Source organism: Rhamphochromis longiceps, linkage group LG10 (assembly GCF_057381845.1).
Source record: "Rhamphochromis longiceps isolate RC_006_pf linkage group LG10, R_longiceps_female_GT1.1, whole genome shotgun sequence".
Taxonomy (NCBI): domain Eukaryota; kingdom Metazoa; phylum Chordata; class Actinopteri; order Cichliformes; family Cichlidae; genus Rhamphochromis; species Rhamphochromis longiceps.
In genome coordinates, this window is record NC_140566.1 from 12,361,516 (window position 1) to 12,483,411 (window position 121,896).

The 121,896-nt window shown below is 41.1% G+C and overlaps 7 protein-coding genes across 9 annotated transcripts; all 7 read right to left on the reverse strand.

Annotated features, from left to right (window-relative positions):
- Positions 1 to 1,824: 1,824 nt before the first annotated feature.
- Positions 1,825 to 12,796, reverse strand: tm7sf2 (transmembrane 7 superfamily member 2). 2 transcript variants are annotated; one of them, XM_085420209.1, is made up of 11 exons: positions 12,721 to 12,796; positions 11,739 to 11,821; positions 10,690 to 10,886; positions 10,158 to 10,212; positions 9,576 to 9,770; positions 9,180 to 9,283; positions 6,752 to 6,871; positions 6,502 to 6,670; positions 6,319 to 6,399; positions 6,035 to 6,157; positions 1,825 to 2,306 (listed from the first exon to the last, which is right to left on the reverse strand). In XM_085420209.1, exons 2-11 carry the CDS (start codon positions 11,809 to 11,811, stop codon positions 2,146 to 2,148), a joined length of 1,278 nt encoding a protein of 425 aa, XP_085276335.1. In that variant the 5' UTR covers positions 11,812 to 11,821; positions 12,721 to 12,796; the 3' UTR covers positions 1,825 to 2,145. The 2 variants fall into 2 exon arrangements, with proteins under 2 accessions (XP_085276335.1, XP_085276332.1); XM_085420206.1 differs by having other exon boundaries at positions 12,652 to 12,790.
- A 258-nt stretch (positions 12,797 to 13,054) lies between these two features.
- Positions 13,055 to 19,347, reverse strand: vps51 (VPS51 subunit of GARP complex). The gene is made up of 11 exons (XM_085420210.1): positions 18,923 to 19,347; positions 18,445 to 18,574; positions 18,189 to 18,335; positions 17,870 to 18,089; positions 16,784 to 17,675; positions 16,424 to 16,639; positions 16,230 to 16,313; positions 16,011 to 16,145; positions 15,803 to 15,924; positions 13,993 to 14,080; positions 13,055 to 13,902 (listed from the first exon to the last, which is right to left on the reverse strand). The coding sequence occupies exons 1-11, from the start codon at positions 19,097 to 19,099 to the stop codon at positions 13,642 to 13,644; spliced, it is 2,472 nt and encodes an 823-aa protein (XP_085276336.1). The 5' UTR covers positions 19,100 to 19,347; the 3' UTR covers positions 13,055 to 13,641.
- Positions 19,348 to 19,750: 403 nt separating this feature from the next.
- On the reverse strand, positions 19,751 to 31,547 carry frmd8 (FERM domain containing 8). The gene is made up of 11 exons (XM_085420211.1): positions 31,135 to 31,547; positions 29,807 to 29,904; positions 29,512 to 29,679; positions 29,294 to 29,395; positions 27,977 to 28,035; positions 27,490 to 27,656; positions 25,357 to 25,572; positions 25,153 to 25,276; positions 24,908 to 25,057; positions 22,734 to 22,962; positions 19,751 to 22,604 (listed from the first exon to the last, which is right to left on the reverse strand). The coding sequence occupies exons 2-11, from the start codon at positions 29,895 to 29,897 to the stop codon at positions 22,495 to 22,497; spliced, it is 1,416 nt and encodes a 471-aa protein (XP_085276337.1). The 5' UTR covers positions 29,898 to 29,904; positions 31,135 to 31,547; the 3' UTR covers positions 19,751 to 22,494.
- A 2,110-nt stretch (positions 31,548 to 33,657) lies between these two features.
- rom1a (retinal outer segment membrane protein 1a) lies at positions 33,658 to 37,550 on the reverse strand. The gene is made up of 4 exons (XM_085419559.1): positions 37,401 to 37,550; positions 34,389 to 34,819; positions 34,007 to 34,253; positions 33,658 to 33,867 (listed from the first exon to the last, which is right to left on the reverse strand). Exons 1-4 carry the CDS (start codon positions 37,548 to 37,550, stop codon positions 33,658 to 33,660), a joined length of 1,038 nt encoding a protein of 345 aa, XP_085275685.1.
- A 3,074-nt stretch (positions 37,551 to 40,624) lies between these two features.
- LOC146660378 (uncharacterized) lies at positions 40,625 to 48,751 on the reverse strand. The gene is made up of 8 exons (XM_085421634.1): positions 48,664 to 48,751; positions 46,741 to 46,951; positions 43,863 to 46,416; positions 43,432 to 43,460; positions 43,121 to 43,282; positions 42,966 to 43,032; positions 42,758 to 42,862; positions 40,625 to 41,467 (listed from the first exon to the last, which is right to left on the reverse strand). Exons 1-8 carry the CDS (start codon positions 48,749 to 48,751, stop codon positions 40,625 to 40,627), a joined length of 4,059 nt encoding a protein of 1,352 aa, XP_085277760.1.
- A 2,694-nt stretch (positions 48,752 to 51,445) lies between these two features.
- On the reverse strand, positions 51,446 to 56,279 carry zfpl1 (zinc finger protein-like 1). 2 transcript variants are annotated; one of them, XM_085420212.1, is made up of 8 exons: positions 56,134 to 56,279; positions 54,789 to 54,903; positions 54,586 to 54,697; positions 54,227 to 54,420; positions 53,983 to 54,061; positions 53,681 to 53,866; positions 52,784 to 52,907; positions 51,446 to 52,693 (listed from the first exon to the last, which is right to left on the reverse strand). In XM_085420212.1, the coding sequence occupies exons 2-8, from the start codon at positions 54,888 to 54,890 to the stop codon at positions 52,507 to 52,509; spliced, it is 984 nt and encodes a 327-aa protein (XP_085276338.1). In that variant the 5' UTR covers positions 54,891 to 54,903; positions 56,134 to 56,279; the 3' UTR covers positions 51,446 to 52,506. The 2 variants fall into 2 exon arrangements, with proteins under 2 accessions (XP_085276338.1, XP_085276339.1); XM_085420213.1 differs by having other exon boundaries at positions 54,789 to 54,906.
- Positions 56,280 to 71,707: 15,428 nt separating this feature from the next.
- On the reverse strand, positions 71,708 to 118,344 carry flrt1a (fibronectin leucine rich transmembrane protein 1a). The gene is made up of 3 exons (XM_085420214.1): positions 117,814 to 118,344; positions 87,543 to 87,802; positions 71,708 to 76,180 (listed from the first exon to the last, which is right to left on the reverse strand). Exon 3 carries the CDS (start codon positions 76,101 to 76,103, stop codon positions 74,049 to 74,051), a length of 2,055 nt encoding a protein of 684 aa, XP_085276340.1. The 5' UTR covers positions 76,104 to 76,180; positions 87,543 to 87,802; positions 117,814 to 118,344; the 3' UTR covers positions 71,708 to 74,048.
- Positions 118,345 to 121,896: the final 3,552 nt, after the last annotated feature.

Consider the following 121,896-nt stretch of genomic DNA (forward strand, 5'->3'; position numbering starts at 1 on the left):
GCACATGCACACAAATATTCGCATATCCTATAAAAAGCTAAGAAGCTTATGTAATAATTCAGCATGAGTCTAGCCACCATGTAGACACGCATTCACAGTATAGAAGCCCGTTCCTAATTAGCACTTAGCATTTGAAAAACAACACAAAATAGCTTGTGTAGGCGAGGCCAGAGGCCAACAGTACTGTAAATGGGTTTAAAAGGTGAAAAACGAAGGTGTGCATCAGCAGAGTGCTCTGTCATTTGTACGCACACGCCTCACTGCATGTGAGAAAAACATAATTTGCTAGTGTAAATGCAGGGTGATTTATAATGGAATAGGTCAAATTTTTAGACAAATCTGCATCGTAGCCTAATAGAATAGACGTCTCAATCTGTTTTTAAAAAGGGCAACAAACAAGCTCAAGCATTGAAGCGCCATAAAAACCAAACTGCTGATCATCGCACAGTCATGAAAGATTTTGAGATTGCCTAAACAAAAAAACCTCTTCTCAAAGTGATGCATCAGTTCAGCAATAATGTGGCCACCTGTCACCTCCACAGCAAAAGAAGCTACTCTAATGCAAAACCTCAAGAAGAAGTAATTATTGCTTTAGTGCTGACAGAGGCCATTTCAGCAGCTTCTGATTGCATTTACTGGTACTAATATCTGCCGTGTACTTGTTCCTTTAGAATAATTTGAAACAGAGCGAGCTCAGAGATGAAGCCTAACAAATGTTTAAAAAGCCTAGAGGCTTGGCAAACATCTGCTATTGTAGCTTGGAAGCCTGGAAAGAGAATCCATTTGAACAAGATGATAACAGGTTCTAAAAGGTTAGCTAGCTAAAAACAGACATGTTCATAGCAAGTGGCTCCTAATAGCTGCTGTGGTTTTACTACTAAAAATTACACTCCCTGGCCACTTCATTAGGTACACCTCTACAACTGCGCATCAATACAAATATCTCATCAACCAATCACTTGGCCCCAATTAAGTGCATTTAGACATGATTAAGAAGAGCTAGTGAAATTCAAACTGAGCATCAGAATGGCGAAGAAAGGTTGTTGGTGCCAGATGGGCTGGTCTGAGTATTTTAGAAACCACTGATATGCTTTGATTTCCCCCACACAACCATCTCCGTGGTTTGCAAACAACGGTCAGAAAATCTCCAGCGAGCGGCAGTTCTCTGGAAGAAAATGTGGAGGAAAGTCTGAGAAGAAGGGCCAGATTGATGCAAATGGACTACAGCAGCAGAAGAGCAGACCGAGCACCTCTCCGCTGAGTTGAGAACAGGAAACAGGCTACAGTTTACACAGGCTGAACAAAGGTGAACAGAAGATTGCAAAAACATTGGAGAAATGTTGTCTTGTCTGATGAGTCTGGATTTCTGCTGCTACACTTGGATTGTAGCATCTGAATTTGGTGTGAAACAATGTGGATCCACTCTGGTGGGGGGGTTCATAGCACACAGCCTCCCTGGGTATTGTTGCCGACCATGTCCATCCGTTTATGACCGCAGTGGACCAATCTTCTGAAGGCTACTTCTATGCTGCAACGTCACAGAGCTAAGATCAGGTCATACTGGTTTCTTGAATGTGGCAATGAGTTCACCGTGCTTGAACAGCCTTCACAATTACCAAACTCAGGCCAATACAGAACCTTTGGGATGTGGTGGAAACCCACTAAAGGGATGTGTCCACTGAGTGTATGAGTCACATTTTCACAAAAGAATGGGCTTGACTTCTGCATACATAATGCAACGATGTAAAACATCATCACGTTTTATCTTCATATTATAATATAATTATTTTATTTCAATAACACTTTCGAATACTTGGTGTTTTGTAGTTGTTTATTTCCAATGTAGTTTACTGTGGCACCACATTTTAAAAAACAACAACAACAACAACAACAACAACAAAACAAGACACTGTAAAAAACGCTTTTACGCAGACATTCTTTGAACAAAGGCACTGATATTTATGGATTTGTTTCTGCCGTCCAATCAGTATTTAAGTCATATTTGTTTTTCCAAAGAGATGTGGAGCGCAGACGCTAGTCATCTTTGTTTCACTGAAAATAGATTTACATGAAATTATTGCTAGGTTTGTGTTCAATAAGTTGTACGGCAGTTCAGATCCCTCTCCTCCACATCTTCTTTTCTTCTTAGTATATATAAGGGAAAATCCTGTAAGGCACACGTCGGCAGTATGTGTCCCAAGCCAGCCCGTATTTGGCTCTACACTGTCTTTCATCACGGGCCTCTCGGTGAATCAGTAAAACGGTGAAGTATATGACGTAGAAATAAGGCAGAAGATATGAGAATCCTATAAATAAAGAGGCACATATGACAAAAAACACAAGACAGTATTATATGATTCAGTAATGAATGGTGAAAAAAAACTAGTACCTTCTTTTGCTACTGACATCAGCATTTGTGATTTGTATAAAACAAGCTGCAATCAAGTGTACATCCTCCTCTGCAAATAGCAGTTTACTTTCTATTCAGTCTTTACTGTACAAAAGCCCTGCAGTGAATACCAGTCTAATTAAGCTCTTAATATTCAGTGTTGATTCATCACAGTAATCAGAGCAGTACCCCTTGTCCCTTTAGTCAGCGCTTCCTCAGTCCAGGTTTACAGGGGACCACTGAGCTCGTTTGTTAGGGCAGCTTTCATCTGTCATCACTTTTTTTTTGGAGTGCATATTTTTGCAGTTTGTGCTACAGCGATAAAAAAGGATAAAAAGCAGAAACTAAAGAATGCGTCTCAATTACAAAAGCAGAGAGACAAATGAGTCACATAATGTTGAATACCAATGAGAGTGTCAGCTATACAAAAGTCTGACAGTCACTATTTCAGGAAGTGGGTTTTTGAGAGAACAGGGCAATTTACAGAAGAACAAAGAGAACAGTTTCCTGCTGCCTTTGTTGGAAGCACACCAGTTGCAAATGTAATGCAAATATTTCATAAGGACATGGAGGTAGTCTGAAAAAAAATATCACAGTGCACAAGGCCATTAATTCCTTATATAACCAAAACCACATCAAACTGTACTGAGAGCACACAAAATGTGGCATTAAATGCTTAGTTAGATTGAGGCTGTTTTCCATCCGGTATTTACCACAATGCAAAAAAAAAAGAAAAAAGAAAAACAATAGTGGCTCGGTGAGGAGGGGTAAAACAGGTCTTAACTGCTGTTTGTTCCTTAAGTGCTGAGCAACAGTTCAGGGTACCCCTGCCATTAAGACTCCACCGTGGGCACCGAACATGTCATGGTCCCCGTATCTGCCTGGCTGACTCAGGTTGGCTACATATGTTTCTTGTTTACATCTACCTCTCTCACGCTTGCCGTGTCTCGCCGGGGCAGAGCTTATTGCGGGCTCCCGCCCCTGGCCCTCGCACCTGAGGTTAATCACACACCTGTGGCTCATCGCCTAAACTCATCCACTACTTAAGGCAGTGGCTGGAAGCATCTCGTCGCTGGACTATTGAGTAACCTTGGTAGTAAGCTCCGGAGTACTAGTCTCTTGTTGCCTTTTCGTATCGCTGACCCTTTGGATTAATCACTTGTTGTCTGTAAACAGGAATTCTGTTTCCCTGGAACCCTTGGTGTGCAGGCTTGCTGGTGTGCTGTGTTTTTTGTGAAGTCCCTCGTGTGTGAACAGCTCCTTTCCCGGATTTCCCTGTGCCCTGGATTCCCCCCGCCCTCTCACTTGTATATATTTGCACCTGGTGTTGTATAGTAATAAACGGAACTGTATTCTAGCTGCCTTGTCTGCGCTTGAGTCCATCCCACTTTGTGACAGAACAGGTGAGACCAGGTGGGGATTGATCAGGATGAATGGCCTGCCTGATCTGAACCAGAGTGATGTTTATCTGTTGGACTTCTGTGCTAAGTACAGTTTGTCAAAAACAAACACCATGTTCAAGAAGAAGGGTGTTCGTAAGCAGGGTCCTGGACAGGTGTCGTGTACCCAAATGTACAGTGAGGACCATTTTGCAGAGCCCCCAGTCTGTGAGTGAGATTTTCATCCCAACCTCCAGCACAACTTCTGAAGCACTCAAAGGAAGGTTGGGTTAAAAAGAGGAACATGCTGCACGAATCTGCAGCTGCAAAGTGGCTGGTGTCTGTTCTGCCAGCAAAGAGTTCAGCCCTGTTAGTAGCTGAAGGAAGGTCAGGGAGGACTGGGTGAGAGCAAGAAACAAGACTTTTGGACAGCCTTGAAACGATTCAGGGATACTGTCGTGTGACAGAATGGGAAAGCAGCTGACCTCAACTTAATATAATCAAGCAGTGGACGGAATACTTCCACTGAGGACCCCCTCAATCTTATGATCAAACCCACATCAAGAGAAGAAGTGAGGGGGATGACCAACCCATCACTGGGGGTGAGGTCACTGAGGTAGTTTAACAGCTCCTTGGTCACAGAGCCCCTGGGGTGGATCAGATTCTCTAGAAGCATCTTAAGGCTCTTGATGTCCTCCAGGACCAATTACACAAGGATCACACTTTTAAGCCTCGCTGGAAATATTAAGCTACTAGATGTACTAGAGAAGAAGTTTGTCCACATTGGTCCTCCTGAAGCTCAGTTAAAGAAGTTGTATGTAGTGTATGTAGTAAAATCTAGTTTTCGTCCTGGTTGTGGAATACTGGACTGCTTCTTTATCCTGCTGAGCATGTTTGAGGGTGTATAGGAAGTTCTTTTACTTATGTATTAATCACATTATTTTATTGTAATGCCTTGGTGCCACTGGATTTTAACATGTCTTAAGACAAATGGTAGGGGGTGTAGTAAGGATCTTGGGGGAAACAGGAACTCCACAGGAAGAGTCTTTTGTCTCTTCGAGGACTCTGGGAGGTAGCAAGGGAGTGTGAACCTTAAGGTGTGAAACAGCTGTGTACTGCCTTTTGTTCCTGGAGAAGGTATTTAACTGAGAGCCATGTTAGACTCAGGGAGAACTCTGCTGACCGTCTGTCCCGCGGACATGCAGGGGCTCCATCAAGCTTGGTTGTCTGTTCTTTGTGTGCTTTGATTAAAGAATGTTAGCTACCGCTCGTCTGCAGGCTTTATTTAAATGGAAAACTTCCACAACAAGGGTGTGTGGGAGTTTGCACAACCAGTCATGTTCTTTGTGGACTTGAAGAAGGGGTCTAACTGTAACCCTCATGTGTATGTGCTTCAGGAGTGTGGGGTATCTGACCCATTGCTATGATCCATTTGGCCCTCATTTTGCAGTGAGAGCTTGGACTTACTGGCAATTATTTGCTCCTGGTGTTGGACTTGGCCAGGTTTTCATGGTTAAGTTTAAAATATTTGAAAATCCTTGGATCAGCACCCCATACAAAACGCTATTTAAATACCAAAAACACATCTTTCCAATCATATTATAAAGGTAGATAAACTCAAAGGAGTTGGAGCACGCCGCAAACACTCCCCTACTGGCCATAGATCTGTAAATCTCTACTTGTGCGGCAGCGACACACCCATTCATTCTCCCTCTCCTGTTTCTTCTGTTGGTCAGTCTTTCTCAAAGCGATCAGTTGTATATGCCAGGCTCACGAGTCACCCCTGAACCGATAAAGGCTTCCTCATACCGCAGCTTGCTGCTTCATTATCAATAAATGCATTTGGGGTTGGGGTCCTTGCAGCTAAATACAAACGTAAAGATTTTCTTAAAACGACCAATTTGAGGTATAATGACAATAAAAATGAAAGATTATGACTTTTGCTATGAGTTACTTTGCTATGAATGTCACTAATCCAGGGATTAGTGACATTCATAATGAGGAGGTCAAAACTTTCGTACATGCATACAAGTAAAGTTTCCGAGAAAAAAAAGAACCTGGATTTCACAGTGGATCATTAACACAACCAGCCATCATTATCCATACTAATAATAAACAAGGCTGAAGATGATTATTACTCAGCCTGACATTAATCTCTTATCCATGACTTCACCCACATATGCTAAAAAAAACTGTTATGTCAGCGTGGCCTTCTTTTCTAGCAAAAAAAAAAAAAAAAGGGCAGAGGGCTTTTAAGATGTCTTACCACACGGAAGGGACCAGGCAAGGGCCATGAGGAGGTCCCCAAGGTAATTGGGATGACGAACGAGACCCCACCAGCCGGACACCAGCAGCCGCTTCCCTGTTGCTGTGGCAATGGTCTCCAGTCCTGTAGGGAGTCGTAAAACGCACCGATATTTCTGAATAAGATTTACCAACTCTCTGTCTCCCTCCCCACTTTGATGTGAGGAGGAAATCAATAAAAAAAAAAAAAGACTTTATCTGAATGCATTAAAAGATAAAGATAAAAACGGAGGGAAACAAACTGACTAGTGACACTTGGATGAGTGGGGTCCCGCCTGAACTGATTCTTCTGTGAGTTGGATTGTCTGAAAATGTAATATCCAATACCTGACAGCAAAAAAACCCCAAAAAACAAACAAAAAAAAGGTTCATTATTCATTTTCAGCCACTTTTCAGCAGAACAGCAGAAAAGAGCTGACAAGCGATTACCATTCAGTGCTATTATGGCTGCAGCCTTGAGTGAACTTAGGGTCTGGGGGTGCACAATCAGGAAGGCTGCCTGCAGGCCGTACGTGAATGGAACCCAGGCCAGATCACCAAAGACCAGCATGAAACCAAAACCATCGTGTACAATGTCCATGGTGGTCAGGACAGCCTCCTGTTACAGCAAAATGAAGCAGACATTAAATAAAAGCAGTGATCAAATAAAGTAAAAAAAAAAAAAAAGTGTGACTCTCACCTCATTCCACAGAGCGTCCGCCACGTACAGCAGCTGGAAACTGTTGACCAGAATCATGGCAAGGGAGGGGGATCCTCGGAGCTCCACCTCCTTCATCAGCATGCCGAGGTTAATGACCACCTGAGGGGGTCGTGAATAATGATGAACACAAGTGGGGCTGCGTGTGTTCATTTGCACGGGCAGACAAATTCCTTCTGTGATCATGAGATTGCCAACTAAAATAAATGGATGCTGTCATTATTCTACTATTTATTTTGCAATAAATAAAAAGCTTCTTTTGGCTGGTCACTTATTCTCGTGTGGATGGATCCACATATGCGATTTTTACAGATGATGCCCTACCTGATGCTACCCTCCCAGGGATTTTCATCTCCTCCCAAACTCAAACAGGGGCTCTTTCATGTGTTAGGCAAATTAACCACTACACTACAGAGCCACTGTTTTTAGGATTAATAATCTGCCAAATAATGTCTCACTTAATCGAGTCTTTCGTTTGTGCGTGAAATATAAGACACATGTCCCATTTTCTGTCTTTCTAAATAAGAAAATTCCTCCTGTGATGAATTGATTATAAACATACAGTAAAAACCTACTCTGTATTTAGGTACATTTAATCTAACATAACATGAAACAGTATAGACTTCATTAAAAGTCAAGTCTTAGCCTTATCCATCCATGAGATCATTTGCAGGTCTTGTTCCAGTTTTCTTGAGTGAAAATTAAGAATGAATCTAACTTTTGGCAAACCAGTCATGTCGTCAAACAAGTCCTTGATATCTTCTTCACCTCCTCTGAATCACCTCAATCTGAATGACAGCTTGCAGTCAACTCTGGGTCACATGTGAGGTCTTTTGCGTAAATGTCCAATTTACATTTGAACTATTTGTGATTCAGGGCGACACGTTTAACCGTATCTCGCACAGAGTCTTTCCAGTGCTCGAATGAAAGCCCAGACTAGGCGCTGTGATCCATCATTTTATGTCAAATGGAATGAGCTGGAGTGCAGAGTCTAGAGAACAAAAAAATGTGCAAATAATTACAGCGTGCACGCCAATCAATTGTCTGCCATTTGGACTAATCGAATAAATGATTAACAAATGCATTATCACACTCCAAATGCTTTCTGAGTGAAGGATATTCTGCAGCTGCATTCATTCCCCAGACTGTTGTCATTTATGTTCCTAGTGGGAAAAGAAATCCATACATCGTGTACATTTTTCCGACTTGATGATACACGAGAATGCAGAAACAAAACAAATATTTCACACTCGAGCTATAAACACTTCCATAACTCAAACTGAGTTATTAAATATGAAGCTGATTTAGATCTAAGAAGCAATATTTGGCACCATTATACCAAAGTCCAAGGAATCCATTAAATTATTAAGAAAGCCCATTGTGCTTTAATATTTGAGACTTTATCAACAACTGTGAAATGCTGAACGTTAAAAGAAAGTAGTTTGGACGTTGAACAGGAAATGAAAATATCCCACACAGTGTCTGTAGCCAGTTGGTGGAGGCTTTTTCTGGGCTCTCCCACGCACATGGCTTTAAAACATTCACATGTGCAAAGGTTTTTCCTTTGTACACTGTAAATACCAAAGGAAAACGGCTGCTCGCATCAGTGCTTTACCGAGACGCTTCAACCTTCTGCAGTCTCGGTGCTGTCGTTTTTGTGACCGGCGATGACACTGAGAACCTCGTGGTCATTTTAGGGATCTTGTTTGAGGTTCTACAGCACATTTAGTCTAATTTAGTCTGATGACTCAGACACGGATAGCTGCGCGCACCCCAGTCCTCCAGCAAATGTCTTACTGTGTCAGGTCAGCAGGGAGAAAAGCTTTTGATTGTGACTGTGTCAAACTCACAGACTGCAAATTATTATGGAAGCTCAGAGGAGAGCAATACCGCCACCTGTTGGTTATGTTGGGCTCTTGGACAGAAATGACCATCAATGTTATTTAATGCAACGTGAATCTGAAGGTGTTTTGCACACTTACAAATGCATCCAGGTAAGACTCTATTATCTGGCCGGGTCTTTCTGTGCAGAGTCTGAATGCTCTCTCTGCGGCTGTGTCGATTCTGTCCGAGTACTCTGACTTCCCCCCACAGTCCAAAGACATGCAGTTAATGGGGTTAGCTTAACTGGTGATTCTGGTGTGATGCGAGTGTGAACGGTTGTTTGTCTCTTTGTGTTAACCCTGAGACATAGTGGTGACCTGTCCAGGGTGTACCTTGCCTATAGGGATAGGATAGTGGAGCCACTTGGATAAGTGGAAGAGAATGAATGGATGACGACTAACTTAAAAGGACCTTGTTATCTCATTAGAGACAGTTTTCAAATGTGTCTCTTATAGAGTACTGTATTTATAAATCTTTGAACAGTGTTAAGGTGAGCCAAGTAGTTTGCTACTCTGGGTAAACTCACCCAGCCAATCAGACCCGGTCTGAGCTCGCAGAAATATTTCAGGTCAAAATCTCCAATCCGGGGGTTTAGCTCCCGCCCGATGAAGAAGTCATAGAGCGGGTTTCCTAAATCATATCAAAGAGAAAATCACAAAAATCAAATGCTATAATTACATGCTGACATAAAGGTAGCAGAGTAGCAATTACAGGAGCGCTATCTCACTTAACAGTTTGCCTCATGCATAATGCCTACAAGCTCCTGTTGAGTGTGGCAGTTAGATAATTACCCACAGGAACACCCAAATCCTCCAGCAAACAATACAACAAGCCTGTGGACGCACTGAATGCTGCCAGCTGCCGGGTTCAAACCGTGTTTTAGCATGGATTCAACCTTTATTAATGATCCTCAACATCTCACCTGTGTTTCCCCCCAAAGCAAGCGCATGGGAAGGAGCCCAGAAGGAGCGGATGTAGAGGTAGATGGAGAACAGGAACGACACTGCTATTGCACATACTGCCAAAGGCAACAGCAGCTCAAACAGATACCCCAGAGGAGCCCCGAGCCCCAGTAACAACATCAGGAACACACCGCTGATGCACAGGCCATGAAAACCTGAGGGAGGGAAACAAACAACACAAAATGTTGTCGCCTGGAGGAGCGAGATAAGCAGGCTGACAGAGGCTTGCATGGAGAAAAAGGTAAAAGTTGGAAGAGCTGAGTATTATGTAACTTCAACTTTTAGATCAGACCTGTGGATTTTAGATTTTCTTTTCTTTTTTTTTCAAATATACTACAGTCAGCAACACAACTGTGAACAACACATTTGCAGTCAAAACATGTATAATACTAAAGAATAGCTGTGAAACATTGCAGATAGTGCAGCAGGATTACAAATTATTTCACACTTAGGTTTAATATTTAAATCTGTTTCTTGAAGGCGCACAGATTCTGTCCTAAACAGAAATGCTTGTAGTTATATCGCGCCCTGCTCAACGATACCATTTATGGGATACTTGAGGCGTGTTCCATCTCTGAGCACCAGCCCCTCAGACACCTGCAGGCAATAAGCAGAATACAACACAAATCATATGCTGCATACCTATTACAGTGTCATAAGGTCAATAATTCAACCCATTCTTTCTCATTTCTTCATAATTGTGCAGCTTAGAAAGTTCCTCTGTAAAAATGCTGGACTCTATAGGCAGAGAGCGCCTATAGCCACAGATGAACTGTATTATACAGGTCGCTGTATTTTATAAACTTCTCAGTATGTAGCAAAGGAGAAGTGTTGAGGCGTGTAGCTCTGAAAGAACTCTAATTGCAGAGTACAGTCATTTAACCAAGAGGATGATCACACCGACTGGAACTTAACAGACAATAATTATCTTCTGATTTATTAGTATTAATTATTACACACAGCATGTTATAAAGCTATGTTTACAGCTTCAGTATACACATAAGCTAGATCACAAACCCACAGCAGATTTCACTGTAAGTTTCACATTGAATTGGGCTGATGAACATGCCGTACCTTTCCTAATGGCATCAAATAGATGACTGCATGCAAAGCAAACCACCCAAGAAGAAGCACGGGGGCCAGCGGGTCCCACAGCTGGTCAGCTGAGGGGAGGGGGGGCGGCCATTGGAACAAACTGGCCTCAGGAGATCGGCTCAAACAGATCAGGAACAGCACCGTTAACGGAAGAAAGATGGGAATGCACACGGCACCTGAAAGATGAATACAATTAAAGAATCAGACAAAAGTATGATGACAGGTTAGGTGCGTGTTAAGACAGCATGGCTGAGACAACATGTAGAGAAGTGAAACAGCATCTGTGGAGATTTGGCATTGCAGCACATTAATAATGCATATGCAGGTAAACTGTGGTAACTCTAATAACTGCAGAGTAGCAAAACAATTCAGTCAGCTGACTGTAAACATCAGTAGTGGCGGATGTGAAATCTGTAGTTAGCTTAACTGGAAAAGCACGACATGAAGCATCAAGCACATTTCACTTCAGCAATGATGAATCTGACATAGGAGGCTGCCTTGATTCTTGATTAGAGGTGTAATGACGGAGATGATGCTGTGATGCCAGCGATCATTACTACAGTGCAACATCCTACATCCTATTAGTTTTACTGAGGCATCAATCTTATGGTCCACCAAACAAACTGCTCAATTTAATAAAACAACACATCTCTAGGCAGTGTCAGCATCATAAATAGCGCATTAGTGTAAACGTTCTTTTGTATGTCAGCTAAAATGATCACCACCGCTTATTTCTTCCTTTTATAAAATCAGGATCCTCTTAGCTTCTATCTAATTTGTATATAAAAACAGCATTTAGCTGCAGGGAAATGCAAGTAATGTGATAGCACTGCATTTGCAGACAGCAGCTTGAGCTTCAGAATGCATGAATGAATCAAAGGAAAGAAAAGTTGCTGTTGTTTTTCTAGTTTAGTGCAGCAATGGCACATGCTGCATCAATGCTCAGCACTGTGATCATGGCAACGTGACATCAAACTAAATCAAAGATGTCTACTAGCGCAACATTAAGACACACTGCTGTGACTTACCCAGGGTTCCTCCAAATTCCCTCTCTGAGTCATGTGACAGTTTGTGTTTGAGTGCTTGACTGTTTGGTCTCATTATTGTGCTCCTGTTTAAAAAGAAGACAATAAATACAATAGGTTAAAAGGTTGTAAGAATGACAACACAAACCCCTCAGAGACTGTATTATTATTAAGATCTTGAAGCTTGAACTTTTTCCCTTGAGTATTTCCATTTTATTGGGCACTTTTTACCAATTACCAGCAATCAGTAATGATTATCTAAAACCGGAGATTCAAAGAGCATACACACTGCAATACACTTATAACTGATTTAATAAACCCTGTAAACCCACAGAGGCCCTCCTCAGGTTAGACAAACTGAGATTTCCACCAGACTGTACCAACAAGACTGTCAGCGTTTGAACTCTTTCTGTAACAAAGCTGTCAGGAAAGTGAAGTTGACTTCAAAGGCATCTCTCCTCTTTCAGTAAAATCTAAAGCTGAGGGCTTCCGCTTGCAGTAGAGTAATTTTTAAATGATTCTATTTGTACTTTTACCAGAGTAGATCCAAGTACTTCTTCTACAGGTGCATACTTTTCAGACTATATTTGATGTAAACCCCTCACACTGAATGGCGAGGCCACAATAATGATGCATTCAAATACTCAAAGGGAATTCTAAATGTGGGCTAATAATCAAACTTGACAAAAAGCAAGAGAAATGGTCAACGAGACTATTAAGAGTCATCAAAAAGTCATTATGGTTCGATTTAAAAACCTTTTTCTTATAAAATGTTAAATTGCTGCTTATTTCTGCACACCCGTGCTGGACTGTTGCCATGGGTGCCATAAATAAATAAGGCAAAGTTCAGGTCAAGCTGCTGTCAGTTCCTGAGCAGTTCTGCTGTGGACAGTGAAACACGGGTCGGACCAGTTACCTGTGAACGAACTGAAGGCTTTCCGCAAACACGAAGAGTGCAAATCTGTAGTCCTGTTTAGCTTCTTACCGGTTACTGCAAAATGGGATGTTTGCATCAAGGCAGCTCGTGAGCGTCCATCCAGCAACCTGCACACGGACACGCCCCCACTACGTTACCGCAGCACGAAATCCTCCCCGCGCCAATCAGGAGGCTCCGCGGTCATCAGAAGAGGGTGGGAGAAAAAGGCTTAGCCAATCAAATGCGATCGTCAGGTGGCGACAGTCAGCTGTACCCTCCAGATAGTAGAAAATGTTGTGAAATTCGCCTCAGTCACTCTCATGTTCACAAGTTTAGATCAGTGCAGAGCGCAGTGCTATATCTACAAGCTGATTTCAACAGGGACAGCACAACCTCCGAATCCCACATTCATACACTTTTATTGCAGACAAGCTACATTTAAACATTCCTTTCATGGAAACAAGCCCAGAAAACAGACTCAAACGACCTGAAGGTAGCAGGTAGACACACATGGATTACATAATCAGAAAATTATTATTCAGCAAAGCACTCTTAAAAATTATTTATTAATACATGTGATTTTCACAGGACACAGCTTCTCTCTGTAGTCATTAATATTATGTACTCAAGGTCAATATTTTATCCTTCAAGTGAAACAGGTGCTAAAAGCTTCAGCTTGTACAGTGGATTATTCAACTCTATCTTTGTATAAGGAGGAGATGGAGATGATTTTATTAGTTTGTAACAGTTACGATATCAAACCAAAGTGGTACAGGCTCATTTGGACTTTAATGACAAGCACTTCGATTTAAATCTGCCACAAATTTGCCGTCAGTTAACAGCTACTACTGTTTGATTTAGTGTTGAAAAAGTAATCATTCCTGACTCGTTCGATCTGGATCAACAGACTGAACAGCAAGTGTTGAACAGAACAGAAGTGTTTAAATTTGGATTCATGATTTCGGTGTAAATCTTTCCATCCCTCGAGCCTTAGCCTCTTTCACAGATAACTTCGATAACACTCTGCTCCATTGGTGCAGGATCCAGGCAGCGGTGGGCGGCGCTTCCAACGATCTCATCTAGCAGGAAGTGCACGAGATTCTCGTCGGAAACAAAGCGCCACAAGTACATCTGCAGGTAGTGGCAGTCCACCTGGATCTGCTGCAGCCCGTATCGGCCAAAAGTGCGCAGGCGGACACACTCCAGGAATGTTTTTAAGCTGATTTTGATAATTCCCGTCATCACGGACACCTGAGGAAGCAGAAAGACGTGCAAGTGAAAATCTAAGATTTTTCCTTTTTCATTTTGTTAAATGAGGACCATCTGCAGATCTGCACCCACCTTGTTGAACTCCACTGAGCTAAAGATGTCGATCCTTTCAGAGAACAGCTTGTGTATGTTGCTCAGCAGATTGGTATCCATGGGAGCACTGAAGGTAAACAGAAGACAAGTGTTCAAGTAAATGTGTTTAAAAATAAAATAAAAAAAGTTAAAGTATGATTAAAAATGCCTATGAAACAACTGACATCGTACTTTCAAGGATAATGTAACACTGTATCTGTGCCTTTTATTTATAATATTTTAATAACCACTCAGTGGTTATTAAAATGTCATTACTTTATGCTGACATTTCCAAAATCACTCTCTGTACTCTACCAAAATAAATAAATAAATAAATGAATCAAAATCAAAAACAGGGTTTCAAACATAAGGCCCATGGTCCAAAATCGGCCCAACAAAGGTTCCAATCTGGCCCTCTGACTGGCATAGAAAAATGTGAAGGCAAGCATCCATTTTGGAATTTTTATTGTGTTTTCAGAAGTTTTAAAACTTTTCTTACTTATAAAGAGCTTCCCTGTGGCCATTCACAGCAAAGTAAAATAATTAAGAAAAGTAAAGTGAGATAGGCAAAGAATTACAGAAAGATTCCTGTTTTTTCACTGTATATTGTAATTTTTACTGAGTCAAAAAAGATTTCAGCCTTATAATTATAGGACGGTATGGTAACAAGCTACCAGATCTTTCTCTGTAATTTTACAAATTTATTTCTCACAGTTTAAGCCCAATGAGTCATGCTGACAGTTTTCTTTCATTAACTGCAGCAGCATTTCTTCATCACGTAGAAAAACCGAGATGTAGTGTTGAAATTACACTTCTTTTTCTTATATTGGGATATATTAGGGATTAAATGTTTGGTTAAACTTCCGGGGCTCTTACGGTCAAAATAGGCTGCATGTGGCCCACAATATAAACAAGTTTGACATTCCTGATTTAAAATTTGCTTTCGCCCCATTTATAGGTAGCTCTGCACCACTGCTAGCACTATTATTAACTATTTTAAGGTCAATTGCTGAAAATCCCATTCTGTCCACTTGCACTGGTGTGTTTGCAGTGCACACTGGATCACATGCTCTGTGGTTAAGAGGACAAAGTTACAAGCCAGAGAGCCATAACTTGTAAACAGGTTGAACATGTGCTGCATGCTTACACACCAGTCAGTTAGTTTCTACAGAAATATTTATCTTCAGATACCTCTAGACATAGACCGTTATGACCTTGGAGACAAACTCGCAGCACAAAACTGTGTAAATGTTGCAAGTAAACTACACGAATTATGCATTTTCACCTTTGACCTAATGCACGGCCTCTGAGCTTGAACACTCCAACCTTTTCCACTGAAAACTCCTGTTTGGGAGTTGGTATTTGTTCTCTATGGAAGTTTGAAATCACAGATGTTCAAGAACATCCAAGTGCTGATTGAAAATCTTGACGGGAAACATTGGACAAATTTATAAAGGCCCTTCTATTGTTTCATTTTCTACACATTAGACTCTACTTACTCTACTTTTGCGCAGTGGTGTCCAAACCCAGGCCTCAAGGGCCGGTGTCCTGCAGGTTTTAGATGTGTCCTTGATCCATCACAGCTGATTTAAAAGCTAAATTACCTCCTCAGCATGTCTTGAAGTTCTCCAGAGGCCTGCTAATTAACTAATCATTTGATTCAAGTGTGTTGACCCAGGGTGTTATCTAAAACCTGCAGGACACCGACCTTCGAGGCCTGGAGTTGGCCAAGCCTGGTGTGAACAGAACCAAAAAAAACCCCAAAACCACAACTGCCACCAGCTGAGTAGTGTGTGTAGAGCTATGGTACCTTGGGGTGTAGCTGGCAGCATAGCGGGCTTGCTGCCTGGAGCTGCTGTAGACAGAGAAAGTCCTTTTGCTGGAGTCGCTGCTGTGCGCTTTCCTCACGCCCTCTTCATACAAGAGACCAACCTATCATGCAGAAGGTTAATAAAACACCCCGTTCATGTGGGATCATGGGTGCATGAGGACATTGGGACAGTTGCAAAAACTCTCACCTGCACATCAATGGATGTGGTGTCCTCTACTACTCTCTTCATGACAGCGCGGACATTTCTTGGCTCAATAGTGTTAACCCAGTCTCTGGTTTCAACGCTTTTTCTTAACATTTGGGAAATAATCAGACCCTGAACCTGAAGCAAAACAAAAATAAAGCAACTAAATAAAAAGGTTGTTTCGCTTTTGTGACTTTTAAAGGTTGTTGATAAAAAGCCTACCTTGACATAATGGTTGAGTAGTTTCTGTGCTGCCTCCCTGGCTTCTGCACATAAAGTTGTAACAGGTGTTACGGGACTGTGGTGCTGAGACAGAGAGCAAAAAGCACATTCTTGTCATTACCTTTGGCAGAGTGACTGGCTGATAAAAGAGATCAAAAACATAATGAGAGCTAGTTCTCCTTGTTTTGTGATACCTGTACAAGGAACTGTTCATCTGTGAGAGTAAGTATGTAGGAGATGGTTGAGGTTTCGTAGTCCAAGCAAAGACGAGACAGCAGCAACAGAAGGGCTGGGGGAGTTGAACCTCCTTTGTCTCCGGCGGTCTCACAAAACTGCCGAGAAGACTGGCATACAAACTTGATAAAGCTCACCACCAGGCTCTCACGTACACCCTGGCTGCAGAATTCACCCTAAAAGGGGGGGAGACACACACAAACCGGTATCACTCGCACAATGTAGAGACAACACGCAGGGTTACAGTAACACATGATGTCACACATTAGTTCAAACAAATGAAAATTATAAAAGGTAGTTTGGGAGCAGAAAATGTTCACCTTGAAGTACGGCTTGTTAGAGAATGTGATGTCCTTAGCTGTAAAGAGATGCACTGATGCCAGCACCGACTTAATCTGATTGAGAATTGAGGCTGACAGGGAGGAGAGCAGCTCTGGTAGGCTGGTTGGAGCGTCTCTGCCAGAGGCTGGCCCAGCCACAGAAGTGCCAGCCACAGAGAGACGAGGAGTTGCCAGAGCCTGCCTCACGTCTGTCAAGCTGTCCATGTAGAAGCTCTGCAGAGCGGAAAGGTACTGCTTGACTCGCTCCGTCGCCGCCCGTATCACAATCTCCGTCCCCTTGTTTGGCACAGCTGAGCCAGGCAGAAGTTTGGCCACAGCCTGGAGTCTGCGGTGGAAGCGGTCCAGCGCACGTACAAGTAGGGAGTTATCCCCAACCCCTTTCTCCTCTTGTATTCTCCGCTCGACAAGCATGAAATATCGAGCAGCCAAATCATCCACAAAGGCATGCAGCTTGCCATTTGCCATCTGAGGAATATTTTTGGATGCCAGCTCGCCCTTTTGAGCATGGTTGATAAACAGTTCTTGATAGGAAGTGATTACCAAGCATAAGCTGCTCACAAACTCATTGCAGCCTCTGTCAATGAATTCCAGGATGTCAGTATTTGATGCGGGGGAAGGCAGAGAGCTGTTTTTGGGGGAGCCGTCGGTCGGCGATCCGGGGGCTGTTGCAGACGACAACCCGTGCGCGGAAGCATCTTTTGTGGCTGTGGACGGGTACGGCCTTATCTCTGCTTCCAGGCCCTGAAGATCTGACTCAAGGCGAGACCGCGCGTGGCTCAGGAATTTATCACAGAGCTCTTCTGCAGGCTCATCCAACTGCAACAGAAGCTCCACACACTCTGATAAATCTTTGGCACTTGACCCACCATCCCTATGATCACAAGAAGAAAAGACAGAAGCAGAAATGTAATGAAACGTGTGATTTTTTTCCATGAAGTTTGGTCAGTCAACTCAATTTGTGTTTATTTATTTGTAATTTTAATATCTATGCAGTTGTGTCAAACATGCTGTTTATCCTAATTAAAATTATTTTTCTTATATATTGTAATAACTAGTCATTGTCACCTGAACTTCTGTCGAAGCTCCTGGGCCAGCTTGTCCATGATGGCGTGACAGTCATCCTGAATTCCCTTGAAGGAGGGCAGGTGGCTGTACTGCTGCAGTACGCAGCGGGCACGGCGGTGGGTGTTCACCGCCTGAGCGTAGGCCTGCAGCTCCAAACATTTATTCAATCTTGCGGGGAGTTCAAACAGAAACTGCAGCTTCCTCAACAGAGTGTGAACACCTGGAGTGAAACATGGTAAGACCCCCAAAATAAATAAATAAAATATGAATCAACCTATTAAAAAGTTTAATCCAAACAAACAGTCAGGTTAGGTCTCACCAGAGAGTTTGGTTATCTGCGCGTGCTGGTCTTGAAGAGTGCCGCTGATCCGAGCGCTGAACTCTGTGATCGCAGCCATGTTAGCAGACAGACAATCCATTTCATCTTCCATTTTCTTGAAGTCATTCTTCATCTTTCTTATGGTGTCTGGCAGAAGGAAAGAAAGAAAGAAGGATATTTCAGCTATCCAGGTTTGCACAATTTAATGTCAGCTTACGTTAGGGCAGCAGTGTGTGTGTTTATGATGTTCCTTCACCTGTAGCAGATATAAACTTGTTGTAGTTTTCATACACCAGGGTTTGCATGTCGCTGTCCAAAGAGCGGATCTGCCTGACCATACAGGTCTCCTGGTCCATCAGCTCCGTGAGAGAGCACTCCCTCCTGAGCTGGATTTGGATATTTAAAATAAAAAAGTTACTGTACGTATGCTCAGTGGTCATTTGTGTTTTCTAGATATAGTGTGATATAGCATTAAAACTGATTCATTCCTCACTGTTTGGCAAAGACAGAAGCAGATTTTTAAAAAGTGTTTTAAAATTCACAGCCATCTACATCTTCACCTGTAGTGACATTACAACTGGGACAAATGAAGGAAGTAACATTACTGCAATCTGCACTGTGTATAGTATTGTCGATTTCAGCATTTCATTTTCTATTATCTGGCATCAAGCTTCTGAAGCAGTCCAGCTTTGTGAGCCACTGAGCGGATTACAATGACAGTAGCAGTTTCGCACCTTGTTGAGATAGAGCTCCGGGTCGAAATGAGGCCCATTGATGTCGCAGGGATCCAGGGACTCCGGCTGCTCCGGGGCCTTTCCTTCCTCATTCAGCCCGTAGTAGATCTTCAACATGCCGTGCACCCTCCGCCTCCTTCCCGGGTCTTCAGCCACCGGCACCGAGCCCTCGTCCATAATGAACGGCGGCCAGCTGTGAAACGTTTAAAGTAAAATAACGATAAACAAAGGCGACGACAAACCAGCTGACAGGAGACAAACGACAGCCACTAGCACTAGCGGCACACAGCTCCTGTGTAATCGCTGTGTGTTTAGCCTCGCTGCCAACTGGAAACAACAAACTCATTCAGGATAAATATTCAGAAAATGTCATATTTTCTCTGAGACAGAAGCAGCTAGGTGGAAGCGCTGTTGTTTCCGGGTTTCTAGCCTATCCGGTGTTACGTCGTCCACCAGTGCACGTAATCTAAACAGCCAATTAGAGCAGTTTCTCTTTGTTTAGCTTTTTATTCACTAAAGGCTTCAAAATTTATGTATTTTATGTAAGAATGTATTTTTTGGCAAAGTATAGACAGAGACAAAGCTCATAATTGTTCAGGTAAGTGTTCTAGTTATGCGCACAACTGCGCATGTCCTAATTGGCACGTAACGCCATATAAAAGTGCTTAGATTGGTTGTAGGGAAAATTAATTGATGACACCAAAATGGATTAAATGTGTATGATAAAATTAACATACAGCCCTGATTATACTGCAATCTGTGATCATAGCAAATCCTACAGTGTTGAAATCAAGAAAAACACAAAAATGTTAATCCCTTGAGTGCTCAGAGGAAAAAAACACTTTTATTATAAGATTTAAAATGTGACAAAAGTCTATATTGTATCATGAACATAAAAATCATAGAGGAATAATAATCTGGGATATAGTTCAGGTATTTGAAAATCATTTGTATAAACAGAAAATCAGAGGTTTTAGGTGCATGTTAAATCATTTCCACAGGAGCACTCACCAAGCTTTCTACAGATATATATCAACTCTTATCATACCTGCCATATATTAAAACATAAACATTTAACAATGAACTTATTTCCTCAAACAATTTGAAATGGATCTAGTTAAGATGGCCACTCAACTAAGAAATTTACATTTACCATTTACAACTGCAAGTGTTAAAGTAAAACAAAATGCCACAGAAATACTGATGAGAAGTTTGCATGAAGTTATGTTATTAAATCATATGCAGAATAACATGTTGGTTAAAATATGGCTTTAGTACACTTAAGCAGCAGCACTGAGGAAGGAATATTTGATGACAGGTATGTTCAGAAAAACGGGGCCACTTTGCATCATCCCATAATTTTAATGAAGGCTGAGCTGACAACCGAGAGGAATTACAGTACACCGTTCAACATCCGCCATCCAGTTACTCAAATATACTCACATCAGATAACATAAAGGAAATACATCATTTTAAACCATAGCAATACCACAACTGTCCATTTTCTGGTTTCAATGCACCAAAACAGTAATTTATATGCCAACTTAGTAGAAACAAAAAAGGCACTTTAATCTTCTGTAAAGTGTTTGAGACTTATTTCTTCATTCACATATACAAACACTGGCAAGTACATGAAAACAAACCAAAAGAAAGTAAAAATGTTCTCTCATAAAAGCTAACAAACAATACAAAACAAATCTCCTGCTGTAAAATGTTTAGAAACAGTGTATTAGTATTAACAAGTGCAGCATCACATGATGTGTAGACTGTCGGAATGCCTATCCTACAACGTGACATGCATAGTGTTTGTTCGCAACAACATACTGTGCTGCTGGCGTTAGTATACAGACAGCAGCTGATACACAAGTCGAAGCATAGAAAAGTAAGAACATTCTGCCGTTTGCGTGCTGAGGAGAGTCGGGAAGAATAGACCGCATGTGCCGCCACATCTCCAACGAGGGCACGTGTTCAAGTGGAAGGTGCTATTACAGAGATGTGGAGACAGAAACTGCCTCCGTTAGCATTAGGGTGGGGTTCAGAGTGACACCCGGGGGACTCTGCCAAGTGCTGGAGGCTAAAATCTGACTCTGCAGCGTTAAGGTAGCATACACTTGGTTGCAGCATGTCAGGCAGGCTTGCTTTGGTGGAAAGACTTAAGATTTTCAACAGTGTGGCCACAACTTGGTCCTTGTTTTGTGTTCAGAACACACAGCCGCTCTCTAGTCACAACTGTGTCAACAGACTGGGTAGCTTTTGGAGATAAAGTGAAGCAGAAATTGTTTTAATGCTATATAAATCTAATAATCTAGTAATGAAATTCTTCGCATTGTCGTAAAGCTGAAAATGAGGCCTTTCCCCCCCCCAATGATGTCAACAGTGACCGTGTTTGCAGAAAACAACAGTTAGTTTCTTTAATGTCTACACTTTCAATTTACCTTCTGTCATGTCAGAAGTTGCACAAGAACAGTATTGCATCAGTTTTCTTGCTCATCAGGTCCAACAGTCAGGTTAGACTGTGTGCCGAGAGATCGCTTGTATTAATCGTCCATGCTTTGAAATTTAACATTTGAATACAAGCATGGTGCGGCAGTGCTGGATGATCTTTAGATGAATATATTTTTTCCTACACAGGTTCTACAGTTTTATAGCTTTAATTCGATTCTTTTATTAGTGCAAATCCATTTAAACACTTGATACTGTGACCACAGAGTTGCAGCTTCTTTAACAAGAAGTTTTAAAACTCACATTTTTTAAAGCAGGTCGGTCGTGCCACCTCTTTCAAACTAGCTGCAGATATCGCTTAATATTGACTTTGTCAAAAACTCCTGTACTTACAAAAGTCCTCCACAACACAGCCAATGTGCTCCCATAAGGATTGTTTATGGTCAGGATAGCCGGACGCGAAACGTTTCTACTTTTTCTGAAGTGGCTTCACCCTTTCTAGAGATCAAGGCACTGGCAGTTTGAACAAAGCAGAATAGCGGAAATGCACCCTTAGATAGTCCCCTGAAAAGTGTTTGTCATGCTGACTGTTGCCGTTTGTGGTATCGCTTAAAAGTCTGAAGTGGAGTTACGAAAGCTTTAAATATTCTTAATGCTCAATCCCCGATAAGATGAGTAGAGGTAATGCAGTGGTTATACTCATTTGAGGTGCAACATGTTTGAATAATAGCAGTAAATCCGCTTCCAGAGCGCTGCAGAAAGGTCAAAAACAGTTATTGACTGGAGTCACTGTTTGAAGATTGTTATAAGGCTCGTCTCACACTTATTCATCATATGATCTTTACAGTAGGCTGTTTAAGGAACAGCCACTTCAGTTGAACCTTGGAAGCATAGCTGCTAGATCTTTTTTCACATTACTGTACTCGCTTAATGTACACAACTTCAGAAGATAAATATTGTCACTCACACTTGGATCGCTGTCATTTGGTCCTTTACATGTTCACATATTAGCAGATAAGTGTCTCAAGCTCAAAGTAAGTCTCTCCGTTTTTTTTGTTTTGTTTTAAATCTCAGTGTAAAATGTTCAGATTTGGTCTCTGAGAGGATCGGGTCAGATCTGATGGGCGACTTTAACCCTGCTCCAGACTCTCTGTTTGCACTGCAGAGTACGACACTGCAGACGCCTGTCGGGCGAAGAAAGACGCAGCTCTCTTGGGCTTCAAGCGTTTGATTTCTTTTCCTAAAAAAACAAAACAAAAAACACAAAAATGAACAAAGGCTGAAAAAAAATCTCTGACACTGTGAAACGGCACAGAAGGAGCTACCTCCAGAAAGGATAACGGTGCTGTTAAACAAGTTTGGCCCTCACCGTCATCGACGTAGCTGATGGTGTTGAGCGATTGGACTCGGCTGCACACAACGCTGCCTTGCCTGTGCAGCATCCCGCGCCTTCCGCCGCGCCCATTCTTGCTCCTTTCTTCCTGTCCGCCGGGCTGCTGTGACAAACTCACCTCGCCGTCCATCTCGGCTGCAGCTGCCCCCTCGGACGCAGACTTAAGCTCCACGCAGAACTCGATGAAGCCGCTCATGAGCTCCGCCTTGTTGGAGGCGGGGAAGAAAAAAAATCATAACTGAGTCTGCTGTAGTCTGCTGTTTAATGGCCTATTACAGAACCCAGACATCCTAAGACTGAGGGGTGGGGGATCTAATATCACAATAGAAGTCACTACTTCACCACAATATAGTGCATTTTCTGTAAATTCAGTGAATAGTTTATATAATCGCCACACGTAAAGTACAAATTCTTTTTTACACTTAAATTAATTAATAAAAAATGAACAGTACTCAGTCATACGTGATTATTTTTGTGCTTTTATGTATAACATCTTGACATATGTTTGACATATGACACTTTTCAATATCAAATGACTAAAGACCCAACATAAAATACTCACAAAATATATGAAATGCAAATGCACATTAAAAACGATATAAGGCTATTAAACACTTTAAACAAAATAAATATGGGTCTTATGTGGCATCATCCTTTGTGGCACATACTAGATGACCCTCACACAGTCCCCATGACTCGAGAGCCTCCCTGAGGGCTCTGGCTAACATTTCCCCTGCATGGTCCTCAGGAAAACAGCACGTCTGCAAACACTGACTGCAGTGTGTCGGTCTCGGATGAAGTGCACTGTGCATACATTTGATGCTGCAGTCTAGCATGACACACTGTAGATTTCCTCCAATGTTTTGGCCCGACACTCATAATATAAATGAGGCAACTGGACTTGTGTGAAGTGTTTTCGGCTGGACATGTCAAGTGTTTTGACCAATTTAGAAATCCCTGTTTCTCGACATTCTAAGTTAGGACCGTGTCTTTACAGATAAAAGTTGCAATAGCTGCAAAAGCAATAATTATCTCCTTCCATCTTTGTGATGTTCTAACACTTGACTCCGTTTTATTTTGAGCACCTAACAGTTCTTTTTTTTTGCTTCTCATTCGTGAACCCTCTCCATACTCTTTCATGTGATCCTTGCGTAGGTGCTAGAACAGGTTTGTTTTGTCGGAGTCTGTGGTGGGGACTGCTTTGTGGTATAATTTTGCAAAGTATAGTTTTCTGGTCCATGTCAGACTTTTTACAACACAACTATGTATATGCTACAGAAGTAGCCCCTCGTTTAGGAACGAGCTCTTTGATTTGTTTTGCAGTAAACAGTGTGCGTGTGACAGCACAAAATAAACAACAGTATAATATGAAACAACAGGCATTTTAATTCCATCTTCCGATATATTTCGCCATATCCTACAGCCCTACTAAGGCTTAGAGCCTGGTGATTATGGTAATAATGCTTTTACTATTAGGTAACAACTTTTTGGTGCCACGTTCACCGAATGAGGACGATAAACCTGAAGCACAAAAATGACTTGATATTTTTTAGGCTTCAGCACCTATATCAATTGTAACACTCATCTAAACATAAATATGCACAGCTGCTTCATTCAATCCTGGAAATCTCACAAACAGCAGGTGCTCTTGACAAGTGACTGCATCTTTTGTCCAAGTTGAAAACATCTCATTTGAAACTGCGTCAGAGGACTACAGCTGACAGCCATAAGACATGCTTGAATAGAGCAAAGAAAGTGGAGATATTCACACCATATTATTTTTTTAATTTCATAAAAAGTTTTCAAACAGCTGGCGTCAGTAGTTGAGCACAGAGGATAGTGGATAGAGGCTTTCTCCAAATGGGCGTAGGCTTCTCCCTTAAAGATAGGGTGAGGAGTTCAGGGCTCAGAGTTGAGCTGCTACTCCACTGTATTAAAAGGAGCCAGTTGACAAGGATGTCTACTAGAAACTGAGATATTCTGAGCATGTCCTACCAAGAAGATTCCCCAAGGCCTGGGAATGCCTCAGTGTTCCCCTTGGGTGAGCTGAAGGAGGTAGCGAGGGGAACACAAAGGAGGTTTGGACTTCTCTGCTAAGGCTGCTGCCACAATGCCTCAGCCCTGATGGATGGATGGAAAAAGTTTCTTACCTGTTTTGAGTAGATCTTTAACAACTTGTTGACAGGAGTGCCGTCTTCATCTCCGTCAAACTCCAGCCACAGGATGTGTGAATCCCCCTCCTCCTCGGGGTAGCTGTGGTCCCAGGAGAGCTCACTAAAGCGCAGGCCAAGCAGCACGTGCTGCGGGAAAACATTTCCATAACAGGAACAGAAACCGAGTGAGAACCACAGCAAGTGTGGCTGCTGTTTTACAAAAGGTGTGAATCACTGCTCACCTTCTCTTTGACATCCATCACATAAACACCTTCCAGGCAGATCCCGATGTTGACAGCTTTACGTTTTCCCCTTTGCAGGATCCCCTGCGCTGGTTTGTCAATCTCCCCAAAGAAGAAAGCGCACCTGTTTTCACATTTAAAGTTAATCATTTGCCTTCTGTGGAAAATTACAATGCAAAAATGTGTCATTATGCTACATCATACCCATAATAAGGCAGCGTGTGACAAGTGTTGAGGTACTGGTGTAGGAGCTGCGTGGGCTCGGGAGAGCTTCCAGCAGATGTGCAGATCTTACTGTACTCCTTAAAAAGGTTCTGCTCCAGCCCGACCTGACGGCTTGACTTCCCTCGCAAAGTAGAGAACAAGCCTCCACTCCCCATGGTGACATGTGCAGGCAGATAAGAAGACAGCTTCTTCTCCCTGTGGAAAACAGAGGACAGAGGTTTGCATCGGATCTGTGAAGTATTTTCTCTCGTCTGCTCCCCTTTCCTAATTTACCCAACTGTCAATCTTTCTTCCTTTCATGTTGGTCTCATTTAAATGTTCTTCGCAGCGCGTCTTACTGTGACTTTTTGTGAGACCAAAGGACAAAATGCACTCATCTCCCAATTAAATTGTCTAGAGTGTAGCTCTAGTTTTTGACCTTTCCTCCTTAAATGCTACCACTCACATTCTTAGATAAACACGCTCCTTAAGTGCAAGAGGACTACTTCCTTTACAGAATCTATTTCATATAATTATGTAGAAATCTTCTGATAAGAGCATCTAGATTTAAAATAACCCATAAACATGCCTCAAAGAATTGCCCGGCTTTGTCTCGTCATCGGCCGTCATAGGAATCTATTTTGTTCTACTTTGGACAGTTAACGAAAATGTTTTATGTAGAGGACAAAGCAAGTATCTCGTCTCATTTTTAAACTGGTTGGGGTGCAGCATTATTGTTTATGTTCATGCAGTAAGAACATCGGATTATCTTTCGAAGTATAAAACCTATGGATCAGTCAGTAAATTGCTTTGAAACAGCAGGCAGGAAGTTCAGACACCAGATAAAAACACACAGTAGGATTTTGCAACTCCATAAGCAAAGACTTCCTTAAAAAGTCTATAAATATGCATGTTTTTGTGTAGCTGTGGGTGCCTGTAAGATGCTTCTAAGAGTAGATAGGTTACACTGATAATAATATACCTAATGCTGTATTGTATGTGCAGTGTCAACTTTTAGTACTTCACTTGCAGTGGCTCTTAGACAACCTGATAGAGAAGAAACCAATGATGAATGTTGTCATTAGAAATGCCTTATCCCACCTGCACACCAACAAGTACTTAGAAAAACACTGCAGTGTTCAGGCAACTGTTAATATAAAAAAAGGCTTCTTAAACAAAAGGACGACTGACCTTATTCACAGTATCTGTGTACCTTTTACAGGACTGCATCACATTGTCATAGACTGTAGTGAAGCACTCAAAGCTACTCAGTCTATCAGATCCCTAATTGAGGAATATGCAGGCTGTGGGAAATGGTTTGGGTGGTGCTTTTTACATTGTTTATTTTTTCTACTACATTAGGCTGTGCAGTAGAAAGGAATCATCTCAGAGTCTGACAGATTTATGAAAGGCAGATCGACCATTTCTTTATAAATAAATGGAAGAGAGATACTGTTTCATTTTGCATAAACTGCAAAGTCTGTGTGAACGTGTATGAGCACATTCTCTAAGTGCAAGAGTAAACATACACAGAGTAGAATACTGGGAAAAACTTAGTCAGATTAAGCAAGGATTACTTTTCTGAAATGGCACGCAACTGGCTCACTTTCACAGGTATGTATTAACCTCACTGACTCTGCAGTTTCCTTCTCTTCCATCTATGCTTTAAGAAATGTGTTTTAAAAAAAATGAATCCCACTAAATTATGAAGGCCTTAAGCAAAAATTATTTTAACTACTTTAGGTGGAGGGTACATAATGTGAATAAGGCAATGACTGAATGTTGCCAGACCACTAACAAAACACATAAAATAAACATCAGTAGGGTCTGGGGACCGATTTCTTCCTTTTCTATTATGTAAAGAGGAAGATATAACTGAAGTAGGAAGAAGCAATTGCTTTCAAATTGTCATTGTCCTGTAGATAAATGACTGAAACTGACAAAATCTAACCATTCCTTAAGCTTGTAGCTCACAACTTACCCCCCCAAAGCTACAATTTCAGACCCAGAAGCACAACTGATATAAGACTTAAGACATATCGGCCAATACTTTTTTCTTTCAGGCACATGAAACATAAACAAATTCCCCCTAGCATCATCATGTGTAGTTATTTATGAGCAGTTGCTTCTCACCTTATAGTTGTAGTAAACTGTTGGCTGTCCAGACTAGTTCCCTCATCGAGAGCAATAGACAAAGCTCCAAGATTAGTCCAATGCTCAGGGTCGCAGGGGTATCGACCGGTGAGGATGTTGCTCCTGGCTTCCTCATAAAGAAGTCGCAACACTCCCTCCTCTTGTATCTGCACCGGAGTGAGACAGTAACTCCCAGTAAGCACATTAAATTTGAAACTGAAAAAGAGTTTTTGTCTAATTAAGTCAAAATTTGTATTTCATTTAGCTTCATTTGATTTGATTTGACATAATATTATGAGTCGTCAACTTTAATTTGCTGCTATGTTTGTAACACAAGGAAACACTGTTAGTTTTAACAAGCCATGTGAAGTCAATAAATTAGACAAAATCTTCAGAAAAATGAAATGCAGACCTCGGTTACCCCTGGAGTATAACACCGTTTCCACCATTCTAAGATTAGTTTAAGTTGTAGCAGAGTTAAGAATACCTGCAGCTCTTTAGATTTCGGATAAAACACACTGCGCCTGTACTGGAGACATGGTTCATCTGTAAAAAGGCAGAGGACAATCATGCTTTACTGTTTCGCGAAGTATTCAAGTCCACATTGGATGACAATCAGCCTCATCATCCAGTGTGGAGGAGTGAGGGTAGAAAGACAATGTGAGTCCCCTCAAGCCCACTCTGCTGTGGCTCACAGTCCTGTGCCGTGGGTGGAATTTACTCCACAGGAAAAGTAACAGCTTTTAAGGGATTATACAATACCTGTGTGATACTTTTTATGCTTTATTAGTGGAAAGCTGTCACTGTAGACTAAAAGCACCTGCCACACTGCAAATGTGTGGGCTGATCGTCTCTGAGGGGGAGGTTTTAGGACAAAAAAACAAACAGGAAAAGAAACAAAAAACAGCAGACTGAGTCAGTGCTTCTTACCCCACTTGCAACTCTTTTAAAATGTGCTGTACTTAACACAAGCAGTAACTAACTGTAAAAACTTTTGCTATTCTGTTCTGCATAACACATGCTAAGGGATGCTAATGATTTAGCTCATGAGAACTGCTGTAATCCTAAAAGGATCACATAATCTCTCAAAGTGTGGAATATAACGTCTGTTTTTCTCTTCCTCCAAATGCTTGTTCCATATTTACTTTGATTTTCTACCTGTTTCAGTTGTTTCTTTTCCTGTTCAACAAAAGCAGTTCATGTCAATGCCTCCTTTTCCATGTTTCTCTTTTATCACATCCAAGCAAACCTGACAGCCCTTTTATCCATTATTTACCTCAAGTAAGCCAGCAACCACCATTAACGTATAAGTAAGCTAGAAATAAAGAGGAAACAGCTTCAGAAAAAGAAACAAGCTGTTGTCAGCACGTAAAAATGCTTTGTTTGGAGGCAGAAAACCAGGCTGGTGACAGAAGTCAGCTTAAGGCAAACAGAGAGTGCCAATTACTAGACTGGACTGATGTTTACGTGCAGCTCATTGGTAACTACAGTGTATTAGAAACTATAGAATAACATTCTTCAGTCTGTAGAGGATTGCAGCTGTTTAATTGTAAGATTTATGGCAACAAGAGGGCATACTCCGTAAGCAAAAAGCTTTACTTTATCTTATTAGGAAGGATTTACAAGAATAATCTACCACTCAGCAGCAGAAGCCATTATCTTTCCTTTCATCTCTTTGTACACTGCAACACCCTTTTCCCGTACAAAGTTCGAGTCATGCTTTCATTACAGAAACTAGATTTCTTGCGTTGACAGCTTTTCTTTAGTCCAGTGTTTGGTGGCGCACGCAAGTCAAAACTCTGACCTTGTGAAATGTCTTCCTCTGAAGCCTCGGTGAAGCGATACAGCAAGTCGTGCCACTGCCGACACAACTTGTACGGTTGATGCCTCGTCTTTAACTGCAGTTCTGAAGATAGGGAGTGAGGAAAAAAGTTATGCAGCAGCATGTTTTACTCATATCAAGTGATATCACATAATACAGTTAAGTGATAGAAATATGAGGAGGAGGGTTGGGGTTCTAACCGAGCAGTGGAGAGCAAAGCCAGAAGGCAAAAACATCCTGTACAGACTCAGGAGTATGGAGAGCTTCACGAACGTTGCGGCCCAGCTCTTGCACGGTGACAGTGCCGAGCCCTTCTAGAGTTAAGTGTACTGCACTGTCACCAAACAAGTATATAAGCACATCTTGAGCTGTGTGAACAAACATAATTTAAAAAAAAGCAAAGAGATTAATAACAAAAACAATAATAATAGATTAACTACTTTGGGGGTTTTTTGCACGATAAAATAATCTGGGTGAGACTGTTTGACATCATACCACGAGATAGTGTTGCAGAGGAAGCCACACTTCCTCTTAGCGAGTGATCATCTGATGAATCTGGAGGAAAACTGCACTCATCTCCTTCCATCTCTAACCTGAAATGAAAACACCAAAAATTCAGATGAGTAACAACACAGACTCACGACAAGATTCTTTACAGGGAGGAGCAATGCAACGGGAAGGGATGGCTAGAAATCTACCCAAGTGTCTGATGGGTGAGACAAAACAATCACCAGGAGTGAAAATCAAAACAATACTGTAAACTGCACTTGAGGAACACAAACACGTCGCAGTTGAACACAGAAGTGGCAACAGAGGCAGCACACCTGCAATATATTACAGTCCCACTCCCAACCCAAATGGACTCTCAAGTTATTCATCAACAGTATACTAAAAGGAAATGCCAGCAAAGCGGTGTAGGCGTGTGTGCTGCTTATACTGACATTCTTACACATGTGTGTAATAGCTTGGGAATAGCCACATAATATATCTCTAAACAAAGCATTACAGCTAAGTAACCTCTTCAGAGATAACTAGACCAGCAGGAATTCAATTCAATTTTATTTATATAGCGCCAAATCACAAGAACAGTCGCCTCAAGGAGCTTTATATTGTAAGGTAGACCCTACAATAATAGGGGGTGCATCTTTATCACTTTATTCCATTTGGTGCTCTTTCTATTATATTTTGTTCAAAACAAAAGTCAGGGTTCAATACATAACCCAGCGCCACCTCGTGTTTTTAACCCGAGAATGATCCTATACGATCACTACATCCCAGTCAGTCGACTGCTGACCTCACCCTGTTCAACTGCAGTGCTCCGTGAGCACCAACATGTAACTGTTACGGTTTTTAACGTGGCTTCGAACATTTCTAGAACAGCCTTCATACCGTTACAGAGAGACAACAAACACGGGCGTCGTTGAAACGGGCAACATCTCGCCGCCCGTGGATAAAATAATAGCTAGCTCCTCAGTTTTAACAGGGCTGCCCCAAACTCAGCCGGGGATTAAATTTGTGTGACATTATAGAGAATAACTCAACACACAAAAAGTGAATTGCGTAGACTATTATCTAAAAGGCAGTTGAAAACACCATGCTAGCTAAATAAGCTAGGCATCGGAAATATTACCAACACTGGACGTCACTGCGATCATTTTAGACGTGTTAATGCGCTTCATTTAACTGCCAGTAGGAAACAATTTAGATGCCGAAGCTATCTGGCCCATTGGCTAACTTTGTGTGTGTTTTGTTTAACAGAGTGACCCACTATTAATAGCAAGTGATGAAACTACTATGTTCCAATGTCTCTGTTGTCCACCTACCTGCCAGTTCCTGTAAGTTTCCGTCCACTCGCTTCTCTCGATGGGATCCTGTTGATTTTGTAAATACTGTGGCCAAGTACACCAACTAATTAAAAACCCGCTGTTATTGCCCTCACCACAGCTTCCCAGCTACCCTGAACTAGCTCTTCTAGCAGTTGCAACAGTTTCAAATTGTGCGACTCCCGAACGACTTGATTATTCTAACCCGTTCCTCATTACTTGGGTGTGACAGCCAAGCTAGAAGATTTTTTTAACCACAGCAATTCAAATATTTCTAAATTAAACAGTCGCGGAGGCAATTGGAAGCGAATATCCATACATGTTCCATCTGGAGGTAGTTTGAAAGTTCACTGACTGACATAGAGTGTACACTTTGAAGTCGTTCACATGAGATCGGGTCAAAAATATTTGATCCTCAGAATGACGGGGAAAATGAGGCGAACGTCAGAGAGTGCGTCGTCCCGTCACGTGACTGAAACGTAATCGCAGCTGTACTTCAGCAGGCAGCGGATTAATTCTGTTTATCTGCTGACTGTCATTAAGTTTACCTGCGAAAAACAGATTACAGCCACGGTAATACAATCGATTCCACGCAGTCACAGCTTCAGACGTCCTCATGAATCAACTTTGATCTGATACAGTCTCAACCCGTGTCTCACAAAGTGGTATTTATTGGATTGCATTTACTCACAGTTTAATATCACCCATTGTATTTCCCCATATTTATAGCCTTCTTAAATTGTATGTGTATATATCCTTGGCAGTATATTGACCTGTTATTTAAGTTTAATGCACCATGTCAGGGAGTATTGCCATAATTATGTTATCCTTGCATAATGACAATAAAGAGTCATGAATCTTTTCAACAGATTTAAAAACAGTGACTCTAAATATACACCGACCAGGCATAACATTATGACCACCTGCCTAAAGTTGCGTTTGTCACATGTCACCCTTTTGCTGACCCATGGAGGCATGGACTCCACTAGACCCCTGGAGGTGTGCTGTGGTATCTGGCACCCAGATGTTAGCAACAGATCCTTTAAGTCCTCTAAGGTGCGACATGGGGCCTTCATGGATCGAACTTGTTTGCCCTGAACGTCACACAGATGCTCAACTGGATTGAGACCCGGGGAACTGATCAAACCTTATCAAACTCTCTCAAATCCTTACATTCGCATAATTTCCCTGCTTCTAATACATCAACTTTGAGGACAAAATGTTCACTTGCTCCCTAATTTATCCCACACAATAACTCTTGCCAAGATGAATAGATAATCAATTATGCCTGATAGGTGTAAATAACATGATGGAAATACTGCAATTTGTAATGTGCAAAAAAGGCATGTATGTAAACAGTAAAGTGATTTTTTTTTTTTTTAATAAACTGCCTTGTACAGTTTTAGGGAAATGCATTACATTACATATTGGCATGCCTATATAACTTTGTGTTTGAATGATTATCTCTCAGCTTTACCAGTCTTCCCTTTTACCAGTCTCAGTATTATTATTTTTCACCTTTTCAAATTTGTATAAGGAGACAAAGCCTTCATATGGTTCACCGTTCATCTGCCAGCCACCTGACGCAGGCGTCTAACTGCTAAGGCAGCAGGCTGGGTATTAACTAATGGGATTTGGCAGCTAAGGTGTCAGAACAGAGGACACACTCGATGGCTTTCACTGCATTACTGACAACGATTAATCAGCCTTTGTAATCTGATTCCTTTCACTGAGTGAGAGAAGAGAGGCGAGGAGAAAGTGCTATCTCACAGCCACTGTCATGGAAGGTGACAAGTGAAGTATTTTAATGTCTCTGCGTGCTGTATTTACATCACAAAGAAAATAAGAAAACAACTCCACTCCATGAGACATTTAGTAACCTCAAACTTTAATAAGTCATCTTTTATATATTATTGTCATAATCCTGTTGCGCAGCAGGGCATTGTGCCTCATGTCTCTCTACAGTCAGCTTTACATCTTCCACAAAATATATAATTTTTGTACACTTGCTCTTCGATTAATGTTTATCCTCTGATTGATGGGTGACTGCTTTATTGCGTTTGAGACAAACAAGTCTTGTGAGTGTGTAATTATAATCCAAACCACTTTCAAAAGCAATATTGGTAATTGCATATATTTGTAGGACTGTAAACAAACAATCAAGGATTTGTTAATCTTGTGCAGTGAATAACAGGCAAAATAAAAGTGATAGACAATAAAAAAAAGTTCTCATTATTTTAAGCATCTTATTCATTTTAAGGAGTACAAGTGTCTGAAAACTGGATTAATCATAGCTGCTATGGGTACATTTACTGGCAATAAAGACACCAAGATAGAATTTGACTGGGAATTAGAGTAGATGGGTGGATGGTCATCTGACAATAAAAAAACAAAAACACTATCCCTAAATTTGTGAAATTCACAGAAATTTGTTATTTGTGTTCTTTTTTAAAAATTGAAATCATTCCTTAGATGCCGTCTTGTACAAGTTATTTACACGTGATGTTTGATGTAAAATGTGGTTTAGGTGGGAGTTGTTGTGGCTGCAGCACTCCCTTCTTCGACCTGGTTTTTGAGCAGGAGGAACTTCAGCACAGGGTCGAGATACTCCATGATGGTTTCTTTCACTCCCTTCTCTAGCAAGTACCCTTCTGTCTCGATTTCAGTGTTTTCCTTTCCTGCCACTGCCTCCATGGCGGTCTGCAGGAGGCGCAAACTCACCAGCACAGAGCCCTGCAAAAGTGAGAGCGATTGGGGAGCAAGTTAGACAAGGGTAAGCTCTTTAAAACCCAGTGTTGTATGTCTCACATTTTATAAATTACAAGCTCGCTGTGGCACCACAATCTCTGCCTGAAATCATGGTCGGGCTTACCTGTAAGAGGAAGATTGACAGAACTCCAGCCCCAATTGTGTTCATCAGGCCCATGTAGTAGTTGACCAGAGCCTCTCTGCACCCCCGGAGGTAGATGTTGAGCTCCTCGGTTTGGTAATCATAGTTATAGTGAGCTGAATTGTTGGTAAGCTGATACTGCATGCACGGCCGTGGAGAACTGGGGTTACAGCAACTGAATGGGACTCCGTCTACCAAGTAACGGCCATCCACGTTGCTCTTGATGCGGCTATAGAAACAAATGAGGGATTACTAACACTGTTACCACATGATTGTTTTCTTTAGTCACACTTTTTCAATCCAAACTCTTTCATTTTTTAAGAATATGCACAAATGTGAACCCCACTACCCTCCAGCCCCTTACTCTTTCACTTCCTTAGAGCTGAAATCAAGGTAGCGGTTGCTGATCCACTGGACCTCGAACCAATCCCTGAAGTCATTGTTCCCACAACACTGAAACTCCATCTGCAGACGATCGATGTTCTGCTTCTGGAAGCAGCGGCCTGGTGTGTCTGTATCCTTGTAGAAGCGGATGCCATTCCTCAGGCCAGCCTTTAGAGAAGACTCCAGACTGCCCTTCATTGCGTAGCTCATGATGACAGCTAGCAGCATGAGCACGGTGAAGAAGCAAGAGACGGCAAAGTAGGGCTTCAAGAAGTTCTTCCAGCGAGGGAATCGCCCAGCGTCCAGGGCATCCTGACAGATCTTTGATGCAAAGTAGTTGATGCCCAAGGAGGCGAGACCAACAATCATGAGGGTGTTCGGCACAATATGAATGTCTTGGTTATCCATTACCTGAAAGTGAGTCACACAGCAATGTGTGGAATATTAAACCATTCAAATTTATTTCAATAATTATGCAGAACAAATAAACAAAATTAGTGAAGTATGAAATTCTATGAAAATCGCACTCACCAGCCACTTTGTGAGGTACACCTGTTCAACTACTTGTTAACAAAAATACCTAAGTAGCCAGTCACATGGCAACAACTCAGTTCATTTAGGCATGTAGACATGGTCAAGATGACTTGCTCAAGTTCAAATTGAGCATCAGAAGAAAGGTGACTTAAGTGACTTGGCTGTTGGTGCCTGGTCTGAGTATTTCAGAAACTGCTGATATACTGGTGGGGGGGGGTTGTTCTACACAACCATGACTGAAGATTGCTTGTAGCCAGTGAGCTTCAGCTCACACTGAAAATGTCTCTGTGATACTAAAGGTTTAAGTAGAAAGGCCTGACTACCTCAATCCGATAGGTAAGGAATGGTAACTGAAAAAAGAACACTCGTTACAAACAGGGTATGCAGAAGAGCATCTCTGAGTGCACAACACATTTAAGCAATGGCCTACAGCAGCAGAAGACCACATCAGGTACCACTCCTGTCAGCTAAGAACAGGAAATTGCGGCTACAATTTGCATGGCCTCTGCAAAATTGAACACCAGAAGACTAGAAAAATGTTGGTCGGGTGAGTCTCGTTTTCTGCCTTGTATCAATGATTTACTTTGTTGTTTTGGGGTTGTAATGATGTGGGGATATTTTCTTGGCACACTTTGGGCCCCTCAGTACCAACTGAGCATGGTTTAAACCCCAAAGCTTACATGCTCCTGACCATGTCCATCCCTTTATATTCACAGTGTACCCATCTTCTGACGGCTGTGGCCTTGTACAGGACAACACTCCATGTCACAAAGCTTAGATAATCCCAAACTGGTTTCTTGAACATGATAATGTTCACTGTCCACAAACAGTCTCCACAGCCACCAAATCTTAATCTGGCACCTTTGGGAGTGATGCAACATCAAAATTCAAGTCATGGATGTGCAGCCAAAAAAATCTGCAATAACTGTGTGATGCTATCATGTCAATATGGACCAAGCTCTCTAAGGAATGTTTCCAGCACCATGTTGAAACTTTGCTATGAATAATTAAGACAGTTCTTAAAAGCAAAAAGCAGTTGTGTCAGGTGAATGTCTAATAAAATGTCCAGAGAGCTTATGTTCACAGCCATAAACATAATTGCATGTATATGTAAACTTTTTAACCAATTTTTCTCCTCTAATAAGTCAGACTGTTCTTCTCCAATGCCTACTATTTTGAATATATAGACACTAATGCGGAGAGTACAGTCCTGAAATGAAAGTTAACATTTTTGACATCACAACATGCGTTGATGAGGCTTAGAAGGCTTAAAAGGATTCCACCTTTATTTATGAAGAGACGTCAATTTGTAAATGTGCGTAAATATATATAGAAATAAAACATATTGTCAGCATTACTGTCAGATGCTAAATGTCATAATGAAGAACTAGACCAGAATGTATGAGCCACAAGCAGCTGGGGCTTAAAAGTATCGTTCAAGGATACCTGTCGTACATTTAGTAACTCAGAACTCAGTTTGTTATCCACTTCTACCACACAGAACAGACACAAACACCACAACTGCATGAAATTGCAGCCACTTCCCTTTTAAATATGGTAGTGAGGTTCTACTGAATGCTGCACTATTTGTCTTTGGTTTGTCTTTGGTTTACGTATTTGGTAAACCAATGTGATTCCAATGGAACATGTTTGTAGAGCACAGTTCCTGAAGCTATATGTCAAGCAAACTAACATCCTCAGAGATTCATTTTGGTAAAATGGAAATTTAAAAAAATAATTTCATTTTGAAAACACAACAAAGTCTTGTGTTCAGTCAAACGTTCTCTGATGATGGGATTAAACCTTTACTGTAATCTACATAATAAGATAATATTTTCTTTGCATTTTTCAATCATTCCAAGCGTGTGTAACAATAAAACTGATCATACAAAGCTATGGTGACAGCTTTAAGTAGCAGTAGGGATTAGGGTAATTAAGACTGACGAAGCCTAATTTATGAAATGATGAGTCAGGATCCAAAGTGGGTCACAGGTGTGTTGATTGCCAATTAGCACGGAGATTTCATTTATCCTCTAAGACTTTTTCCTTTTGCATTTTCCCTGAAAATCTAGTGTCTACAGTTAAAACCCAACACAGAAGGCATTTGTTGAGTGTACTCAGGAATATTCACACCTGGTATTATAGCGTATAATCAGATTCTTTAGGCAATTAAATATAGCGTCCCTGATATTTGATGCACAACTTGATGTGAGATTAGAAATATTAGCACTTATTAGTGGTTTATTATTTGACATTATTTGTAATAGTTATCATTGCAGACAACAATAATTTTAATGACTTTCTTCCCATTACACACAGTTACAGTAACTATGCATACTCTTAATACTACATTTCATGCAAATAGTAGTTACCCAGTAGTAATTTTCAGGCATCCTACAATGGGTAAATTCAAAAAGTATAAGAAAGTATTCACTCTAGGAGGTCAAATTTTAAGTACCTCTGCCCTCCTGCGGAGCTCCGTCTTGAGGATGCACCCCAGGGTGAAGGTCGTGGCCCCAGCAACCGTGGCACACCATGACAGGATCCACAGTCCCTGGGCTAGCTTCACCCTTTTCTGAAAGGGGAACTTCATCTTCATCACCACCATGGTTGCAGCGGAGGAATCTTACCAGGTCTCACCGGGGGGTAGGGGAAGGAGAGCGACGAGGCCGCGGGGGACGATGCTGTGCTCTGGCTGTGAGAGAGGAGAAGAGATGAGAGGGAGGACTCCAAAGGCTTAAAGATGAAGATGGCAGAACTGAAACACACCTGTATAAACAGTGTGAGGACAGTTCAGACACAAAACAGTAGTTTTGTGAGAAACAAACAACCAAACTAAGAAGTAGAGAGGTTAGCAGAAAGTCCCTGGAAACTTCTGAGTTTTAGAGCTTTACATCACAAGTGGTGCATCTTCAATTAAACTGATGTTGGTGGGTCAAATTTTACCTTATTTTTTCCTAAAAGATTCTGAAAAAAAGTCCAGTTATCTCCAGCAACCACTGTGTACCGTCCAATGTGCCACACAGTGGATTTGGCACACTGGATTTGGTAAACCTGGATGCAGGGGGGCGTCTTACCACTAATACCTACCTATCCTATTAAACTGGTTTGTGGATCCAGGCCATTGTCTGCTCAGCATCTGTCACTCATACAGAGGGACATGGATGACAAGCCAAATTGAAATTGACAGGGAGGTATTATTAATACACAAGTCATTATCTGTGTAATGCAGACACTTGGGACACATCTACTGGAAAAAATTACAAAGTACAAGAAAATTACATGAGATTTAAAAAAATATTTAGACAAATAGGTCTAAATATTTATTTCCATTTTCAATTTGCCATTATGTAGAAGTCTACAGGTTGAGAAACAGTCAAAGTCCTCTATTGGACCCAGAGTCACTGGCTCTCAACTCTGTGTAGTAATATATGAGGGGAAGAGTAGCCAACTCTCATTACTGCCTGACTGATACTCTGAATCCAAGTAGCATGGTCCCAAGGTGGCAAACATTCTCACCTCCTCATCCATACTGGTACCAATTTTCCATTAATATTTCTGGTCAATATGGTCTCTTTCATTTGCTCTGACTTTGCAGAACTCCTCTTATATGTAAGCAAACAAATCTACAATGAATATTTGTCTCCACCTTCTTAATCAGAACATGTATACAGTGAGATGATGATTTATTACAGTTCACAAAAGGCATCTGAAAGTGTATCACTACTGTTGTACTAATTTTGGTATCAATCCAGGATCAAGTAAATACAGGGTAAGTATTGACATTTTTGCTTTCCACAATTATTAGTCAGTGCAACAAAACACACCTTTCAGCTTTTCTTGTATTTTGAAACTGGAATTTTTGGAGACCTGGAATGTAAAGTGCTTTTCTTTAAAATGTGATATAGGCCATAAATAAAATAGATGTGACAGCAATGCTATAAGTTTCAGACGTTTTTCATGTTTAAGGTGTATCTATAGATTTTTTTCGTTTCCAAAAAATAATTTATTTAACTCAATTCAGTGGATTACATCACTTAGATAATAGAAACAAAGTATCCACGCTGTCATGCTAGTATTGAATTTTTACTGTGGGTGGCTGTAACTCAGGTGGTAGAGCAGGTCATCTACTGATCGGAAGGTTGGTGGTTCGATTCCCGGCTTCCCCTAGTCTGCATGCCAAATATCCTTGGGCAAGATACTAACCTGAAATTGCTCTCCGATGCATTCATTGGAGTATGAATGTGTGTGAATGTCAGTTGTGCTTGTGTGAATGGGTGAATGCACAAGTTGTGTAAAGCGCTTTGAGTGCTCAGAAGAGTGGAAAAGTGCTATATAAGAACCAGTCCATTTACTTCTTTTTTTTTTTTTTTTTGCTTTGCTCTGCTCTACCAATAACTACCGTACTGGTCCATGAAAAGCGCTATATAAATCCAATCCATTATTATTATTACTACAGCTATAGCCTGTACATGCTTATAGTTATAGTATATTCATAATATACCTTCATACCGTGTACATTGTAACATACCTATAATAGATCTATATTCTGTAATATATCTATATTATTGCTAAAGCACTTTCTGGATGGATGCAAACTGCATTCCGTTGCCTTGTACTTGTGACATGTACAATGACACTAAAGTTGAATTCTATTCTATTCTATTCTATTCACAGCTGAAACTGTGTCTCACTGTTTTGTTTTGGGTTTGTTTTTTTCATTTCAGTTAGATGTGACATGGACAGAGACACAACTGTAAAATCTGTTCATTTGCAAGCTTTTATTTTGGCAGGATATTGTAATATGAGGAAAACAGCAAACATAACATAATTTTCACATTTTAAAAGCTATAGCAATACCGTATTTATAAGTATATATATATATTATCAGTAGCATGTAAGGCAAGCCTATCATAATTAAATTGTACTATAAACTGAAAGGAAATCAGGTTCAATATAATCTTTTTAACTGTTTTAAATTGTGCTTGATGTTGTTTATAACATTCAAGAGTATCTAACAGTAGCTAGCTATGTAAATAAGTATAACTTATATGATGACTTTTTAAAATTCTGCAATGATGAAAAAAGAAAAGGAACTGCAGTAATCAGCCACAACATTAAAACCACCTGCCTAACATTGTGTATGTCCTCCTTTAGCCACAAAACCACATTTGACCTGTCAGAGTATGAACTGTGGCTATTTTGTTGTTTCAGCAGTGGAACCTTTGGCTCATGTGGGCTCTGTGGTGGAGCCTTGGAGGCCCACCTGTCAGTGGTTTTGGCTGACCATTCTATTTGTATCTATGCAACAAAAATACACATTTACATTTTACAATGAATTAATCAGTTTATCTAAGCTGTACAGGATTTTCCAAGTAGTGGAAAATATATAGTATATAGTATAGTATAATATAGTATTCATCAACCAACAATCACTTTCAGCAAATGCCAGCTATAATAATTTAAAGCTAGAAACTCATCGCTTTTATTGAATACACCAATTGGACAGTGGGAAAGTTTATCAAAGTAAATCCATAAAATCTACTTTTCAAATTCAGAAATTAAATTACATCAAACATCAAATTAATGTGGCTGAATCCATAAACCACTAAAACGAGCTTATTCATTAAACTTGCTACTACAGCTACATTAAATTAGGATTTTAGTGCAGTCATGTTACTGTCACAGCTTTGTTCGCTCTCCTTTCAGCACCTCATCTGGAATCCCTCCTATCCAGCCATGTACTTCAGCCCTGTCCTGCTCTCTTCCCTCTGTAGTGTAAGAATCACATATGAAGTGGTTTAGCATCCGCTCGGCTGACTGCAGGCTGGCCAAGCTGCTTTCTGCCTTTGACATACTGCTATCTATTGGCCTCCCAATAACCCTGTGGTTGCTTGTGTTCCAATGATGAATGATCTCATTATCTAAATCCTCAGTAGCTTCATTCCCTCGATGGCGGAGGTCCATCATGGCCTCTGTGCCTCTCAGCTCTTTTTGCATGTGATGGCATGCCAGAGGAATTTCCTCCAGGCTTGCTGACCGGATAAGAATGGCAGATCCATGATTTGGACTAGAGGACCTGTAACTTCCCTCACCTGTAATGTCATCAGAAAGATTCTTAATGCCAGAAGGGCGAGAACTAGTTTGTGGTGCAGGTAAATTGTCACTGTGGGAGGTGAACTGAAGATGAGGTATTTGCAGTGGGCGTGGAGAGTGTCGTCTGGGAATTTCCTCACTTCCTGACTCGCTGTCTCTGTCCAGGTCTGCTTCCCGGTGTCTCCAGGTCTGACCCCTGTTTGATCCTGTCAGTATAAGCCGTGGGGTCTCTTCTCCCACTTCAGACCAGTCAGATTCCTCCTCCTCTGGGACTGACCCTAGAGGTTGCTCCTGCCCAGCAGCTTTAACCTTTCCATAATTATCGTTGTCCATAAACTGAACTGGAGGGGGAGCGATTGGGAGAACCACCTGATTAATGGTATCATCTGACTGAAAATGATGGTTGTTTTTGTGTATTGCAGAAGTCACCTGAAATGAGAAGAGAAACTGATCAGTTCAATGGAATTTGGAAATAATAAATATGAAATATGATTGAAAGAAAAACAAAGGTTTTGTATGAACAAAATTATACTAATGCCGAGTACTACGCTGTCCTCTAAACTATTTAAGACATAGGAAAAACATATTTATATACTTCATACTGTATGAAAAGACTAATATAGCCTGCATGTCATGTGGACTCTGAAACCTCAAATTTGACATTTTGGTCAATATCATCTTCACAGACATCAGAAATCACAAGGGATGAATGGATCCGACTGAGAAACCAACGACACTCCACATACATACATTTTGTCAATCACAAGCTAGAAACACCATAAATCATGTGGTTTGTCATCTATTTAATAAACTTACAACTAGAATATCAAATTATTATTGGGGTATTGAATTCAGTGGGAATTTAGGTATTTTTCCATAAACGGTAAATGGACTGATTCTTATATCTAGCGCTTTTCTACTCTGTCCGAGCACTCAAAGCTCTTTATACAGCTAATCCATTCACCCAATCACACCCATTCACCCAAGCACTTCTAAGCTTAAGCGCTAAGTATCTAACACTCGGATGGATATATCGGAGAGCAACATGGGGTTAGTATCTTGCCCAAGGATATTTGGCATGCAGAATGGAGCAGCCTGGAATCGAACCACCAACCTTCTGGTTAGTGGCTGAGACGCTCTGCCACCTGAGCAATAAGCCATTCCTGATATCAAGAGTGCTGCGGGCCTGCTTAAAAACCAAGAATTCCAGGGCTACCGAATCATAAATCTCACTCTAATCAAAATACAAGAAAGAGTGATGCATTTGAAAACTGTATTCAAAAAACATAAACTACACAGGCTGTTGGTTATAAATTGCTAATCCTACTCAGACACAAGTGTTTAGGCCAGTGTGTGACCCACTTGCCTCTGGGACACAAACTTCAATACCAGAGTGGTACATTTAGGTGAGAGTAATTATTAATATCACAAACTAACCCCCACCCCCTTGTTACCAGTTTAAAGTTATTTTTTATATAATGAAATACATTTATATAAATATCTAACTGTATGTGACTAGAAAGTAATTTCAAAATGAATTTATTTTATTACTGCAGCTCACTTGCAGCACCTAGAGATATTTTCCACACTGATCTAAACAATCAGATTTTTTTTTCTGCAACCTTAGCAGCCGCTACTTTGATATTTGCAAGGAATGCCAGAATTAAATGTTACTAATATTTTCCAGACCTAGAAATGAAAGAATGCCAAAGAGCTTACACTGAACACTTCGCCAGAGTTGCCAAATTTCACATTACCAAGCTGCTGTGTCAGCTCTGAAATACGACAGTTCAATCTTTGTCGTTCTTCTTCCATATTTTGAGTCTGAAACAGAAGGAAAATGGGGGAACAAGATGTAATAGCTCACATATATGTTTATAGTAATGGATGTCTTACATCAGATGTACAGCCATGCTTGCTTTCTCACCACTGAGTGAAGCTTTTGCTCCAGAACATTATTAGTCTGCTGTGTGGACGAGCAGTTATCATGTAGTCTGAAATAAGGCAGAGACAGACTTACTCAGCAAACATTATAACAGTTATCACTATTTGCAGTTAGTCTCTGGAAAAGGCATTCTTCACCTCTTAAACCTCTCTGTGAGGTTGCTGAGCTCTGTGCGTGTCCTCTGAAGTTCCGCCTCCAACAGCTTTTGGCTACTCATGAATTCCTCTCCCAAACACTCCATCCTCACAGCTGTCTTCAGCAAACTGTGGTGCAGACCTTCATTTTGTTCCTGTATTATCCTAAAATACAGACAGACAAAAGCAAGAGTTGTCAAGCTTTGATCCATTTATTTTTAAATCGTTGTTTTTCTTTTTAAATGAACAGTTCCATATTTTCTATGTTACACATCCAAATACCCAAACACCCAAATGAATAACATTGCACTTACATGATTCTACCCAGCTCCTCTTTCTTCTCCTGCGTTGAAGTAATAAATACATGAATTATTTTTTTTTTTAAAAAGCATTCAACGGGTACTCTGTTAGGCCTAAAGTGAAAAATGAAATGAAATGAAAGATGAACACATAATATTAGTCTAGGATGTCAAATTGATTGCTATTAGTTTGTATTTAGTAGCTAATCTATTGTTCTGTAACTAATCTATTGTTCTTTAACACGTGAACGTCATTTGCAGATCTATTGTCTGCCATGACGTGTAAGCTGTTGCCCAAATCAATATGAACGGAAATTAGATGAACATCATTACATAACCAGATAATAAAAAACATAAAACACAGGCAGCCATGTGATCCTGGTAGTTACTTGTGTGTATGCACATCATAATAGAAAACATTTTCAGTGAGTATAATAATGCCATACTTGTTGTAATGATGGGCCAATGAAACTTGTTCGTTCCTCTTCGTGGCTGCTGGGGTTGCTTGTTGTTGTCATGGAAGACTCTGGTTTAATGGAAAGAGGCTCCGTCTTCCTGTGTGCCAGTGGACTGCCAGCAGAATGCCCCTTCAAATGAGTGTGGTGGTCATCGTGGTCAAAATCATTGTTTCTTGAGTGGTGCTGGTTGGGATGCGATTCATGGTGGTGATGACCTGATCTGTAGTGGTCTCCATGTTGTACGCAATGGCCTGGATTGTGCTGGTCTCCATGATGCTGATGTTGATGAGATTCCCTATGTTGATCTTCATGGTGATGATGGCCTGAACTATCAACATCATCATGATGATGATCTAGACTGTGGTGGTCATGTTGATGGTGAATGTTCAAAATATGATGGTCACGGTGACGATAGTGATGCTCTGGACTGTGATGGTCTCCATGATGACGATGATGGTCTGAAAAGTGGTGGTCTCTATGATGATGGTGATGATGATCTTGACTGTGGCGGTCTCCATGATGATGATGGGGATGCCCCAGATTGCGGTGGTCTCCATGATGCTGATGCACTGGGCTGTGGTGGTCCCCATGATGAAGTTGGTGTTCTGGGCTATTGTGGTCCCCATGGTGATGGTGATGGTTTGGTCTGTGGTGGCCCCCATGGTGATGGTGATGGTCTTGGCTATGGTGATCTCCGTGATGATGGTGATGGTCTGGCTTGTGATGGTCCCCATGATGATGGTGATGGTCTGGACTATGGTGGTCTTTGTGATGATGGTGATGGTCTGGACTATGGTTGTCTCCATGGTGATGGTGGTGACCTTGGCTATGGTCTTCTTGGTGATGATGGTGATGGTCTGGACTATGGTGGTCTCTGTGATGATGTGGATGGTCTGGACTATGGTGGTCTCTGTGATGATGGTGATGGTCTGGACTATGGTTGTCTTTGTGATAATGGTGATGGTCTGGACTATGGTTGTCTCCATGGTGATGGTGATGGTCTGGACTATGGTCTTCTTGGTGATGATGGTGATGGTCTGGACTATGGTGGTCTCTGTGATGATGTGGGTGGTCTGGACTATGGTGGTCTCTGTGATGATGGTGATGGTCTGGACTATGGTGGTCTTTGTGATGATGGTGATGGTCTGGACTATCATGGTCTCCTTGGTGATGGCCTTGGCTATTGTGGTCTACATGATGATGGTGATGGTGATGAACATGACCGTATTGCTTGCCATGGTGGTGATGGTGTGCATTACTATGATGATGGGATGGGCTATAGGGTTCTCTATGTCGATGTTGCCCACGGTAATGGTGATGTGATGCAGAGTGGTGATCTTTGTTGTGGTAGGTATGGCTATGTGAATCTCCATGGGGATAAACAGGACTGTGGTCCTTTCTGTGATGATGGTGAGGACTTGGGCTATTTCCATGGTAATGATGATGGTGATGGTGACTAGAAGTCTCATGGTCTCCTTTGTGGTGGTTATGGTAGTGCTTAAAAGAATGGGAGTGACGCTCAGGAGATTGAGACCATGAGTGACGTCTTCTAAAACAGCTGAATTCTGTGCAGCTTTTTGGCCTATGATGCATGTGATGGGGTGACTCTTCAAAATAGCGACTTTCACCGTGGAAAGATTTAGACTGAGACAACTGCGAAGAGTGTGAATATTTGCTGGAGCTAATTGAGTCCGCACTGGTGGGCCGGCTTCTTTGCTGTCTAGGTTTGTCAGTCCTGCTGTCCGCCTTCCTGGATCTAAGAGAGGCCTGCCCTGGACTGCAGGGTCGTTGCGCATCTGTCACGCCAAGAGTGGTTAGCCTCATTGGGCTGAGCACCTGCCGAGTAATCTCATTAAGAAAAGCAGAGAACTTCATTTTTTCTTTCATTAAATTCTTCCTGGCTTCATTTTTCCTCTTCTCCGATTCATTTTCATCCTCATTTCCATGTCCTTTGTCTTTGGGTGTGGTGAGAGCCTCCATTGATTTGGCCTTGCGGAAACTTCCATCATTTTCAAAGCTTCTTGCAATTTTCTTAGGGCTTTTTGAGGTTCCCTTTTTGGGGCCACAACGAGAGGACTTGCTTTTCTCTTGTTTCTGTTTGCTGGGCAGCTCATTTAGATTAGCTGGTTTATTTATCAAAGGAGCCATATCATCTCCTTCATCAAAGTACTTGTGTTTTCCAGAGATATCGGTCCAGGATTGTGAATGCTGTGGCTTCCTGAAAGGATTGCTATCTGAAGTGTCACTTCTGCTGCTGTTCTCAGAAGACAGACTAGAAGAAGAGGAAGATGTTGTAGAAGAGGAAGAGAAAGAGGAAGGGGAGGAGGAAGAAGAAGAGGAGGACAAAGAGGAAGATGAGGATGTCGATGAAGATGAAGAGGATGAAGAGGATGAAGAAGAATGGCTTGAGGAACTTGAGGAAGTTTGTGAAAGAGAAACATGACGATGGTTTTGCTTGTGGTGGTAATGGTGAGATTCGGACTGATGTTGACGGTTGGTATGATGATCACTCAAAATGCTCTCCTCTGCTGTAGAATGAGTGCTATTTCAAAAAGAAAACATGGGTGTTAAAGGGCACAGTGTCTACAGTAAATTAATTCTGATACTTGGTTAGCCTAACTACCAACCAACCCCAGAGATTCATTCCCCCAAGACAATTTTAAGAAGAAACAAAAATTCTATTCTGATAGCATATGACGTGATTGGTGAAAAGGTTACTTCTCATCACTGATAATGGAAAAGACCTCACATGATTAATGTGAGGTCTAATTAATGTGTGATTAATTTTGTAAAAATAAAAACAAAATCTATATGAAATGCTTAAATAATTACTGTTAACATACAGTTAGAAAAAGGATGGACTTACTCATGACTATCGTTGCCATCTGACCTTTGTTTATTATTGTGACGCTGATGGCCTTGATTTTGATGGTGGTGCTTCACATGTGGACCTTTGGAGCCGGCTGGTCTTCTGTGCTTGTGCTCTTTTTCTTGATGATCACACATTTCTGCCTTGTGACTTATGATCTCCCTGGTGTTCTGATGAGGATGTACAGGTCTGAATGTTTTTCCATCAGCTGGCAATGCAGTCAGGAGTCCTCAGAAACTTGCACAAACTCTGTTCCTGGGAAAATATTTGCTTTATTTACAACTTTACAATATAAATCCCTCTGCTTTGATCACATTATTACCTCTGCTAATATAAATGTGAAAGGTTTTTCAATGAATTGTGATAAAACATTGTAGGGGTGTAGAGTAGGATATGTCAGCAGTCCATTAAAATTTGGCTTACATCCACCAATTCTTCAAGGTCAATGTAATGATTTATTAGTCAAGAATTGACTAAAAACCTTATAACTTAGAAACAAAATTGTGGTGTTTATTGTACCATAGAAAGATTTAAAATATTATGTCACATTTAACCTCTAACCTTTGCTTCAATGTGATAATAATGATCTATTTAAACTATATTTCTTATTGTCATTGTTTGTACTGATAAGATATTGGTATGTAGTGAATGATATATGAGGATTCTAAATATCACATTACTTTGGACCACTGACTTCTTCAAGGCCAAATAAGGTAAAACTTTGATAAAACTTTCTCTTAGACTATGCTTAAAATTCTGTTGCCTTTGTTTGCGTTGGCAGAATAAAGGAAATGAAACTGGTATATGATGGGGATTCTTACATTACAGTTTGTATCCAAATGTCATGTCACATTTGACCTCCGACCTCACGTTTACATTTCACATCTGCCTGTCTTTGAAGTTGACCCCAAGAGAGTGAGCTGCCTTAGTGGAGGTTTGTGCTTTCAGTCTTGCTTATTTTTCTATCATATTCAAAGTGTGCATAATAACAGGAACACAGCAATACTTCATATTTGCATCTATAAAATCTGAGAATGCCTGTTATAATATACATTCAGTGATTACAAATTCATAGATCTATTCTAGATTACTGCAATCTAGATCCAGAATGAAAACAAATAACATAAACTTACTTAAACTTAATTTAAACTTAAAATTACAGCATTGACATCAGTGTCATTTCTCACATGTAATAAAAACCAACAGGTTTCGAGAGGATGAAAAACTGTTTCAGCTGCTTTTTTGTGACTAACTAAGCTGCCATAGAGACAAGAGCTGTACTCACAGTCTTCCACGGGCCCTGACGTTCACAGAAGCTTCCCTTGTGTGATGAGCCTTCTAATTGAACTGGGAGGCACATGTGAAGCACACACACTCCCATTTCAATTTATACTCCTGCACCGTCCAATGACAGAAAGGAAAGCTGCCACGAGCAGCTACTTTGAACTCTATTAAACTCTATTGAATACTCTGTATGACACCTTTTGAATTTAAAAATAACCAGCTGAATGAGGAATGTATTGGTCTGTGCATGTACAGTATAACTCCAAAATCAATACAAGCCACATGTACACATTTCTGCAGTGTACATAAAAAAAAAAAGCCTGAAACATAAATTTTCACTGCAGTTTTCATTCACTTTCATTTTTTTTTTTATATTTCTGGATTTTTGTACAAGTTTTGTTCTGCTGAAGCTGCAAGACATCGAAGCAGCGCTGCATTATTTGAACTTTGTCTTCCTGTCTCAATATATCACCAAAGAAGTCTCAAAAATCACAAGAATCTATCTTTATTTTGGAAATGGCCTGAAGACACAGCGATAGAATGAAGCCTTAATGTCACTGATGTGAGCTGCTATGCCAGCCAAAAAAACACAATGGCTTCCAGCATTCATTGCTCAGTGTGCACAGCGGCACGTACAGCTGGGCTCATCAAAAATAGGAACAGCAAAGGGAACAAAATGTGAGGTAAACTGTTTTTGAAGCGAGTCTGTATGACTGCAAGGCATGGTGGTGGGTGGGTATCAGATGTTATCTTCTTGTATCATACATTTCACAAAATGCTCTTTTTTGTCTGTTAATGTGTTAGAGATGGGGAAATGAAAATTCTTCTGTTAAAAAGGCCAAGCTAGCCTATAAAACTCACTCCAGATGTGAGAGTTCATTACAAAGACATTTTTACTGCCTACGATTGGCATCAGGAGTGCAGTGAAGTGCAGGAAAAGTGTGCAGCGTGTTAACAAGAAAGTGTGGACGTATTGATCAGGATGTCCCTATTATGTCAGTGCAATGGACAATCTAATAACTCAGAGTTACTGAGAAATACATTGAACTCCGATAGAGTGACAAAAACCATTAGACTTCACAAAGCAGTCAAGCGGTTATGTTAAACCACCAAAGAAAATTTTCATGTATCGAGTAACATGTTGGAGAATACAATCAAAATATTCTGGTGTATACCACAGAGCTGTGATCCGCTTTGTAATTTTTGCAACATGTGCATGTTGATAACTGCTGGCAGGTCTCCCCTCATCAATGTAACCGTGGCTCAGAACCACAGAAAATCAATAGCATGCACAATGGAAAGCTGGGAGAGTCAGATAATGCTCATGCGCATTGGTGGATATTTATAACACTAATATCTGCACAGGACTCAATAAATCAGGATGTGGCAAAGTTACATCACGCAATAAGTCACTGCAGGCAGAAATGAATGCTGTACTCTCCACGCTAAAAGACTGTGACTGTCCTTTTTCAAATACATTTAATTATTATAGCTTTTAAGTAAACTTTTTATGCAGGGAAAATATGACTGTTGAATGGGTATCTTGCCCTATCATGTGATGCAGGTTCACTTGGTACATCACATGAACAATCCAAAGCATGCCTTAAGGTCACTTCCTGAATCTCAGATCATTTTAATAATAAACAAACAGAAGTAATAAAGAGACTTTAAATGTGGTACAGTTCCTGGTGCCAGGTGTGCTGGTCTGAGTGTAGCTTAGGAACACCAAGCAAGGGAAGGGCCAATCACAAGTGAGTCACACAGGTGATTGCTGCCAGCTGTAGGGCCTGCTTCCTGCCTGACTTCCAGATCTGACTAATACTTTTGCCAGATAAAATGAAATGACAGATATTTTATGAGTAGTTTTAATAATTGTAAAGCTTTACTGTTTCTGTATTGGTGTGTTTTGTATTTATTAATTCATACATTACTTTTAATTGTAGGCAGAAAATGAGCAGAGCACTGGCTGCCTTTTCTTTAAGGATTGTTTTAGACGCCATTCACAGAACTGACTTGTTTAGTAATTCTAGCGGCTGTATTTAGTGTAGATTTTTAATTCCTTGTTTGCTTCTAGGACTGCAGCTGGTGGTTGCCTCCAGTCACGGGAGTTGTTGCCATACAAGGAATTCAATGACTTTTGCGGTCATATAATTTCTTTGTATGTTTGTATGTTTCTAATAAATGGCCAGTTGTGGTCTGTTAATTGAAGCTCCTGCATCCTATTGCCATTTTCACATGAATATTTCATTGTTATTCATTTCCACATTGGCATTTCCCCACCCAGCCGTCTCCGGGGTTTACAGAGGATGTTCTGAAAAAAAGGGAGAATATCCAGTGAGTGGCAGCTCTCAGTGTTGTTGCAATGTTGAGACAATGTTGTTGCCAGAACAAAATGCCCAGACTGCTTTAAGTTGATAGGAAGGCAACAGTAACCATGCATTACAAAGTATGCAGAACAGCATCTCTGAATGGAGAGCACATTGAACCTTGTAGCAGATGGGCTACAGAAGACCACATCAGGTGACACTTCTTTCCGCTAAGAAGAAGAAGAAACTGAAGCTACAATTTGCACAAGTTCACCAAAATTGGATAATAGAAGAGTGGAAAAACATAATAACAGCAATAATAAAAACATTGCCTATTCTAATGTCTTCTGCAACATTTACATGGTAGGGTGAGAATTTTGAAAAATGAAAGCATGGATCCATCCTGCCTTGTATCAACAGTTCAGGGTGATGGATTGTTTAAAGGTCACAGCCTGCATGAGTATTGTTGCTGACATGTCAGTGTCCTTTATGACCACAGTGTCCCCATGTCCTAATGGCTGCATTGTTGCTGATCTATGAAGTAAATATGAGCCAAATATCACAAAACCAGAGGAACGTAGTATTAGCAATGTGTTCCTAACAAAGTGGCCAGTGAGTGCGTGACGAGATGAGACTAAAAGGTTTAGTTAATATGATTCTGGATCTTTAAGCCCCAAATTTTAACTATTATGCTTTTGAGCACTGACTACTGTCATATGTACACAACTATTCAGGAAAACCCTGCATAAAGTATTTAATTAATAATAATACATTTTAAAACAGGGGAACTGGAAGTCTGTTCAGAGGCCAGACTCTGATCTTTAAGAGCAAAGTTAAACCAGCAGAGGGAGTTGAGTTAGAGTTGCTTGCAGTCACATGGTTTAGCACCGTGTATTCATCAGGCTTTGTCTACACCATGTAGGCCTGCCTGTATTTTTTTCCTAATGTATCAAGTCCAAGCATGCAGCTCCTTCAAAACATAATTCTAAAGCCCATGCATACTCCCTGTGGAAGAATTTAAAAAAAAAGAAGAAAAAAAAAAGTATGATTTTAAATATATCCTGATTGAAAAACATGAAAACCTACTGAAATAAGATACAAACTCCAAAACCTTTCAAAGTCACCATTTATTAGAACAGATGTACTCTATATGTAGTGTTTTGTCACAGTGAGATACTGTAGAAGAGAAGACGCACTCCTGCAGGCTGCTGTCTGCCTGCAGTTGTTTTTTCCTTTCTTCCTGCTCTTTGAAGGCTGGAGAAATCATCCAGAAATGTTGTCATTTATGTGGGATCTTATTTACTCTTAAAATCACTGGTCTGCATCGCCAGCAGTCAGCAGGAGGTTCATTAAAACTGGGCAATAAGATAATAAATACGTTTGATATACGACACTATAAAGTGCAATATAACATCCCCGCTGAAGCTATACAAGTGGCATTTCAAACATAGCTCACGCATGATTTTTGTTGCGCACAGCAGAAGAATACATCACCATAAAATAAAATAAAAAATACTGCCTTTCTGGAGCATTTCTATTTAATGGCCAGTCAAAAAAACATCAGGAAAAAATGTACACATGGTATGTATGGAAAATCTAAAAGCAAAGCATTCAGTTTTCAGGAGTAATGCAGACACTTGTAAATAGTTGTGTATTATGTGTGGGGTACAACTCCAGTTATGAGGGCAACATTTTCTCAATGAGAGATTCACAACCCTCAAAAACAAACCTGTAACTGGAATCTGTTTACATCTGGGTAAAGGTGGCTTTTTTTTGTTACATTCTGGCATTTCTGCCAGCTTAAGATGTTCTTTCAACATCAACAGTGTTTAGTTTCTAGTAAACTTGAGGAAAAAGAAAAACAAAAAAGAGAAAATCAAATTATAGAGATCAGTGACAAATATTATACAAATACTGCCCCTCTTTATCAAAGCAACAGTTACCAAATCCTTTGCCAAAACACACCAAGCCTTGGTCACGTCCCCAGGTCCATGGCCCTGTGTAACAGAGAGAAATCAGGGATTGCCTCCACTATAAAGTACAGCCTCTTCCCAGTGGGTAAACAGCACCCTCTGGTGAGCTAACCCTATAATAGTAGTCCAGTTTCAGCTCTTTTTCTACACAGGCATACGTTGTGTAACGCATGAGAAAAAGAAGGGGTCACTGCATGTCATTAGTTTTTCCCCACACGGATGTTGGGGTTAAGAAGAGGATCTAAATTTGGGTCTGAGCCAGCCGACGCGCGTCCAAGTTTAGCCATGATGATTATCAACGTAAAGAATCCCAGAACTCCGACCAGCAGAAGCATGAAGACGCGCTGTTTCCAGGAAAGAGAGCTCCGCTTTCCACCAGTGCGGTTCCTGGAAAGATCACAAGAACATTCCCATATTATTTTCTGTCACAGCAAATAAAGAAGTCTCTGTCCCAAAATGCTGTCATATAATACTAACTTGAGTATTTGAGCAAACCAACTTAACGCTGGTCGCCGCCGATACTTGTCGTCATCAAAGTCGATCTGTGTCACAGAGCTGTGACCACCGTCCCGTGTGTCATAGACCTTTCTCGGTGATGACGCTGGAGGAAAGAAAAGGATCACGTCTCATCAAGAAAGGAAAACTGCTTTCATATTATATTTTGAGCTACTGAGTTCAATAAGGTTCTGGGCTCAAACCGATTAGCCAGCTAAGATCTTTTTATGTGGAATGTGCAGGTTCTCTCCAGGTACACTGGTGATTCTAAACCGGCTGTAGGTGGGAATGCGAGTGTGAATAGTTGGCTGTCTCTCTACTTTAGCGCTGCCATGGACTAGTGACCTGTTCAAGGTGTACCTGCTCATTTCACCCTGACAACCGACACAGGTTTCAGCTCCCCCCATGCAACCCTGAATTGGACAGCTGGAAGAAAATGGATGGATAGAGTTTTGACAGGAGAAATTTATGACACGTCCTCCAGCTGCTATCATGGCTGTCCCTGAGGACGCAGCACAGAGACGAATGGGGGAGAAATAATGGACAGGCATCTTGGCCCAATTTTGTAAATTTCAATTTCTTGGCCCAATTTAGGCATCAAGGTTGACGCACTGCTCCACAGCATCGTGGACTGTCACCACTAGAATCTTAATCATTGTCTGTACAAAGACATTTTAGGACAGCACTTGGGGAAACTTGGGGTTGAAGAGGTTGGGTATGGAAGTCAGATGGTGGTAAAAGGACTTATGTTTCATACCCTGAATGCATTTTGGCATTTATGAGAATGCTTATGAAAAGTTTAGCTTTGTTTGGCAAAAAAGGGTGGAAGGTCTAAGCAGAGAGTGGGAGCAGATTGGGAGGGCTTTCTGAGCACTGTACCTGTGTGTATTGTGATAGTGTCACTGGCGGTGCCAGTAGTAAAGTTGATCATAGAGTGCTCCTGCATGTTTGGATCCCCATTCTTATGAGGACCTCCAATGTCTCCCTGTTGTGGAGGTGAGATGTAATTAGATGGTGCGCTGCTGGTGTAAGAATGGCTGGGGTACATGTTGCTTTGTTCTTGTGCTGTAGAAACACACACAAAAAAAAGAGAGACAGCTGATCTGATCTGATGTTTGCTACTTTTATTACAAATGAAAACACTTCAAATAGAACGGAGAAGGAAACGGAGTAAGGCTTACAATCAAATGTTGACCAGTCTGCATAATCTGTGACATCATTAGATGCAGTCTCATCAAGGACCTGGACAGGCTCCTCAATCTGAGATAGTCAAACATCACTCGCTTCATTATCTCAGAGCATCACACGTGTAAACTTGATATTTAAATACAACCAGAAAATGCTAAGAATGGCTGTGTATGCTTTTTTACTTTATTGGTTTTCAGGATACAACGACGAAAGGGAGATTACACAACAACGACTTACCAGTGGCAGCCCCAAACCAGCTCTAGCCCAGTTAACAGATGACAACTGTTCCTTCAGCACATCAGCAACTGGGCTGGCCATGTTGGTAGGGGGGAAAACTGGACCCTGGCAGGTGGGACACTGGTATCCTGCTGGGGCCGTATGGAGGGGCAGTCGAGATGCCAGGTTATTAAGACATGCCCAGTGAAACACATCTGTGAGGGAAAAATAAAGTTTCACTTTGCAGAGATAGGATCAGAATCGTATTTATTTAAGCTATGAGCACAATTTATTTATTTTTTTTAAAATATTCCATTAATCTTTGCTGTTCTGCTTACAATGAACTGCTGGAAAAGAAGGAAAAGAAACTTGAATCTCACCATAGCAGATTAGTCTGACAGTGTCCTGTGCAGCGAGCGGATTATTGCACAGAGTACAGTTGGGGTTGTAATCACTGTCCTGAAGCCATTGCAAATATGATTGCACAATACACTGAAGGAGAAAATGTTAAAAACAAAAAAGGTTACTGTGATGCTACAAGTTTTGCACAAATATGCGTGACACCATGCGTTCACCCACTAACCTTGTTGTGATTGGAGACAAGGCAATGCTCGCACACGTTCACACGGTGTTCGAAGCAGAATAAATTGGTCACTTTTCTCTTTGGACACTTGCAGAGACCCATGGCCACCTGCAATCTGCTGAGGACAAACAAGTAGTTTGTGTTGGACTCCAAAAAAAAGCATGAGCTCAGACTGAGGATCACAATTGTCATTTTGTAACTTCAAGGCTATACTCCATTTTACTATGAGCAGAAGCTACAAACATGAAGCATGCCTGTAAAACATGAGACTTTTAAAGGCTCACATTTAATCTAGTTATCCTGAGGTCAGCTGCACTTTAAATACAGCTTAGAGACAAAAAATGACAGAACTTTATTTGTTGATGTTTTCCTGACAGGAAATGTTTGACAAAATTCCTGACATTGAGTGTAGAAATCCTCCTGAATAAAAAAAAAAAGTAATAAGTCGGGTTTTAACTTATGTTGTGCTCAAGAAAATAAACCTATTCAACATCTGGCATGAAAAATATGTAATGGTTTTAATACAAATTTAATTTATAAAGAGCTAGCTTTGTCTGCTCTCTCAGTCACAAAGAGAAACATATATATTTGGTTTGAACCAAATATATTCCCCAAAGAATCTTTGTTTCCTCCTGGGATCAGGAGTTCCAAAGAACAGATCTTATGTTGATATGTTACAGTACTTCATACATAGTTCCATACAGAGTTACAAACGATGTTAGTATTGCAGGGGCTGAAGTAAACTTGACTTCAGCTTTTCTGAATTTAGAATTCTATTAAATATAAGTGACGTTTGCTGAGTGTTTTGCCCTAGCTAGGTGATAGTAAGTACAAAGGTTGAAGCATGGGTGGTCTTCATAACTACTTCGCTGATGTCATCCTGCTGTCATATCACAGTCAGCAAATGAACTGTCCCAAACAAACCTAACACTCTTTGGATATTATAACGCAGTTTAAAGGTTGGGGTTCTTCTGTCAACGTGCCACAATTTATATATGAGCAATATACCACTCAAACACGGCAACAGATGCTACTCATTGTATTTACTGTCAGTACTTTTCATTTCTTTATCTGTAATAGTTGCACGCAGTGTTTGGACGTGGGAACTTCCCATAAGTAATTCGGAAACCCAGCTGCTCAGCATCTACGTCTTTTTAGATATCAACTAACACGTCTTGACAGCTGTAACACCCGGCCACAGCTTAATTCTAACATTTAACTGAGCTAACAGCGGCTAGCTGCTAGCTCAACTGGAAGTTACCGGGTAAAGCAGCGTTAGCGAGCTAAACTAGCTAGCTGTTTGAGTTGACGAAGTTCAAATATAGACAATAATTACTGACGTTACCTATCAGACAGACATTAATCGAGTCGCTTTCGCTTTAGGTGATGTGGTACGCCTGTCATTTAAGCTTCCCTGCTGAATTCACATGGAAGGCGGCTCCAGAGGTTGTCATCAGTAAAACTGTTTCCTTCCTCCTTCTGTTTATGTGCCACGTCTCTTCCGCTTCTCTTTCTTCTTCGTGTGTTTTTGTAAACAAACCGATTGGCGTATACTGCCATCTGCTGCGTCGAAGCGCCTGTTAGAATGATTTGTAAAAAGCTGAATGTTGTCATATCGGTAGTTAAATGTACTAAAGTGATAAGTATAAACCTTAGCATGAGCCATGCTTTGTTTTGTAAATCTGTTTCTAATCACAACCCTCTTTGGCGCTTATGCCAAACAGACATAAGTTACAGACCCTGGGCCAAATGTTGGCACTAGCCGACATGTTTTTTTCCTACTTCAAAAATTACTCATGATACAGAATACTTGGAGTATGGCATCTGAGATGTAGATTAAAAGCAGCGTTTTTCATGAAACGATAACACCATTATACCCCCCACCCAACCACCCACACACACACACACACACACACACACACACACACACACACACACACACACACACACACACACACACACACACACACACACACACACCTCCCTTTTGTTTCTCTTTCCCCTTTTCTCCTAGTCTGCTCTCCAGGGGCTTGTGTCTGACTGATGAAATAAATTTGTCTTCCCTTTCTATTTTCATAATACTGACTGTACAATTAAACTAATTATATAATTCAATCAATCGATAGATATCGATAGATAGATAGATAGATAGATAGATAGATAGATAGATAGATAGATAGATAGATAGATAGATAGATAGATTTCCTGCATTTTCTATCAATTAGAAATCAGCTATAACGCCAGATAAAGACATTAACCTTTCATCATCAAACCAGGCTGCACAATATAGATTATCGCCCTATGTTTGTGCATGCATTTTTTGAATAGCTGATTAATGATTGTCTGTGCTCATTTACTCTTGTAGATCCCAGCGGTTTGAGCTTCAGTTTGGTTTAGTAATATATCATGAATGCAAATGGGAGTAAAGAAATACAGCAATAACAAACGTGCGTAGAATACTTGATCATTTCAGATGGACATCAGTTGCGAACAAAAAAAACAATAAAAGAAAAGAAAAATCAGAGCTTCTGCTTTAAAAAGTAAAGCGACTTCACATCTTCCACATTGGCCACCATGACGGATCTCAATCCTGCCCTGACAAGCAGCTTTTAAATGCATGGTAATGACATCCCTGCGGGCATGATGCTGCCTGCTCATGCATAATAATGACTTTTTGTCTTTACAGATGCATGTATGCTTGCGTGTGTAAATGGGCATGGATGTATTTGAGAATGAGGATACAAATTGTTTCCTTCACAGTTCACTGCACATGTGAATTGCCTGCAGAGGGAAGCGTTGAGAGTAAAATGAGAAAATGAAAAGTCAAAAATAAAACTCCCCCAAAACAAACACAATGTAAAAAATGTCAAGGAAAGAGACTGGCATGTGCTGTATAAGGCTCAAGCCGCTATTCCTCATAGAATTGAAATGTCTTTTTTCTTTAAATTCTCACTTACAACTTAAGTTCTTCTAATTAATTTTAGTGAAATTGCATCAACAAGGAGATTAAAAAAGTGGAGCAGTTCACTCTCATCCACACACTTGTGTGTCTGGGTGGTTTTCTGAAGCAGCATTATTAAACAACTTTGGATACATGTGGGACTGTATCACCACGAGTGGCAAGCTGCATAATTCCTTCAAAATAAAAATATGAAAATGAGATTTAATGACTTTGTGCAAATGAGTATGGACTTGTAGTGCCCTTGCTGACAACCAGGGACGAGTATAAATCACTGACAGGGGGTATGAGGGCATGTGGAAAGGGCATTTGAAAAGATTGGAGCTATCAGATGGAAGGGAAATCTAAAGACAAATGACAGAGGCACTGGAGGACAAATCACCCCTGGAGCTGATGCAGCTCGGTCTGAAACAGCGAAAGAGCGTTTAGTTGGGCGAGGCTGGGGGACATTGATTGATCGAGTCTGGCAGTTATTGATCAGTTATCAGCCCTATCTTTGAGGGAAAGTGTTAAGACTCAGGCATAGCTTCTTTGATTTATCTGTGTCACTGTGAAGTTTTTGTGTTATTTTAAATATTTCTACATTTACATTACTAAAGAAATACTAATTAAGAAATCCAAACACCATTTAAATGAACAAATAGCTTTGTTTCAGCAGCGTGCATGGCAGGTTCAGGTCTGTAACATGGAAGAGAAGATTTAATCATCAGAGCTCGAGATTTGTCACAGTTTCTTGGACCCTAGACAACAATTTTCTGTACACCAAATTATGACTGAACTATAAATCTAACCTTAATTGTAAGTCTTGCAGCTGCACTGTGGAATAGAAACAAATCCACATATTAAAAATAAACTCTGTGTGTTCCTGCAGATAACACAGAGTTTTTTTTAGATTGTGAATAACACACTGTGTGGCCGATTGCACAGTGGTGCAGTGGTTAGCACTGTCACCTCACAGCAAAAAGGTCTTGGCTTCAAATCCACTGGTGGGCTGGAGCCTCTCTGTGTAGAGTTTTCATGTTTATCCCGAGCCTGCATGGCTCCGACTTCCTCCCACTGCTCAAAGACTTGCATGTTAGGTTAATTGCAGGTTCTGCACCGTCTGTAGGTGTGAGCGTGAATGGTTGTCTGTCTCTGTGTATTAGCCCCATAAATCTTGATCTTTCCAGGATGTACCCCACCTCTTGCCCTATCCTCCTGAGACCCAAGCCAATTTTTGTTTGTTGTTTGCAATGTTAATTTCTCTTCATTCAGTTGTATTTGATAAGTATAAAAACCAAGAATAAGTTTTAAAAAGTAATTTAAAAAATAAAAATGAACCAAAAGTAAAGACACTATGAGTATAAAACACTTTATTGAGCAGAATCAAGTACAGTTCTGTGCAAAAGTTTTGAGCCACCCCTCATTTCTTTATATTTTGCAAAGAAATGGAAAAATATGCAGCTATTTATTAAAGCATGTGAAAAGCACATATGGAAATGTAATATATATGATAAAAACAGAATTTGTACAATTCTAATGAACTTGAAAGTCAATATTTAATATGACCACTCTTCAACACAGTCTGAACTCTCTTAGGCAGCTTTCTTGTCATTTCTTTAAGTAGGCTTCAGGATGATTATTGAGCATGCATCAGGATACGAGGCTTCAGGAATACTTTTCCAGGCTTCTTGAGGGGAATTCAAAGCTCTTCTTTGGATGTTGGCTGCCTTTTGTTCTGTTCTCTGTCAGTATGATCCCACGCTGCTTCAGTAAAATTAAGGTCAGACCTCTGGGGAAGTCAGTCCATGACTAATAGTGTTCCAAAGTGTGTTTTTCTATTAAGGTATGTGTTTGGGTTCATTGTCATGCTGGAAAATTAGCCATTCAGGCTTTGCAAACAGACACTTTTCAGATGGCATTGCATGATGGATCAAAATAAAATGGCACTTTCCTACATTCATAATTCCATCAATTTGTTAAGATTCCCAGTTCCACTGGTTGAACTGCAGCCACAAACCAAGACAGTCTCCAACACGTTTTACAGATGACTGTACACACTCACTGCTGTACATCCAGTCTTCCTGTACAGTCCAGTTCTTGTGTAATTTGGCTACTTAAACTTCTTGACAGACACCCTTCCACTGGGACCATTTCTGTCGAGGCCCACATGCACCTTCCAGGTCTTTGCTTGATCTTTGTCATTTTGTTTCTTATGTGCATGACTTTCAGATACTGTTGATCTGCTGTAGATTAGTTATTTAGACCTGGCTCTCCCACTTTTGTCCTCAGATTTTGTTAAGGACACATTACACAACACGCTGAGATGTGCTAACTGCTGTACCTGTAGAACTATTGCTAAAGGCCACTATAAAACATTACAAGAATGTCTGAAGGAAAAAAAACTATAAAGAAATGAAAGGTGACTCAACACAATGCTGTAATCTTATGTAAAACCTTTTCCATTAGGAAACAATTTCCCACATGCTCTGTTTATGAAAGACATGCAAATGAAATCCTTCCAGTGATGTGAAGTTGGACATTCAGGATATTTAAAGGTAAATGTTTGTACATGTGAATATATGAATATGTTGTATAATAGATGATATAAACCACTGCAAACTACCATCCATTTGAAAACATAGATTTAAGCTTGTGAATAAAAAGAATGCAAACATTATTGGCTGAGCAAATTTAACTTTACTGAATTGAATTCAATTTTGTGTCAATGCGCCGTTGTTTTTGTTCCTCTTGAAGCATTCCAGCAAATCCAAAATAAAAACAATCCTGTTTACCCCATTTCTGAGTTTGAGCTATATGTTTGCATTTCCCAATGCGATGTATCTGTTTGCATGTGCTTGTATTTTCTCTGTGTGCGCGTGATTAGTGAAAATGACGCAAAATCGAATCCATGGTCACATAATCACATCATCTAATTCAGAACATAATTACACTCTGGATACTGTTACTTTATCAGGACGGCAGCTCAGAAGCAAATCCATCAGGCTTTGCTCTGAATGAAATTGGACTGACTGATTGATTTATGTATGTCAAGTGAAGGGCAACGAGATGGACACAAAGAAACCGCAGAGTGTGAGGGAGTGGGTCGGGGGAGGGGAGTCGCAGATATATGGATGAAGCACGGGCCCCTGATGAGGGAAGGAGAGGATTGAACCTGACAGAGACAAATGGAGTGTGAGAGACAAAGAAATTTAGACATATGCCTGCTGACCTTAAACCTTTTTTTCCCCCCAAACTAATCAATAAAGGGAAATGCATGTGTTTGAATGTGTGTGTGCTGTTTGGAGGGAGGGGATGGAGGTTCTGTCTGTGCTCTTCTCAATAAAGCAGCAGAGCGACAGTGACATTACTTCAACCCTGCCTGACTCTTCCCCGGCCCTTTAACCTTTGCACATGCCTCTATTTAATTTTGGACCCGGTAATCTTATAAAAGACGGAGAGGTCCCGAGCACTTAGACTGTTCTCATCACTGAGCTGAGTGAGGAAAGTAGGAAATGTAGAACATCACTGCTGCAAAACTGACTCAGGCCAGGCGTGTAATGCATATACTAAGACTGCACAAATCCTTCCCATGTGTTTAATGCAGTTTAGCAAATAGAGCACTTTATTGAGCAAAATCATTGCAAAGAACAAATAAAAATGGACGGTTTAATATTGTGTGATTCTTTCTTTTTCTTTGCCTGGCTGCTCGACATTCTCTCCCACTCACTCACAGTGAAGAAAACACACAGAGGCTGACAGAGAAAAGACATTTTCCAAGGAGTAATCTTTTTTGACAGATGCCTGCTGCATTCTCTATACTGCTCTGAGCAGCAGCAAATTCCTCAGAGTTCCATGTATCAGCTAAAAAAGCAATGTTTTTCACCAAGGAATCTCTCATCAGCACTATTATTACCCCCACCATCACCAGCAGTGTTTAGGAGAAAAAAAAACCTCATCTTCAACCAATTAAAGGAACACCAGCACTACGCAAATCCAGAGTACAACATTGGCATATTGCACCACATTATGCAGATCTCTTTAAATAGCAGATAAAAGCAGAGATGTTGGCTCTGCAGGTAAATACAGAGAAACTCTGTGAAATCAAGATAAGACACAAGGAAAGCAGCCTGGATCTGACAAAGTAAAGGCTGATGTTTGGCTTCAGCCGTGAAGACAGAGAGCGTGTAAAGATTAAGTGCCCTGGCTGAAGGGGAGTGGAGGTGTGCAGAGGACCAAGGTACCCTCCCCATCCCGGCTCTCAGCTGTTATTGGTTCTCTGAATAGCCTGTAATCACCATTAAAGTCTCAAAGGGCTCAGCTTTATGAGACAGTAAATTAAATTGACACTCCTCGGTGGGAGATCCTGGTGAGCATGCGATAAAGCTTGAGGCACTTGTGATGGACAAGAAATGCTAGAGACCTTGAGCAGGATGTCACAAAATGTCACAAAGACCTGATTATGGCATGATGATAAATTGGCAGCTCATCACCACACCGATGTCTGTGACACATCAAGCGACTTACCTGGCAAGAATTGACAGTAAGGTACTTGATTTCTAGTATTTTCACACTGGAGTTATACAAGTTGAGGCCCACAAAGAACACAGGGTGTACAGAAGCTTAGAAAAACGGACCAGAGTTCCTACGCCAGGCCAGATGACTTACATATCATATCTCTGTATCCAGCTGTTGACGACTGAAGTTGAAAAGAGTATCTTATGTTGCTAGAACTCTGGTTAAGAAGTCCATCACTTCTTCCAAAGATTTTTTTGCACCATAAAATGTAGTGAATATATCTTTGAAGAACGCCATTAAAAGTTGGCTTTGAAATCCTTTGTTCAGCCATTTTTTCCTTTTCCACTGAGACAGACAGATGGCCGTCCTTTTTTACTGAGACAGAATTACTCAGTGATGTCTGATTATACTGTTGCCTAAGGGCTGTGCTGCCTCATTCTCTGGAAACTTGTGTGCTTGACCTGCTATTAGCATCCTCTGCTCACCACTGGGCTGAATGTTTGAACCCAGTCTATCAAATCCTGCACCACAAATGTTGTTTATTCTTGGAGAAGAAGCAGAGTGTTGTTGTTACACTTATCATATTTTGAGATAGGAGGAGAATGCGGGATTTTGATTCATGTTATGACCTAGCATCAACCTCCAGACCTGAAAAATGAAGCCAACACAGAAGTGCCAAAAACATACTGTGGAGGAAATGAATGAAGGAATTCATTATCTGATCCTCAGCTGAAGAGTTTCTCTCTCTTAAAAAGAAATGAATAGTCTCTAATGTTTTATTGTAGTTTTGTTCTAATAGGGAGACACAGAATATCAACCAAAACGTTTGAAAAACTCAATACATAAAATTTATGAATTGATTTGCATTTCATTGAGTGAAGTAAGTATTTGATCCCCAGGCTGGAGATGTTTTATATGTTGGTTTGCACACGTCTCAGGACAGATTTTGGTCCACTCCTCTTTACAGAAACTCTCTAAATCCAGCACATTTCCTGGCTGCTGCTTGAAGCTTCACAGATTTTCTATAAGACTGAGGTTGAAGACTGGCTACCACTTCATGACCTTAATGTGCTTCTTCTTTAGCCACTTCTTTGTGGTCTTGGCTGTATATTTGGTGTCATTGTTATACTGGAAGACCCATCAACAACCGATCTTCAGTGTTCTGGCTGAAGGAAAGGGCTTCAAGTACAGTACATCCAAGATTTCACAGTACCATGTCCGTCCTTTGGCACCTCAATGCGGTGAAGTCATCCTGTACCCTTGGCAGAAAAACAGTCCCAAAGCATAATGTTTCCACCTCTGTGCTAGACTGTGGGGATGATGCTCTTTGGGTCATACTCACAAAGAGCTCGATTTTGATTTCATCTGGCCACAGCACTTTCTCCCAAACCTACTCTGAATCATTTAGATGTTCACTGGCAAACGTAAGACGGGCCTGTGCATCTGCCTGGTTGAGCAGAGTGCTGCATGATTTTAATACATCATGTTACCAGTGTCTGTCTGTGAGCCGATGAGGGATCTGTGACTTACTGTAATCAATATCAAATTGCACTTAACCGTTCAATATGAAAGCACAGTTAACAATCACCAGCCACACCTTCTGTTGATGAGAAAAATAAAGACTAATGGATACGAGTCAAACCTGAGAAGAGAGAGTTTTTCTTTTTTTCTTTTTTTTTTTTTTGCACAGCTGGTGTCAGTGATTTAATGAGTATAATGGATATGTTCATTCAGAGCAAAATTAGGTGAATCATTAAAGTGATGTGTCAGTATCGCCCATCTTCGAGGTGCTTGATCAGAATGGCTTTGTTGACAATATCAGAGCACCACTCAAGTCTCAGATAATTAAAACTGAACACTCCCCTGGATGTGTCATGGATTGATAATAACTCATGATAAAAAAGGTAAGTAGTCACTGTCAATTTGTCACAACTGTTTCTCTGACTCATGGCCAAAAGATAAAACTGACAGACGGACCTTCCTAAATGTTGGTAAGGCCGTCTACAGAACCAGATAAAGCTTTTCAGCTCCTGAGGCTATTATACTTTCTTCTTACCGCAGCAGAGAAACACCCACTGCCAAAATGTTTCAGCCCACACTACACTCTTTGTTACGGCTGTATCTTTAAATATAAATGTGACAGCCAAACATGAATTATATCTCAGTGTATGAAAATGTATGTAGCAAGAAAGAAAGTAGATATTTACACGTGGTTGTATAATGATGACTTTGATGGTTAAAGGGAACAGAATGGTGTTAAGAGCTGGGCTGACATGGAAATGTCCATCACACTGAAAGCAACTGGGAGGCTGTACTGTAGAAACTGACATTTGATTTAGCAAAAGAGTTACTTCCTGTTTGTGTGACACTATGTGTTGCATCAAAATAACATTTGCCTTTTATTTGAGCTATAAAAGTGTTAAGGGATGAGCTGAATGTCATAAGTCAAGAAAAATAACTATTGATAGCTACTGAGCAAACTGCATCACATGGCCTTTGAGTTCAAATACTAAGGTACTTAGAAGACACCACGACACATCAACTTTATTACAATAGTAGATTATTAATACCAGTTTCAGCCAAGGTACAAGTCACTCATTCAGTATGACAGATGTGCCTCTATGGCCTTCAGTAAAAGCCACGAGGTAACTGCATCTTGATCTCTCTTTCTCCCTTTTCAGCTTCAGAATATCTCATATCCCAGTCCTGGTCTGGGATCAGACCGGGGATTTTAGAGAAACCATCTGCTCTTTAGGGGCGTACAATTGGAGTCCAGCAATTCCCATAAAGCTGGGATGCTGTGTGAAATTTAAATAGAAACAGAATTCAAATCTCTTAAACCAATTTTTAAATTCACCTTAGAACATAGAAAGCACATCAAAAGTTTAAAATAAGACATTTCCCTATTTCATGAAAATAAACTTCAGAGTGACTTTTTTGAACTCACTTTTGTAGAAGTCACTTGGATGCGCAATGAAACGTTTCTCCCACTGAAAACGCTACATCCAGTTGAACAGAATCAACTTTTTTGGGGTCAGTGATACGACTGGGTATAAAAAGAGCATCCCAGAAGTAAAGATAGGCAGGGGTTCATCAAACTGCAAAAAAATGTGTCTACAAATTGTGGAAGAGATTCAGAATAATGTTCCTCAATGTAAAACTGTGAAATTTGATATCTCATCATCTACAGTGCATAATATGATCAAAAGATTCAAAGAATATGGAGAAATCTACATTCACAAGTGACAGAGCCAAAGATCAATAATGGACACCTGTAATCTTCAGGCCTCCGGTGGTACTGCTTTAAAAACAGGAATGATTCTGTCACTGAAATCACTGCATCCCTGTCTGTGAATACAGCTCGCAGTGCCATCCACAAATGAAGGTTAAAGCTCTGTGATGCAAAGAAAAAGCCATATGTGTATGTGATCCAGAAAGGCTGTTGTCTTCCCTGGGCCAAAGCTCGTTTAAAATGGATTGTGGCACAGTGGAAAACTGTTCTGTAGCCATACGGCTCTGGACTAAAGAAGAGAGGGACCATCTGGCTTGTTATCAGCATTCAGCTGAAAACCCAGCATCTTTGATGGTATGGGGGTGCATCAGTGCCTGTGGTACTGGCAGCTGGAAAGGCACCATCAGTGTTTAAAGATACATGAAGGTGTGAAAGGTGTATACAGGTTTCCAAGCAATATATACTCTCATTCAGATTAGGCCTTTTTCAGACAAGTGCTTGCATATTTCAGCAGGACAATGTGAAATCACATACTGCACCTATTACAACAGCACGGCTTAGACTAAGTAGAAGAGTCTGGGGCTGGAATAATGGGCAGAGGTTGGCATGTCTGCAGTCACAACCTTTTCACCAACCGAAAAGTTTTATCACATCATGAAATGAAAAATATGGCATAAGAAGACCCCAGACTGTTGAGCAGCTAGAGTCCTATATCAGACAGGAATGGCACAACATTCCTCTCCGAAATGTCCAGAAGCTGCTCTCCTGAGTTTCCAGACATTTACAGATTGTTGTTGAAAAAGAGAATATTACGTGGTTCCATCACAGGTTTCTTTGATATATATTGATCAAATAGAAAATGTGCTTCTTAAAGTTGTCATCTAATAAATAAAAAAGAATTTAAATTATAAAATTGAAAAATAGTTTGTTTTTAATTACATTTTACACAATGTCCTTTTTGTGGAATTTTGTCTGTGCTTACATCCCTGGCATTCATTGGTCATTAATGAAGCAGATTTTAAGTCACATGTCTTAATGAGATTAGCGGAGAAATTAATTATTCTATAGAAGCCAACAAGCAATGTGAAGAAATCACGTAAAACAATGTGAAAGAAATTAGAGATGAAAAAACAATAAATGACTGAACATATAGAAGAGGAAAGCAGCTATCTTTTAACAAGACTAATGCTATACTGTGATGATGGTGGTGGTGAGTCTGAAAGGTCAAAAATTCACTGCTTGTTAGCATCAGTTCAGCTACATTGCAACTTTAAGAAAATTTCACTTTCCCAGCTGTCATTAAGATTAAACAGTGACGTGACCACAATTACCAGTTTGTGGTCACCAGCCAGGAACCTTTGGGCTAAATCCTAACAGCATGCTAACATGCATAAGTACAGTGCTAGCATGCTGATGTATAGCATAACTCAATACAAGCCCTTACTTACAACCTTAGTTTAGCATGTTAGAACAGAAAGAACCACTGAGGATTCTGTAATATTTTAGGTTTTAATTAAACCGACGTATTGGACAGACTGACATTTGGACCTGATGATCCTGAAAGGGACATTGCTAAAGCAGAGTATTGCTGCTAACATGCTACAGATTACTGAAAACTAATAGATGCTAAAATGGCCATCAAACAAGCTAAAACAATGAAAGTGTCATTTACTCACCTTGAATTTCATCAACAATGACCTTTGACTGCTGAGTTTTAAGTGTCATTTTTGAAATAATCGTCATTTTGGGGGGAACAAAGCTCATCCTGTAAAGGAATCGAATAAATTCTATTCTATAGTTAATCTATAGTTAATCACACAATAGCATCCTTGCTACAAAAAAACAAAACAAGCAAAACCCCAGTTTCCTAGAAATATTGAAAAAATATAAAGATTTTCTTCATTAGTGCACTTAAAACAAAATCCAGTGCACTGGCTCACACACTGAGGCAAATATAGTCTGACTGCCTGTCTGCACCTGCCCACATCAGGTCCAGTCCCTATTAAGCAGGATGTTTTTCATAAAGAAAGGCCAAAAACTTAATCTCTCCAAGTTGCACAAATTCTTCAGTATGCACATATACGTTTTTGTAATTGTATTAGTTTTATTAAGTGGCTGCTATAGAATGTATTTACTATCGACCTCAATATAGAACAACTGTGTCAGTGATATCCTCCTGTTCTAATTGTGAAACAGCCACGCTAAATTGGTTGGCAAAATGTAATTTTATTCCATTCTGGAGCAGCACCTCAGTAATTTGAGCCACATCACAGTGATTACTACCACTCCAGAATAAATAGCTCACTTCAAACAGATGTTATGCTAGCTACAGTAGATTTGCTCAGCAGCAAATTTGTCTTTGATAATGCTCCGCTTAAATCCACTCCTGAAGTAAATCTCTCACACCTACGCACAGACATTATGTCTCCATTTATCTCCCACATTAGCTAATTAAAAAGAATGCAAGCTTAATAGTAGCAAGGCAAGGCAATAATGCAGAACGTTTGAGCATCTTGAGCGACTGCCTCTGAAACCTTGAAACAGATGAGAACAACATGAGTGAGTTAATGTAATATTGCTGTAAGATCATCGTGCAGTAATAAAGCATCTAAAGCATTATTACCTAAATAAATTAAAGTCACAGGGTAACTGCAAAAAAGAGCATGCTGTAAGATGTTTAAAACAACAACAAAAACCTTCTTTTTTTGTGCTTTTTTACATAACTTTGGATAAGTATGCAGCTTCAATGATGAACCAGCATTAGAGCTCAGCTGAAGTCAAGACAGGTTCAAGAAGATATAGAGCAATTCCTATAAAGCACTGACATCCTCTTCATTCCACACTCATACCAGTAAGCCCTAGCTAACAAGCTCAGCCACGTCCCTCTGGGACACGGATTATGTCTGGCTCCCAATCTGCAGTTGTCTGTTTGTTTGCTGACACCAAGGCTGCTGGAGCACCATCAGTGTCAAGAGGGAATTGGCAATCCAGGAGTTAGTACTGTAGGGTTTCCTGCGACATTCTTGTCAATGGTCCTTCCTTCTGGGCCATCAAAATTAGGTCCCTGCTGATGCATGTAGTACTACATGTTCCATCTTCCTTTGCTGCTCTTATGTAAAATTTCTACACCAGCTCACAGGGTGAGAGCTGTTTATTATATTGAGTTCTGCTGAGATTTGTAGCTGACAGTGGACATTGTCAAATGTCTTTAACACCACTTCCTTGTCAGTCAACTCTGTCCGTTGCTCCAATTGATAGTCACTTAAATCACTTGCCTCTAAGATGAGGAAAGTTTAATCTACGCACTTCAAATCTCTGTTATTTTGGCTGTCAAACCGTCATACCGCTGAATTTTGTTGACAGTTTGTGATTTCTGGCTGCCACATCGGTGTTAGTGTTAGATTATATTTTGTGAATACGGGCAAAGAAGACAAAGACTGGATATGGGTGTCATCTTTAGTGAAGAGTTGTAGCTACAGCACCGCACTGAAGTCTAGAACTTTTTTTTTTTAATAAGAAAAAGAAGACAAAATTAGAAAAGTTTAGGAAAAAGTTTCACCTGCAGAGTCATCAGTACAATTTGTGTCTGCACTGTTCGAATCAACAAGGTCATGCCTCGGGATTTTAGGAGCTTAGACAAGGCGTTCCTTCCAAAATCCCGCAGTATTATATAATGCCTATCTACGATGATCAGACTGATCAACTCTTAACTCTTGAAGTCTTGTGAAAACATTATTAAAGCGTCTGCATTAGAAACCAAGCAAGCCCATCTGCTTTGAGACTCTTCAACAGCTCCCAGCGCCAACATTTCCACTATCTCCACTATTCCCTTGCCATATCCCCCTTTGGCCTCATTTTCAATATTGTATTTCTCATATTTCATTCCCCTCACATTTTTTTGCAAGAACACAATGAGATTTACAGAGACTGGTCTTAAATCGTCTAGAAGTGAGCCAAGAAATAGGTTACGGCCCAACCTTCAGGTCACTGTTATTTGAATTGTGATCCGGCTGACCATGACAATAGGATACTCTTTCATTTCCAGAAGCACAAAAGCTGTTCAAAAGAAGGAGTGCACAGTCCGAGATCAGCAGTATAGACATCTGTACTGTTGGCAGTAAAGCCTTTCTGGGTGATATAAGGTGAAGTGATGGCTCTCCTTTAAAGCCTGCAAAGGTTAAGGTATTTCTAAAACAGCTTAATGTGTTAGAGCTCCAGTTTGCTCAGTAGGCCTCCTCTTTCTCTCTCTTGCATTCTTTTATATGCAAGTTTCCAAATCAATCCTTACCCTTAGAATTACCCCTGCTTGAGTTTCTGTGACGCATTGCATTGCATTCCTAGCTTTAAAACTGCATTCTTTTTAATAGCCAGCAGGGGGAAACTGCTCTACTTGCAAGTAGAAGTCCAGCTGTACTGAAGTCTTTCCTCTCCTAATGAGTTTAATGAGCTGGTCTCAGTTGCTAATTCAAGTGGTAGCTAATGGGCCATGGATATCATTGGCTATCTTGTGATTTACAAGGAGCTGCAAAAAGATGCATGGTTTAGAAAAACATGACGATGACAGCTAAAATGCTCGACATAAGTCTTTAAAACAAGACTGCTCTAGTAGCAGCCAATGTAGCTTCAGTCTGTGAGCCTTGGTGGACGTATGGTAAGGCTCACTTATTTCCAAACCCAACTGACATTGAAAACTTGATAGAGTTTCCCTTTAAAACCAGGCTTGCTTTGTGTTCCAAATGCATTTAGCTGTTTTTGATTAATAAAACATGTAAGCTTTACTTTAATTATACCTGTCCAAAGGGAAAAGACAACTGGAGAAGTAAAGTTCAAAAGTGTCATTCAGAATCTAAGAGATGCAGTATGAATAAAACGTATATTTTTAAGCATTAATGACATTTTATTAGGTTGACTCACAGCAACAGCATGTCAAGGAGAGGTGAATCCAATCAACTTCTGTTATTCTGCTTGGAGGATACTGCTCTTCACAATGCTTTGCAACAGCTGTCACTCTGTTCATCTGTGGAAACACTCATTAAATCTCTCGCAGACCCTCTGCACTCCCATGGGCATAAACATTAACAAATAGCAGCATACTGCAGTTCTGTGGCAGTCAAATGTGTGTCAGCAAGAAACTGAAGCAGTATAGAAGAAGGCAAAGAAAGCAAATCCCCAAACTGCGACAGCAGAGTAACAAAAGGAGGGTGTCTTCTTTTGGAATATCTGCATATGTCAGGTTCGTGGGGTGTTGTTAGTCCACCAAAGACATTAGAGATAAGCCTTCTTTTGAGAGTCAAACTCCACATGACTGCGGGTATACAAAGGCTGCTAATAGCTTCTCCATTTATACTCAATCGGTGGAGACTGGTTACCTGCAAACGAGGTAAATGTGCACTGTTTTTTCATGGTCTGCAGCTTGAAACAATAGAACTAGCAAACACTGTGCTTTCTGTCATTCACACAAGCACAGAGTGGATGTGGGGATTGTTTTAACGGAAGATTGACACTGTATGTTTTTTTCTCCCTCCCCTAACTCTGGCTTTTCCCAGTACTACTGTAGGGTCTTTGCCTTACAATAAAAGCACCCTGGGGCAACTGCTTTTGTGATATGGCGCTATGTAAAAAAAAGTTGAATTTAATTAGCGATTTGCTTTAAGAACAACTTATCCCTCCTGAGGTTTTGCTGTCCAGTGGTGTATTTTCTCAAGTTTCTGCAGAGATGTGAAAGTGAACAAAGTGTGCTAGTACACCACGGCACCACTGCCTCGTGCTGTAAGGGCACAGGTTCTTGTGATCCTGGGTATTGTTGAATATGCTTTCAACCAAAGGCTCCTTTTCACCCCAGTGTTGCTCTTTAAAGTCGTTATCTTTTAATCATTAATTGACTGACTTAGTAATTTGTATTGCAAATGCAACATCTTTGTTATTCTCGACTAAATTAGCAAGAGGCTGGATCAGGCAGATGAAATCCAGAGGTAAGTGAAGGGCATCCAGCTGATGCTCAAAGTCCTTCAACTGGACTAAAATGTCAGCCCAGCAGAGACTGATTACTCTGTTTCATCTGAAGTGTTTTGATGAAGTTGTTAATTTAGAGTTGAGCACATTCGGTGTTGTGGCGTTCCAGGCTGCATGCAAACATAAAGTCACTGCGGGCAGCAGCTTGTTGATTCCTCTCTGCTCCAATTTATCTCTGCTTTTCTTTTCTCCGAGTGTCTCAAACTCAGGTAGTAGCTGATTATCCCAGGAGTACTCGGCGCCCTCATCCAATGCAAGAAAAATGTAGGTCTAATTCGTGCATAAAAGCCAGCTTGCTCAAATAGAATTTTATTCCCCACCAATGGCTCCCCTGGCATAAGGTAAATGATAGGTTGCAGTAATAACAAGATTATAAAACTTTTATTGATCCCCTCTGAAGATGAATTTATAAAGAAAAGTCCACATATTTTTCAGGTTCACATGATTTTTTTTTTCATTTTTTCTTTACGCAAAGTAATGGCACCATTACTTTTTATTATTTCATCAGAAAAAATATTTATGTGACTGTGGCCATGTTTTGTTTTGTTTTGTTTTATTTATACAAATGATGAGGAAGTATGCATCTTAAATAGACCCACATATAAAATAGCAATTACACTATATCAACATTCCCCGAAACAAAATTTAGCCAGGCCAGTAAGATGTTATTTGTTTAAAGCCGGTGATTCTGGGTGCAAAATAATAATTACATTCCACTGACATATTGTCTGACAACAGTGTAAAACTCTGCCAGACACAATAGTCAAGGAAGCACAATTGGTGTCCCCTTTGAGAGCAACACAGTGGTAAACAACTGATGGACAATATTAAATCCAAGGGTAGAAGCTAATATGCCAAACAGATTTATGCATGGGTGATCTCACTGTGCCAGAGCCATCAATCCTGCGTCTTCGTCAGCGCATGGAGATGTTTCTTTACCCTCCGTCTCCCCGTGCCTGTCGTTACATTTATCCCTGTTCCCTGCTAAGTGCTAATACATTTACATTTTTAGTGCTGCTCAGTAATAAACGAGGTGGATCGAGTGGAGGCCTTTTAACGTTGCTAAAACAAACATCAATGAACTCCCATCGCCAAGGAGTCACCCTGCTGCCAGCCCAACCTGTCCATCCACCCACCCACACAGCTTGGCCGCCGCCCCACAGTGTAGGTCAACAGTGTTGCGGTTTAAACTCTCAGTTGCGCTCACAGTTCTTGCCCTCAAATTTTGAAGTTCACTCGCAAGAGTCTGCCTCCCCAAAGAGACTCCACATTAGTATTTTGTTCAGTCTGGGTGCTTTGAAAAAAACAAACCAAAAGCTGTCTTAACTTTAAGAATGTGGAGAAACATTTTACAACCAAAAGCCACCGACTGAAGTCACAGGTGACGCACACAGGCGACGCACACAGGCACAACATCGGAAAAGAAGGACTGAGGTTGATCATTACTGTCTCAGCAGGCTGACATGCTTAGTCTTTGGGCGGAGTCTAATTTTTAAAAATGACATAATGTTAAGAATAGTCACAATCAAGAATTCACTCTGCTGGTTTTAACAGAACATGAACCAGGAGACATCGGTATATTTTCTGCACTTGTTTAGAAGAAACAAAGCCACAGTCTTCATCAGAAGCTGGGATTCATCAATAATGAAAAACACGGGGGCGAAAAGAAAAAAAAGCTGTTTTAGCAGAGACAAAAACCATCACATTGGGAACAAAATAAATAAATAAAGAGAGCTGTGCAGGATTTCATTACTAAACAAACCACTGATAAAAAATAGCAAAGCATTTTTCAAACACAGCCCAGTCGGTACCAAAGGAAATTATCTACACACTCGTGCTGCATTTTATCCGGTGCAGCACTACAATACTGATCTCAGGTGAATGACCTCAAGAGCTATAACCAAGGCTGACCAGCCCTTATAAGATCTTCACCCTGCCAACTACTTAATAAGGTAATAACAAGCCTATTTTAAGACAAGTGGTTATTGGGTTGTTTGAAATCGAACAATTCACAGCTTTACAAAGCCCTTTCCTTGGATAGCTGGTAGGGCACATCAATATAGTTGAGGCATTTGGAACAATGAGTTGATAAGACTACATACTGTGTATGACCGGTGAGCAGGAAATGAGTACCAAAAATGTCTGTTTCTCACCGGTCCTTGAGCTGACTGGTGTGGCTCCTGTGTGTGAAAGAGGAACTCTACCTGCTAAGTTTGCTAAGTTTGACCTTTCCACAGAGGATACATTCTTTGCTTACATGTCACAGGGAAAGAGCAGAAAAGGAAACATACACAGGCCATTACTAAGATGGTGAAGAAAACACTCAGCTGTGCATTTACACCTGGAGCATTGGCTGCTGCTTCCTGCAGTGAACTGTTCCTGCACAGTTTCAGTTCCAGTTCATCACATATACTACTCTCAGTTGAGCAAACAGCAGGTCATTTGGAATGGGAGACCAGAAGAAGAAGGCACAGAGGGGTGCTTCAGTGTCCATGCGAAGGGATATTGTGCATCTATACAGTTTACCAATAACACTGTGAAGAGAATCAGGTACAGTACATCATGTGTAACAGTAGTCTATATCTGGGATTCCTCCTTCTCTATAGCCACGGTTGGAGCCATGTCCTGCATTAGAAACATTGTTGGTACCTTTAAACAAGCCAGTGCCATTGGAGGGGAATATGGTATGAATGATGTAATCCTCTCGTAAGGGTTTTGGCTGCATTGGCTGGCAAGCAGCCATTGGCGTCATCTGGAACCCTGGGCCACGGATTTCTAGGATGGTATTGTCCTTTTTTGTGCCAGACTCGATGTAATCATCATAGGTTTTACTTTTTCTGGAGCTGCTGCGAGTATAGTGGTCACGGGTGCACAAATGTCCAGTCCTATGTCCATACCAACAAAAGACACCAAAAATAAGAGCCAAAGATACAATGGCAGTAGCCCCACCAATGATCCCTGCCAGGGGTAGCGTTGTCATCTGCCGTGAGTCTTGACCTTCCTCCTCCTCCATTGGGCTGATGTCTGACGTTTCAGCTTTTGCACAAACCAGAGCTTCATCGGAGTCAACATCTCCAGGAATCATCCCTTTGCTTTCTGAACTGGCAGGTAGGGGCACCATGCAGATGATGTAGTTAGAACGTGGTTGCAACGAGGTAAGCAGATACTCTCGATGGTCACCCCGGACGAGGGTCTCTGTGATTGATCCCATGGTGTTCCCAGTTCCAAGTCGAAGCCAGCTTAACCTAAAGGAAGAGCTGGGCTGTGCCACACTCCAGGTGACCCGGATGCTATTGTGTGACAGAGGCTTCACGTTCAGGGCCAGGCTCTTCCCGACACCACTGCTGCTAAGAGTGTAGTCTAGCCCGGAGTCAGGAAACCCCAAACCTGGACGCTTTGAACGAAGGGTGAAGAGAGAACCCTGTGGAGGAGTGTTGGTGGTCGAGCTCTCAGCTCCACCTATGCCCCCTTTTTCTCTGGACCCTGATCTGACTACCTCACATTCTTCCATCTCACTTGTCAGGTCTGTCAAAGACATGTCTCTCGCCCTGTCAGGCCCATGGCAAGTTAGACCTCTGACAGTGATGGAGTTACCACGGGCACGCAGCCAGTCATACAGCCAGCGCAGGTTGCAGCCACAGTGCCAAGGATTTCCTCGCACCAGCAGCTGACTCAGGTTGTCTAGATCTTTGAACAGTCCTTTTGGCAGTGTGGTCAGGTTATTTCCTGACAGATCCAGCCTCTGCAGCCTACGCATGCCATCCAGTGAACCACGTGGCATATGAGTCAAGGCATTATCCTGTAAAGACAGTCTCTGCAGATGGGCACTGGGTAGGTTGACAGGTGGGGTCTGGAGGGAGTTGCGGACTAGAGATAACTCGGTCAAGTTGGAAAGGCGAGAGAATGTGTCATCAGCAATGCGCTGGTTTGCCAAAAGGTTCCCATCCAGGACAAGACATCTAAGTGAGTTCAGGCCTCGGAAGGCATGGGTTGGGATAGTTGAGATCCGGTTGTCATCTAGACGGAGTTCTTCCAGAGAAGCAGGCAGGCCTGAGGGGATACTGGACAAGTGGTTGCGTGAAAGGAAAAGCAAGCGCAGCCGCGGGTTATCAGCAAAGGCTTGGTCCTCAATAGAGACAGTAGAAATTGAGTTGTCATCCAAGTGGAGCTTCTCTAACAACGGCATCCTAGCCAGTGCGGTACGAGGAATAGTGCGGATGTTGTTGTCCTGCAAATGGAGTTCACGCACAGATGGTGGCAAGTGCATGGGAAATTCATCCAGTTCATTATCGTAGAGGTAGACCACACGGACAGCAAGATGGTGCTCCAAGGATATGGGCAAGCCTGGGTTGTTTATGTGGTTGTTTTGAAGGTACAGGACGGACGCAGAAGGAGGCAGCGATGGAATGGAGTTCAGACCACGATCATTACAGTAAATAAAGTCCTCATCGCACCTGCATACAGACGGGCATGTCATATCTGTGTCTCCAAGGTACCCTTGTATCGTGGCTGCAGCAAACTGAAGCATGCTGGTATGTAGTGTCAACCAAATGAACAGCATGAAGAGCCAAGCCCTTAGTTTGGCTGCACACACAGGTGCCATTATGGTGAACATAAGCACTGTCTCTCTTTCCCAAGGGTGTGGTTAATCCTCAAATCACTGCAGGGAGCTGGAATCCTGTGACCTCCATCCTACAAGACAAAGAGAAATTAACTGTTAGCACAAATGAACTGGTAGATTGTTCTGGTAAAATTTTAATGAGCTCAGAAATATTAAAAAGCTTCATGCTGTACTTCAATCGTCTAATGTCTAAACATTAATAGAATCTCGGAATATGCTACAATTATTGTGTCTAAACTGAGACATCTTGCACTCAGTAACAACACTTAGGGTTTTTTTTCAACAATTAACAATCATATCATCAGGGGGGATGTGCACACATGGATGGATCTGTGAGGATTCCCAACAGAGCCTCTCACAACATTCTGCCATGGAGCCAAAGCCAACAAGATTTACAAAAAAAAAACGACAACTGCACAGCCAACAATCATTTTGTTGAATTAGCAACAATAATCAAAGATTACAGACAGTTATAAAACTACACTTTTGTGTGCGCTGTTTTGAAAGTTCAATGGAGAGTAAATACTTTGTCTCAGGAAAAGCAACAACAGAAGTGACAAATTCAAGCTTAAACCTTGAATTAAACCTTGAGTGTAAATATGAAATCTTGAGACTCCTCTCAAGAGCTGTTGAGAGGCTCCATACTCCAACTCCATTAGGAGTTGCTAGCAGATGGCTGTATTAGCTAGACTGATCTGGAGATACTTTTCATTATCTAGAAGGAAGGGCATGTTTTAGTCTTGAGCTAACGTCATGAAGAAGTCAGGATGGCACTAGGAACTGTATAAAAACTTCTCTGAAAATCATGTCTGCTTAATTGAGTTATGTGTCATAGGTGGAATGGAAAGATATACTCTGTAGCTGGATGCAGATGATGTGACAGCTAATTAACTATTTGCAGTCACCATAACTGTGCAATGGGAAGCTGTACTCAGACCTTGACTGGCATCCCAGTTTTTGTTGTTGTTGTTTTTTTGTTTTTTTTTTTGGGGGGGGGGGGGGGGGGGGGTTGTTTTTTGTTTTTACTGACTAACTAAGACACACCACAACAGTCAAGCACAGTATTGACGATGGAGATTTGGAAACCGCTAAATTGCAACACCATCAGTGACAACTTGGGCCAATCACAGTCTTCAATAACCAGAGCCATTAGTCAGAACGTTAAGGCCCACGCAGCAGCATATAGCCAGGCTGTAGTATTGATTTCCTCACAAATCCGAGGTGATCTGCCAGAGTCAGTCGGCTTTCATACAGAGCGTAGGTTAGACGGCACCATAATGAACCAAAACAAATGACACATTTGCTGCAAGCTGAATTTGTTAAACATGTATTTGCAAAGATAACTTTATGCATGCATCTTTCTTACAAAAACAGTGAAAATTGTAAGGACAAACTTCGTTGACATTTCACTCATTTTCAAGTGTAATGAACCACTGTTTGAAAAAAAAAAAAAAGGACAAGCACATGCCTCTGCAGTTGTTCAGCTGTGGCAGGTCAGGGATCGTTTTAGTAGAGAATTAATGAATGTCTTTCACTTTTCAGTCCAAATGTTGTATATTTGTTTTCTCACAAAGGGAAGATTGCACTTATTCTCCTCTAAGAGTGGCAGATGTTAACAGGTGAGTGCATTAATAATTCACTACTATGTTAGATTTCCAGTTGAACTTCAAGGTCTAGATATCCAGCCTATTTGGACACTTTTGTGTTTGTAACCATTTGATACGTTCACTAAAAACATAGAGTGAAGCAGAAAAAAAGTGGATGTCTGAGATTGAACTAGGCTGAAAGCAATTTATATCTTGGCTGCAGCAGAAAGTGTCACACAAAAAAAAATTGAATTTCTATAGATGGGAAGGGTGATATTTTAAAAAAAAAAACCCACACACAGTTTCTGGACAGTTTCTCTTAGTTCAGTCTTCATGAGTTGAATAGAAACTTGGAAATACATTTAGACTGTTTTTCCCAACCCTCTCAAATGTGGTTTAAATATTTCTACATTTATAGCCCTTATCAGGGCAGATTATTGCAGAAGCGGAAGGGAAAAAATGCATTTGTCATGCATTATTTAGGACTTATTCTACTGTACTGTCCTTTAGCATCTCCTCTCATGACACGTTGTCAGATATGAAATGAGACTAACATCTGTGCTCTGTGTCCCGAGCTCCGCAAAATATTCACATTCAAAGCTAAACTGCTACTCACTAATCCCTTTTTGAGCCTATTTCCTCTTCAGTCCTGTTGACACAGCAAAGTGGTGTCAGTGCACTTTAAGTGGAACCTGAAGAGTGAAATAAAACATTTAAAAAGCTGAATTTTTTTTACTTTATGCACTTTGATATTGATTCATTTTTATGACTATAGTATAATGTATTCTGGTGTTGGGTTTTCCAGCGCGTGCAGGTTGTGTGTTCGAGACAGCGAGAGGCAGAGTAGTGCTAAAGAATGGATGACTTTTGAATCCCAAGAGCTTCAGCAGTGAGTCTCTTCAACACTGGAGTATTTGGGTCAGCCCTATAAAAACAAGATAGATGTGGTGTGGGATTGAAGTGGTGCACAGAGCCAGAGGGATTAATAGAGCATATTGAGCTGTGATTCTCTGGATTAAGCAGGTGCCACAAAGAATAGCAAACACACATTTCAGCATTTTTTTTCTTTTTGCCTCGTGGTTGCTCACTTGTCTGCACCTATTAGAAAATGGCATAAAAACGTAAAGAGCACACAACTGTTATTTGTGTTTGTGCATGTGTGAATGCTTACTGTGTGTTTGTCTATCCAAGCAGGATCAAATTGCAAAAACATTAACCCACATGTGGACAATCTATATGGTTGTCTAAATTTCAGTTATCTATAGTGGGGAGTAAAGCAGGGATGTGGGGTAATGTGTTAGCCAGACAGCCAGCCGCCTCAGGCACAGTACAGTACACACAACAACCCCCCAATCTAATACTGGAACCCAAGACTAGATCGATTTACATAAAAAATAAATAAATAGAAAAACAGAGACAGAGGGGGCGGGTGAGGGGGAGTGACAGAAAGCAGCTGTGTGCAAGACCTTTAAATCCCATCTCCCCATTAAGACCTCACAGAGGGATAGGACTGAGACATCTGCAAAAGTGGATTTTAGATGACCAAAGTGGCTGCTGACGTATAAGGAAACCCACTTCACTAATGGCGGTGAAACGATAATAGTGGTCCACAGCTTATCTCACATAGAGAACATTTTAGATGTGCAGATTGGACACGGGGAAAGGAAAAGATGACACAAAGCATGATGCTTAGGGCGATGACAAGGAACTCAAAACATCTGATATCATGATAGAAAAACATGGCCTGCTAGGCAAATCCTAAAGGTTGCAGCAGGTTTATATGACTCTGCGTAGAAATAGAGCTAGAGGATTATACACTTATACTCTATTATGTTCTATTATACAAAGCTAAAAGAAAAAATAAATCTCTGTTGTACTCCATGTTCTGCTTCTTTAACATATGCAAGATGTAATTTAGCTATACACCTGGCATATTTTTAAATCAAATGTGTTTGGAGCTTGTAATACAATTTCATTATAAATTAATTAATGAAACCAATGCATTACAATCCTGTTAAATTTCTATCAACCTCCCCTCTCTGAATATGTCATAGAGGCAGGTTGGGCAACACATTAAAGGCTAAGGCAGCATTAATGGATTCGCCCCACACCAAAATACTTTTTTCCTCTTTCCTTGTTTATGTTTACCGATTTCCTGGCATGACGGAAGGATTGGATTTGCGTGCAGCCATTTCTTATCTCAGCTGCTGACACAAAGGCCCAGTGTATATAACCTATATAAATGTTAAGCGACACGGTGGCTCAGTTAGCACCATTGCCTCGCAGCAGGAGGGTCTAAGCTTTGTAATGACCCTGATTTGGATTTATGTTCAGGAGCTCCAGATTCTTCCAAGACCACTAGAAAATAGATGCTATACTAATATTGTACACTACATCATGTAAAAGAGATAAATAACTGTTAAAAATGCTTAAATAAATCTGGACACTTCGCTAACAAAAAGTCCAGTGCTTTCATTACTCAGCTCTGTGTTTGTGACGCTTTCACAAACTCAGCATTTGGCATCTCATTCCCTTAAATATCTTAAAGGAATAATGAAATACATGTCAATAAATAATTAATACCATGTATTTTACCCCATATATATTTGAGAAAATGCTGCTGCAAAATAATACAAGCTGCAGGGTAGCTACAGAGTGCTTCACTTGATTCATAGCCTGGGATTCATCTCCAGGGTTTTGTTTGCGGGTGGGTATGCAGCTCACGGGACCCTAGAAAGATTTGATATATAGCTTCACAGCACTATAACGTGTTTTATCTTTACAGCACTGTAATACGTTCTGTCGGGCCACCAGTTTAATTCTCTGTCCTCTTCACTGTAGCTACTTCCCCTGAATTATTTTGGCTCAGCGTTTCTTCCTCAAGACAGCCAGATTACAGGTATATCCTTTCAGCATTAGCAAAAGGGCCACAGATCCTCGCAGCGATATGCTCTTGCGCTGTGTGACAAGGTAACACCAAATCTCCCGTGATGTTGACAGGATTTCAGGGGGATTTTGGTTCAAATGTAATGCATGCTAACCCTGATCAATGGTATGAACCAGCTTCTTAAGGGTGTTACAGTAATAGAGTCAACTGAATTGAACTTCGTAGCCTTACCAACAACAGTTGCAAAAAATATCCTTGACTTAATAATTGAAGCACTTTATAAAAGAATTGCTGTATCCAAGAGAGCTTAAGATGTTTAGCTATGCTACTGGTGTCTCTCTAGGGACAGCAGTGCTGGTCAGCTTTCAAGTCACAATTAAATTAGCAAAACTGTAGTTCATGACCACAAATTATCAAAATATTTCCTTTGTCAATGAGGTGTCTAATAAACAGGGGAATACCCAGGATTCAAAATATCTAGCTAGTTCTACAGATGGGCAGTGAGTATAAATTATGGGTTGTTTTGTTTGTTTTTTACATTGATTTTTAAGTTTATTGATTTATTTAATTAAAATCGGATTTTTAAACACCTCAATGAATATCAACAAACACAAACTAACACTTACTAAAAGTACATTTGTTTTATTTTGAGAGATATGTTAAAGTGAGGATAGAAGATCAAGATTATTGCTTAAATCTACCAACAGCTCAGCTTGAGTGAGATGCCCTGAGTCTAATATCAGATTAAAGATCTTTAATCTGATATTAGATCTGTACAGGACGTGTTGCTTGTTATTTCATATTATAACATGTTTTTATTGTACAAACTGAAAAATACTAACTATGTTATTCAGCTGCATTATTGTGTAAGAATAATATAAAAGTGTGGGCTCAGCTGGGTAGTGTGCAGTGTGCAGTGTGCTGCGTAGTAAAACTCACAGTAACAGACTATGTTAAAGAGCAAGGTGTAAAGTTCATGGTCACTGTTTGCTAAACTGAGGTGTTTATAGCACCTTTACACTTCCTAGGGCTCGAGAGCAGCAACAATGCAATGGAGTCAGCAGCAGAGGTCAGCTGATCACATCCTGTCCACACAAAAAACAAATCTACTGCTAGATTTCACAGTTAAATTAATTTCGGAGTTACTTTGAGTCAAGTCATTTTTTCAGGTTTCCCACTACACTACTGAAGCTTACATCTTAAGCTTCAGTCAACTGCCAAATCCTTCTTTGTTCATAATCCTATGCTATCATGCTAGCATCCTTGAGTATTTAACATTTTAAAGACTTGAAAAAATGTTAGACCGAACTAAGATAAGGATAATGTAAGAATTTTAACTTTAAAGATGTTAAAATATCAACATCAAAAGCTCAAATGAACAGAATTAAAACCACATGTACAGCCTGCTACAAAAAGCAGCAATGGTTTTTGGATAATATTCCAGTTAATGAGAACTGTTCACCAGTTTGAATTTTCTTGAGACCTAAACTTCTCTCCCTCTGGACCAAAGCTATAGGACAGACTTTGTCACCAATCCTATGACATACCTAGAGCTAATTAGTTGTTGTTGTGGGTGTCCTTGCACCTATAAAGTATTTGGATGCAACTTGCTAACCAACCTTACTGGTTATGGCTGATAACTTTGTGTTCCATCCATTCTCTTCTACTTATCCAACTCACAGTCAAACAGAAGTGGTTCTAGACTATCCTGACTATCACAGGGTGAGAGGTGCTACACCCCAGACAGCTTCCCAGTCTATCACGGAGTCACTAATTAACATAACTCCAATAAGTGCATGTCTTTGGACTCCCAGGACCTTCTTGCTGTGAGACAGCATTGCTGCCATGATGCTAAAATAGCATTTCTCAGCACTTCTTGGATCTAAATATGACAACAGCTGGCTTCAAAAAACAAACATAATAGCAGTAAAAACTTTTAACATTGAGGCTTCAAAGTCTGAGCACCAGAAACCAGTTAGTGATATTAAAGTGGGTACATCCATCTTGTATATACAGTCTATTGGAAAAAGCCATAACACAACTTCAGTATAAAATAACTAGTCAAACTTAATAAACGTCTTTGCTCCCACCCCCCAAAAAGTGTTCAAACAGCTTTTTTTTGCCTGCATTTTATACTTTTAATACACTTTCACAAAGATTTACACCATGGCTTCATTTACAGCTCAATCCAGCGTGCCAATATGATCAATGTCTCTGGCTCATCCCATCACGTAGATATGCCTGACACTGGGAAAAAAAGGGGAAAAAAGCGGTGACGTTCCACTCTGAGGTTCAGTCAATGCATCAACGGGGCCGGGTTATGGGTTTGGTTCGGCTGTTATAAAGTAAATTATTAACTTTTGGAGGGCCATAGATTTTCATTCAGATTGTTTAGGTGGCAGTTATCTGTCTTAAAATGTCTCTAACCCAAGAACAAAACTGCTGGCTTGTCTATTGAGTCTCCTTTTACAGTATAGTTTTTCACAGAAATTTCCTTTCTGATGTGAAATGACTTAAATATTCTCAAACAGAAATTTTCATGGGTTTTTTTTGTGAAAAAAAATGAAATCTACTAAAGTAATCTAGAGTAAACACATCTGATCTACAGTTTTATTTAAAATAAATCTCTTCATATATCTATATTTTAATGCAGATGCAGTTCTGCCACACTGATGTATGAGACACTGAGACAGAGTTGGCTTGGCAGAGTATCTGGGAAATAAACTTTAGATGTGTCACGTCTGTGTCAGTGAGCATAATGCAGTGTTTGATCAAGACCTCACTGGCTTCTGAAATCATTTGCATTGATTTTAATCTTTCTGCTACATAAAATAGAGGAAAGTCTTTAAGCACGAGAAGGGCCAGCGTCTCCGTTTTGAGAAAACACTCATTTCAAACGGGACTTACAAAGGCAAATTTATCGTCTGCCTTTGAGTCAAGGAGTCAGCCTGTGTTTGTCACGCTTCAGCTAGGACTCTGATTGGATTTTTTTATTTGTGAGAGGTGGAGAGACAGTGAGATTGGTTAGCTTAATTGGTTAAATTTGAATTCAATCCTGATAAGTTGCAATATAAATACAGGGCTGTGGTGGGAGGCCCGGGCAGCTGAGCCACAAAACAACATTGTGCCTTCGGGTGAAAATTAACCTCAGAAATAAGAGAGGAAATAGAAAACGATTACATCAGTTGAAAACCTCTCTGTATCCCTGACACCTTTACAGGACTGTTAGGTTGTGCCTGGCGGCCATGGTGGAGGTCCAACAAGACCTGAACATGCCTGTAAACATAAAAGTCAGCCATCTAAAAACTGCTAAAGTAATGTGACAAATACTGTGTAAACTAACTATTTTACATGAGTCTACACGACTCTGTCTTGTAGCTGATGCATAGTCATGCTGTAATTATTAAAGAGAACAAAAACTACATATTTACATTTTTATCTTTATTAACTAAATGTATGACCGTTCTTTATTTCGTATTCTTCAATTCTGTTTCAATTCTGAATATTTTTTCTGTTTATATAATAATAATATAAACATAATAATTTATATGAAATTCCACAAGACCAGGTTGAAGCCTAAGTGCAGACTGATTTTTAAAACTGTGTCCAAATTATGACTTTAAACACCGTTATGATCTTAGCTAACATGAGCTAGCTAAATTCAGAGACTATTTCACTTATAGTCTTTCACATCCTGCATACTATGTATCAAGATCACATTCAATTGTTAATTAGTGTGCGTAAATCGTTACATTTTTAATGATCTCAAGATTGGTTTAAAACTGATTTTTTTTTTTTAACTACCAAGCAAACGTCGGTGATATTGGTATGAGGCTAAGGTCACCAGAGCGGTAACTACACTGGTGTCGGTGAAGAAATGATGATGATCTTGCAGGAACTGTGATTATGTTGTTGCAAAGCTGAAGAAATGCTTGGCAATCTGGTGATTTTCAGCAGCATTTTTACAGCCCTGTGTGGACGTGAATGTTGTATTTAGCCATGTCATAGTAGTGTAACACAAAGAAATGATTCTGGGAAATGTAAATTAGGTGCAATATGCCCTCAGTACAATACATTACTCTAGTGTTGTGGTGTTGAAATAAAGAGGAGAAAACCCAGGCGTGTATGGTTTTACAGCCTGAGAACATTCGTGCATTGAGTACAGTTTGTCCTTGGACTTCTCAACATTTCAAAATAAAAATGCCATCCTACTTCAGATCTATCAAAATAGGAACTCTGAGTCAGAAAGTCTAATGAATAACTCATCTATTATAGTCCTTGGCTGGGTTGATCATAGGTCAGTTTCCAACATGTTGCTGCCATTATCTCATCTTCTTACTTGCCTGTTGACTGTATGACTCATTTCCCTTTCCTTTGCTTAATCATTATATTCTCACCTACACATTGCCACACATTTCACATTCTATTCGTCAGACTCTATACAATACTTAAAAAAAATAAAGCCGCTCCTGTTTACACGCACGACCTCAAAATATAAGGACTCAATTAGAGGCTGCGCTGGTTTAACTGAACAGCTGTATGTATCGCTTAGAAGACACAGGCGCCGTTTTCGTCCTTGCTCTCCCTGTCGCATTTTTCTGGTGGGAACAATGAAGCGGCTGACTGAGACCCACTTTTCTTTTGCTTCGTCATCATGCCTGCCTTTACAGTTGTGTTGTCCTTTCACGTTTGGCTGCCATGTCGGCTGTCTGTGCCGCATTCACAAACGTCATTAAATCCCTTGTCCTAAATTGCCTACATCAACTACATTTCATAATGCTTTCATCTTCCCTTCTGTGACTTTCTTCTTTTTCTGCACAGTTAATTCCTTTGCTTTTGCTTTTTTTCTCTCGCTCTCTTTTTCTTTTTCTCCACGTCGCTTTCTGTTAGTGCACGGTTCGCCTATTAGTCTTTATATCGTCCAAACTGGGATGTGAAGCAAAACAGATGCTTGCCTTTCCTTTAAGTAATATATGTTGGCAAATACCAATCCACTTTTGCCTAATAAAACTTCATCCAAAGAAAATTACAGCAGCCATGCTACGCAGTAAATTTATTACAGAGCCATTAAATGCATCTAACATTGTCTTGTGAGACTAAATTGCAGTGGTGGATTAAAACAACTAGTATAAGTAAGCAGGCTTCTCTTAATAAATACAATTTTGTGTTGTCACACTTGAAGCAGTTTGAGTTTATCCTTCACCATATGAGAAATTAGAGTGGATAAATAGATACAGGCCGCCTCCGGGGCCCGGAAAAGATCCTGTGCAGTGTACACTTTGCTTTGACTTCTCAGTGTGTGTGTGGGTTTCTGCTGCATGAAATATCAGCTGTGGGAGTGTTCGGATCTTAAGCAAAAGTTGCTTTGAATCCCAAGATGCCTTGCACAGTTTTTTCGAAACTTTTCGCTCTTTTATGACTCCACGCGACCTCGTTTTCACCCCCACAAAATCCGGTCAGACTGAGTTAGAAACACAAAGGGTATTGTGTTATTCTTAATTTAGAAGCTATATCCATGAAAATTATATGTTGCCGTTCCACTTTCACGAGAGGCAGCTCACTTCAGAGCATTGACCAAAGGTAGCAAGTTAGTATATTTTGCTAATGGGGGCTGGCTTTTAGAGAGACTTTTACTGATTGCTTTGTTTGGCCTCATGCCCAAAACAAGAAAATGAGTGGGATAATCGAGCTTTATTGCTCACTGTTTAACTGTTGATAAGTGTTAGTTTGTTTAATGGCTGCATTTATGTCTTATTTAATTACTCCCACCATTTGAGAAAGAGGTAGTGCAGTAAAGGTGTTCCTCTTGCTCGGTTTGTTGCTGTGGCTTTAAATTCAATAAATATCAACACTTAGTTGAACCACAGTGGGGGGTGGGGTTCCATGGAAGTGCTAAAGGATGAAAGAAAATCACAGTCGGGGACAGTCGCAAGTAATTCTGTTCAATTTATAAAAGTGAGTCTGTTGTAGGCAAATGCTTTTAAAATGTTGCTCCAATACAAAGGTCCATTGAGTTAGAATCACATTAGATGGGGTTAAAATGTATTACATTAAGTTTGAGCCTCAGTGCCAAGCTTCAGTTTCACTGAGAAAAAAGAAAAAACCTAGAACAGCACTTAGCTTAAGGTAGAGCTCCTCTAACCATGGATAAAAAAAGTTCTGTTTAATAAAAGAAGAAAAATGTGCCTGTTTCTCATCTGTAATGTACGGATATATCTACGTACGTGTCTATCTATCTATCTGTAGATGTTGGTGCCAGACGGACTTCGTGAGGTCAGAGGTCTGAGCAGAAAAGCAACAGTGACTCAAATAACCACTCTTTACAACCAACGAAGGAGCATCTCTGAACAGACACCGTATCGAGTCTTGAAAAAGATGGACTACAGCAGCAGAAGACCACACCGGGTAACACTCCTGTCAGCTGACAACATGAAGCTGAGGCTACAATTTGCATGGATTTTTAAACACAAAATTCATTCGGATGGTATGATCAGAATTTAGAATAAATAACATGAAAACATGGCTCTAGCCTGCCTTGTATCAACAGTTCAGGATGCTGGGAGATATTTTCTAGGCACACCTCATGGCCTCCACAGTCACCGGATCTCAGTCAAATAAAGCACCTTTGGGATGTGGTGGAATGGGAGATTCACATCATGGATTTGCAGCCAAAAGATTTGTAGCAACTGTATGATGCTGTCATGTTAGCGTGGACCAAAATCTCTGAGGAATGTTTCCAGCACCTCGCTGAATCTGTGCATCTAAGAATTAAAGCAGTTCTAAGGGCATTAGCAAGGTATACATGCATAACAAATAATCATCAAATAAAACAGCAGAAGGACAGACAAGTTCAAACACAGAGGGCGATGCTTTAATTCCATTTGAGTACATCAAGAAACAGCTAAAAGCATTATCTAGATTAAAGATAGGGTAAAAGAAAGTCCACACCATAAAGCTTACTTTTTGAAGCGAGGCAGGCAGGGAAGGAGGTGCAGCCGTATCATTTGCACCGTTCTTCCCCACACGATTCCTTCAAAGTCCCCAGGCTGAGTCTCCTTGGGCTCCTGTCGGCATGTGGTCCATAAACTCTGGGAGGCTGAGGCAGGATGACGGCGTGTAGGAGTGTGTTCTCACTGTTTTTAGGAACAGCTCTTTCCACCGTGTTTTTATGCTCGGCTTTGACGTGGATCAGTTGTCACCTCTGACTTCAAATCTATGCTCTGCGGAGAATGGGAGCGAGAGGAAAATCATAATGGAGCACATTCGGCCATCAGTGTCATTCAAGTGTCACATCTCTGATTAAACTGGAGCTGCATTACATATCCCGTTATTACTTTTCCTCATCTACACTAGGTTAGCGGAGTGAGTTATCTGGTCTTCATTTACCCAACTTTGATCGCATTTGATAAAAAATATAAAGTCTGTGATCTTAAGCGACTCATTTCCTTTCACTTGATTTTCCATCCAACTGATTGCTTCTTTCAGTTAGGAAGGATGATCGCCTCGGTATGGTGATGGATGAGAAACTGTAGAGAAACTGTTCGATGAATTGTGTGACGTGTTCCACATCTTTGTTTCTAACCTCACTAAATTGTTACTTGTCCCTCCTAAAGCTCTGTCACACCTTCTTTTTGTAAAGGAGTAAATGGCATTTGAAGCTCCCAACTAGCAGCCACCTCTGAAGCTCCACTCTGTTGTCTCTCCGTCTTTGCGTCGCATTGATGCTGATCGCGTCTCTTTCTCACGGCTGCGTTGTGACACGAGACAGCACGCCATCTCACTTCAGCTTACTTCTCATGTCGTGAAACCAAATCTAATCTGATCCGACTTGTAAAACGAGAAGGGAAGCACTGCTCCTTCGCTCTTCCTCTTAATAAATGTGCCGACTAAAATTAGTTCTGTGCTACTCTCTTTCACAGTGAACTCTTAAGAGTAGCACAGATGTTTTCAAAGAAATTTAAACTTCAGTGTTTTGCACATGCTTTAGCTCAGAATCAGCACCTGAAATAATCCAACTAAATTCTGATAATTAATAATTACAAATCACTAATCTTCATCACGCTGAGAGAAATACTAAAACATAAACGGTAATAGGAGTGTCATCTTTAACTCCTTCAATAACATGCATATGTTTTTGAAAGTGAGCCCCACTTTCTCTGCCAAGAGCAAACAAACTGTGTCTATTTCATAAAACAAAGAAATGTCTCTACAGAGTAGGAATTTGTTATCCAGGAAATGCTTCAGATGTCTTATGGATACTTTTCAATAAATATCAACCAAGCGTTGGGATTTGTGGTAGAATTTAGAAGCTGCTGCTTGTAATTGGGTTTACAAGTCGGCAAATGACTGTTATGTAAGTCAGAGGGTTCTAACTTTGATCAAAACTGGAGAATAAAAATCTTAAAGTGTTTCGGAGTTATGTGAAAGATCGATTTCTGTGATTTTGAAGCAGATTCATGCTCATTTGTAACGGTCAACCGAGTGACACGATCTGAAAATGTGTTTCTTCTCTTTGTGTTAGAATTTCAGTAAGTTGTGACTTATGAGAGACTGATTTCGACAATAATTAAAGCTAGTGGGAGTTTTAGCTTCCAAGTGTCTTAATTGGTTCTGTGAGCTGTGTGTCACAGTCACTGCTACAACCCCAACTGATAGTGATGCCAGGCTAAATTTGGCCACACTGCAATGCCACATGCTCTTTCATTTCTTATACATTCTCAGTTTTGTTGTGTCTGGTAGAATTGTACAAGTGGCATCATCATTAGACCCTAATCTTTTGTATCATTAAGCACAGACATGCTCGTGCTGTTAACAAAAGAGGGACTAAAATCTTTGCCATCTTTCTAAAGATAAGTGAAAATATGAATCTAATATTTTTAGTTTGTCTAACTACTTTTTGCCCACTTTTTGCCAAAAAACTAAAAGCTGGGCATTCTTGTAATCTGTTAGCAGTCTTTCTCTGGCTGGTAAAGAAGAGGGAAGATAGATGAGGAAAAACACATGAAGAAATAACAACAGCTGTTACAACTGTGCTGCATCGACACTACAACGGTATCCCAGCTAATTTGTCCAATTATGCAGTTTCTATTATGTTAATTATTTTGCACATTAGAACAAGAGCAGGTCAACCATAATAAAATATTTTACCTGTCAATAACCAAGGTTAACATAGTTAACTAAAACTAAACTAAAAAAATTAAGCTAGATATAGAAAAAAACAACAACAACACTTTAGTTAATAAAAAAAAAATCAAACTTAGAACTTTTTAGAAAATTTAAACTAACTGAAATGATTTTGTGAGAAAAACATATAGAGGAATTATTTTTGGTATTTGTTAATTTGGTGAAATTTGTTATCACAAACTGGCTGATGAGATGTGTTTATTGAGGCTTTGGATGTCTACAAAACTGTGAGTCAACGTCTTTCAAAGAGTTGTGTTTATATTGTAATATTCATGCTGATTTTCCTAAATCTTGCCTCTGACACATGCCCTTCATACAATAGCAATTATAAAGTCTTAAACTAACACTGAAACTAATAAAAACTAAACAAAAACTAAACATTTTCAAGCAATGAAAACTAAACTGAAACTAGCAAACCCACTCAGGAAATTAACGGAAACTAAAATAATTCAAAACAAAATAAAATAAAAATAATCACAATGGGATAAAAGTCAGAGAACAGTTGTATTACATAAAAAACACTGAAATGTACACTACAATGGGAAAGTACAAGAGAAAAAAAGAGACCTCTACTCTGGGCTGGGCTATAGGAGGACAGCATGAGAACAGGAAGCAAAAAAAACTCCTCTGCACAGAAAGCACATAAACGTCCACAGTACAACATTATAGAGCATGTGACCAGCAACAGGGTTGGGTAGGGGGTGAGGAGTAATCCCAGGCAACACAGCAGCCATCCTGCCACTGCGCCGACTCTCCAGCACGGGCCCAGACCCGCCTCGTGTTCCCAGGAGGCAACAAGCATCGAAGGCATTGGAAGGGAGGGGAAGGGGGATGTGTGAGTGCTTATCAGTGTAAATGTATGTGTGTGCGTGTCCATAGTTCAGCTGAGACAGTGTCCTTCACCCTATCAGGCTAAGTAAACAGTCTACCAGCCCACCCAGGTGGCCTTCCATAGAGTGGGAAGAACAGTCAACACACAGTCGTTATCAGGGAGTTTTTGTTCGGCTCCAGCCTTGAGCCCACAGCTGGCGCCGAGGGGATATCCGCATTATGATGTTGATGTTGTTGATGTTGTTGATTTTTCTTTTATGCAAGCAGCTCATGAGAATTTCAAAGCTGTTCTTTAACACTCCGACACTGGTCTCTCAATCTCCCGTTGGAGAACCGCGAGCTTCTCCATGATGTTATCAAACTTGCACTCCGTGGTGTTGTCATTCTTGTGCTCAGAGAGCCGATTCTGAGAACTCACGACTGCAGTGAGCTGTTCCACAATGTAATCCAACTTTCGCTCAGAGGTGTTATTCTGAGCAGACCTCTCCTTGATGTAACCCAACATATGCTCGGAGGTGTTATTCTGAGTATTCACGGCAGCTGTAAGCTCATCCAAGGTCTTAACCATGCTGCACTCAGTGAGCCCATTCTGAGAAGTCACGCCTCGTCCCATCGTTTCAATCCCAGCGGGCAGCCTTGGGGGGGTTTGAACAGTCGGTTCCGCTTTCTTAATTCTCCGATAAGCCAGGGCCAAGCCAGCTCCGATCAGCAGGAACCCTGTTATCATTGTTCCGAATAGGTAGATGTCTGCAGCATCCTCGATCGACAGTTCCGCCAGGCACAAGACCCTCCATTTCTGCCACCCGTCCATCATGTATCTGGCAGGGAAAGTCCCTCCAGGGCACTCGGGCTCTCTCGTTGAGAAAAGGGGTCAATAGCATTCAGAGACCAGTTGATCAAATCCATAATTCTGTTTTAGGTTTAGAGAACAGACTGTGAGAGAGTGTTCCAGGGAAAGTAATACACACGAGACAAGACAAGGACACAAGGATGACTTAATTCCAGTATATCATTATTATATGGTTTGGCTGAAAACTAACAACCTTCCATGCCAGGTGGCACCGGTGCCTACAGAGTCAAATCAAACGGACACGCAGAGGCTTGTTCAGCTTACATCACAGAACGTAACCAACATTTGACAGCTACAAATGAACTCATGAGGACAGCAATCGTTTAATCATAATAACTGTTGTGATTTATTGCTGGGAGACACGACTCCAGCAGAAATTGTGCAGCAGCACAGACAATAAAGTTAATTTGTTCAATTTAGAAGTCTTTTTTTTTTAAGAAAAGGAAAATTGAGACAGGTCTTAGTCGAGTCTTTAAAGCTTTTATCAAATTTACGGAAAGCAAGATTTATTGTTCAAAACGGGGAAGGCCAGGTTTATATCCATTTTTTCCTAAGCTTTTAGCAAACACTGTTACAGGTATCCCATAAGAGTGTGCATCCTGCTCTCCAAGGAGGCCTGACACAGATAAACCATCCTCCTGCACTAAACCTCTTGGCACTGTCACCACATCTTGTCATTCCTCCTATCATTGGTATGACACTTAACTGACCTTTTGAGTCCCAGCTCTGACACACAGGTTGGGTTGCATATCTCCAATTTTCAAGCTGAAATATCCAATTGGATTCCTGCCAGACACCTCCCGATTGACCTTGAGCAAGCCTGAGCTGCTGTTCCCCCCTCAGAAATCCTGCTCTTAACAAGAGCCGTCAATCACGATGACACCGGTGCAGTTGCTCCATCCCAGACCAATGTTCAGTTTGATCTTAGACAACCAACTGCTACAGCTGCTATTGCAGATTTGCCCAGTGTAAAATTTGCTGACTCAGGCCCAATTGCTTGTACAAACACTCTTTGTCTCCCATCTGGACTGCTGCAGCTTCGATCTGGCTGAGCAATCTGAAAAGAACTGCACCATAGATGTCAAAGTAAAATCCAACATATACTTGGGCTTGTTTTTCATTACTGTAATAAAAATCTGTAATATACTGTTTGCAGGTTGCACCGTTTGGAATTGCAGTCCTTGGGTCTTCCTATTTATTTTATATTGCTCACCTCTACTTATCTCAAAGAACTACTTTTGGACCATTCTCAAATAAGGAGCCAGAGGAATCAAACAGTGAACATAAAACATGATTAAAATGTATAGTTTAACTTTTCTACTGATTCCATTGTAGTTTGTTCTATTTGATTTAATCCAAACAAATTATGCTAATGAAATTAAATAAAGCAATATTCCAACATTTTAGGAAACTATTTTTTGCTTGGTTTCTAAATCGTACTGTAGCTCAAAACCCCTTATGACTTAGTGCTACATGTGACCATCAACATATTGAATAGAAGCAACATGAAGAAAGATTCACGGTTCTTTCCAAAGGTAACAACGTCGTTCTACCAGAACTTCTAAAGCTCACTGATTTCCATTGTTAAGCTAGCCAATAATATATAATAATATAATATAAAACGTTTGAAGGACAGTTTTAAGTTTATGCGCACAGGCTTCGTTAGCCTAGCGAGGTTAGAAATTGTTCTATTTCTGTGCTTTATGCTAAGTTAACTTTTTACCAGCTGTAGCTTAATAAACATCATACATTCTCATATTCTCTTAGATTTTTATTAAAGGTTATCGTGACTGGGTGGGGCCACACTAACTGACACATGGATGCGGCCCAGAAAGTATCTGCTCAGCTAGGCTAGGCTAGGCTAAGTCAAGTCAAAGAACACGACACCTCGACTGTGTTTGTGGTTTTGGTGTAATTTTGAGCACTAAAAAAGTTAAATATACTGAGACACCATCAAGGAAGCCTAAACTCTAGTTTTGATGAGCAAAGTTCTCGTGTTTTCTTGCACCAAGTCTTTAGGTGTAGCTTGTAGGCATTAGCTGATAATTGAGCTCTCCTCTCTCTAATCAAAGTATGATCATTTCTGGCTCCAAAAGCATAGCATGGTGAGAGGCAGTGCGCTACAACTTAAGCTTCAAAACATGCTTTCGTAAACTAAAATGTAACATTACTAAAAAGAACACAATAATTCACGTCGTACACTGTAGCGGGCTGCTAGTCCAGCTCTGATGTGTGAAGCGTTAACATACGGTGTTTCTCTAGACTTGTCTTATAAAAGATAAAAAACACACATCATGCTCAAATATTCATTTAAGAGCATAATTCAAAAAGAAATTAAAGCTTCATTTTTTTCTTTTTAAAACACAGATGTGAGATTATTACAACTGTCATCAAGAGAAAGAAAGCAAATAACTACATTGAACAAATTATTAAACGTTGCAATCTCATTTCATGCTCTGGAAGCCGACGTCTAGTCTTATTATCACTAGATTTGCTTACAAATCAGTGCCTGTGTTGAAGTTAGGGTTTGTTTTTTTATCTCTGTTGCTATAGTGCGTCCATCCTGTCACAGGGATAAAAATAAATGATTCAAATGAGCGCGCGTATTTGTTTGAAATTGCTTCTGCCTCGCAGTGGTTCGGTGGTGATAGACAGCAAAGGTGCAGAACCTGAAGCTGAAGTGATTTGACACACTCACACACATACACACTTCGCTCTCACACAGATACCCTGCGATGTGATCAGACTTTTAACGCGGCTGCACATAATGTGTATTCACTGACGGGGAAGGGGGTGGAGAGCAGCGTGGACCGGGATGACGAAGATGACAGATAATTGAGACAAAACATACTACAGCAAGATTTCTTTATCATTATCTTGAAGTTGTTTTTCGCTCATTTGGTGTGGCATTGTTTCACTTCTTCCCTGCAGGCTCTCAATGACAACTAAAAGAGCATTCTCTCTTTCCTCGTTAACTGAGGAGTGCATCAGTCCTAATAAGAAAGCTTTTACACGGTTAATTAAGAGACACTGTAATGCAGTATGTAATGCTCAATTTACTCGATCTCATTCTCCCCCTCGTCCTCTTTAATTTCATTCAGAATCAATCTGTCGGACTGTTTTTTTCTTTTTCTTCCCCCTTATTATGTGGACTTTTCTACATCAAGGCCCGCTACGACTCTCCAATTTGCTTGTGTGGGTTCCATTTTGAGCCTTTCCAATAGCTTCCTCTTCCACTGCACTCTCTGATCGGCCATTTCTTTTAATTCTCAGCCTTGATGCTGCTAATTCAGGGCAGAAGAGTGGGGGTGGACAAGGACAAAAAGAAAAAAAAAGAGAAAAACGGATATAAGGAAATAAATGAGCTGGTTTGAAGGGAAATTAAGATGATAAAATGCTGGAAATAGGGGGCAGCATTCACCAAAACACAAACATTGGCAGGGAGCGAGCTGCGAGGACTTGCCAGTGAAACTAATGTAAACATGGAGGGAATATAGAGTGGAGAGGAAAAGAGAAGCTGTGAAAATAGAGTGGGGCAGTGTTGGAGTGAAAGCGGATGAGTAAATAGACCAATCACACTTTGAGGGCAAGGAGGGAAAAAGAAGAAGAACAGGTGTAGATTTAAGGGGAAGGAAACAAACGGAGCAGACAACTCGAGAGGAGTGAGCTGAGGGTGGCGTTTTAAAGGTCCGCGCGTTTGAACATTAATTAAAAGTTATCCACTGATGAACTGCCCTGTGATGAATTGTTTCCCTTCCCATAAAAACTGTGTATGCATCCCAGAGAGATGAGGGCAGGCCACTAAATCTGCCATCCATGTTTTTCATGCTCTCTGCTTTTGACAGTAATGAGCCAGGCCGGTATGATTGGCTGTTCAGAGGCTGATTAAAAGTAGTTCCTCCTAATACATGGATTTACTTTGACATTTCCTATGCGGGAAATCTGATAGCTCCTTCAGCAGTGGTGAGTGTAATAATTATTTTCATTAGCGCATCATTGCGCAGTTGTTGATTCTTCTCAAATGAAAATCTGAAAACAATGTGACAGAAATAGGCTGGGTGAGGAACCTGCAGAAAATTGGCACCTCAAGTCTGCAGATCCCCTTGGATTCAGAGAGCTTTAAAGAGGACCTGTTAAGCTCATTCCCTGCTGTTTTTATTCTTGGACTCTAGTAGGGTAGCTTTGCATGATTTGCAGTTCAAATAGTCCTTATTTATCCTATTCTGGGCATTGGTGCAGTCTCTCAATCTGAAACAAGTAGTTTTAGGTACTCTATCCCATTAAAGGCAGCTCTCTTGTGACTGGCTGCCCCTCACAAATAAAAAGGTTTAAACAGCTGGTGGGTGCATCAGGTATTTCTTGAGAAAAAGCTCTAAAAACACTGTCTGCTAAACATCAAACAGAAGTTAAGTATTGCCAGGTAAACATGCTGTCGTAATTGCTGCAAACTACCAACTCCCTCAAGAGTTGTTAGAGACTATAAATAGAGTTTAAAAAATAATGATGATTTTAAAAAAAGGCAATAATGAACTTTCAGTTTTTAGATAAAAACATCACAGCAGATGAATGCTAATGTTGCTCATTAACTACTGGATCTGTAAATAAGCATTGTTTTGCAACGTTAATGTCCAGTAGCAACACATGTAAGCTTCATAAACCACACTGTACACTACTCTAAAATTCAATTCAATTCAATTTTATTTATATAGCGCCAAATCACAACAACAGTCGCCTCAAAGCGCTTTATATTGAAAAAACTCAACAATCTAATGACCTCCTATGAGTAAGCGCTTTGGCGACAGTGGAAAGGAAAAACTCCCTTTTAACAGGAAGACACCTCCGGCAAAACCAGGCTCAGGGAGGGGCGGGGCCATCTGCTGCGACCGGTTGTGGTGAGAGAAGGAAGACAGGATGGAGGACATGCTGTGGAAGAGAGCCACGAGAGCTCTACAAGTACAAGGGCTGCAGGGCTTGAGATTTTTAAAGACAGCTAACAGATCTGATGTGAGCAATAAAGAAAAGTGTTGAGAAGTTTTCCAGTGAGCTACTAATGAATCAAATTACTTTCCAATATGTAATATTTAAATAGTAACTTACAGAGAGGGACAAACCAGCAGCTAAACAGACTGAGGCAACATTTCAGGGATATTTACACAATAATTGTTCAAGATGGCGCCGAGTATGGCAGCCTCGTCGCGAGCTCCCCCAAGCAACGGCTTTCTTCTGTGTTTAATTTTACTTTTCCTTTATTTTTTCACGAGCAGCACTTGTCTCCTTGTGTACGACCGACAAACCTTACTGGACATAAAAGACGGTCTTTCTTATAACTTTCCGGAGTTCAAGTTTTGCAACACGGACGCTCCGTTTGCAGACCCCCCATTCATCTCACCTGAGACGCCTTTGTTCTCTGGCCCTGGAGGCCGCAAACGCCGACACAGAGGGAGAAGATCTGGCGTTCTGGTTCGACTGAGACGGCGCACTTACAGACCACCGTTACCCAGTTTATTACTGGCTAATGTGCAGTCTCTGGAGAACAAGCTGTGCGAGCTTCGGGCACGGATCTCATTCCAGCGAGAGATGCGGGACTGCTGCGTGATCTGCCTCACAGAAACCTGGCTATCGGACAAAGTACCGGACTCCGCAATACAACTGCCGGGGTTCTCTGTGCACCGCGCGGACAGGTCACAGGATCTTACTGGGAAAAGCAGAGGCGGTGGTGTGTGTTTCATGATCAACAACAGCTGGTGTGATTATGCGAACGTGCACCCGGTCAAATCCTTCTGCTCACCGGACCTGGAGTACCTGATGATTAAGTGCCGGCCATTCTGGCTACTGAGGGAATTTACAGCAGTGATTATTACGGCTGTTTACATTCCCCCACAAGCCGACACTGACCGTGCACTCAGGGAACTGTACAGCGCGATCAGCAGCGAGGAAACCGCACACCCAGAGGCAGCGTTTATCACAGCCGGAGACTTTAATAAGGGAAACCTGAAGAAAGTCTCACCAAAACTCCATCAACACATCCTTTTCAACACACGTGGAAACCGGCTACTCGACCACTGTTACACCTCTTTCCGGGATGCGTACAAAGCCCTCCCCCGCGCCCCATTCGGCCAATCAGATCACTGCTCCATCCTGCTCCTGCCCGCCTACAGGCAGAAGCTGAAACAGGAAGCTCCAACCCGGAGGGCGGTGCACTGTTGGACGGACCAATCGGAGTCTGCGCTGCGGGACTGTTTTGATCACGCGGACTGGGAAATGTTTCACGTGGCCGCCAGAGACATTGATGAATACACAGACTCAGTCTGTGGATTTATCAGGAAATGCGTGGAAGATGTCGTCCCATCCAGAACAGTCAAATCCTTCCCAAATCAAAAACCCTGGATTAACGGAGATGTTCGCGCGGCACTGGCGGCACGGAACACCGCCTTTGCCTCCGCGAACACATCGGACTACAAACACGCACATTACCAACTCCGGAAGACGATCAAAGCAGCCAAACGTGAGTACAGGGACAGGGTGGAGCAACAGTTTGACAACCCTCGGAGTATGTGGCAGGGACTAAACACGATCACAGACTTTAGAGGGAAAACCAGCACACCGCAGACCACGGCCTCTCTGTGTGAGGATCTAAACGTATTCTACGCTAGATTCGACACAGCGAACACCATGAGACCGGACAGTGTGCGCACCGCGGATGACGTCAGTGCGCACACTGTGTCTGAGGAGGATGTGCGGAAGTGCTTCAGGAAGGTGAACGCACGCAAAGCTACTGGTCCGGACGGGATTCCCGGCCGCGTCCTCAGGTCATGCGCGGCTCAGCTGGCTGGAGTGTTCACGCACATCTTCAACCTTTCCCTCTCTCTGTCTGTAGTCCCAGCCTGCTTCAAAATGGCCACCATCGTCCCTGTACCCAAATCCTCCACCATCTCCTCATTGAACGACTGGCGACCTGTAGCCCTGACCCCCATCGTAAGCAAATGCTTCGAGAAGCTGGTCAGGGACTTCATCTGCTCTGCACTACCCGACTCACTGGACCCTCTACAGTTTGCATACCGCCACAACAGGTCCACTGATGATGCCATAGCCCTGACACTACACACTGCCCTGTCACACCTGGAGAAGAGAGACACGTATGTGAGGATGCTGTTTGTAGATTACAGCTCAGCATTCAATACCATCGTTCCCTCGAAGCTGGACAGGAAACTGCAGGATCTAGGACTGAGCAGCTCCCTCTGCAGCTGGATCCTTAGCTTCCTGTCTGACAGACGCCAAGTGGTCAGACTGGGCAGCATCACCTCATCCCCCATCACACTGAACACTGGTGCTCCACAGGGGTGTGTACTGAGCCCTCTCCTGTACTCACTCTACACCTACGACTGCACAGCCACTAACAGCTCCAACATCATTGTGAAGTTTGCGGACGACACTACAGTGGTGGGTCTTATCACCAACGGTGATGAGACGGCTTACAGGGAGGAGGTCAGCGCCCTGACCCACTGGTGTCAAGACAACCATCTCACCCTCAACGTCGCAAAGACAAAGGAGTTGATAGTGGACTTCCGGAGGTGCAGAGAAGTACACACCCCCATCACCATCAACGGCGCTGCTGTGGAGAGAGTGAGCAGCTTCCGGTTCCTTGGAGTACATCTGGCTGAGGATCTTAGGTGGTCAGTACACACAAACAAAACAGTGAAGAAGGCGCAGCAGCGCCTCTTCTTTCTCAGGAGACTGAAAAGATTCGGCATGAGCCCCCGCATCCTCAGGACCTTCTATCACTGTGCCATTGAGAGCATCCTCACTGGATGCATCACCACCTGGTATGGCAACAGCACCGCCTACAACTGCAAAGCTCTCCAGCGAGTAGTGCGGTGCTCTGAACGGATAATTGGAGGTGAGCTTCCCTCCCTCCAAGACATCTACAGGAAGCGCTGCCTGAGGAAAGCGGGGTGGATCATCAAGGACTCCAGTCACCCCAGCCATAAACTGTTCAGACTGCTTCCATCAGGAAGGAGGTTCTGCAGCATCCGGTCCCGTACCAGCAGACTGAGAGACAGCTTTTTCCATCAGGCCATCAGACTGCTGAACACGTCATAGACACCTCAGCTTCACTACTGGAACTTCAACATTATGCACTCCACACTGTATATAAATGCCACTTGTTTTGCACATATTCAACTCTGTATATTTTATATATTTTATTATTATTATTATTATTATTATTATTTTTTTTTTTTTTTTTTTTTTTTTTTTTTACTATTTAATTTGTAAAAATGTGTATACACACACACACACACGTAGGAAAATATTTAGTATACACATCCAGAAATGCATACACTATTATATATTGTACATATATTTATTAGTTTCAGGTTGGCCATTCTTGTATTTTGCTCGTTTGTGTTGTTGTGTTTGCACATCTCTGTTGCTTGTGGGGCTCGCACACAAGAATTTCACTCGCATGTGCTGTGCCAGTGTGCCTGCACATGTGATGTGACAATAAAAGTGATTTGATTTGATTTGATTTGATTTGATTAATGTGCTGCAGCAGTCAACAAGTTCAAATGCAGTAAATCATGTTCACGTATGAAAATTAGATTGAGAGGAAAACCAAAGCATAAGAAATATAAGAGTTAATGTGGGTTGCTTTCAGAGTGCGAATCTTGTATAACCGCACGTGTCTGTCTGAGTGATCTTTGGCCTAAGACAGAACAAGTGGGTGCTGTAAGTACTTTATTCAAAGGCATAAACAGTTAAAGTGTAGTTTGTAATTTTGCTCAGTTTCACTAATTGAATTCATTTTTGTTCTTCATAATATCTTTGCTGGAGGAGCCAAACCTGAGAAGTTTTTTTTTCCTTAACAAGCGTTGACTTCAAACAATATTTACTCTCATATTAGCTAAAGTAAGCTGTAATTGTAGTGTATTCAAATCATTATGTTTCCTTCCTGTGAAAAAAAGCCTTATCGTGCAAACGTAATTTGGTAGCATCTCACCAATCAGTGCTTCAAATCGACCTCGCCACAGGAGGCCCAAAAAGAAATGCAAGGCGAGACAATCGGGAGCGTTTCAAACGCGCATGCAGCAGCCACATTGAGGCTGTTATATGATGCAAAGTGGGAGACAAATTGCAGAGTTGCAGGCCGAAATGGTTCATGGAGTCGGCTGAGTCTGACATATTCTGCCCGCTGAGCTCCACTAATCACTGCAGCCTGTCACAGGCACGCCCCTCTTCTCCAGAGAGCAGACGATCACGCACCCGATCTCAGGGCAGCCACAGGCTGACCCCACATAACACACACATGCAGACACACCCAGGCAGCCCTCTTCACGCGCATGCAATTAGATGTCAAAAAGATCACAAGTGAAATGTAGTTTCCACTCCTTTACTGCCTGGTAACAAAACATAAATTCTTTTCTCTGTCCCCTTGTGTGTTTCTGTGACTCGCACAAAGCATAAAACTGCATACTACAGCATAAAAAAATCTCCATATCTATCATTCCTAATTGTTTTTCTATTCCATCCCCCATCTCCCACATACACACAAACACAAGGGCCCATTTTTAAGCTGTATCAGTGTAATTGATGCAATGACTGGAAATAAACAGGCAATTTAAGTGCTGGACACCTCACTGCTCTCTCTCTTCCTCCTTCTCTCTTCACTGCTCTCTCTCTCACCACTGTGTTTCTTCTTTGGCCCTCCTCTCACACAGACACTCACACACACAGTCACACACACTACTTTGTGGAGTATCTCCCGATCGAATAAGGTGGAATAGGGGACAAGGTCAACATGCTGGGGGACAAAAAAAAGAACGTGTGAGACAGAGAGGAAATTAGGCAGGATAAGAATAGAGAGGGACAAAGGGCATCCAGAAAACATAGACCAATCTTGCAGATGACTCACGTCTGGATAATTCTGGTTTTGTTGTTCTTGCTTTTTAACGACAAATTTACAACTCCCCGAGAAAGCAAGAGATCGCAATATCGCTGTCCAAACTGCATTATTAACGTTTCTCGGTCCTTGTAGCATTGACCAATATACCAGCTTATTCTCTCTGTTTGGAGGCCTGCAGCTCAGATGAGGTGCAGTTCACTGAAAGCTTTAACTCCCCCCAACTAAAAAAAATGTTTGTTCTAAAAAGTCTTTTCTGTGTGCGTGACGGGTCGCCTTCACTCGACCACTCAGCCGAGCGGACAGTGTTCCAACCTCTCCTCCCTGCAGCGAGTTTGGACCCAAAAAAAGACAGAAATAGCTCAAGCTGATCTAATCTAACGGGCCATGTCAATCTGACCACAGTGCTGCACCGAACATCTTCAGCTCTAAAGATCCTTCATGTGTGCATTTCCATTAGTTACACCTAGATAAGTGAACTGATTATTAAAAGCTATATGTCCAATTATGTACCCGATTGTCATAGTCCGCCTGCATGTGTGCATGCATGTGTGTGTGTGCCTGCATTAATCTGATCCCGCTCGGTCCTCTTAGCATCATTAGGGAACAGTCAAGCTGTATGAATATTAAAAGGTTGCTGCCAGTTGTGTACGCTACAGAGTTAATAATAAACGAGGTCTAATATTTTAATGGCTCTGCATGTTGACATATCCCATGGGCCGCCATACTGTCTGTTCATGAGGTAATAGGAAAAGAAAATCAAGCATAAAATGATACAGAAGGACTTGGCAGTACATGGTGAGAGGCAGAAGGCATAGTGTCCTCCTCTTTCGTGAGGCTTCCTCTGTTCTTAATGGGAAAAAAGCCTCTATTGTATCCTCACATGGTCCCAGATACCCAGATTGTTAGGAGCCAAAAAAAAACTAAACTATTTTGTAAAATTCGAAATACCCATTTGTTATATTGGACGTTTTTATAATTGTTTGCTTAACTGTCACAGTCATCTAGGCATCGGTTGATCAGAAACATCTTAGAAATGTTTTCCTCGGTCAGTGAGTCACAGGAAGATATTATTATTCACACAGCTGGTCCTGGCAGTGTAATAATAATGTATGCCAGGCAGGAAAATCAAAGTGTGGGATCATTTTGAGAGACAAACAGGCAAACACTCAATTAGCATTTGTCAGCCTCAAACATGGCTTATTATTTGAAACATGTAAGGAGCCTCCTGTTAGCATGACTGCTCATTCTAGCGTTAGATAGGAAATCGTCTCGCCGGCTCATGAGACTAAATCATCTTTAACTTCATTTACTGTGTTTTGTTTCTTTACTGCACCCCAAACAGGCATATAAGAAGGTGGATGGAGTGTGGAAACCTGTATAAAGAGGACAGTTGTTTACATAATTATTCACAACATTATTTATTCACTCCTGACACAGAAACAGTGTTACTGTCAGAACTGGTATTTTCCCCCTAATTTACAATCAAGGCTGCTTTAGTTGTTGTCATTAGCAGCTGTCTTGCTACATGTGTGCACTTTCATATTTATTTTTTAAAATAACCTCTTATATTATATTTAGCGATTACAAATTTTTATTGAGTTTAACAATTTCTCTTCACGCATTCTCTCTCAGTCAAAGACTCAAAGTCCAGCACCAAAGAATACATTTTCTAAGATTAAATGAATACGATAAACATGCAATAGCTGACTAACTAACTGACTGAACTTACATCTACTAGTTACCTGGGACAATCTTTGACTGAGGGGAGACCGAAACTCTGATGGCATAATCTGCAGTGTATTGAAACTCAATGAATTCAGATTTGAATGACATCAGCAGCAGCTGTGGCGGTGACTGAAGCCACAAAATTTCATATTTCTCCATGTGGCTTTTGGGAGGTCAACCAGGTTTTTATCTCTGTCAGTGAACCTGCTGGCATCCATGGCTATCATTAAATTTCGGGAAAAACTCTATTTTTGAACTCTGTCCATTTTGACCTTTGACCACAGCACTGCTGCTGCCATATTTTTAGGACTGATGACATTTATTGTCCTGGTGGGGAAAATATAGCTGTCATCTCTCAAACCACACGCCCTTGACTTGGGCCCATAGAGCAGCTCAACCTTGACTTGTATCTGGACATTACACTGACCACATTTTACAGAACTAATTACACACGTCCTCATCAAGACATCTTACTTGAGCAATACGTTTTTAAATTACTGAACTGCTAATCGTGCTCGTTTACAGTAATAGTTATAAAACATTCACTTTTCTTTTGCTTAAAGCAAATAAATTTAATGTGAACAATTCAAATATGACTGTACTGTTAAACTATAGATTACAGCAGGCTGAAATTTAAGCCATCAGTCTAAGAACAGGTACAGTATACCAAATAGAAAACACACCCATCTAATTCATGCTTAATGTTTTATACTGATGTTCTGCATAACCTGAACTCTCCAAACAAGTCTGCAACTCTGACTGTTAATAGAAGTAATTGAAAATCAGACTATAGTTCAATGAATTCACTATGTTGATGTTCATTTTCTATGAAGTGGTTTGTATTAACCTGGTTTTTGTTATGAAAATTACAGTTTGCTCATTGTTCTCAGGTTATGGTAATATGTGAAGTACAGAAAAAGTGATGATCTCTCTTGTCATTGGTCGGCTGTGTTGCACAGGCTAATGAGACTTAAAAACAGTCATATCCAGGACAAATGAATCTTGTTTGAGTTCAGGAGGATTATGACTACATGGTCAGTGGTAACAATGGCCCCAAAAAAGCATTAAAGAGAATAAACACTTCAACAGTATTACTGATGTTACCATAATGGTGATTATGGCACACCTTTCTAATGTAGGAGCCACTCCCTCCATTATCATGAAAATTAAAATCCTGATTGATCTAATAGGTTACAAGGTATTTCAAGGTATCACATCATTTGGAAGTTCTTTATGTTTTTGTGCAGGTTGGTCTTACGCATTGAGAATCTTGTGTTAGCTTTTCTAAATGATCTAAATTGAATACTGTTCAGTACATGAGGAGGAGGAATTGGAGAAAGTGGAAGTAATGAGCATGAAGGCTACGCAGAGAAAATGGAAAAGTGCCTGTAAAGCCTTGAGAACAGTTTGGGTTAGGACCCATTAGGTAATCATTGATGAAGTTTGATTAAACTCGGACCAATCCTGTAGCAATCCTTTTGAATTGTAGAAGGACGGACAATCAGTGGATGCCTTTGCTGTGGCATGAGCCCATGTGTCCTTCAACCTGACGAGCTAAAAACTGCACTCGGGCCTCTTTCTCTTCACTTCAGGCACAAACACGCTGTAAACCCAACATAATATATTATCACCTGAAAGCTGATATAGCAAAAACATGCAAGTTGCAGTTCAACTCAATTATTTATCTAGGATCCTATTTAAAGCCCAATATGTACCCTACCTCCTTTTTGGTCTCCACTAACTCTTGAGGTAAAAAACACATGAACACATTACTATATAAGATTAGTCTACATTTGTATGTTGCTCACTATATATATAGTATAAATATCATTGCAGTTTTCATATACTGTCATCATATAATTTATGTTACTTGCATTGCATAAGTATTTAAAATGTCAGCAGAGGGCCAGATTGGGGGGTGGAAAAAGATTAAATGTTCATTTTCACACACGATCGCACAACGTTTACCCAAATTCTGTTTGTGTGGTTTGCAATAATACAAAAACTGGCAGAGCGGTCCACAACATTTGAGCAGTATAGATAAGCACACCACGTGAAAGGACGAGAACGTGGCGGGGTAAAGTGCAAAGCGTTTATTGTCACAACTCAAGCAAAAGTGAGCAAAAAGAACCCCCTAACAATTTTTTTTCGCATACATGTATTCCTGTTTCCCTGAGGAGAAATTGTAATAACTTTGATTAAAAGTCCAGCTTTGTTAGCTCCAAGTGCATAAATACAGCCTCCCAGAGCTGCTGTTAGTTCTACTGTGTGGAAAGTCCTGGAAGTAGACGTTACTCTCTCTTGCCCTTACACCCTAACGTTGCTCAATCTCCCTTGAAAGACTTCACGTCTTGATGATGCCAACATTATCACTGCAACCCCCTGACAAACAAACCCCCACTCATATAACAAAGCGCACTCACACAAACTGTGCATACACACATGCATGCACGCTGTGTGTGCTCACTGCAGTGCCTCTACCTCATTGACCCCAGTATAATACTTCATTAGGTTTAAAGCTGATTTTACCCTTCTAAGTGAGATTAGCTTTCTTTGTCTTCTTTTGGCCTCTGAGAAAGCTCCCTGCCATAAACCTTCTCTGCAGTCACAAAACCAATAACCTAAATGTCAAGAAAGTTTATGTTTTCCTGGTATTTTTTAATCTCCAATCCAATTCCTTTATTCTCAGAAAGTGTGTTACTGGAAGAAATCCATGGCCACATGACCAACTGTGACGCTGTTAAAATACATGCATAGGACTTCTGTTTTATTAGTTTAAAAAAAAACCCAGAGAAACCAGATAGTTTCATAAAAAAGATATGATCAAATTTACCACAAAGATCATAAATCACAAAATGTTATGTTTTTGTATATTTAACAACTCTCCTCTTTAATATTAAACTCCTACAGTATAATAATCAGACTGCTTAAGGCAGTTCCATAAAGGGTAGTCATTTGTCTTTGTGCACAGTGCACAAGTTAAAAAATTCAGCAGGCAGGCCGGGGCCACGGAACTCCATTTTAAACCTTCTGAGAAATTTTCAGCGCAATTGATCATCGCACTTCATTTCACAAAGCACAAAGCCTGAAGCAGAGGGAGAGGACTGTTCAGTGGCAGGAGGAGGGAAGGAAATCAGAAACAGTAAACCTGTCCATCTGGGCACCGTCTGTGTGGGCTGGCAGTTATTGCACTCTGACAGTGCGTCCACACCGCGAGCGACTGATGTGTCGCTGTAATCTGACCTAGTGTGGGCGGTGCAACAGGCTCTGATTCTGCATTTGTGCCGCAAAGTATAGAACAGACGGATGCTGCATGTGACTGGCATAGGCTGGCTGCATGCAAGAGCTAAATGAGAGGCATTAATCTGAAACAGGAAACTGGGGGGAAACAAAGCTATTGGCATAAATTTGCACTTGCAAATGTGGTAGTTTATCATGTAAAAAATATACGTAATACAGCCCAGTGATGTAATGCATTTGTCATTTGTCATGTTAAAGAGATGAAATTGTGAAACTCTGACTTTTATAATACACCAGTCCCAGTAATTACATGCAATGTGATATATTAAACCGCTAAATGCACTGCGCCAACTCGTACTACTGTTGTACAATCAAGTTACAGCACCATTACAGAGGCTTATTATTCTATATTTAAATATAATTTTATCCAACTAATCCTCCTCCTCTTTTAATTATCTTCCTGCCCTAATTTTGTGTGTTTAACACAAAGCCCCTGAAAATCTGGCTTAATTTCTCCATACACTAAAACTGAATACTAAAAATGACAACGAGCACTTTTTAAGAGGTTATATTTAATATTTATAGGAACTCGAGAATGCAGATGATTCATCTAAATCGTGAGCGTCACTTTAGAGTTGCATGAGCGACTCAAATCTCAAACGTGTCCATGTCGCGGTGCACAGAATCTGTTATAATTTTGCACATCAATGAATCAAAAATGGTGAAGAAGAAAAAAACAAATACAAACAACCATCAATATATAAATAAAAAAAATTTGATAACGATTTTTACAGGTAAAAACTCAGGAACAATTTGAGAACTTTAATAGTTCGATTTCACAGACTGTAATCAAAAGGTTGCCTTTATTTTGAAACTCCACAGCAGAGCTACAGCGGCGGAGTGTGGGCAACACTCGGGCTCTGTGAGCATTTACGCTTGAAAGTTTAGAAAGCTGAGAGGAAACAGCTTTTCATCCATAAAATTCACAGAGGTGAAAGTTCAAACCCACAGCAGCACCCAGCTAGACGGGCATTTTCATGTTATCTGGTTTTCCTTTGGACTTATTGCATTCACGTCTCCCCGCTATTAAAGGGCAGCGTCCTACTTGTGAGCCAGTTCACCGAGCTTTCTGTGATGGTTTGTGAATTATTCATATAAACACGATTGACCGGGGGGAGATTGAATTACGAGACTGACTGATCAGTGGGCTTGTAAAAAGGAATCCCAATGACCACTGAAACCCAAGTGTGACTTAAATGATTTGAGTGTGGAGCAGCATTAGCAGGCCACCATGCTACACCAGTATAGCCTCTCTGCTTTTAGTGCACACCACAACTGACCAAAAAAACTACATATAATTTATCTGTGAAGGTTCTCAGTTATCCAGGTCATCGTAGTCAAAGGAGCTTGCAAAGAAAAGCGTCTGGACTTCTTTAAGTTACTTGAAGACGTTTCACCTCTCATCCGAGAAGCTTCCTCAGTTCTAAGGTCAAATGGTGGAGAGTCCCAGATATAAACCTAGTGGGAGTAACCCCCCACAGAGGGACAAAAGGACCCCCTGATGATCCTCTAATCGCCTGACCCAAGGTGTGAAACTGGGTGTGGGTCCCAATCAGCCAGAGTTTCGGGTGAGTTCATTGTGAAACCTTACCATGCGAATTCCTGAGATCAGATGGCCCAGGATGTGAGTGGGCGTTAAGGCGTCTGGGAAGGGATCTCAAACATATAATTTAAGTGAAGAGAATAAGGATCAAGGCTGGAACTCGCAAACATGTATTCTTCTCTGTTAGATGAGATTAATTAGTCTTGTTTTGGCTGCCCATTGAGCTAAACCCCAAAGTTTTTCATTTTAGTTATTTACAAAATGGGAAGAAAATGTTCCTGTGTGTATTTTTTTTTATTAGATCTACGCTCTTTCTCCATTATCAAAATTGATGCTGATTAATTACCAAGATGTCTCCACCATAAAGAGCAGCAGTCTCTCCCTGTTCTGCTCCACCATTCGCCACCAGCCTCTCTTTTATATGTCATAAAGCAGCCTCTTTTCCACCAGCTTTCACTGCGCTGCAAAGCCACATAATGCCATGTAGTGTAAAGGCTTCCTGTCTGTTTGGATAATTATACAAATGTCCCAACTGTTATTGGAGCAATCAGTGTTATGATGCTGGATGTTGAACTCGTGCTAATGGCACCAATAGAACGTTCGTGCAGAAATCAGATGTATACTGAAACGTCTGTGAAGTGTCTCTTGCCTCCAGCGGATTATTGTTGCTGTTGTTTCGGGGGCTCAGAATTGAATTCTCCCTCTCCCTCTATCTGTCTGTCTCGCCCATCAAAGCAAAACAACAAATCTCTGTATCACTGATTTTTCATTACCGTCTGTCTTGCTTTATCCCTCAAGGTTCAGATTTGTGTTTTGTCTTTTTTTTGTCTTTTTTGTGCATTTTGTGTATTCCCACATAGTATAAAGTGCTGGAAATGCCCTCCTTCTGTACTAGAATAATCCCAGATTACAGATTGATATTCGCCGTGGGCATGTGATGTGTGTGTGTGTGTGTGTGAGTGTCCGCGTGTGTGTTTCCCTTTCTCTTGTATGCTTTGATTTTCTTGTACTCTCTATGTAGGCAATCGTTTTTTTCCTGTAATTCCCTGTTTGCAATCACTGACCTGTGGACCTCCATAAACTGCTGTAAAATTCATCAATCAGGCCTCCATGCAACACTAATCTTGGATTTTCAGAACCTCTGTTCGCTCTTCATCACCCAGAGAACCTGACCCAAATGTCAATTCCCATTTAGGGCAAAGGAATGAAAAGAAAGCAGCCTGCCGTTAGGGAATTCTGTGAAAATTATTAAAGAATAATCCTCCTTTTTCATGGCAGCTCCTCGTGTTTTTCAACACCACTTACAACTCAGCATGTCACATATGGCATGCTGAGTGATAAGATATAAGACTCGGCTAAGCTGAAGCTGTGCTGTTTGGAGTGTGAAGCTCTGTAAATGTGCAGGAGTCACAGCATTAGAGGTCAATTACTCTTTAATTTGAGTCAAATTCTAAGCGAGTAGTCTTCCTCCATCACGAATGAATGTGTTTCCAACAAAATTCAAAATTTTAAAATCAATACACGTGCAACTGTTTTTTTTTAATCATTTCTTGTCCACATGCTGCGCTTTCAAAGCTCAATTTTATGGCAGCTGCCTTCGCGGCCTCTGCTTCAAGACCGTCCCAACGGATTCATTTACAAGCCTTCTGCGGACGTACATGTTTTAATGACCACAAAGATCCGTGGGCAGCCGAGGAGTGTAATGCGCGCCGCACACGCTGTTTGAGCTATCCGAAAAGAAATAAAAGAGCAGCAAAAGGAGGATCCACAGCATGCATGAGTCAGTCACGTTCAAATGTGTATTTTCTCAAGTCACTTGGCAAATATCTGCACTTGGTTTGGCATGCCCACTGTACCCTACTGGCTGCCAGCTGTCACTCAGGAAGACGGAAAGATGGAGGATAGAGAAGGAGAAGGAGTGCGGGGAGAGATAAAGGGGGTGGCAATGATGTGAGGACACGAGCCCCGAGGCTCTCTTTCTTTCTTGTTTCTCATTTGTCTCTCTGATGATAACAAAAAAAAAACACAGCAGCTCAAAAGAAGAGGGGTCGACATCACAGAGAAAAGGAGAAAACGACACTGAAGGAAAAAGGAGCGAGAAGGCGAGCGTGATGTGGAAGGGAAATATGACTAACCATTTTTCATGTTGATGGCAAAGTTGCAGGCCACAACACAGTGATTCCTAATACATTAGTCCAAATGAGTGCACCCTAGGGTTTCCCGTGACATTAACCATATACAGCAACGTGGTATTTTATGCATACTTTGAATTGCTTTGTTTGCAGAGGACTACACATTTACCCATCGCCTGTTGCAGTATTCATTACAGTGCTCCTCCGACTAATTAGCACAGACTGGGGAAAAATAAAGCTCCACTGTAGAAAGAGAAGCTCCTTGGGAGGGGAAAAAAGGCTCATTTTAGCCAGAACAAAAACAGTCATCCCTTTGGGTTCGGATTCACTTTTCCTCCTCTAATTAAGCAGGCGCAATGACAAACAGGTTCCAAAATATGATGGAAATACAAATTCATCAATGCGAGTGAAAAATGGGATGCAAAAGGTCTCATCTTGATGGCCTCATCTTCATGAGCACAGGAAGTAAATGGTGGAGGGAGGGGTGCAATGGGTTGTTCCCTCAAACTACAACGACTAGTAAACAGCAGGAAAATGACCCATCTGTTTTTTTGTGTGTGTGTGTATGTGCGTTTTTTGTTTTTAGCAAAAGCTTGTTTTCCACTTGCGTGTGATGAATGAAGATTGTTGTGAAGCCTTAAAGGAGCACCGCTGCACTAAAAACATACTGTATAAAATCTGATGTCATGATTGCTCTCTCTGACTTGGAGGCCATCAATCAACAGCCACAGAGTAAATTACTATAAGGGGAAAAAAAAAAGGTCAGCAGCATGTCTGCTGTTATTTTGGAAAACACTGTATCTCAGCACACTGGATTTGATGTGAAGTTGTTCCATATATTCTTTGCTCAGCTGCGGCAGATTTACAGATTAGTAGAGTTCTTTAAACCTTTCATGTTACACGAGTGGACAAGACACATGCGGCTTCACCCGCCAATCACGTTTCATCTCATGGGAAACGTTTAATATTTAATTCATTTTTGCTCATTCTATAGTTCACATCTGAGCAGCCTTTTGAAGCTTGGGTGGCTCTGCCATTTCTTTTTTTGTGTATATTTTGTCAGGAGATGTGGGATCAAGCTTGATTACTGACAAACAAAACTAAGCCCACAAGCTTAGGCTTTTCATAAGATACTTGTTTCTTTGATTTAAAGCAAACAAGAAGGTTTAAAAGATACATTCAGAGACTAGCGTTGGATTCAGCGGTGTCAATACTTTGGGGCCTCAGAAAGCCTACTTCATGTCTCATTTAGCACCGCAGCGTATTTGAGAAAAACACCATTAACGGCTGCTGTTTTTGCATTTTAGACTCGAAAGGTCTTAGCCTTTTTAAATCGACTTTGAAAATCACTCACTCAGATAATAATTATCAGTATGCGAGCTTCACCTTAGACCTCAAATCCCAACAATTTTGCCTGAGATACACTATAAAAAATCTAGGATAGCATGAACATGTACAAAACTGCACCATCATCCTAACATAAGCAGTGTTTTCCTGTGCAGCAGTGGCGCTCTGTGTTGTATAACAGCAGTTATGAGCTACATATTGTTCATAAGATATCAGTATCAGTGTGCCTTTCTTCTATTTCACTAGCGTTTCTTCCAGGCAGAAGTTTGGATTTTTTTTCATTACTTCTTCCAGACTTTATCTACACTAGATCTCCTTCATCATGTGTACCCTGAGCCTGTTACTAAAATGAAGAATGAATGAAAATTGAAAGAATTTGCTTTTTCACTCTCTCAACATGGCAATACAATGTATGAAGGAGGAAATAATATTGCCTGTGGATGAGCAACACAGGCTCTTTTGAGACCGAAAAATTGTGATTTTATTCCAGCTCAGTACGCTCACACGAGCAGCTTCAAGCCATTGATGTCTGTTCCCACAACTATTGTTATTCGACATTCAATTCAGGAGACTCTAGAATATCGCTTATTCCGAAAGTAAAGCCAGCTATTGGGCGGTGACAGCGCGGTGATGACCCCACATCCTCGCGCAGCTTTCATCTGCGCCGAGCTTTCATCTGTCCGTGAACTGGTCGCTCTGCATGCGCGGCCAAAGTAGCACTGTTCTGAACGTCACCGTGTTAAACCTGCTTCCTGTTTTTTCAAAGACCGAAACATCAAGAGGCTTTTTTTCCCTGTGAAAATGGTAGATGTACAAACAACTGAAATGGACAAAATTAATGCAGGAAGCTTTGTTCGTGTAGCCTCCAACCACAGTAAATGGTTATATCACCAACACAGCTGATGCAATCAGAAAAAGATATGCAGTGCACACGCAGTAAGACTAGACTGAGGCATAGCAGGAGAGGAAGAACAGTTCCTGTCTGGTCTTTTCTAATGATATCATTAAATTGCCAATTTCTCATTTTTGCACCTAGAATCCATTTTAGAAGACGAGCTGAAGCCTTTTCCACATTTAGCAAAAGGACTGGTTGTTAAGAGTAACAGCAGTGGTGGATTACGCCACCCCCCCAAGTCCCCCACCCAATCTGCACCACCCGTCATGTTCCAAGTGTCTTCATTAGTTTGTTTTTCAAATGTGTATTGAGATTGAGCCTCCCCAACTCCTCAACGTCACCATCACTCTCCACGAAAGGCTGACCACTTCAAAGGGGGGGGGGGGGACTATTAGTGACGGTTTAAGACAAAAAGAAGAAAACAAGCACTTTGGTTGCGTTCCTGACAGCTCCGTCCCCATTTAGAAGTTCAGCACAGCAATCTTCCTCTCATTGTTTAGCTGGGAGAATCCATTTTGCCCTAGTTCAGTGTGCCTAAATAAACGTTGGGTTTTTCTCACTTCAGTCAGACAACTCACGTTTAAATGAAGGATTGATTAGATCAGCAGAATAAAGGCTCCCACCTCACTGCTCCCTGCAAATATGTGAATCACGTGGAAAACGGGAGGTTATGAGTAAATATCCCTCAGAGCCTGCAGGTGGATGTTGGGGTGGTGAAGGGGTTGAAACAGGAGTTGGAGGTGCAGGGCATGCAGCATTGACAATGACACGTCAGATGGAGAGATGGCAAACTCTGCAGCTCAAAATCTGATGTGATGAGAGCGAGGCGTGTTAACCTGGCTGAACTGGCTCGCAGGCTTCACTCCTTTTTTGACAGGAGAGATTTCTGGTTCCCCTCGTGTGAGGATAGACCACCATGAATTATGTCATGAATGTAATCATTTGTGGTTGTTCCACTTTGATTCTTGGAGCCAAAATATTTTTAAAAATGTCACATTTGAATGTTTTTTCACAGCACCTGAAAAGAATTATTTCGTCTCAGCTGGCATTTCAATTACATGCCAGTTTGCAGAAAGAGTCAATATAGAGAGCTGGTGTCGTCAGCTGCTGTGCATAATTGTGCGAGGCTTGATGTTGAACAAAAATCTCTTTTCTGTTCTTTTTTTCAGAAGTAAAGACTGCAAGCTGTTAATAAAGCATTTATAATTTTCTGCTGGCTAATACAGAGTCATTAGAATATCGTATAGCTAGCTGTTTTGCAATCAACATTACAACAATCGACGGCAATTAGTGAACAATCTGAAATGTTTTTCTGTCCTTTTATATTTTATTTGAATTCGGTTTGCAGTGCATGTGCTGATATCGCCGTTCGCGCTCTGCCAAATAAATAGCACTCATAAAACTCAGGCGTCTGCTGCACAGGATGGCAGGAAGTTTACAATAAATGTCTGGGTAAATCCACAAAAGACGGTGTTGCCAACTCTTCTCCAATGAAATACGCTAATGGCTGCTCAAAAAGTCACACAAAGACGGTGAGGTAACGCCTTCATTTACATGAAAATTATTAAGATAATGGGTGTTTATCATTTGAGTGAAAGAATTTAAGACATGAATGCAACATAGATGAATGTTTAAAACTGTAACATGGAGATGTCACAAACTGGAGGCAGAAAGAGGCACATCCTGTCAGAAGCTGTCCTTCTCTTGTCTCTCAGCCAGCTGACTAACACTAATCCAATGAACCTCAGTTTTGTCAGCAGTAGTTCAACGTGCTGTTTACCCTGCAAATGTACAACTAATTAATTTGTGGTCATGGCCAAAGATAGAGGATGTCCAGCTCAGCGCAGGCCTGTGGCAAGGGTACTGACACTGAAAGCCACGCTGGTTCCAGAAAGCTCTGCCTACACCTCCTTTACTTCCCTTCCTCCCCTCTAAATGTGTTCCCTGAAGAAGAGAGGGACTGTGTTTGTGCTCGTGCTGCTGCAAATGGCATGTGGTTCACCAACGGCTTTCATTAGAGCAGGGGGGGGGGGGGGCAAAAATGCATTTTAACTATGACGGATCCCTAAACCACCATGTCCTTATGGATATTTTAAGTCTTTACAAAGGAGCTGAAAAACTAGTTTTTTAACAATGCGCTGATTACTGAAAGAGAGCATGCATGAAAGCACAAAGGATGCCACAATGCCTGTAACACTACAGATGACAAACACTCACTGCTTTGTCGTGTTAAGGCCTCGCAAGAAACTGAAGTGCGCTCAGTTTCATCAAAAATAATAACGATTAGTACTCGAGCATGTCCCTAATCAGCGTTCTTTTACCACTATGACACTGAAAATAACACAGTGAGATTCTCGGAATGACTTACCTTGCAATTAGCAGCACGAGTCAATAGCGAGTATAGGTGCTTTCCGTCAAAATCAATTTGAACTTATTTTGATGAGCTGTTTTAATCCTGGTTTTCAGTCCACCTCCAGTGTGTTCTGACAGGTTTCCACCTACTGCCCAATACACTGCAAACCATCAATTTTTCAGCTCTAATGGCAACAATGGGTAGCGGGAAGGCTGTCATTCCTATAATGACTGTGCTGTCATGAATATAATGGCTGTGCTGTTATGTTTTATGGACGGGAAGTTCGTGCATTCCCACTGTGAGCAGGAAGCACTGTAGCTGAGGCCAGCTAGCTAGGATGTGCTGGAATTGCATCTCTCCTGTGTGATTTTGTTGCTTTGCAGCGAGACTGAGTTGTCTCTGACGGTAAAAACAAAATACAAATATAAGAAGAAGAAGCAAGGTCTCAGTTAAAGCTGCGATGTTGCAGACGTGTGGCCAGCTGCCCTTTACCTGAAGTCTTCTATGTACTATTTTCTTGCCTTTTTTTGCACGATTTTGGTGTCAAACAAATCCTGTAAGGAACCAGGACAAAATGATTGCGTGCTCAGTCACACTTCAATAGCATCAATAAGCCATATGTCAGCGGGTAATGTTACCTTCCATTTACAGCCAATTGAAATGAGCCCTAATGATTTGGGACCGGCTTATCACTGGCAGCAGCAGCACAACTTTGTGATCTGCCACAGGTTGCCAAGTAAGGCACTCTTACAGCAAGCTGATCATTACAGAAAGTAAGCCCTGAGGCCAAATGGAATAATGAATGGCCTCCCATACATTATTACATATCTCACCAAAGACATTAATCATCCTACAATGTATTCTGTTCTTAAATATCTTTTTTCCTTTTAATGCAGTGAAGTAATTAACACAGCAGCTCCGACAAATGTCTGTATACACTGTTTTCACAGTGTTACAACAGGCGACAGTGGGCCACTCTTTGGACACTCCTGGCTATAAAAGGTATTGTGCCTACCAAATAAACTTTTGTATCCTTGCGCTCCACTCTGGGTTTTGTAGTAGCAGAGGATCACTTCGCCAAATAACACTGGAAACATCACACAAAGACTCTCATGCTACAAAGCAGTCGTACTACAATATATCGTGCCTCCTCCACCGTCCACAAAAGAATGAATTAGAAAGCCGCACTATTCAATAACCATGTTAATGACCGGGCATCTAATAGCACAGGAAAAGGCCGCATTGTGCCCGAGCTCATCGTGCAATTGCAAATCTCAATTGCTTGCCTCTATTGATGTATGATGAGGAAATGCAAATCAATTCAGCAACGCTGTGCAGCATCAGCATCACAGCTACGGAGCAACCACCGTGGACTCTTAAGGCTTTAAAAAATTACCAAAAAAAAAGGTGTGGAGAAGTCACAAGAGTGAGCGATGTAATCAGTGAGGCCATTCAACATGCCTGCCATCATCACTGCCAGTCGCAAGCTTCGGTGCCAGCAAGTCAGAGGGTAACCTATCCAGGAATACCTCTTCCAACTTTTTGTCTATCGCTCGAGTGCCATGTGCACAGGGTAGATTAAGTTATTGCAGCAGGCATGTCTCAGGCCTGTGCAGTTCCTTTTTCGTGTGTGTCCTTTTTTTTCTATTTCTGCTCATCAAGTGCCCCTCTGTGGACTTTTGTCAAAGGTTGCTTGTAAAGTTCACTAGGCTATTCAATAAAGCTGCAGGCGAAATTTGGTCAAAGTAAGATGGGGTTGCTCAACCTCATCAAATCCTTCCATGGAGAGAGACTAATACTTGAAAATGGTTTTCCTCAGAGTTGCTAAAGACACAGTTTGGCGCAACGCAATCTGAGAATCCAACAGACAGATAGGCAGTGTTTTTTGCAGGAGCCAGTGGATATCCGGCTCTCCATTTCCATTTACAAATACAGAAACATTTTTAAAACATGAAGCTGGCATAGCAAATGTTTATCTGATACATTTGGGGGAGGGGAATGCCGGCCCTCTTTTGAGAAAGTCCGAAACTGAGTCAGTCAGTAGCACTGTTCCTCAAACACGTGAGCCTCAGAGCCCAAAGACTTGTCACAGGTTCTGCATATTCATGTGTAAAAATCTATTGACGACTGGAACCTGTGCAAATACAGGACATTTATATTCTGATGGTGCAGAAAGACCCTGCAAAATTAGAATCTCTCCCATTCTGTCCACTTTTTTGTTCATCAAATCAGTAAGTTGAAAAAAGCTATTAATGCACAAGCAACTGTTTCTCTTCTTGTTGGCTTCAGTTTGTTACATCTTGTGCTGATTCCATCTCTTTCCCCCAACTTAATGACATTTTAACCGGCATACATGGCCTGAGAGTGGCTGCTGCGTTTGGAATATGTGCACCAATTCTGTCCACAAGCCTTTATCACACAAGTCAGTCAAAATTTAGCAAATGGGTGGGGCTTTTACAACTCACCTGACCAACTTTACAGTCTTGATTCATCCAAGGAGCTGGGTTGAGGAGTATACAGGATTTCAGTAAACTGACTGTTTTGCAGCAAGACTCAGTTGCACATTTAAAAAGCACACAGTTCCTCCACATCCACATTACACATGTAAATATGAAATAGCTCAGCTATGTACCTGATGTGCCTGTCTGCTTCACTAAGCTGGTTTTTCTTTGCATGTAGATGTGCGCCAATCACCACCTAATCCCCGTAGATTTTATGGTGTGCCTTCCCTTTTGTTTGAATATATATCCAAGCGGGACCTCCGAATCGAAAACCACTGCTTAGATATATATGTGTGTGTATAACTGCCAGCTATCCACTGAAACCTGCATCCTCAATCAAGTGGTTTGGCATTTGCAAAGAGCCGATTGCATTGTTTCCCAGACAGACCTAATTGCTTCTTGAACCGTGGCACAAACACAAAACCAATATATGCATAGTAAAAAATAAATAAATAAAATAAATAAATAAATGTGTGTGTGTGTGTGTGTGTGTGTGTGTGTGTGTGTGTGTGTGTGTGTGTGTGTGTGTGTGTGTGTGTGTGTGTGTGTGTGTGTGTCAGGTACTTGTTGGGCTATAACGCGCCATAAAACAGATTTCTTTTTCTCTTTTCCAGATCGGATGATGACAAGCATATTGGCAGTCCGCGCACATCAATCAAGGCTCACCTACCGGATGATGCTGCTTTCGGATGCCACGCTTTTCTCTCGACTGTTTGATGCAAAGTCCCCGAGATTTGGCCGCCTCTGTCCCCGCACGGGTCCTCCGGTGTCCTCCAGAACCAGGTGTGACCACAATCTCGCCTTGTTGTATTCCCATATGTTGTCGCCAGCGTAATTATGAACGCTCCAGTTGATCAGTGACTGGATACCCAGTGTGATCATGTGCTGCCAGCTCCCCTCTCTCTCTCTCTCCCTCTGTCTACTCTCTGTAACTGCTCCCTCCGCCCGATTATCTCCCCGCTGCGGCACTGGCTACATGGAAATACGGAGAAATAAAACGTGCCTGACTCGCCGGCGAACTTGTGCGCGTTATTATGGTAATTAGTCACCGGACTGGTCTGTGCCCGCTCACCCGTGCATCTTTCCAAAATACCCTGGCTCTCAGCTGTATCTGCTATTTGCACTCAATAAATTGCCCCCGAGACGCTGTTTTATTTTTTTATTTTTTTCCTGAAAGAGGGAGAGGAAAAAAAGAAATCCACTCCAATGTGCCGACTGAGACTGAAGAAGAGGAGCAGAGGAGAGAAAGACTGAGGCGTAAAAGGATGGATAGGATTAAAGGAGAAGGAGGAGCAACCTGAAACATTTGTGAACGCTTTTCCTCTATTTGCCATTAGAATGAGACTGAATCATACCGTGCATATTTCACAAATCTATCTATCTTGCAGCTCTGAGTCATTCTCCCTTTCTCTCTTTAACTAATGGGGGTCCCTTTTTTGTCTTTCCTTGTTCTCTATGATTAGATGATCATACTGTAATTAGAGCTCCACTCTGATCTGGGAAGCATGTTTGCCAGTTAATGATTCTGTCCAACCAGGCACTGTTAGTCCAACCCTTGACAAAGAACATTTTTAAAGTGGCCCTCAAATCTGTTCCAGTCCCCAGAGTGATGTGGACCACAGCTCTCTGTGGGAGGAACTGAGTTGCGTGAGCACTGTGTAGTGTGGAGCTCGCTGGCAAGGCTGAAATCAGAGCAGCTGCTTGCATCTCAGTCTAAAACCAATACAGCTACAGAGCTGTCCACGAATCAGCTGGCGTGTTTAGGTTTGGTATGCCCTCACCTTCCCTTTCATTATACGTACATAAAGTATGCTGTTTCCACAGCTTTAATATTGTTTCACGCCCCTAATTTATATTCTGTGGGAGGCAGATTTTTATACGTAAAAGGCAAACCTGTATGCAAAAATCAGTGGCTCTCATAAGAGCAGAGCAGCAGTCTGTTGCATTACTGTAATGATTCAGCAGGACCTTGAGAAATGAAAAATTCAGCTCTTCATAGTTTTCAATGCCATCACACACTCCTGTGCTCACAGCGCATCAAATTTATGTCAGTGCTTCTCGGGGAAACAATTACTGTAACATCCGAGTGGCAAATAAAGCCTGACAGAAAGGCAACGAGAGCCGCAACCTAAACAAAAACTGTTTGAGTCGTGTCGTTCCTCAGCTCCGTGCCATTCCTCATCACTTCACTTGATGCATATCTGCTGTGTTTGGAAATGCGCCGCTTAATAATCCTAATCTGAATGATGCCCACGGTGGAGTCACAGAGCTCCAACCGAAGCTGCCACGCTTTCATAAAAATGCTGTGACATGTGCTTTGAGTAAGAAAGCTTGTTTGTAGCTGTCAGAGTTGTTTATCAAAGGCGCATGCCCCTGGCAAACAATGTCAGTGCTGAGCTGAATGCGCTCGCTGCCCTTAGACATGTGTCACAAGAAACATTACCCCATCATCAACTGAGCTATCTGAGATTATGTGCATGTAAGTCATCGATGGGTGCAGTCACTGCTGTGGCTGCTCTGGCAGGTCCAGAAAGTAGCTCTGCACTTGATTTCTTTTTTTCTTTTTTTTACACACCTACTGTACAGTCAATTGGTAAGACGAGTAAAGCTTTATGGACTATGTTCTTCAATTATGTGGTTGTCTGTGCTGCACGCTGAGGCGCTCATAGCTCTACCACAACAGTGATGTTTCACTGTAATGTCAGCTGTCTTGTTTTAGTGATGTTGGTGTGCCGTAGTTAGCACTTTTTAAATGTGTTTTGGCTGCCAGGCTACATTTAATTATGTGCATTAAATATGCTTAGTTGTCATAATACAGCTCCATAGTTTCTTATGTGTTTAGGTTGATAGTGTTGCTGTCCTTGAAGACAGTGTTTATTTGCTTCTCATCATTGCTAGCTTTTCAGTTTCAGTTTTTCTAATGAACTGCTGAATAGCTAAATGTGACTTTCTATTAACAGGGCTACATTGTAATCATACTGCAGATTTAGTGAGAGCTCGGGTGTTATGTAATGCTCTTTTGGTGAATCTTAATAAGGACCTTATATTGCTCATTTAAAGCTCAGTGATTTTGTTCTGGGGCTCTGCAGGATTCACAGTTCAAAATAATCTTTATTCATTTTCTGCTATACATCAGTTCATATTGGGTCTGACACTCCCTTTATGCCAACTCTCTTCTCATTGGCTGTCCCTGGTAAACAGAAGGTTTGAACAGCAGGTGGGCAGGACTTCTGTGCTCACAGCCAGAGCTGTGTGCCAGCGATGATCATATTAGAAGTATCCACTCTCGCTGATTCCACACTGATCGAAGAGTCTGAACCTTTTTGGCTCACAGGAAATAGCTGCAGGTACTCTGTGTTTAATATGATTATCCACTCTTGTAAAAGTATATACAACAGTATATTTGACAGAAAAAAATGTAAGGAATAACAAGTCACCTTAAACACCACTGAAACGTAGAGCAGTTTGCATTAGCTTTTATTATTCTAGTTGGTTGCAGCATTCTGCTTTGTATCATTAAGATGTGATGAAAAATATGGTGATTGAGATCATAATCCTCAAAGTCACCTTTCCCCCTAATCTGTAGGAGTGCCCAGCCAGCATCCAGGATTCAGCAAAGGAGTGAATCTAATGTCTGACCCCCTTGTGACATTCACTTCATCTTTTTTTGTTCCTCCTCTCCCACCGCCGTTTCCCTGCATCAACGCCGCGTTTCTTCCCTTATCCTCCCTCTCCATGGCATCTCAGTGGGAGTGGGAGTGTAATTACGCAGTCAGACGGTGTTTACAGACGCAAAAGCGCCTTAATTTATTCCAACAGTTAGCAGTAATTCCCTAGTTTAATTTATAGCTCCTCCACCCAGTGGGAAAACGAGAGAAGCAGATAGTGAGAACGAGGGGGAGAGAGACGGAGCATATGGACGTTATATTACAGAATACAGTCGGCTACAACTTCTACAAGGCGCGCGCACACATAAAAGCCATCACTGGCGATTTTACTGCACATTTAGGTTGTGCTTTTTCCAATCTGCGCCGGGGCTTAGATTGCTGTCACAGTGGAGGGAATGCAAACAAAAGATTTTCATGGTTGTGTTACTGGTAGCTGCAAGCTGTTTGCAGTGTTACTGTTTGCATCCATTATGCATTAAGCTTAAGCGGACGGCAAACTGCTATTCTTGTCAGTTCTGTCTATACAGCTTGTAAAACATGGAGGGAAACTTGGTTTAGTTTGTCTTGACTGTCATTTATTTCACACCGTGAGTGAGTAACAATTTAGTATTACCAGTGTGTCACGTTTCTCTTCTTGTAAACAGATTTGCAGCTTGTTTCAGACACGCGTTCCCGTGAACATGGGCTCTTTTCAGATCAGACGAGTATTTTAGTGTGTTTTCTTAACGTAACCCCCCGTCTAAAGCTCTGAAGGCGGTTAGAAAACTGGCATTGATTACATTCATACTGCCGCCTCACAACAGCTACAATGGCTCTTATTGACTTTTTGGAAAGTATGTGAGGCAAGGTACAAAACCTTAATGACCGCACCAAAAGACTTATGTCAAGATACCCAAGAAAAACAGCCTGCTGAACTGTAGCAAGTGGCGCGGAAACACGGCTCTCCATCCTCAGCATGAAAGTGCGGTATTGATGTGGTAGTTGAGTGCAATTTAAACAAGTAGAAAGGAAAAGGAACAAGTTGGAGAGAAACAAGAAAGCATGAACCAAACCTTTCTCGAATCTCAAAGCCACCGTCAAGGCTT

Coding starts and splice junctions, on each gene's coding strand:
- tm7sf2 (XM_085420209.1), bottom strand. CDS start 11,811: ATGAGACCAAACAGTCAAGCACTCAAACACAAACTGTCACATGACTCA. Junction 9,771..10,157: donor CCTCAAGTATCCCATAAATG/GTATCGTTGAGC, acceptor TCCCTCCCTCAG/GTTTTCATGGCCTGTGCATC. Junction 6,872..9,179: donor GACCGGGTCTGATTGGCTGG/GTGAGTTTACCC, acceptor CGACCCCCTCAG/GTGGTCATTAACCTCGGCAT.
- vps51 (XM_085420210.1), bottom strand. CDS start 19,099: ATGGACGAGGGCTCGGTGCCGGTGGCTGAAGACCCGGGAAGGAGGCGG. Junction 16,314..16,423: donor ATGAACAGTTCCTTGTACAG/GTATCACAAAAC, acceptor TCTCTGTCTCAG/CACCACAGTCCCGTAACACC. Junction 13,903..13,992: donor GCTCAGTGGAGTTCAACAAG/GTGGGTGCAGAT, acceptor CTGCTTCCTCAG/GTGTCCGTGATGACGGGAAT.
- LOC146660378 (XM_085421634.1), bottom strand. CDS start 48,751: ATGCCTTGCAGTCATACAGACTCGCTTCAAAAACAGTTTACCTCACAT. Junction 46,952..48,663: donor TATTTTTGATGAGCCCAGCT/GTACGTGCCGCT, acceptor CTGCATTGCCAG/CTGATGGAAAAACATTCAGA. Junction 41,468..42,757: donor ACTCTGGCGAAGTGTTCAGT/GTAAGCTCTTTG, acceptor TTCTCATTTCAG/GTGACTTCTGCAATACACAA.
- rom1a (XM_085419559.1), bottom strand. CDS start 37,550: ATGGTGGTGATGAAGATGAAGTTCCCCTTTCAGAAAAGGGTGAAGCTA. Junction 34,254..34,388: donor AGCTCTAAGGAAGTGAAAGA/GTAAGGGGCTGG, acceptor TTGTTTCTATAG/CCGCATCAAGAGCAACGTGG. Junction 33,868..34,006: donor TGTCAATCTTCCTCTTACAG/GTAAGCCCGACC, acceptor TCACTTTTGCAG/GGCTCTGTGCTGGTGAGTTT.
- zfpl1 (XM_085420212.1), bottom strand. CDS start 54,890: ATGGGTCTCTGCAAGTGTCCAAAGAGAAAAGTGACCAATTTATTCTGC. Junction 54,062..54,226: donor CTGGTTTGGGGCTGCCACTG/GTAAGTCGTTGT, acceptor TGACTATCTCAG/ATTGAGGAGCCTGTCCAGGT. Junction 52,694..52,783: donor TGGTTTGCTCAAATACTCAA/GTTAGTATTATA, acceptor TGATCTTTCCAG/GAACCGCACTGGTGGAAAGC.
- frmd8 (XM_085420211.1), bottom strand. CDS start 29,897: ATGGAAGGAGATGAGTGCAGTTTTCCTCCAGATTCATCAGATGATCAC. Junction 29,680..29,806: donor CTCTGCAACACTATCTCGTG/GTATGATGTCAA, acceptor TTGTTCACACAG/CTCAAGATGTGCTTATATAC. Junction 29,396..29,511: donor GCTTTGCTCTCCACTGCTCG/GTTAGAACCCCA, acceptor CCCTATCTTCAG/AACTGCAGTTAAAGACGAGG.
- flrt1a (XM_085420214.1), bottom strand. CDS start 76,103: ATGTTCACCATAATGGCACCTGTGTGTGCAGCCAAACTAAGGGCTTGG.